At 44.1% G+C, this 136794-nt stretch overlaps 2 protein-coding genes and 25 non-coding genes across 27 annotated transcripts; 17 read left to right on the top strand and 10 right to left on the bottom strand.

Annotated features, from left to right (window-relative positions):
* Window positions 1-1101: 1101 nt before the first annotated feature.
* trnal-caa (transfer RNA leucine (anticodon CAA)) lies at window positions 1102-1212 on the top strand. The gene is made up of 2 exons: window positions 1102-1139; window positions 1167-1212. It is a non-coding gene; the product is annotated as a tRNA-Leu (tRNA).
* Window positions 1213-4791: 3579 nt separating this feature from the next.
* On the top strand, window positions 4792-4902 carry trnal-caa (transfer RNA leucine (anticodon CAA)). The gene is made up of 2 exons: window positions 4792-4829; window positions 4857-4902. It is a non-coding gene; the product is annotated as a tRNA-Leu (tRNA).
* A 7270-nt stretch (window positions 4903-12172) lies between these two features.
* Window positions 12173-12244, bottom strand: trnat-ugu (transfer RNA threonine (anticodon UGU)). Its single transcript has one exon. It is a non-coding gene; the product is annotated as a tRNA-Thr (tRNA).
* Window positions 12245-15148: 2904 nt separating this feature from the next.
* trnak-uuu (transfer RNA lysine (anticodon UUU)) lies at window positions 15149-15221 on the bottom strand. Its single transcript has one exon. It is a non-coding gene; the product is annotated as a tRNA-Lys (tRNA).
* Window positions 15222-16534: 1313 nt separating this feature from the next.
* On the bottom strand, window positions 16535-16606 carry trnaa-ugc (transfer RNA alanine (anticodon UGC)). The gene has a single exon. It is a non-coding gene; the product is annotated as a tRNA-Ala (tRNA).
* Window positions 16607-31447: 14841 nt separating this feature from the next.
* Window positions 31448-31519, bottom strand: trnah-gug (transfer RNA histidin (anticodon GUG)). Its single transcript has one exon. It is a non-coding gene; the product is annotated as a tRNA-His (tRNA).
* Window positions 31520-33650: 2131 nt separating this feature from the next.
* On the top strand, window positions 33651-33723 carry trnaf-gaa (transfer RNA phenylalanine (anticodon GAA)). Its single transcript has one exon. It is a non-coding gene; the product is annotated as a tRNA-Phe (tRNA).
* A 109-nt stretch (window positions 33724-33832) lies between these two features.
* trnav-aac (transfer RNA valine (anticodon AAC)) lies at window positions 33833-33905 on the top strand. The gene has a single exon. It is a non-coding gene; the product is annotated as a tRNA-Val (tRNA).
* A 574-nt stretch (window positions 33906-34479) lies between these two features.
* Window positions 34480-34551, bottom strand: trnah-gug (transfer RNA histidin (anticodon GUG)). Its single transcript has one exon. It is a non-coding gene; the product is annotated as a tRNA-His (tRNA).
* A 2971-nt stretch (window positions 34552-37522) lies between these two features.
* trnal-uag (transfer RNA leucine (anticodon UAG)) lies at window positions 37523-37604 on the bottom strand. Its single transcript has one exon. It is a non-coding gene; the product is annotated as a tRNA-Leu (tRNA).
* Window positions 37605-49580: 11976 nt separating this feature from the next.
* On the top strand, window positions 49581-49663 carry trnal-uaa (transfer RNA leucine (anticodon UAA)). Its single transcript has one exon. It is a non-coding gene; the product is annotated as a tRNA-Leu (tRNA).
* Window positions 49664-52108: 2445 nt separating this feature from the next.
* Window positions 52109-52180, top strand: trnaw-cca (transfer RNA tryptophan (anticodon CCA)). The gene has a single exon. It is a non-coding gene; the product is annotated as a tRNA-Trp (tRNA).
* A 5311-nt stretch (window positions 52181-57491) lies between these two features.
* LOC148664881 (uncharacterized) lies at window positions 57492-58300 on the top strand. Its single transcript, XM_088633069.1, has 2 exons — window positions 57492-58089; window positions 58191-58300. The coding sequence occupies exon 1, from the start codon at window positions 57532-57534 to the stop codon at window positions 57913-57915; it is 384 nt and encodes a 127-aa protein (XP_088489195.1). The 5' UTR covers window positions 57492-57531; the 3' UTR covers window positions 57916-58089; window positions 58191-58300.
* A 109-nt stretch (window positions 58301-58409) lies between these two features.
* Window positions 58410-59450, top strand: LOC148664880 (zona pellucida sperm-binding protein 3-like). The gene is made up of 5 exons (XM_088630923.1): window positions 58410-58485; window positions 58563-58737; window positions 58815-58932; window positions 59131-59231; window positions 59309-59450. Exons 2-5 carry the CDS (start codon window positions 58613-58615, stop codon window positions 59448-59450), a joined length of 486 nt encoding a protein of 161 aa, XP_088487049.1. The 5' UTR covers window positions 58410-58485; window positions 58563-58612.
* Window positions 59451-67147: 7697 nt separating this feature from the next.
* On the top strand, window positions 67148-67258 carry trnal-caa (transfer RNA leucine (anticodon CAA)). Its single transcript has 2 exons — window positions 67148-67185; window positions 67213-67258. It is a non-coding gene; the product is annotated as a tRNA-Leu (tRNA).
* A 9992-nt stretch (window positions 67259-77250) lies between these two features.
* On the bottom strand, window positions 77251-77323 carry trnak-uuu (transfer RNA lysine (anticodon UUU)). The gene has a single exon. It is a non-coding gene; the product is annotated as a tRNA-Lys (tRNA).
* Window positions 77324-78633: 1310 nt separating this feature from the next.
* Window positions 78634-78705, bottom strand: trnaa-cgc (transfer RNA alanine (anticodon CGC)). Its single transcript has one exon. It is a non-coding gene; the product is annotated as a tRNA-Ala (tRNA).
* A 15521-nt stretch (window positions 78706-94226) lies between these two features.
* trnal-aag (transfer RNA leucine (anticodon AAG)) lies at window positions 94227-94308 on the top strand. Its single transcript has one exon. It is a non-coding gene; the product is annotated as a tRNA-Leu (tRNA).
* Window positions 94309-97072: 2764 nt separating this feature from the next.
* Window positions 97073-97154, top strand: trnal-aag (transfer RNA leucine (anticodon AAG)). The gene has a single exon. It is a non-coding gene; the product is annotated as a tRNA-Leu (tRNA).
* A 1012-nt stretch (window positions 97155-98166) lies between these two features.
* Window positions 98167-98240, bottom strand: trnat-agu (transfer RNA threonine (anticodon AGU)). Its single transcript has one exon. It is a non-coding gene; the product is annotated as a tRNA-Thr (tRNA).
* A 9257-nt stretch (window positions 98241-107497) lies between these two features.
* Window positions 107498-107570, top strand: trnav-aac (transfer RNA valine (anticodon AAC)). The gene has a single exon. It is a non-coding gene; the product is annotated as a tRNA-Val (tRNA).
* A 574-nt stretch (window positions 107571-108144) lies between these two features.
* On the bottom strand, window positions 108145-108216 carry trnah-gug (transfer RNA histidin (anticodon GUG)). The gene has a single exon. It is a non-coding gene; the product is annotated as a tRNA-His (tRNA).
* Window positions 108217-108910: 694 nt separating this feature from the next.
* Window positions 108911-108983, top strand: trnav-cac (transfer RNA valine (anticodon CAC)). Its single transcript has one exon. It is a non-coding gene; the product is annotated as a tRNA-Val (tRNA).
* Window positions 108984-110695: 1712 nt separating this feature from the next.
* Window positions 110696-110768, top strand: trnaf-gaa (transfer RNA phenylalanine (anticodon GAA)). The gene has a single exon. It is a non-coding gene; the product is annotated as a tRNA-Phe (tRNA).
* Window positions 110769-110877: 109 nt separating this feature from the next.
* On the top strand, window positions 110878-110950 carry trnav-aac (transfer RNA valine (anticodon AAC)). The gene has a single exon. It is a non-coding gene; the product is annotated as a tRNA-Val (tRNA).
* Window positions 110951-112290: 1340 nt separating this feature from the next.
* On the top strand, window positions 112291-112363 carry trnav-cac (transfer RNA valine (anticodon CAC)). Its single transcript has one exon. It is a non-coding gene; the product is annotated as a tRNA-Val (tRNA).
* Window positions 112364-118738: 6375 nt separating this feature from the next.
* Window positions 118739-118796, top strand: LOC148664867 (U7 small nuclear RNA). The gene has a single exon (XR_015938897.1). It is a non-coding gene; the product is annotated as a U7 small nuclear RNA (small nuclear RNA).
* The last annotated feature ends 17998 nt before the right edge of the window (window positions 118797-136794 follow it).

Below are 136794 nucleotides of genomic sequence, written 5' to 3'. Positions count from 1 at the left end.
CCAGTGTCAAACCAGCAACCTAAGGATTCCCTCTTGTTTCCACTACAGTCCTCCGCTCTACCAACTGAGCTACCAACAGATGTCAGGAGATGCTCTCTGGCACATACTGTCCGATGTAGTGAAATGTTCCGGATGATTTAAATCCCAGATCGACATCGTTTCCAACTCGTTTCCTTAGTCTTGTTTACCTTGAATTTAAGCCACATACCAGGATTCTACTGTATAAACTTCCGGAGATATTACAAAATGTTTGATGGAGCATCAATCTTTCCAGGCGGAAATTGACTCCTTTTCTTTCTCGAGGGATCATATTAAACATTTCATTTGGATCGAGAAGAGGATCACCATGAGACACAAAACAAACAGTTTCATTCTGTCTTTATTAGAATCTGTATTACAGCTAATGAATGTAAAGCCTTTAGTATGCGAGAGTGAGAGTTCAGTTATGCCAGGGAGTGTGAGAAAAGAGAACTGAAATTTAGTAAATTAATATTTAAATAGAGCGTAAATCTTCAAAGTGTCACTGCAAAATTATTACAGGGGTCTACCAGCTGCCGGACGTACTTGTTTTGGGACTATTTCCAATAAGTACCGCATTAGTAGTTGTGTGTCCTTACTGGTATCTTTTAAACATTCGGTTATATACAAACGGGACAGAGACACAGTGATAATCTGATTTTAACATGTCCTGCATTTTAACTTACTGAACAGATAAATTGAAATGTTCTGATTCAGAGCCCCTGCAGTTCGTGCTAATTAGAACCACAACAATACTCCTGAGTCCTGAGCACCACACTGAGCAAAGGTTCAGCTGAACTCTGACTTTGTTCAGCACGACTTGTTGTTGCAGTTGAGCTCAGAGCTGGAGATGATCTCCATATTCTACCACACTAACTAGTCCTAAACGTAGTACACAGTACACACTTTTTAAAAACAATTTAAAATATTACACAAAGGCTGTAAAGCACACTCTAAATCGATCCGAATATTTGATTTCCGCGATCCGTTTAGGCAACATTAGGCAACGTGGCGCTTCTCCAGCAAAGCATTTCTCAGTTTTGTGAACTACTGGTGCTTTTAACACACCAACTTACGCAACTCGTCAGGATGGCCGAGTGGTCTAAGGCGCCAGACTCAAGGACTCCTGTCTTTCCATTGCTTGGGTGTTCTGGTCTCTGAATAGAGGCGTGGGTTCAAATCCCACTCCTGACAGCTTTTCCCTCTCTTGCATTTTTCCTGTCTTCTTGTGCTCGCTGACAACGACAGAAAGAAGAAAACGGAGAAACAGGCTTGCGGGCACATGATGGGCAGGGAAATGCTTCGTGAACACTTCAATGTGATTAGCAGAAAGTCAAATAGGCTTCGATTTCTCCCTTAAGAACTGTTTGGGGTGCCTGTAATCGAATAAAGATTTACGGTCAAGGTATGCATTCAAAGGTGAAAGACCGAAATATAAATCCAGAAGAAGATGTATTAAAACATATTGTTTTCCTTGCGGTTTCCCCTGTATTTCATTAAATGTGGCATTGTGAAATCAGCCTGTAGCCCTACGGAATGCAGCCACTCTCCCGGTGACAGCGGCAGGAGCCGAGAGGATTAAATCAGAGCTCGAACAGAGAGTTAAAAAAATATGGGCAACTAGAACATAGATCATAGAACATTTTTATTAAACTTTCCTATCTGCTCGGCCTTACTGAAGTATTTTAGCTGCATTTTAGCTTCTATTTATATACTTTACAGTAGATAGTGTTTAGTAAGAGAAGAGAGATACAAGCGCTAAACCCCCACAATAACCAAACCTTAACTAAAGCAGGAAGATCTGTTGCTTTAGCAAATTTCATGCAGTTTATTTCTGACACAAGACATAACAAGCTTGTGTATTTATGACAAAAAAGCAGGGCAGCAATTTATATCGGCCTTGAAATTGATATTGTTAAAAAGTGAGTTAAATGCAGATATAGTAAATATATGTTCTCATATAATGGTGTGTTTTTTTGTCTAAAAATCCTTCATGAATGGTTTAACAGACACCTTGCATAATTAAAAAATATATATATTTACGAATATTAACCTTTTATACAGTAAAGTTTTGTTGTGAACATGAGCCCTGTTTATCGATGTCACCAACACAGTTCTGGATTTTATTCTGCCTTCCTACGCACATATGAATTTTCTTTCACACAACAGCTCGCATGTATGGTAGCGTATTAGCGCCAGGGATAAAAAGAATGATGTTGGCTTTTAAATGATAAACCATTTGCGTTTATACAAAATCACAATGCGTTGTCGCAGACATTGGGACATACTCTGTTTAAACATCTGTCGTTTTCTCTTATATTGGCTCCTGTGCTTCGGTCCATTTGAGAGAGAAGACACTGAAAAAGTCTTGTGAAAGTGGATTTTGCACCTACGCCAGTGCTGTAGTGGTATCATACAGACACCCATACAAATCCATCAAACGTTGGAAGCTCTGGAAGGCAACGTAAAATATTGCTCTGTCCGTTGGTGGATTAGGTATGCATGCTACATTTCAACGTAAAATGCAATGTAAAAAGATCAAATTTGATTCAAAATCGATTAATGTAAAAACCGATAAAGCTCATGTTTTTTTATCTAGTTTTATCTATATCTATATCTAGTTTTTCAAAGGTCTTAAAAAAATGTTTATCGCGATTGTGAAAGTTCGAGAAGGTGTACCAGCGCGTGCCTTTATATCGCCAGCTTCAGTCTCGCCTGTAGCTGCGAGAAGCTTAAAAGCGCACAAGTGATCTGTCTTTCGTCCAAATAATTGCTGGAGCAGCAGGACGTAGAGCACCATCCAGCAGCTGTAGACGATGTTCGAGGAAGAGCTAATTCTGTTTTCAGCACAGGGAGCAAGAATGAGCTCAGTCCGGCTCCCAGCAGAATCCATTCTGGTTTGGTTGCTGTCAGACTGTGCATCTGAGGCTTTTTGGATCGCAACGTGAAAAAAAAGAACAAAAAACAATTGCTCACATCATGTTACTTCTACCAGAGGATAGGAAGATATCACTTAAAAAAATCAGCAATTAATATTTGGATCCGTGGCCTCATACTAATTATTTAACTATCAGATTGTGTTTCTGCAACATTTCGTGCACAGTATGCCGTATTCAACAATAAAACAACAGTCACAACGAGGCCTTTACACCCAGTCTGGGGTATTTTCCCCTTTTATATTTTTGCCACTTTATATCGAACCTGTTATTCTCCCAGAAGTGCGCAGTAGCTTCTACTTAATAAAATATACAATTCACCGCTGGTATAAACAGATGTGTGCCATGTCTGCTTTTGTAAGCATTTGTTTCAAAAATAAGTTCACAATATGTTAAAAACACAAAAAGCACAAACTTAATAATACAACGATACAAAATCAAAACCAAATCATAAAGCCAATTAAGTACCTATCCTTTGAAAACAGAGAACACCTTTATATCTACAATAAAAAAGTGACATTTGTATCTACTTTTGAATTACTGTACAAAGCAGACAGAGTATTCCCTGAATTCAAAGATCAGATCTTGGCCAAAACAAGACAATCAGACGTGAGCTGAATTCAGAACAAGAGCCTCTGCTTCGTCGTTTATTGAGCTTGTGATCAAAGTCTGAGTGGAAAAAGATCGGCTATTTTAACTGTTTGAATGAAATACACAAAGGGTACCTTCCTTCGACCCAGTGTCAAACCAGCAACCTAAGGATTCCCTCTTGTTTCCACTACAGTCCTCCGCTCTACCAACTGAGCTACCAACAGATGTCAGGAGATGCTCTCTGGCACATACTGTCCGATGTAGTGAAATGTTCCGGATGATTTAAATCCCAGATCGACATCGTTTCCAACTCGTTTCCTTAGTCTTGTTTACCTTGAATTTAAGCCACATACCAGGATTCTACTGTATAAACTTCCGGAGATATTACAAAATGTTTGATGGAGCATCAATCTTTCCAGGCGGAAATTGACTCCTTTTCTTTCTCGAGGGATCATATTAAACATTTCATTTGGATCGAGAAGAGGATCACCATGAGACACAAAACAAACAGTTTCATTCTGTCTTTATTAGAATCTGTATTACAGCTAATGAATGTAAAGCCTTTAGTATGCGAGAGTGAGAGTTCAGTTATGCCAGGGAGTGTGAGAAAAGAGAACTGAAATTTAGTAAATTAATATTTAAATAGAGCGTAAATCTTCAAAGTGTCACTGCAAAATTATTACAGGGGTCTACCAGCTGCCGGACGTACTTGTTTTGGGACTATTTCCAATAAGTACCGCATTAGTAGTTGTGTGTCCTTACTGGTATCTTTTAAACATTCGGTTATATACAAACGGGACAGAGACACAGTGATAATCTGATTTTAACATGTCCTGCATTTTAACTTACTGAACAGATAAATTGAAATGTTCTGATTCAGAGCCCCTGCAGTTCGTGCTAATTAGAACCACAACAATACTCCTGAGTCCTGAGCACCACACTGAGCAAAGGTTCAGCTGAACTCTGACTTTGTTCAGCACGACTTGTTGTTGCAGTTGAGCTCAGAGCTGGAGATGATCTCCATATTCTACCACACTAACTAGTCCTAAACGTAGTACACAGTACACACTTTTTAAAAACAATTTAAAATATTACACAAAGGCTGTAAAGCACACTCTAAATCGATCCGAATATTTGATTTCCGCGATCCGTTTAGGCAACATTAGGCAACGTGGCGCTTCTCCAGCAAAGCATTTCTCAGTTTTGTGAACTACTGGTGCTTTTAACACACCATCTTACGCAACTCGTCAGGATGGCCGAGTGGTCTAAGGCGCCAGACTCAAGGACTCCTGTCTTTCCATTGCTTGGGTGTTCTGGTCTCTGAATAGAGGCGTGGGTTCAAATCCCACTCCTGACAGCTTTTCCCTCTCTTGCATTTTTCCTGTCTTCTTGTGCTCGCTGACAACGACAGAAAGAAGAAAACGGAGAAACAGGCTTGCGGGCACATGATGGGCAGGGAAATGCTTCGTGAACACTTCAATGTGATTAGCAGAAAGTCAAATAGGCTTCGATTTCTCCCTTAAGAACTGTTTGGGGTGCCTGTAATCGAGTAAAGATTTACGGTCAAGGTATGCATTCAAAGGTGAAAGATCGAAATATAAATCCAGAAGAAGATGTATTAAAACATATTGTAACGCTTACGGCCGACAGGCACTGTGTAAGAGCCGGCGTACCAGAGCAGGTGATGTCACCGTCCTTCCCTGTGATAGCAGGACTACAGCTATCGGGCTGTAGAGAGATCTTTCTTTAGCTCACGGGGCTGGGTCGCTGCAGAGAGACGCGGGAGTCCCGGGTTCGAGCCTCAGTCGGGATGGGGCCGACCTAATGCGGCAAGGGCGCCTGCCTGAGCCTCCGTTGCGTTACAATATCTTTTTCCTTGCGGTTTCCCCTGTATTTCATTAAATGTGGCATTGTGAAATCAGCCTGTAGCCCTACGGAATGCAGCCACTCTCCCGGTGACAGCGGCAGGAGCCGAGAGGATTAAATCAGAGCTCGAACCGAGAGTTTACAAAATATGGGCAACTAGAACATAGATCATAGAACATTTTTATTAAACTTTCCTATCTGCTCGGCCTTACTGAAGTATTTTAGCTGCATTTTAGCTTCTATTTATATACTTTACAGTAGTAGTGTTTAGTAAGAGAAGAGAGATACAAGCGCTAAACCCCCACAATAACCAAACCTTAACTAAAGCAGGAAGATCAGTTTCTGCTCGAGACAGCCGTTTTCTGAACTGTAAATCTCTGGCTGGAGACGCTGTGTGTCCGGACTCAGAGGTTGTATAAGAAAAGACTCGGAGAGCTGCAGTCGCGGCTCATTGCTCTGCGCTCCCCGTGCGGAATGCGCGTGTCCTCACTCCTTCATTACCTTCATACACTCCTCTCAAACCACAGCAAACTCCTGAAATATTTCGGTGAACAGATACTGGGTCTTTCTTTCCGAGATATCATAGGCAGAAACAATAAACACGGTGAAAACAGGAAGGTATTCTGATCGTATAGAGAAATGCGCAAAAATACATTTCCTAAAATCCAATAAAATCTAGTTAAATTCTGCTGTATCTGGATAGTTTTGGCACAGTTGTTACAGCAAAGAGACAAATAAACGTTTTTTTTAATTTCATTCGAGCTGTAGTTTTGAAAATGTTTTTTCAATTCTCTAAATAATACAAACACAAACACCCGTTGTAAGCGTCTGACCATTGATATTCTTGAATTACAGAATAAGACCGTACACACGCTGGCAGGCAGTTCAGCGAATATGATGCCCCTGCAGGGGCCGAATATTAGACAGACGTATACATACAGTCATCGTGTGGAGTTTATTCCTCCTCTGCCGCAGTCTTTGCCTCTTGTCACATTTGCGCTTAATTGTCGATTTTTTTTATAGAACACCGAATATCTTGAGGAAGCCTGTCAAGCGAAGACTGATGGATTACTGAGGTGCAAACACTGGTTCAAAATCAACACCCTCTGCTATTGCCGTTGTTTCTTTGATAGTTTCTTCAAATTCCTCATCTGACCTTCAATATCGAGGGATATTGAGCATAATACCATACAAATTGTAACTTTCTTTTGATTGCCAGTTTTATTAAAATGCCATCCCCTTTTACAGTTATTTTAGATGTTTGGCAAGGCGTAATATCCCCCCTCTCACCCTCAGCTAAAATATTTTAAAAGTACAACAACATTACATTATATTGAACAGCGTTTATGTTAACATTTATATTCAAATTAAGGTAAATATACGAAAATATTAAAATAGAGCTCCGGCGATCTGTTGTTTTTGCTTGTCAAGTTCTCGAACAATTTTGCATTGTTTTTTTAATTACTTTAGCTGAAGATGCAACGGGAGCATAAGTGAATTCTCCCGCCACTCACTGGAACATATAATTCCATTGGTGAATACTAACTGCTTGCAAGTTGCCAATGTCGGTAATTATTGGAAATTCCCGGTAATGTTGACTCTGGTACTCAATTGTTTACTACTGCAAATATCAAAATAGTTCAGGTTTTGCGGAACAATTAAATTTTTGCGGTGAAGATGTTTACTATAGGAAGAAGTGCGTCCCTGGGTGGGATCAAAAAAACCACCTGGGGGTTAATAGCCGAAAACTCTAACCGATTGCACCACAGAAATGCTTACACCTTGCTTTTTTTCATTTACATACTTTTGGTGAACAGAAAATTCGCTCGCATTTCATCTTTCGCAAGCTGTATGATTTTAAAAAAAAGTTGTTCTGCAAACGAAATGAATAAACCAAATCAAGACCTCTTTGAGTGTCCCAAATTACATGTTCTGTAAAACAAGACAGGAAAAAAAGGTACCGCTGGAATTCGGATCCAGGATTTCCTCTTTATGAAACAGGTGTTTCAACCAGCTTTACCACAGCACCGGCAGAATACTATTCTTATACAGGTGGGTACCCACCCTAAAACCTTTGTTCTCTCGCTATTTTACCTTTGCCTACTGCCCTGTCTCTCTCACACCTGAAGAAGGCTCCACGGGCGAAACGTTGTGTTCTCGTTCTTCTTTTTTTCAGCATGGAATAAACCTATTACCTATTCTTATACAGCCTCTTGGACACACCGCTCTGAGACATCTGAGGTCGATGTGCGCTGAGCCTGGTCGCCAAGCAAAATCATGCCCAAGGGGGGTGGCTCTCGTGACGAGGTGGCCGAGTGGTTAAGGCGATGGACCATTGTGCTTTGCACGCGTGGGTTCGAATCCCATCCTCGTCGACTTATGTTTTCGACTTGTGATCCGTTTCTCGGACTTGCTTTCTTTAGCTTCTGTAGTAGAGCAGTAATATTTCTAGCGTTGGCTGAACATGGCTTACAGCAGTAGCTGACAGATATAGTCTCTTAATATTTAGGTTAAATTTATGCTTTGTACTGCTTTCACCTGATATTAATAGTAGTCCTGATGAACGATTTAGGGACATGGCGCATCTTGAAAATGTTCTTGTTAATTTCAGTTTGGAAAAGATGCACTCCCCAGAAGCAGAAACTGGTCGTATCTGCAAAATGCGCAATGCAATAGCAATGTCTTGCTATGAGTCCTTACCTGTTACAGGAGGCGTTGTAGGACTTTTTTAGTTCAGAAAAAGCTATCAATTCATCTTACATTTCTACTCCATCAATATTAGCATTGCTATCTTTACTAAGCTCTAAATACAGCTCTAAATAAATGCAAATTTTAAAATACATTTTAAAATAAATGCTATTCCATATGTTGTAACTTTGTGGTATTTAGAATTTTTATCTGAGGATGCAAGGGAAAGTATTATACAACTGTGAAAGAGGCTTGTATTTTAATACAATTTTCGATCAAAAGAAAACCAAAGTCCCTATGATATTACCGTCAATATATCTTGATATCAACGTTCAGTTGAAAGATTTGAAGAAACTCTCAAACAAGCAACTGCAGTAGCAGAGAGTTTTGATATAAACCGATGCTTGCAGATCAATACTCCATTCATCCTTGAAAGAAGCAAAGACAGGGATATTTTGAGTGTCTCCATGATCCTCTTCTCAATCCAAAAGAAAGGTTTTATATGATCCTGATCCCACTAGAAAAAGGGTCAATTTCAGCCTGCACTGATGTCCCTTCAAACGTTTTATAAGAACTCTGGACGTTTATACAGTGGAAGCCTGGTCCATTTCTTCTTCTGAACGAGACTATGGGAGTGAGTATTTTGACGTCGAACTGGGATTTAAATAGAGGAACACTACACTACATTGGGCTACACGTGTGACAAAGCGTTTGCTTTCCGACCTCTCGATAGCTCAATTGCTGGATCTTAAGACTATAGACAAAAACAGTGGGCATTTCTTATGTCCCTGGTCTGAATCCAGTTTGAAGGATGGTGTTTTCTTGTTCCTTAATCAAAAAGTGAAAATTGCGAATTTGTCTTTCACTTTGACGTTCACCCGAAACCTCAGTATATAAAGAAGTAAAGGCTCCTGTTCTGGATCCTAATCCTAATCCTCACGTCTGATTGTTTTGCTTAGACCTTTAAAATGTACACTGTGGACTGTTTGCTCTTCCTAACACAATTAAAAAGCCGCCGACAAACTTACCGATTGGGAGTTTAGTTCAGTGATAGCGCGCACTTAAGACGCTCCGTTTTCTATCGCTGGCATCTCTGTATTCTTTTTAAACGCGATATTTTTTATTCTTGAATTTCAGGGAGACTCATAAACCCTTTGTCTGTTTTGAAGATACATTATTTTAAACCAGACATAATGAAAGACGTAGTAACTAGACACACATACAAGACACATGAATAGTAGCGGCTCTGAATGCAATACAAACGCCAATGGCGCAATGGATAACGTGTCTGATTACGGATCAGAAGACTTTAGGTTTGTATTCCTTCCTGGTTCGTGAAGAAGCTTTTAAACCTCACTACTCAACACTGACATCGTAGGGTGTGCGGTCCTACACAACCTTACTATCGACTGGATGAGTCTTCTGTTCAATCTCCGATTCTTTCCGCACATTCCTGCTATTTCACCACCGTTATTGTAAGATAAACACAGACACGAGAAGATATTGTAACGCAACGGGGCTCAGGCGGGCGCCCTTGCCGCATCTGGTCGGCCCCTGCACCCTCTGGGGCTCGAACCCGGGACTTCCACGTCTCTCTGCAGCGACCTAGCCCCGTGAGCCAAAGAGAGATCTCTCCACAGCCCAGTAGCTGTGGTCCTGCTATCACAGGGAAGGGCGGTGACGTCACCCGCTCTGGTACGCCGGCTCTTACACAGCGCCCTGTCGGCCGTAAGCGTTACACTCTCCCCCGCTTAAATCGCCGTCCCCGGCGAAGGGCTATCCCACCCCGCTTCTGACACCAATGTAACGCAACGGGGCTCAGGCGGGCGCCTGAGCCCCGTTGCGTTACAATATACTATTCCGAACAAATGTCTTAAAAAATCACGTTGAAAAAGGTGACAATACGTTTTTGTTTCTTTAACGTAACCTTACTTTTGCCTGTAAAGTTCACATTATTTTCTGTAGCCGCAAATCCCCAATATTTCTGCTGTCTCCCGAGAAACACAAGCGTGGAGTCAAATCATATTAAATAACACAACACATCTATTAATTTAACACCCAGATGTGACAGAACACATGTAAGACTTACACACAGCTTTTAATATGCTCTAGTGAATTTGCAGGTGTCCTGGGGAGGGAAGAGAACTGATATTAAGGAAATGCATATTTAAAGGGGATGTTAGTCTTAAATGTGTTTTGTCACATCTGGGTGTTAACTGAATAATTTTTTTGCATTATTTATTGTGTTTTGACTCTATACTTGTGTTTCTCAAGAGACAGCAGAAATATTGATGTTTACATTTCTATTCACATTCCCGGTGATATTGACTGAGGTAATGCAGAAGCATGTTCTCTATAACAACAAACGGTGCGAGAAGACAGGAAGAAAGGCACCGCTAGGATTTGAACCCAAGATCTCCTGTTTACTAGACAGGCGCTTTAACCAACTAAGCCACGGCACCGACAGAATCCTCCTCTTTTACTGCGACTTGGACACACCGCTCTGAGACACCTGCGTTCAGTAAGCGCTGAGTCTGCTGGCTGAGCACGTTGCCTCATTTACATTCAATAGGAGCCCAGACACTAAGAGAAACGTATAGAAATGGGTTTTATCCGGAACTTTGCGTTGTTCTGTTCATGCTGACTACACGCTTTAGATATGTCATTTACTGCAAGCGTTGCTTTTCCAGGTTTTTCTGAAATTCCTCGCATTTGAGCCAGCACTAAAATATTTCATTCCCGTCGCTGAATACATCGTGGAAACCGTATTTGCAACGGAATACTGTCACACATGAAACCTCTTTGTTATTCGGTTCTGAAGTTTGAAAATGAAAATAAAGGTCACCTCATAGGCTTGAAAGAAGTCCAAGCAGCATAAAAACCCGTGAATTCTCACAAATTGCATTGTGCTGCACCTTTCTCCTGCTGCTGTTATAAATCTGCCTTAAACATTTGAATGCATACCTTACTGCTGCTAATCACATTCACGTGTTTACGAAGCTTTTTTCTGTCCGTTATGTTTTTGCTAAGCAATTTCTCCGTTTTCCTCGTACTGTGATTGTCAGCGAGCACAACAAGACTGAAACAGTGTAAAGGCAGGTAAAGAAGACAGGGTAAAACGCCTGTGAAGACACGAAGCTGTGAATTTGCTGTTTTAAACCGCTCGACTATCCTGAAAAAAATGTGTGCTGATTGCACCAGTCGCATCCGATTTTCTGTAACTTTAGGACGATTGATACGACTGGACAAACACAATTTGTGGCGTTTAGCATGACATGGAAAACGGTACCGCAGCATTCGGGCCCGGACCACCAGACTCAGTTTTTACCCCCGCACTATCAAACTATTAAACTCCCAGCCTCTCTCACTCTCTCCTCACCTCTCACCTGTGATCTGAACCTCACAGTGCCTTCTTTCTTACCAAAGACCCAAATACACATTGAAAATCTACCTCTACCATACATGTCAAAAGCTCACTCCTCATCATTTCTATCCCTTTATTTCATTCTTTTGATGCATGTTTTTGCACATAACCTGTTACCTTTTTGTTGTTTTGCACACTACCTGTTGTTGTTTTTGCACATCAGCTGTTGTCTCTGTCTTTCTTTTATTATACAATTGTATTGTTGTTGTGTTTTTTATTTGTACTACTTATGTCCGAGAGCTAGCTAAATAACATTCCGTTATACCATATACCTGCCTATGAGTATAATGACAATAAACTTGAACTTGACCTTTAAACTTGAACTTGAACTTGACATAGTCTTGCAGGCAGTATATTATTTTATCGTTTACTCGTTTAAAAAAACACGGTCTTCTCGTTCCTAAGTCAGATTTTAAGTGCTTTCGAATGTTTCTTCCAAGCTGGACTGACAGCTCACCAGATCTGTTTGTGATCAGACCATGGAGTGGGGGGCTGTACCAAGCCATTCGGAAGATGGGTGTGAAGAGAGACAAGCTTTGTCGACTAAGAAGCAAGGCAGGATATGCACGAATACTAATCACTGGTGACAGTTATGTTTTCTTACTATTGAGACTCCCACATTGCGAGTATTTTTTTAAGACTATGAAACAGGCACGGGTGGGGTTTGAACCCACGATCTTCGGTTTACAAAACCGACGCCTTACCACTTGGCCACCGCACCTTCGAGGAAATACATCGCCTGGAGGCAGCAACAACAATAAAAGGGATACTTAACAAGGAGATACGCTGTAGCAGTGCGACTCCAACAGATGCTCCTGAAGAGGCTGGAGGTTTAAGCCAGCTCCTTAAAGCACTCAGCCACGTTACTCTCAACAGCGGCTCTTCAGCTCTTGTTGTTTGACCTAGTGTTTTTATAACGCGTGGAATTGACCGCAGCTTCGTTTTCTGAGATGCTTTCTCTCACGTGGTGAAATCTCGACCTCTTTGGCATCTCTGGCTGTAGTTCTTCTGTAGAGCAGGCTTTCACACCTCTGCTTTTAGTGCCCTTGAAGTCATTTTATTTTTACAGGAAGACGCATTCCCTAACGATCTCTCCTGTTTTAGAAATGCTTCATAAGGCGTGTTTGATTCAACGGACAAACAGTATACTAATTGTACAATGCAGATTTATGCGGCATTCGTACTGGATTTGAGTGGGATTCTGAAATACATCTTGCAAAGGTATTCAGACTTTCTTGAACCTATAATAAAAAACAGACCTGAAACTCCCTAACTTCCAATCTCTGATGTTGATGTCCTTAAACTCGGACGTGATGTTCTGCAGACGTGTGCATAATGTCCTGTTTTCTTACAGTGTAGACATTTTGCTGTTCACGCTCCGCATTCATCTGCTTTGTGCATTGTTAGTCCGCACCTGTAACAAGTAATGTCAGCCGTCCTCTGTTCTTCTATATCTCTAGCATGACTGCGTCCGGCTGCTCGGCTTTTGTTTGTAAAGTTTGAGCGAGCGCCCCGTTCAGTGTCACTTTGTCACTGTGGTCAGAAAGCATTCTTGATTCTGCTTGAGCTGCTTCATGAATTCTAGCGACTGTAAGAGCTCTTTCTAAAGTCAGCCCTTCCTCCTGCAGCAATTTATAGTCTCTTATGTGTACATTTTTCCACAAGTTGATATCTTAACATGTCAGTTTCCAATACTCCAAAGTCACAAGATTTAGCCAGTTCTTTTAGTGCAGTCACAAAAGCAACAACAGATTCGTCCTGAGACGTTCTCTGCCTAAATTTATGCCGTTCCAAAACCACATTTCTCCGCGGTGTAAAGTAAGCGTCTAAGGCAGCTACAGTCTGTTCATATGTACCTTTTTCTCCAGGGAGGTTGGCGAAAATCCGCTGCACGGGAGCCCCGATACAGTGCAGTAGTGTAGCCCGTCTCACGGCATCCTGAGCTTCTGTAGATCCACTGGCTATTTAAAAAAATCTGTACGACTCCATCCATATCTTGTATTCCGTATACAAATACGGAGGTCCGAGGTTCAGTAGAAATGGTGGAAAAAGCTGAGCATAAGCAAAGCTTCTCGGCGCGGCTACCATATCTTCCATGGCGAAAGCTAAACGAAAAGTCCGAAAATTCAGAAGTTCGTTTCTACCAGCAAGAGAACTAAAATCAGCAGTGTTCTGCTCGCTTTGAGTCCGTCAAGCACTCATCTCTGGTCACCATAAATGTTGTGTATCTTAATAAAGAGACGTTTTCATATTATTTTAACTATTTTATTAACTACACAGATCACGCCCTTACACCATATATTCCCGCCTTCTACTCTCTCGTTCTGTTGTCTTGCGATGTCTACTCACTATACTACATTTAGCATGACTTCTTGTTGCAGTTGAGCTCAAAGCTGGAGATGATCTCCATATTCTACCGCCGTAACTAGTCCGAAACGTAGTACACAGTACACACTTTTTAAGTGAACTCAGGTTGTTAAAAAATTAAACCAGCGCCCTGTCACAGAAACGTACCCCAGTCTCCCGCGCAACAAGCGGGGGTACTCAGCACTATACTAAAGAGGAGCGCTTGTCTGCAGCTGAGCGTCAGCTCTGTTTACTGTCAGCAGTCATTTCCTCATTTCCAAAGACTTTTTCACCTGCTTTCAGCTTTTAAACTAAACGCTCAAGAAGTAATTAATGTCAGTTGGAAGTCTGTTTCTGTTGTCTCAGCTCTTGATAAAGAAAAGCCGTGCATGGGAGACTCCCTCTCTGAAGAAGTTTGCCGTCACCCTGCGAGGGAGAAGAGCCATCAATCACCGAGGCAACTACTGAGACAGTTAACATTAAACACGTGAAATGCGAGATGTTGTGATTTTTTTCCCGCTTAAGGCTTCTATCGTTTCTTCTCTAACGAGAAAGACCTCTTTATTAGAAGTGAGATTTTAACAAACGTCTCCAGGGTTAACTGCGACCTGAACGCAACGCCTTAGACCACCAGCCATCTGGCCTGTGGTACTTAGAGCAGTGCTCAATAAAAATGATCAAAAACCGAAAGCGCTTCTTATGCGCATCAGTATATTCCGATACCACTGGTTATGCAGAAGAAATAAGAAAAGCCGAACTCAAAGCAGTGTGTTGCCATTACGGGTACTCTGCAGCTGCTTTAAGATCTACTCACACCGTGTTGCCATTAAGGCTACCTAGTTAAAAAAAACTTATCGTCATCTTTTTGAACGTGATTATTAGACACCCGTTAAATCTCCACCGAGGTTTCTTGAGAGATCGTTCAGCGAGCGAGTATTAAAAAACTACGTCGCTTCCAAACTCTGCTCTCACTGTAAACTCGGACGTGATGTTCTGCAGATGTGCAGTGTGCCTTTCCTCTTGTCGTATTCAAGAGTACTCACTGTGTGAGCTCCTCACTGCGTGTTCTGTACTCTACTGTGATTTAATTTAGATGATTACGTGGAGTAGAGTGACAAGATCTACTTGAACATTTTCGGTTTGTGAAATGAAACACTAAATACACTACTGTAAATACAAGTAATGGACATTTAAAATAACCACAGTACAGCTAGAAGAGTGAAAGATAAAAGACTATTTAGAATGACATTCACAATAGACACAATAAGAGCAGCACAACCGCCCGAACAGGGACTTGAACCCTGGGCCCTCAGATTAAAAGTCTGATGCTCTACCGACTGAGCTATCCGGGCTCTGAAGGAAGGTCAACACTGTCGGGATCCTCGCAAGTCACGTGTCTCTTGTTCCGAAGAGCAGTCATACCTGACCCGTCTGGAATGACCACTGACAGACTTTATCCAGAAGCGACGGCACCACTCCCAGTAGAATGAGTGAGAAATACAGCATGACATGGGTAGTTATGGGGCTCCCACAATCCATCTTTCCTCACATTACTGATTTTTTTCAATAGCATTTTGACCTTTTTTCACAGATTTTTTTCTCATTTAATAAAATCTTTTAATCAACAACATTAAAAAGAAAATAAATGGAACGTTTTTTGGAACAATAATTAAAAAAAATATTTCAATGCCTTGGTTGTATACGTGTGCACACCCTTTATAAAGGGAGTTGCAACAGTGCTGAAATTTAAAGAGCATTTCTGTAGATAAAACAGCCTTGATGTTCAGCTTAGGGAGCTTGTCTTTTCGAAATTCTATTTCTTAACACCTTGCACAGCCTCCCGACAGACTAACAAATATTTTTTTGAGAAATTGGCTCACACACCGGAAGACACTAACGTTTATTTACGTTAGAGTAAGTGAATAACAGTTTAACCGAAAAGGTTTGTATTTGTGATTTTGTTAAAATTCAATACATCGTCTATCAACAGTTAGAATTTATTAAGAAATTGTTTTATTTCATAAACTATAAGACAATTCAGAGAGTTTATAGGTCATATCTGTCGCTTATGTTCTTTTAACTCTAGCGTTCAGGATCCAAACCCAGGTGCGGACGGTTGTGTTTCTTGAATCTCTTGTAATCATCAAAAGTCGATGTGTAGTCCTTCAGCACTTTCTCCAGTTGTGCCATGGATATTTTATACGTTCAATACTTGTCATGCTCTTTTGCATTTTCCTTAACAAACGGAAAAAGTTCAAAGTGTGTTTATGGCTGTGCTTCACATCTACACGACAGCACTTGTAACAGTACAGGACACGCAGTGAGGAGTTCGTGAAGCTTTCAGTTTAATGCGGAGTTCAGAAGGAGGATTCGCTCGCTGAATGATCTCTCAGGAAATCCCGGGTGAGATTCAACAGGTGTTTTCTGCAATAGCCATGACAAGTGTAAAGCAATCTCAGGATTTCCTGAATTTGAACTAAATTATTAGTTCAAATAATTTAGGATTTAACAGAACTAAAAGAGGTACATTTAAAACAGCAGCGCAACTCAGCAGCACGTCGAGTGTGCCTGCATTTAATTGTGTAAACCTGGCTCTCTCTGAACACAAGCAAAGAGTTCTCACTCACCAGAAGATTGCGATGTGAGTACTGTAATATAAAGCACCTGGAGATGCCAGGGATTGAACCCGGGACCTCATACATGCAAAGCATGCGCTTTACCACTGAGCTACATCCCCTATGAAAAAGTTTACGGAACAGACTTAGAGATGTGCAAATGCTCACTGATCACACCACTCATGAAGAATGCCTGCAGTTTCCCACTTTCGCGTTTCTTCTACTACAGAGTAAATTAATAGTAATGAAAAAATTAGGAAGGAAAAATAATGGCATCGAAGCTTCAAGAGACTGTGCACAAATTAATCTGTTATTTTTGCATCCAGTTACATGGGCGACGGTGGTTGATTCCCAGACGGGGGAGTGCTTTTTTTCTACCTCCTTACTCGACTGTCTTTCAATTCTATTTTATTTGTAAGCTTTTTGCATCTTTTAAGTGCTCTTGATTAAACTATGCATAGAAAAACAGCACTACTGATGATTTAATGTAAAAGGGTAAAATGACGCCCCAACCACAGGAATGGTAACAGGAAGGATCGTGTTCTTATTTAATATGTCCTTTTGAGGTGTCTTGTCAATGCACACAGGCGGTAGAGCTGAATAATTTACTTTTAGTGGTGTTTTTAAACAAGGATGGAACACGTTCTTTCTATACCAGGAAGAAAGGAGCAGACTTTACCTTTAAGAGGCAAAAATGACACCTTATCAAAGCTAATATTAATTAAAATGACATCACAACAAAAGAGTGGAGCCTTGAGTGAATAAAGCCTTGAGTGGAGCCTTGAGCTTTCATTGGACGTCTGTGTCTCCATAACTTTGTAGGTGAGAGAGAGGAGTGTGATAATTTGCAGGTGCTTCTCGGAAGTGCGTTGGTGGTACAGGCACCTTCCAAATAATTGAGTCAGGTTTGAATCCCAGCCAGTGCAAACCCAAATCTTTTCAAGATAATCTGTGGTCCGCTAACACATCTATTGAAACACTACAACAGGTAACACCCGTGTGAAACATCATGGGCATCTGTTAAACCTCTCTACCTGCCTTTTCCTCACAGAGACATGACGAGGGTCTAAGGGGACATTTTGAGCCGTAGAAACATTTTATCATTCCGTACTTTCCTGTGCAGTCAGGCCAGTTCCACTTTAACTGTGCCCGACAACGGAGGTCGTTTTGAAAACAACGAGAGTAAAGGCACACTGCACGTCTGCAGAACATCACGTCCGAGTTTAAGGACAGCAACATCAGAGATTGGAAGCTAGGGAGTTTCAGGTCTGTGTTTTTATTATAGGTTCAAGAAAATCTGAATACCTGAAGAAGCATTTCAGAATCCCAGTCAAAGACAGTACGAATGCCGCATAGATCTGCATTGTACAATTAGTATACTGTTTGTCCGTTGAATCAAACACACCTTATGAAACATTTCTAAAACAGGAGAGATCGTTAGGGAATGCGTCTTCCTGTAAAAATAAAATGACTTCAAGGGCACTATAAGCAGAGGTGTAAAAGCCTGCTCTACAGAAGAACAAAAGCCAGAGATGCCAAAGAGGTCGAGATTTCACCACGTGAGAGAAAGCATCTCAGAAAACGAAGTTGCGGTCGTTTCCACACGTTATAAAACCACTAGGTCAAACAAGAGCTGAAGAGCCGCTGTTGAAAGTAACACGGCCGAGCGCTTTAAGGAGCTGGCTTAAACCTTGAGCCTCTTCAGGAGCATCTGTTGGAGTCACACTGCTACAGCGTATCTCCTTGTTAAGTATCCCTTTTATTGTTGTTGCTACCTCCAGGCGATGTAAACCAGATTCAGAAAAAAAATAATTTGAACAACATTATTCCTATATTTGCTTGAAGGTGCCATGGCCAAGTGGTAAGGTGTCGGTCTCGTAAACCGAAGGCTGTGGTTTCAAACCCCACCTTTGCCTGTTTCAAAGTCTTCAAAAAAACTAGCAATGTGGGAGTCTCAATAGTAAGAAAACATAACTGTTGCCAGTGATTAGTGCATATCCTGCCTCGATTTTTAGTCAACAAAGCTTGTCTCTCTTCACACCCATCTTCCGAATGATCGCCTCAGCATTGGGAAGGAATGTGCGCTTGGTACAGCCCCCGACTCCATGGTCTGATCACAAACAGATCGGGTGAGCTGTCAGTCCAGGTTGGAAGTAACGTTCGAAAGCACTAAAAATCTGACTTAGGAACGAGAAGACCATGTTTCTTTAAACGAGTAAACGATAAAATAATATACTGCCTGCAAGACTATGTCAAGTTCAAGTTCAAGTTTAAAGTTCAAGTTCAAGTTTATTGTCATTATACTCATACGCAGGTATATGGTATAACGAAATGCTATTTAGCTAGCTCTCGGACATAAGTAGTACAAATAAAAAAACACAACAACAATACAATTGTATAACAAAAGAAAGGCAGAGACAACAGCTGATGTGCAAAAAACAACAACAGGCAGTGTGCAAAACAACAAAAAGGTAACAGGTTATGTGCAAAAACATGCATCAAAAGAATGAAGTAAAGGGATAGAAATGATGGGGAGTGAGCTTTTGACATGTATGGGAGAGGTAGATTTTCAATGTGTGTTTGGGTTTTTGGTAAGAAAGAAGGCACTGTGAGGTTCAGGTCATAGGTGAGAGGTGAGGAGAGAGTGAGAGAGGCTGGGAGTTTAATAGTTTGATAGTGCGGGGATAAAAACTGTTTCTGAGTCTGGTAGTCCGGACCCGAATGCTCCGGTACCGTTTTCCATGTCATGCTAAACGCCACAAATTGTGTTAGTCCAGTCGTATCTATCATCCCAAAGTTACGGAAAATCGGATGCGACTGGTGCAATCAGCATCCATTTTTTCAGGATAGTCGAGCGGTTTAAAACAGCAAATTCACAGCTTCGTGTCTTTTAAGCTTTGTGTTTCACTCTCCAAATAGAGGCACGGGTTCAAATCCCACTCCCGACAGTCAGGCGTTTTACCCTGTCTTTTTTACCTGCCTTTACACTGTTTCAGTCTTGTTGTGCTCATGACAATCACAGTACGAGGGAAACGGAGAAACTGCTTAGCAAAAACATAACGGACAGAAAAAAGCTTCGTAAACACGTGAATGTGATTAGCAGCAGTAAGGTATGCATTCAAATGTTTAAGGCTTATTTATAACAGCAGCAGAAGAAAGGTGCAGCACAATGCAATTTGTGAGAATTCGCGGGTTTCTATGCTGCTTGGACTTCTTTCAAGCCTATGAAGTGACCCCCGTTTTATTTTCATTTTCAAACTTCAGAACCGAATAACAAAGAGGTTTCATGTGTGACAGCATTCCGTTGCAAATACCGTTTCCACGATGTATTCAGCGACGGGAATGAAATATTTTAGTGCTGGCTCAAATGCGAGGAATTTCAGAAAAACCTGGAAAAGCAACGCTTGCAGTAAATGACAAATCTAAAGCGTGTAGTCAGCATGAACAGAACAACGCAATGCTCTGTAAAAACGATCTGAAGCCGCAATTACTTTTTTATCTCGGGCAGTTCATTCCGATACGATGTTTCCGCAGAATAAATTAAATGCCGAACTTGCCAAGCAAGTTTAATACTTGCTTGTGAGCCCTAAATAAATTGGCTGCTGCAATTTCAGCAAGCGGAGTTCTGCTCGGCTGCCTGTAGTACACATTGCTGATTCCTTTTGTGAGGGCACGGGCAATCTTTCAACGATAAGGCTGACGTGCCTGTCGAAATTGTGTTTCCCTTTCACTGTGTTGTATTTGCCCTACTAGTACAACATCAATTGTGATGTCATCATTGCCCATTGGTTTGTCTTGTTGTCATTGTGTATTTTACATTACAGGAACTGAAAGTACTGAACTGAAGGTACTGAAGGTAGGAACTGAAAGTACAGACTGCTTTAATTATAAGAAAGTTTTTTTTCTGCTGTTCTCTTTCCTGATGTATTGGTATTTTAAGGCTATTGGGCAGCAAGGATTTATCTTCCTGAACTCGCTATATAACATATGGGTCCATGGTCATCTTAGTTTAGATGTACCTTTTAGAGTTGGTATTTTTCTCCATCGTTCAGCCTTCAGACATACTTGGAAAGTGTTAGGCACAGACAATCTTTCTTAATCCCCTTTTATCCTGAGGTGACGTCCCAGGCACGCTTGCCCCCTGAGAATATTCACTGTGCTCCTCAGGCTTTTTTTCTGATTCTACACAGATTTTTTCTCCTTCAAACATGTCACCACTGTCTGTGCTGCCGTGTGCAGCCCATGCATCTTCTGTATCTTCTGATGAACTTCTGAGCTCTGTGTTGCCTTCCAAACTATGTCCCTCACTTTGACTTGAAATATGGACTATAGATTGTGTACTGTCATCTGGTTTTGAATCCTTACCAATACTCACCTCCTTCTGCGCCCTAAGCACTTGGATTCTTACTTTTTTTCTATCTTCATGCCAAATCACTGATAACCATTTCCTGTTGCTGGAGTAATCCTCTCCAATGACTCTGTTTGACAGTGTTGACCACATATTGTCATGCCACCTATTTTTTTTTTCTATCTTAGAAAACTTCAGAAATTCTTTGACCACAGGTCTGGCATCCTACTCCTCTGTCCTCCTTTAACATGTGGCATTGCCAACAATCTGAAAAATAGGGAACACATCTGAATGAAGTGGAAACATAATTGAAATTCAACTCCCAATGGATGTTAATAGTGTAGGAGTGCAACAGATGTACAAGTCCATTCAATGTTTTTATTTCTGTGTTAAATTTTTGAGGGACCCTATATTTTGATATAGCATCAATCACAAAACAGCATTCTGTCAATGTCAAGACCACCAGCCAACTGGTGGAGATCAACATGTGTTAATCCACCAGGACATTCTCTACCGTGCGGCAAGCAGCACTGTTTTAACCATTCAAACCCGCTACTCGGTATTGAGTCTTCTCTTTGAGAGCTCTACCTCGCGTTTACTCTGAATCTCGCTTACTGGTTATGGACTCTCTTTTGCCTCTCGACCTTGGACCTCGCCTGACGTTCTGGATTGTTCGCCTGTCTCAATAACTTCTTACATCAGCACAGGATCTGCATACCTTTTCACTGAGGATTTCTGACAGTCACAGCCATATAAAAAACTAGAAAGGAAGTATGTGTTTCTTAAAAAAAAATACCCCCCAAATTGTTTTTGTTTTTTTTAAAGTCAACATATCTGGGTTGTGTTTGCAAGATTTTTAAAAATTGCAAAGTTTGTGTGGGTATGATTGTAAAAAATCAAATCATAACTGAAGAAAGCTCCATGGTCAAAACATTATGTTTTCTTCTTCTCTTTTCAGCATGGAATAAACCTATTACTTGTTCCTTGGAGATTACCATGTGCCAATAAGATATGATCACTGTATTGACCATATACAATTTCTTGCATTAGGAATTCCTATTTTGCATACCCCAGCTTGCTCTCCTTGAGACACACATACAGGGAGAGAAGCTGGGGGTCAGAGCACAGGGTCAGCCATTTATACGGCACCCCTGGAGCAGTTGGGGTTAAGGGCCTTGTTCAGGAGCCCAATGGAGTAGGTGTCAGCCCTGTCCCGTCCCTAGTTTCCGGTCTGCTGTCCTTCTGGTCTTTCTCTTTCCCTTGGGCTATATATTCTGGGTCTTGCACTCTGTCCTCACTCAGCATTGACGTTCGGATGTCCTGAGACCCGCCTAGCACCAGGGCGCCCCACGTCCGCTCCCTGAGGGCATAGGTTTCTATACGGCATTCCTGAACTCTTTGCACTAATGAGCCCGGGCCTTTTTCCCGTCTTGCCACTACGCATATGGGTCTTTTTCCGCTCTCCTGCTCCCCACGGTGAGTCCCTTTGGACGTCCGTGACAGTAGGATTCCTCTGCCGACTGTGGGATGTAAACCAGCAACCTTCCAGCCACAGGTGCAGATCCTTAGCCACAGAGCCACCGCTCTGCCAAATGTGCCAATTCTTTAAAGGAAGTCCAAAAAAATGCTAATTTATTTTTAAAAATAGTTGCTGTAAATAACATCGGTGGCTATTGAAGAGTACATACAAGCACAGAGACAAGTTAATAAACTTGGAATGACTACTTACAGCTCTGGAAAGTCCGAAGATATTGTTTCTGGTTGTTTAGGAACAAGTAATAGGTTTATTCCAGGCTGAAAAAAAAAGAAGAGAGAAAACAATGTTTCGGCTGTGGAGCCTTCTTCAGGTGTGAGAGAGAGAAGGCAGTAGGCAAAGGTAATGTAGTGGGAGAACAAAGGCTGGGAGGGAGGAGGAGTGAGAGATGGGAGCAGGGGACAGAAAGAGAGGGCAATCAAGAGGTGTGAAGTCAGAATAGGTGTTGAGAGGTGTGAAATACAACTTCCAATGAATGGAGAAAATTTAGTAGAATAGTAGTCTGTTGTTTAGAGAAGGGGGAAGGTGTGATCCTAGCTGCAGGATAAGTTTGGTTTCGGTAGTCTTTCTAATGTATGAGTTCAGAAAACCATCTTTGAGAACACAGAAGGAGAGATTAGAGTGGTCATGGCCATCAGAGGTGAAATGAGAAACAATGGTTTTTGGAGAGATCTTCAATCTTCACAGCCCTGACATGTTCTCTGAAGCGGTCTCCAAGTCTCCTTCCTGTTTCTCCAATATAGAGAGAAACTGGGCATTTACTGCAAGAGATACAGTAAATAAGGTTGCTGGAGGTACAAGATGCCATCTGGGTGATCCAGAATTGTCCTGAGGGGCCTTGAATGAGTGTGGTGTTGGATGTGTACTTGCAGGCGATACAGCGAGCTCTGTTGCAGGGGAAAGTACCTGGTGTGGATGGTTGCTGAGAGCGGTCAAGGGAGCTGAGAAAACGAAGGTTGCGCAGATTAGGTGATTGGCGATATGAGATGATGGGGCGGTCAGAAAAGAGGGCCCCAATGGAGGAATCATCCTGTAGGATGGAAAAGTTGTCGTTAACAGTCCTGGGGATAGGAAGTGTGTTAGGGAAGCACCAAAGGAATGCGGTTGTTATGGTGGGAGTTCCTGATTGGGTTGATGGTCCGAGGGGTGTTTTTGGCTCGGGCAAAGGCCCTGTCAATAACACTGCTGGGGTATCCTCTGTTGATGAAAAAGGAGTAGATTTTGAGGGTTTGATTCTGGAAGTCGATGTTGTTGCTGCATATTTGTTGTAGCCGAAGGAACTGTGAAAAAGGGAGAGAATTTTTAGTATGTTTGGGGTGAAAACAAGAGATAGCTGTGTGAATCCGTGGGTTTGTAATAAACAGAAGTGGAGAGTCTGGGGTAGTTGATGGAGAAGTTGATGTCCAGAAACGGAAGAGTAGTGGAAGATATGTTAACCATATATTTGAGGGACAGGTGGAAGTTGGTGAAATGGTGCAGGAAGCACTTAAGCTGATCGTTGGAGCATGTGGCAGCACTGACGCAGTCATCAATATATCGCTTGTAGAGGTCAGGGACATAGCCAGTGTAGAAAGCGAAGAAGCGTTCTTCTACCCAGCCAACAACCATTCTGGTGCCCATGGCAACTCCACTCACCTGTTGGTAAAAAAGATTATTGAAGGAGAATGCGTTCATTCTGAGAACCAGTGTTTCTGGTTGTTGTCCTTTAATTGATCTGGCACCGAAACATTAATCCTAAACAGTCAAACAAGTCCATGTGATGAAAACCCTTATGCTCTTTAATGTTTTTTTACGCACTAATTTCCCCCCCTCCCACTCATCAGCTTTTGGATGAGAGATTCTGACCACTGTATAAGATCAGAAGCAGTAGAAGAAACGGGCTTCTTTTCTGCTTATTTAACACACTCCTAATGCAAACAACACATTACGAGTACAACGGAAAGGTTGCACCAAATGGGATCAAGCAATTTAAAACATATGTTCAGGGTACAGGAAAGTTGTTATAGAGATGAATGGTATTCATGAAACAAATAATGTTGCAAAAAACTTTGCCAAAAGTCACAACCCATTTAACATTCATCAGACAGGTTGAATCAGTTGGATATCTCTTAGGTTCAAAATGCACTCAACGGCTGTATAATGCAAGCTCAAGAGTCAAAAGAACAGTAGTGAACTACACTTCTTACAATAATAAACAGCCATTTGATCTTGTGAATGATCTATCATACACCCTTGAAATTATGTTACAGATTTGGAAGTTTGCACAGCTTGTAGTCTTTCTAACTCCATGAGACACACAGACAGGGAGAGAAGCTGGGGGTCAGAGCGCAGGGTCGGCCACTGTGCTCTTGTGCCAAACAGGTCATACAAAGACTGCCATTCCTTATATCTTTCCCTGAACCTGTGTGTCACTTCCTCACCTTCCAGAAGCAAAATATCGAGCTTCCACACACCCTTCCCCACAGTAACAGCCGTTGGAATAAAAATTGTACATGACAGCAGACAGTGGTCAGAGAAAAAAAAACAGGGGTTAGGCCTGTGGTCTTGCAAGTATCAAAACAAAATGCGTGAGGCTTGGGTCCCATTAGACTAGTGCCATGTGAAACCTGCCCTCCCCTGACTATGAAGTTTGAAGCCATCTTTCAGTTTAAAATCTTTACATAATGTTTGCAATAATATTGATGATTTATCAAATTGGACCCGTCTCTCGCCCCTCATTCTGCCTTCTCTTTCTAAAAGAGAATTAAAATCCCCAGCTAAAACCACTGGTTCCCATCCCAATAAATATACTCAGTTCCTGAATTAGGACATATCTGTCATGTGAGCAACTCAGACAATATATATTTAAGAGTTTAAATTAGACATTCATGAAACCCAGATACACCACCAGTGCTCTCCCTGGTTTCATTACAGGGTGCTGACGTACCTCTACCATCTTATTTTTAATTAGAACAGCTATACCGTCAGATTTATTTTCTTTGGACCCACTCCAGATTGATGGGCCCAATGTCCCCAGTTCTTCCATATCCTTATAGCAGTTTTAAAGGGTAACCCACACTCCTGTAACAACACAATATCAGCATTTACCTTCCTCACAAATGATAGTATAGTCCTTGCCCTTAACTTGGAGCGAATGCTTCTCACATTTATTGACACAATATTAAGAGCCATACTTAAAGTAGGACCAGGGGAGACTAAAAGCTCTGGCTACAATCATTCAGTAGGTGACACCTACCCAACAGGCCTCCCCCCCCCCCCCTTTTGCTTTAATTGTCTCCTCCTCCACCACCCCCACAATCCATAGGATATTTCACCACCTGCCCTCCTTGAGTCTTTGGTTCTAAAGCTTGGTCAGTAAGATCACATATATTGGAGACATCTAAACCCATGGGAGAACCTACCTGAGGACTCGGAAAATGATCTTCCCTCACTCTTCTACTCGGAGTTCAATCATTTTCTAAATCCAATGTCTCTTTTAGAGTGCACCCTCTGTTCTGTACATTTCATTTGAGCACTTTCAGTCTCCACAGGTGGCAGGCTATTGGAAGAGCAATGGTCTTCCCAGTTTTGTTCTATTTGCAAAGGAATTTGGACAGTCTTTAAACACATGACCTTCACACTCACAGAGATTACATTTCCTCGCGCTTGTACATTCAGTATATGCATGTCCAATTTCCTTGCACTTACCACACACCACCTTTGTACAGGCATCCACAAAGTGACCCAGCTCCCCACATCTCCTGCACGGTTTTGGCTGCCCTTGGTAGAACACAAGGCCTCTATTTTCACCTAATCCAATCAAAGAAGGAATGTGTTTAAATCCACCATAACCATTTTTTGTCTTCATGCAATGAAACAGGTACTCTCCATGCACAGTTCCAGATGCCATCATCATCCAAGACTTTCTGAAGCTCACCTTTCACTAAACAATACTTAGACAACCATGTCACAACATCTTCCTTCATCACCATCTCATTAAACATGCGAACAATCACAGTCCTATTAATTAATAATAATTGCTTACACTTATACAGTGCTTTTCTGGACACTCCACTCAAAGCGCTTTACAGGTAATGGGGACTCCCCTCCACTACCACCAATGTGCAGCATCCACCTGGATGATGCGACGGCAGCCATAGTGCGCCAGAACGCTCACCACACATCAGCTATCAGTGGGGAGGAAAGCAGAGGAATGTAGCCAATTCATAGGGGGGGGTTATTAGGAGGCCATGATTGGTGAGGGCCAATTGGAAATTTGGCCAGGACACCGGGGTTACACCCCTACTCTTTTCGAGAAACGCCCTGGGATTTTTAATGACCACAGAGAGTCAGGACCTCGGTTTTACATCTCATCCGAAGGACGGCGCCTGTTTACAGTCCAGTGTCCCCGTCACTATACTGGGGCATTAGGACCCACACAGACCACAGGGTGAGTGCCCCCTGCTGGCCCCACTAACACCTCTTCCAGCAGCAACCTTGGTTTTTCCCAGGAGGTCTCCCATCCAGGTACTGACCAGGCTCACACCACATTAGAAAGATCCATCAGCTTCTGCCATTCAAACATTCTAATCAGGCCCACATCTTTTTTTCTACTCTATTTTTATCCAAAATTGTTCCAGTAACTTTGCCGATTGAAACTAATGTCAAAACCAATTCCCTTCAGCAAAGTGATTAAGCATTTGACATCTAATGCCTTAATCCTTTCTGTAACACCTTCCTTGAAAAGTCCAACCGTGAAATATCACCCGAGTGAGCCGAACCCTCACCACCCTTATACACCAAAAGTGAACAAAAGTAACGGTGCATGCCGACCCTACAGGCCGCCATGGCCGTTACAAATGTGTCAAAAGCAAAGTAAACCTAAACCGAAACCTCTGCTGTGCACCAAACCCACCAAAACCCTATTCCCTTAATCTTACACTTATACAAAAACTCCACTCTCGACTTCTGGGTTTAACCCTTTACATCTCGAACACTGGTTAGAGACTCAGTGTGTCCCAGGCTCAGCGGTTATATAGGACAGGACTCGGCGAGCTGCAGGTGAAACTCGTTGTTCTGTGCTCCCCGTGCGGAATGCGCGTCTCCTCCCTCCAGACTCATCAAACCGCCTTCATACTCTACAGCGGGAAAAAAAAACTCCCTTTACTGTCTTCATACAGTACATCCCTCTTAAATCCCAGAAACACAGAAACTCCAGGGCGTTTCTGTGAGTCAGTACTAGGTTTCTCTGTTCGAGGTTACAAGCAGAAACAATAAAAGCGCTGAAAGCAGGAAGTTATTTCTCCTCGTAGGCATAGATGTGTAAAAATAAATGTTCTGATTCCTAAAACCTAATAAAATCCATGTAAGTCTCCTTTTCATCCCCAATGCATATAACTGAATAGAAACCAGTCAAGTTCAGCTACTTTTCTGATGTATATGAATACACTAGTTCTGGTGCAGCTCTTACAACAAAGATACTTAAGAACTTTTTTTTCATACGAGCTCTTGCCTTTTTTAAATTGAATATTTTTTCATTTCAGTAAATCACACGAAACACCAGCAACACTCATTGTAAGCATCTGACCAATCACATTCCTGAATTTTAAACCCATTTAGTATTTATTTTTAACTTGTTTTATTTATTTTTTTTAAATTTTAAAACCTGTTTTAAGTATTCTTGCCATTTTTAGCATATTGTAAGTGGATTTTTTCAAATATTTTATTTTTTAAATCATATCAACCCATTGTAAGTTCCCATTGATAATTCCTGAGCTTTATAACTGTGTATTATTTCTTTTTACCTTTTTTAATTTTTTTATTATTTTACAGAGCTTTTTAATATATTGTGAGCATTTTAGTGTCATTTTAAAATAGGACTATCAATGCTCCTGACTTTGAAACCTGTATTTATTCTGACATTATTCTCTCCACCTGCAGATGAGGGAGGTATTTGATTTTAAATTTGTTGATTTGGGGGGGAAATGTACATTCATTTCCTTGTATGAATCACCAGTGGGAAACTTTTTTTGGATGAATTGCAATCTTTACTTCAAGGCCTTCAGGCTGATATAGAAATGACGGGAGATTTAAATGACACATTTGATAAATCAGACAGGAACAGCATAACATCTAAAATGGCAGAACCCTCTAAAGTACTGAAAAAATTCTGGCACATTCATAATAAATACAATTTATTTAATTTAAAGCATAAAATTTGCTTTAAAAAGAAAACCACAATTTGTACGATATCATATTTCAATATCGACATTCAGATGAAGAATTTGAGGATTTGAATATCATTGAAAAGTACATCGATTTTGGGACAATGTTTGCATCTGAATAATCCTTCCTCCTGGAGAGAAGGAAAAAAAAGTTTTGAGTCTCAGTCTTCAGGATCCCCCCCAAAAAACGTGCAAATTTGTTTCCGATGTATTTTGGATAAAGATATAACTCTCATAGAAGATACATTTTATCAGTTGAATGCAGTCGATACTTTCGACTTTTTATATGATGATAGGACCTACATTTAGGGCTCAGTACTGATAACACTGCTGCTATTGATGGAGTAGAAATAAGTGATGTACTGGCAGTTTTTTTTCTGAGGCAAGAGGTCCTAGAACACCTCCTATAAAAATGTTAAGATTCAGAGCAAGAAATATTTTTCCACCTCACCTAATGCTATTGCATTAACGAGGCTGAAGTTGGCTTCTTATTCGCCAGCTGCTGCTTTGTGTTTTTCGTTCCATCTTAAATGCTACTGCTGTGATGTTATGTCGTCTTTCGCCTGTAGATGGCTCTCTACAGTCATTTTAAAAAATACTTATCCGGATGTATTATTGTACATTTCCTCAGTAAAGGGGAATATGTAAGTAGAGACTGTCCAAATTGCATTTTTGTAAGAAACACATTTCAGAAACACAACTCACAATAAAACAAACTGGCATGTTATACCACGAGTAAATAAGACAAAGGCAAAACGTAAATTCACTGGCACTTCCTGCATATTTTCCACGACCTTGCCTTCTGATCATAAAAAGTCTCAAACTCTTGCATTTTACAAGAAATTTTAATATAGCCGTTTTAAATGGGACATTTAGAACATGGCATATGAGACTAAATGGTTAACTGAGGATGAGCAGAGGGTGATCGAACCTACCTCCTGGTTATAAAAATGTCTAAAAATTCTGACACAGATGTGTGATAGACAATGGAAAAGACTATCAAAATCCTGAACTTCAGGACATTGTACTGTACCGTTTTTTTAAATACGACCCTCTGAACATGGCACGAGAGAATACATTGTCAAATGGTAAATGCAATGTTTGCTATATTTCTAGGGCCCTCCCTCCTGATTTTAAAATTATCTCATATTTCTGACATCAAGGTGTGAGACGCAATATAACAGACTGTCAAAATCCTGAACTTCAGGACATTTTACGGTACCATTTTAAAAATATGACCCTCTGAGCATGGCATGTGAGAAAATGGCATGTGAGAATGCATTGGGAAAAGGTGAATGCAATTTCTGCTGAATTGCTATTGCCCTCCCTCCTGATTACAAACTCGTCTCACAATTCTGAGACTGAGGTGTGAGACACAATGTAACAGACACTATTAAATTGTGAAGTACAAGAGATTATACTGTTACGTTTTTTTTTAATATTGACCCTCTGGCATGTGAGGACTTGTAGTCAACAAAATAGCACACATTCTGCCAATTTGCTTTGTCCCTCCTTCCTCGTTACCAAAACATCTTAGTATACCGACACTAAGGTAAATGTCTCTAAATCCAGAAGTTAAGTTGTCAAAGTATATCGGAGTCAACCGATACTGATCAGGTTCTGCTGCTGCTGAGCCCGCAGCCTTCACCATAAGGTCCAATTCCCCAAGCCTGTACCCTTCAGAAATTGCAGTATAGAATGAAAAAAACTCCAATAGATATCGGCCACTGTTGGCGATTTTCCTTTAAGAGAGATAGATAATACTTTATTAATCCCGTAGGGAAATTGACAAATGATTCTCCAGAAATTTTACGGAGTGTATCACTTTCACTGAGACCGAGGAGTGTTAAGCTGTACATGAGTCTTTGTGGCTCGGTTGTTAACAAAAAGGGTGGTGGTTTGAGCCTTCCCAGGGACGCTATGAGCCTTTTAATGTACACACCCATCTCACTTTACCTCCACGACCGGTCTTGTACCGCAATCAAATACAGAGCCCGCAGGGGGCAGTAGGCTCGCAAATATAGCTCACTGTGTATATAATGAAGAAGCGGAGGTTAGTTTCTCATCTGCATGTTGCAGAGCCTTATGCAACTCGCAACAACAGTTGGGGTTTGATCCCTGCACGGGCAATTAGTTGAAAGACCATTGTAAATGACGTGTAACAGATTTATCCAGCTGGCTTTTATGTTTCATACTAAATTGCTATCTTGAAACCAAAATAATTAGAAATATGGAACACAACTGTTGTTCCCCATGAAGGAAAGCTGTTTTACACTGACGTCACTCCTTTTTATTCAATCCAGATTTTAAAAACAACTCCGCCCTATCAAAGGAAAATGTTACACAAAAGTTGGAAAGCACACTCTGAATCCATCTGTATATTTCATTTCCGCAATCCGTTCAAGGCTGCCTATGTTAATCGTAAGTGTATAGATGAAACATTTAATATATTGTTCAGTTTAAATCAAAATGCTTTACTACTACAAGAGAGAAGTATAGTATGGAGGATGCGACAAATGTGTGATTTCTTGGAAGAAAACTACTTTTCTTTGCGTTCGAAATTAATTCGAAACAATTGACACACAAACCCTTTGTTCCATTCTCCGCCCACTCTCGGTGTAAACAAGTCCCTCCTGGTCTCTGCTTGAAATGCACTTTCCTGCGTTTGCTTTGGTGTAACTGGCTTCCCCTGCATGGGCGAATGTGAAGAAGATCCTTAGTAAGTCATTGAAGAAAACCGAGAAGAGGTCGGAGTGGCCTCTGTCGTTCATCAACGATCCAGTCAGGCAGTACTCCTCTGTAAAGCGCCGTTCGTTCACATCGATTGGCTTTTTTTTGCCTTCATTCGTGCGAGTAGTAAAAGCAGACGCCCCTATTCTGCCGTGACCCGGATTCGAACCGGGGTTGTTGCGGCCACAACGCAAAGTACTGACCACTATACGATCACAGCGAGTTACCGAGACACACGCGGCAGGGTGGAAAGGGCTGTGCTCTCTTCGTGTGACATAATTCGGAAAAGTCCTGACGTTGCATTTCAACTGAGCCCCAGTATACATCGACCCTTCGACACTCTGAGTGACAACTCTCTTGCGTGTTTTCTCATATTTATGTAGTTTGCTTGCATGATGCCGGGAACAGCATGGTTGTTCGCTGCCATATAGTCTAGCGGTTAGGGTTCCTGGTTTTCACCCAGGCGGTTCGACTCGGTTTTGCCTCCTGCTTTCCAAAAGATCAGCACCGTGTACGAAAGAGCCGCATTAAAACTACTCGAACGTGCAAAACGTGCGAGAAGAGGGGGCGCTTGTTTCCAACCGAAACTTCTCGCGTGTGAGACGAGCTGATCATCGCTGTGGGAGGGTTACTCTGGTAGACAGGGCTGACCTTCGGCGATAGGATTTATAGTCTCCAAGATGATATTTGCACTTTCTGGAGAGGCGATTTTCTCCACTTCAGTAGCCCGATTTCGTCGATTGCGTGGAGAGGGCTGTAGAATGTGGCGCCGCCTTTCCTGCTCCGTCCATGACAGGTGTGCTGGTCTCTGGAGAGAGAGCACGGTCCATCAGCGCACTCCAATAAAGGCACTGGAAGCAGCTGAATCGCATTGGCGAAGCTCAGCGCTGGGCCGCTGGGCACGTTTTACCACTGTTTCCGTAGTGTAGTGGTTATCACGTTCGCCTCACGCGCAAAAGGTCCCCAGTTCGAAACTGGGCCGAAACAGACATCTTTTGTCGCCAGGCACAAAAGGGGATTGGGGATTCCCCTAGCGCTGTGATCGAACAGACCCACTCACTTCTTAGTGTGGCGGGATCTGCACAGTGCATGTCGCAGCGCTTCCTGCTTTCACTTCAATGTGCTTCCTGATGTCGAGTCGTGTACCGTGCGGAGGCTCTGAAAGCGAGAGCAATGAAAAGGTGCACGACGCTGTGAAAGAAAACAGAGAAGTGAAAGGCAGACATTTCTCTAAGGAGGTGAAAGAAAAGCTACTCCCTGTCAGGGAATCGAACCCCAGTCTCCCGCGTGACAGGCGGGGATACTTGCCACTATACTAACGAGGAAGACATCACTCTCTCCAACCCCCGGCATCGTGTCCCGACCCAGCATGCTGGAAGCCGACGCGTGCTGTGATTCCTTTACGGAGCAGAAATGACAACCGAGGAGCCGAGAGATCATTTCAGCATTTCGCGTCTGAACGGAAAACACAAACGACCAACTCGGAATGACTTGCCTTTGACGCTTTTCAAAGCGTTCTTTGTGCACGACGACTGCGCCGCCTAGTAGATACAAATGGGTTGTACAACTTTGAACTAGCAAATGGAAGAGGGCTAAGCCCCCTCTCTTTTAGCCCAGGTTCGATCTGTCTCCCAGAATCACCAGGGCGCACACACACACACACACCCGTGCCGTTGAAGTGCTCTGCTTCATTTCTAAGGGCAACTCAACATTCACTCCTACCCCGAGTGCAGAAAAGACAGCATCCACAGCAACAACAGCTCAGGTCTCTGCACAGGAGCTAAGCTGCCCTCATCTCCTCTGCTCTGCGGCTCCTGCGGAGTGGAGTCCTGCCTGGAGCCGTGTTTGCAGACGGCGGCTCCCCGCGCCCTGTCTGGGCGTCGTGTCCAAGAGCTCCTGGGAGGAAGAGAGAGCCCTCCCACTCGGGGGCTTTTCCACGGTCTGTGTGAGGAGGGGCGGGTGTGTCCAGTAGCTTATCGAGCGGAAGCCTGGGGCGGCGGAGAGCTGTGATCGTGCAGACCTTGAGGTGTCACCTCTTTGTCTGCTTTCCCGCCCCCCCTCCGCCCAAGCTCTGCTCCAAAGTAGCCCGGCAACCCCTCACACCTGCACGTGTCACAACCTAAGGTGCGGTCATGAGACACCCATGGGGTGTCGTTCTGGTCTTGCTAATTGTTTCCTGCCCGTCGCAGGCAGGAGTCCATGCGAGGAAGATGCGCTGGACAGAGCTCAGAGGGCGCAGCTGGGTGGCTTTCCTTCTGAGTGACGTTCCTGCAACACTCTCCCGCTACTCTTGGTGCGCTCATGCCACAACACAGGAAGGCTGGAGCAGGTGGCTGTGGGCTTTGCGCACCGCCGAAATAGCTCAGTTGGGAGAGCGTTAGACTGAAGATCTAAAGGTCCCTGGTTCGATCCCGGGTTTCGGCATTTTGTTTCATCGCGCCCTTTGTTCCTCTCTCCAGCGCCACCTGCCTAAAGTGACGCGTCCCTTTCTCAGCCCGAAACGCAAGCGAGACACCAGCAGCGGTCCCTGCAGGTTTCCGTAGTGTAGCGGCTATCACGTTCGCCTAACACGCGAAAGGTCCCCGGTTCGAGACCGGGCGGAAACAGCCTCGTTTTGCACGCTCCTGTACTTCACAGCGGTCTTGAGCGACCGGTCATTTGTTCCCAATGTATTTCCGGTGCCTTCGTGCACTCTTGTACCAAACGCACGTTCCTTCTGTACGCGGAGCCGATCATTTGCAATTGGGCTGTGCCGACAGACCAGGACGAGCTCTGTTGGCTCAAAAGCAGCGCAGGACCTGCAAGAACAACAGAAAGATTTGCATCCAGCGGGGGCCTCTTAGTGAGCCCAAGAGCTCATCAAGAATCGGCTCCAGCAACAGGGCTGGGCGCATTGTTCCATTCTCCACCCACTCTCGGTGTAAACAAGTCCCTCCTGGTCTCTGCTTGAAATGCACTTTCCTGCGTTTGCTTTGGTGAAACTGGCTTCCCCTGCATGGGCGAATGTGAAGAAGATCCTTAGTAAGTCATTGAAGAAAACTGAGAAGAGGTCGGAGTGGCCTCTGTCGTTCATGAACGATCCAGTCAGGCAGTACTCCTCTGTAAAGCGCCGTTCGTTCACATCGATTGGCTTTTTTTTGCCTTCATTCGTGCGAGTAGTAAAAGCAGACGCCCCTATTCTGCCGTGACCCGGATTCGAACCAGGGTTTTTGCGGCCACAACGCAAAGTACTGACCACTATACGATCACAGCGAGTTACCGAGACACATGCGGCAGGGCGGAAAGGGCTGTGCTCTCTTCGTGTGACATAATTCGGAAAAGTCCTGACGTTGCATTTCAACTGAGCCCCAGTATACATCGACCCTTCGACACTCTGAGTGACAACTCTCTTGCGTGTTTTCTCATATTTATGTAGTTTGCTTGCATGATGCCGGTGAAGTGGAAATCTAATAAGTAAATTGATTCTTAAAAATGTAGAGAGCTTTGAAAAAATATATTGGTGCTTTTAGATAATATATTTCAAGGATGTAACTGCTGTGCTACAGTGCGTGCAGAATTTTAGAAAACAGTTCGTCAACAAAGTACACTGTTTAGGTTAGTTTAGAAGACAATGTACCAAAACAATATATGCTGTCTGGGTCATTAGAATTAGCTGAAAGTAACTGATAAGCTTTGAATAACAAATCTAGTTTTTCTTCTCTCGCTCTATGATGTAATCTGTTTTCTCTTAGAGAAAGGGGAAGTTTTAGAAGGGACCAAGTGCTGAACTTTTTTACAGCGCAACGTCTTATAAAAACCCTGTACTGCTTGTAACAAATTGAGTCTCTGGTTGCACTTTGCAGGGCTCCCAATATTGCAATATTGAAATAAAGACCTTACTCAGGTGAGAACTCTCTCTTGTGGCTTCCTTGATAGTTATATTTCCATGACAATTTGAGGGCTCGTCCGGGATCACAAACCTGAGCACGAACGGCTGCTGAAACTCCATCCGGACCCGGACAATTTTAGCAAATTGGACGAACCTCGGAGGATAAACTGTTTATCCTTCCAGAGACGCGTCTGGAGAATTGGCAGCTGTCTGACGTCAGTAAGTGATCCTTTAAAATTAATAGTTATATTTCCATGACAAGAGAAAAACCATCAACACCCCTACCACCTCCACCAATCCTAACCTTGTTTTTACTATACCCTCTGACCTTTCCCTTTCACCCCTTTGCATCCTCAGCTAACATATTTTAAAATTACAATAGACTGTATAGTATTTATGTTTAAAATTAAGGTAAATATGTCAAAATATCAAAATCCAACTGCACAGTGCTATTGTAAGAATGCTTGTCAAGTTCTCAAACAAACCTGCATTGTATTTTTAAAATATTTCAGCAGAGGATTCAACTGGAGTGTAAATGAAGATTCGACGATAATTTTTTTTGAGTGAATATGGTTTTCTGGGGAGTTGCAATGTTGGGCATTATTGGACATTTCCCGGTGACCCTGACACGTTTTAAACACTCGCATTTCCTGCAAATATTAAAATGGTTAAGGTTTCGCTGAGAAATCCAATCGACTGAAGACAATGTTTATATCGCAAAAGAACCCCGTCCCTGGGTGGACTGGAACCACCAACCTTTCGGTTAACAGCCGAATCTTTTAATTGCTTGCAATTAAATTACGCATAGAAAAACAGCAGTACAGTTGATGTTCATGGACTGATGCACACAACTCCAGTGATAAAGCCCTTTTGTAAATATTGTAGAAGAATGTTAAAGGGCGAAACAACGCTCCAACCACGTGAATGGTAACAAGAAGGATCGTGTTCTTATTTAATATGTGCTTTTGAATTGCCTTGTCAATACACACAGGCTTTAGAGATGGACAAATAATTGAGTGAATCAAATTAGTTTTTGTTGGTCGTCTGTGTCTTCATAACTTTGTAGGTGAGAGAGAGGATTGCGAAAATGTGCAGGTGCTTCTCAGAAGTGAGTTGGTGGTATAGGTTCCTTCAAATAACTGAGCCAGTGCATCCCAAATCTTTTCAAGATGATCTGTGATCTGGTAACACATCTCCTGAAACTAACATTCGAGGTAGGAAGTGTGCTCTTAAACACCAAAACACTCAAAAAGGAAGAAGCAGATCTCTGTACACAAGACGGTAGTGCGATATTAGAATTTCAGAGTTCTTGACGGATTCAGGCTCCTTCTCAGAGGTCCTTGCTCGCCAAATAACTTTGCATCTGAGGAAGAGCACCACGGAAAAAACCCAACTCAACAAGAGAGCGCGTTGGTTGCTCTTGCTCTTAATGCAAGGAGCTGTTTTTTTTTCCTCGCAATAATAATTATTAACCAGAAACAGCAGCACAGGTAGGTCGCATTTGTGATTATGTCATTTCTCTGCTTCAGCAAGGTCAATAAAAGACTCTGAAAGTAGTAAAGCAAAACTGAACTCAAAATCATATTAGGAATTCTGAGCGATATCTCCATACAGGTAATCCAATAAGAACGTTGAAATATTTGAATATCATCTCTCTGTAGATTGCGCTGCTTTTTACCCAGAGTAAAACTATTGGATTGAAGGAATGCTAACCGCTGGGTTAAAATGTATAGTTGTTATTTGGAGAAATCTGTAAACTCGTGATCGACAGTGCTGATTATTTTCCGGAGACGGAGCACTGATGACCTATCCGAGCTAATTGATAAAGCTCACCCAGTGGATACTCTAGCAGAACGTCAAAGAACATTCACCTTTGTATCCAAAGAAACCACAGGAACAACATCAGGAAGCACAATCAATTCCCCTTTTAAATCTTTCCTGTAAGGTATGCTATGTGAATTCATGAAGTTAATCCTCTGATCTCTTTTGATCACGAACAAAGTACTTCTGATGGAGCGCTATGTTCAAAGATTTAATAAGCTTTACCCCTGCCAACGATTCGGCGTGAAGAATTAAAAGTTTCACAGACAAAAGCAGCTCACCACCACAGCCAATATTGAATGTACTGTACTTGCCGGTACACTATCATGTGCACTGCCTCAAAAGTGATCTTGGCAGATGTTGTTCCCTACATAAAGCTGAACGTGCCAAAGAGAATTTCTGTTGAGAAAACAAAATATTTTTTCTGCCTTGATGTTAAGCCTGTCTTTTAGAAAGTTTATCTCTTAACACCTCCTGCAGCCTAACAAAAAGCACTTTTACTGATCGTATTGCAGGTCTTAAAACATTAACATTTGGCAGCGGTGGGATTCGAACCCACGCCCTCAGAGAGACTGGAGCCTAAATCCAACGCCTTAGACTGCTCGGCCACGCTACCTTCCTCCAGCCCCATCTTCCTCACATTGCTGGCTTGGACTGGGGGGGCTTCAGCTCTTGTCGTCGGATCTAATGATATCATGACATGTGGAAGTGGCTGCACCTTCATCTTCCGAGATGCTTTCAATAGCACAAATGCTACTTTCACCTGCACAAACATAGCAATAACGAAGGAGGTGAGTTTCATCCTTTGTGCTGTTTGTAGGGGCGCAACTCTACGTCGATCTACTGACTTGAAGAGCAAAAATCAAAATCCTCTCCTACTACTATTGCTTTTTTCATAGTTTCTTCAAATCCTTCATTTGAACGTCGATTTTGAAGGATATTGATGATAATACCACATAAATTGTGGTTTTCTTGTGATCGCCAATTTTATTCAAATATCAGCCTTTTTTACAGTTCCTTGCGTGTTTCACAAGGTATAATAGCCCCCCTCGCATCCTCAGCTAACATATTTTAAAATTACAATAGCTTATACAGCATGCATGTTTACATTTATATTAAAATGAAAGTAAATATACAAGAATACATACAGTACTAACCCAATAATTCTTGTCAGGTTCTCCAACAAATCTGCGTTGTTATTTTAACATGTTTCAGCTGAGGGTGCAAAAGGAGTATAAATGAATTTTCCTGCCAGCCATTCAAAGACCAAATTCCATGAGTGAACATTATTTTCTCAGAAGTTGCCGGCATTGGACTTTGCCGGTGGTATTGAATTATGTCCAAACTGTTGTAGTAGTTCCTTCTTGAAATTCGACACGTGCAAAGCACTCGTAATATCATAGGTGTTAAAGTTCGCTGAGTCTATTCGAGTCATGGTGTGTATCCCTGCCTATCATTGGGAGACAGGTAGCTTTTTTACACTCAGATTCCAATCTTCAATGCTTTGTGTGAGAGCTTACATAACTTTCATTTTCTCACATTTTCTGACGACTGTTCCAAAGGGGCACCCTGTCAATTCCGAATACTTTTCAAAAATCTGCCTGCATGTTTGATTATTGTCATTTCATTTAAAAAAAGTTAAATATTGATCATAACTAAAGAAAATAATGATCATGAACAAAAAAGGGATAAAGATGCGAGTCGATCTTGAATCACAGCTGGGTGACACGGGCTTCTGTTCTGATATGGTTGTATGAGAAACAGGAGGAATCGCCAATCTCCTATAGAACATGAGTTGAACCAGGAGTGAGACATTTCGTATACTCGTGCATATGTCAACTCCTGACCTACATCGTAAAACTAACATTAAGTTGTCAGAGACATTCATTTATATACAAACAAGAGACAGACCAAGTAATAATTCTACATTAGTTCAGGTGGGTAAACCTGAACTAACTAACTAATAAACCTATTAATAATTCTACATTAACGTGTCCTACACTGATCAGACTAATTGACATGGTCTGATTCAGAGCCTGTGCAGTTCGTGCTAAGTACAACAACGACAGTTCTGAACCCTCATCACCGAACTGAGCACAAGTTCAGCTGTTCTCCAGTTTTGTTACGCATGGTTTTTCATTGCAATTGAGTTCAGAGCTGGAGCTGATCTCCAGACAGTACAGTGTTTTGGGTAAATTGTCGACGCAGGAGGCTGCAGACAACTTACCCAAAGTGTTTTCTATAGCTTTCAGGTGCAGTTCATTTATATAAAAGAATGTAAGTGGTATAAACTCAACAAGCCAGATGGCAGTCGAACCTATAATTTTCTGACACGAGGCCTAACGCGTTATTCATTACGCCACTGACCCTGCTATTATAGTGTTAAAAAAACGCGTTTTCTACGTCTGTTTAAAAATCACTAAAAAAGACAAAGGGCTTGTGTGTTGCGCTAAAATTCCGCTTCATTTCGAATGCAAATAAAAACCGTTTTGTTCCGTGAAATCATACATTTGTCACATCCTTCATACTATACTTCTCTCTTGTATTAGTAAAGCATTTTGATTTAAACTGAACAATATATTGTAACGCAACAAGGGCTCAGGCGGGCGCCGTCACCGCATTAGGTCGGCCCCCCACCGTCGGGGGCTCGAACCCGGGACTCCCATGTCTCTCTGCAGCAACCCAGCCCGGTGAGCTAAAGAGAGATCTCCCCACAACCCACGGGCTGTGGTCCTGCTATCACAGGGAAGGGCAGTGACGTCACCTGCTCTGGTACACCGGCTCTTACACAGTGCCTGTCGGCCGTAAGCGTTACTCTATGAAAGGTTTCATCTATACACTTACACATATTAAGTATACGAATAAATACTCGGAAGAAGCCGCAGCTCAGGTATTAGAGAGATTTAAAATCGGATCGGAGGATTTAGAGTCCAGACTGCAAACCAACAGCTGACACAGGTCTTTTATAGAACCGTTTTGAATTCCTCTACTTTGTCCACGTGACGTCATTGTCCTGCTCGCAGCCGAGCCCGACACACGTCTGGTTTCTGTCGCTGGGCGCATACCCTGCGGTCCATGCGGGTCCTGATACCCCAGTACAATGACGGGGACGCTAAACTGTAAACAGGTGCCGTCCTTCGGCTGAGACGTAAAACCAAGGTCCTGACTCTCTGTGATCATTCAGGAGAATGGTGGTGGTGGAGGAGAGTCCCCATTACCTGTAAAGCGCATTGAGTGGAGTATCCAGAACAGCGCTATATAAGTGTAAGCAATAATGATTATTATTATTATGTAAAATGCAATAAAAAATAAAACAAAATATCAAACTTTGATTCAAAATAGATTAATATAAAACTGATAAAGCTAATGCTTTTTTCAGGGCTATATCTACTTTTTTTTAAAAAAAGCGAAGTCTGTCGCGACTGAAAGTTAGAGAAGGTATACCAGCGGGTGCCTTCATATCGCGAGCGTCAGTCTCGCCCGTAGCTGCGAGAAGGTTAAAAGCGCACAAGTGATTTGTCTTTCGTCAAAGTAACTGCCGGAGCAGTAAGATGCAGAGCACAATCCAGCAGCTGTAGACGATGTTCGGGGAAGAGCTAATTCTGTTTTCAGCACAGGGAGTGAGAATGAGCTCAGTCCGGCTCCCAGCAGAATCCATCCTGGTTTGGTTACAGTGAGTCTGAGGCTCTTTGGATCGCAACGTAAAAAAAAAACAATTGCTCACATCGTGTGACTTCCACGACAGGAAGGAAAGATATCACTTAAAAAAATCAGAACTGAAGATTTGGATCCTGGGCCTCAATTTGATCAAATTATTAAAATAATAATTATCAAAATATCAGATTGTGTTTCTGCAACATTTCGTGCACAGTACGCCATTTTAATCTAAAACAGTCACAACGAGGGCTTTACACGCAGTCTGGGGTATTTTCCCCTTTTATATTTTTGCCACTTTATATCGAACCTGTTATACTCCCAGAAGTGCACAGTAGCTTGTACTTATTAAAAATGTACAATTCACCACTGGTATAAACAGATGTGTGCCGTGTTTGCCTTTGTAAGCATTTGTTTAAAAAATAAGTTCACAATACGATAAAAAAAACAGAAAGCACAAACTTAATAATACAACGATAAAAAATCAAAACCAAATCATAAAGCCAATTAAGTACCTATCCTTTGAAAACAGAGAACACCTTTATATCTACAATAAAAATGTGACATTTGTATCTACTTTTGAATTACTGTACAAAGTAGACAGAGTAGTCCCTGAATTCAAAGATCAGATCTTGGCCAAAACAAGACAATCAGACGTGGGCTGAATTCGGAACAGGAACCTCTACTTCGTCGTTTATTGAGCTTTTGATCAATGTCTGAATGAAACAGATTCGCTTTTTTAACTCTTTGATTAAAGTACACAAAACGCACCTTCTTTCGAACCGGAATCGAACCAGCGACCTAAGGACTCCCTGCTGATTCCACTACACTCCTCCGCTCGACCAACTGATCTATTGAAGGGATGGCGGTAGGCTCGCTGGCACATACTGCCCAATGTAGTGAAATGTTCCGGGTGATTTAAATCCCACTTCGACATCAAGTTTCCAACTCGTTTCCTTAGTCTTGTTTACCTTGAATTTAAGCCACGAACCAGAATTCTACTGTATAAACTTCCAGGGATATTACAAAATGTTTGATGGGGCATCAATCATTCCAGGCGGAAATTGACTCCTTTTTTTTTCTCGAGGGATCATATTAAACATTTCATTAGTATTGAGAGGAGGATCACCATGAGACACAAAACAGTTTCCTTCTGTCTTTATTAGAAAGTAGTGTTTGTGCTACATTAATAATATTTTCGTGAAAATAAAGAAGTTGTAAATTTTAAAATTTATATTTGAATCGAAATGTGGTTTTGAGTTAAATATTAGCGTGTTCATGTAATTAGTTTGTGTTTGTCATTACTATATATAGTGCCATGTTACTAGAATTTGTAACTGAAGTTTACTAGTTGTGTTTTTTTATGATGGTTAGACATTTGTTGATTACAATATTGTATATAATGTATAATTCGAAATACATATTTTTCAGGTGTAAATAATTGTATATTTTAAGAATAAATTTCTAAAATAAATCATTGGCTTTATTTACTAGTTCCTACACCTATAAAAATCTTTCTTTGATGTATAATAGACCTTTAACTATATATGTATAATAGTCTTCTAAATTTATCTGTATAATAGAACTCCAACCATTTATGTATAATAAACATATAATCATAGATGTCTAATTGACGTATAACGATATACTTATATTAGAATTTCATTCTAGACCAGTTACAGAGCACATTTACACGTCTGGTATGCGTTTAATAGTCGTATATTCTACATCTTTTACCCACTGGGATGTGCCGATTTTAACTTGGCAAACCAAGATACACGTTTTCTAATGAAGCCTTAATTAAAAGACAGTTTGTTTCTCGAAAGCGTGTTATGTAAAATAAGAGAAAAACGAAAATATATGGATGGTAATCTTTCAAAGCTGAAGATTTTACTTTTGAAAAATTGACATTTTATGTGATGTATTCGCTGGTTTTAGAACTTTGCTGTACTTCCTGAATCATTTTCAGTATTATAAAGTGGGTGTAGATTTTTCTTTCAGGTTAGGACGACCGGGGTAAAGTTAGCTTGAAGTTCGAAAACGATTTTGGCACGCCTGTAGCGCTTTCACGAAATCTCTTAGAGTTACAAAAACACGTGCTTTGTGTATAAAATACATTGTGGATGCTTTCTCAGCCTTTACTTTTTCGTTTTTATGACATTTTTTTGACCAAGCACGAATATGCTTTTGTCCATATCTCCGCAATGGAAGCACAGAACGCCTTCAAACCAAAAGCATTTTAAAGACCACGACTTGTGGATATTTCCACAGCCTTTACATCAATCTATTGGTGAGCTGATTATCTTTTTTTAAACCTCCGGTTTTTCATCGATGCGTAATTACGCACGAACTGGAACCCGGGGGACCGCTGTGTGCACACGTTCACAAAGCGAGAAATACTGTTCAATACGGCTTCATGCGAAAAACCCGCCTATGACCATAGGAAGCAGAACAGCGCGGTCTCCAATTACCCAGACTGTAAGCACGGGAATAAAGCTTTGTTTGATTTCTGAAACCCTTCCTTTACGTCCTGTTTTCATTCAGGTAAGGGTCAACTATATTGAAAATACTACTGACAGCAGGAAGATTAAAATATTCTTTACTCAGCAGCTTATTAAAAACAGCTCCCATGATGTTCAAACCGATTTTTTACACAGAACACTGACACAGCTTTGTGTTCTGAATCTCTTTTTCTCTTGCTTTTATTTAATGTGGCACAATGCACTGGTTCACAAACCAATAGCATTTAAACCACAGCACCCACAATGCTGCAGGTAAGTGTTTTGCACACTAAGCAGGTCATCTGACTATTCCCAGCTTTGTTTTGGGTTATGGAACCTTTATTTTTTTATGATTTTCTGAAGATAACACTACAGGTGGGATGGGTGGGTTGTCTTCATGGCTCAATAGCATTGCAAATACAGCACCCACACTGCTGAAACCAAGTGTTTTACACACCAGACAGGCCCCCGAACCTCATACAACCTTAATGTGGCTGTGGCCCCTTTCTTTATTTTGTAATGAGTTTCTGAAGATAACACTACAGGTAATACACTGGGACGGGTGGGTCGTCTTCATGGCTCAATAGCATTTCAAATACAGCACCCACTCTGCTGAAACCAAGTGTTTTACACACCAGACAGGCCCCCAAACCTCATACAACCTTAATGTGGCTGTGGCCCCTTTCTTTATTTTGTAATGAGTTTCTGAAGATAACACTACAGGTAATACACTGGGACGGGTGGGTCGTCTTCATGGCTCAATAGCATTTCAAATACAGCACCCACTCTGCTGAAACCAAGTGTTTTACACACCAGACAGGCCCCCAAACCTCATACAACCTTACTGTGGTTGTGGCCCCTTTCTTTATTTTTTTATGAGTTTTTCAATATGGCACCATTAGACAGGCGGTACATGGGGATAGTACATCGTGCTCTTCACGAGTCAATACCTCTTCAAGCACAACAGCCACAGTGCTGCAACCAGGTGTTTTACACACCAGACAGCTCCCCTAACCTTATACAACCTCGCTTTGAGTTGTTTAACATTTCTTTCAAATCACTTGGGTTCATCAATCATTTGATAATCTTTCAGCGTGGAATAAACCTAATACTTGTTCCTTGGAGATTACCATCTGCTGATAAGTTATGATCGCTATATTGACCATATACAATTTCTTGCATAAGGAATTCATATTTTGCATACACCGATCCCCCCGGAGTCCCAAGTGATTCTGGTTTGGAAAGCTAAAGGACAATGAGCTTCACGATACCAGGGGGACAGTGGGTGGTCAAGTCTCCCCTAAACAATGGATCTTGTCAGATTATGATGTCAGTGCATTTAATAAATGTTGTTGAACTCTCTTTAGCCCAAATACAGAGGAGCCCAGACCCAGAATGTTACACATACTGACAGAGAGTGATCTCATTATGTGTGTTTGGATTTTAACAACTATTTTTATTGTTTGCTAGAACCAAAACAATCTATGTTAGACATTTTCATCTTCAGCCAAAAATACAAACCTGTGTACGTAGTGTGGTGCAGGTTCTTGTCCCATCCTGCTCTTGGTCCAGGTTGGAGGGTTGCACCGATTCTGAGTCTTGTTAGCTGGTATGGATGGGTTTGGGGGTGTTGATACCAGAGTGGTCCGGGGGGGGGGGGTGCAGGTGTCTCGGGGGCATTCTTGTTTTTCTGTGAGTTCAGGTTGATTCTGTTGGTTTTGCCACGAATCTCCCTCACGCAGGCAAGCGCTCCCGCATTCCTACGAGCTCTCCCCGTACCAAACGTGCACGTGTCAATCAGTCCTCTGCTTAAACCCTCATCTGCCCCCGGTCATTGCTCACGATTGAGATTCTCTCCCGGAGCTTACGTACTAACTACACCTTTGCCTTACTACGACTTCTCCCCTGGACCTCGACCCCGCTTTTCCGACTACCGCTTTAGCCACTCGATTTTGTACCTTCGCCTGTTTTACGCTTTATCGGATCCTGACCCCAGCCTGTCTCTTCGTTTACGCCTCTGCCTTCTGAATCCACACCGACGCAACTTCTACGCCTTCCCAGACTCCGACCCCTGCCAGTCCCTCGACTACACTTTCGCCTGTCGATTCTGTGCCTACGCCTGTGCTACATGTGGAAGACCGAGTCAAAAGGTCAGGACAGTGACTATGCATGGGAAAGGTTTTCTGTTCGCACCTAAGACCACTGTCTTAGGTGCAAACTAAAGCCTGTGATTCCTCACACCCATTCAACCAGAGAAAATTGAAACAGATTGTAGGATGCCAAATGGCACCCCCCTGTCCTGTTTGTTTGACTTCTGACACTGCCCCTTTCCCTGTATGTTCCTTTGATATGTTAAAGTATTGCCTACTTTTAATGTATAAAAAAGGAAAGTATAACTTCAGTCCAGTGAGCATGTCTTGAGTGCTAGGGGAAACCCTTTCTCTGTGATATGCTCCCCTTCAGCTGATTGTATTAAAGTTCTCTGTTGACAATCTCCCAACCTGAGTGAAGACTGAGTTTTTTTCGACATACGCCTTCCCGGACTCGGACCCCTGCCTGTTTACTCCGACTACGCCTGCGTCTCGTGCCAACCCTACCAAGGGCACCGCATTGGATCCCTATCCTCAGCAGTCAGCCCCTGCGTGACAGGTTCTGAGTGTCTTGGTTACATCCGTTTGTGTGTATAGATGAAAAAGCTATTGAAGAGCACCCCGACACCCCCCACCCATCTCGGTGGAAGTTGCCATGTTCAAAAAATTAAAGTTTCACACAACAAAGCATGACTTTGAAAGGTCAGGAGGCCTGCCTAATGGTGGTGCTGGCCCCACTAGCACCTCTTCCAGCAGCAACCTTAGTTTTTCCCAGGAGGTCTCCCATCCAGGTACTGACCAGGCTCACACCTGCTTCAGTACTGAAGGCTGCTGATTATGGCCAGCAGCCATATCACCCTGCAACTCACAACTGGCAACCCACTGAAGCTAAGCAGGTGTGAGCCTGGTCAGTACCTGGATGGTAGACCTCCTGGGAAAAACTAAGGTTCCTGAGGGAAGAGGTGCTAGTGGGGCCAGCAGGGGGCGCTCACCCTGCGGTCCATGTGGGTCCTAATGCCCCAGTATAGTGACGGGGACACTATACTGTAAACAGGCGCCTTCCTTCGAATGAGATGTAAAACTGAGGTCCTGACTCTCTGTGGTCATTACAAATCCCATTACGTTTCTTGAAAAGAGTAGGGGTGTAACCCCGGCGTCCTGGCCAAATTTCCCCATTGGCCCTTACCAATCATGGCCTCCTAATAATCCCCCTCTTTGAATTGGCTACATTTCTCTTCTCTCCTCCTCACTGATAGTGGTGAGTGTTCTGGTGCACTATGGCTGCCGTCGCATCATCCAGGTGGATGCTGCACATTGGTGGTGGTGGAGGGGAGTCCCCATTACCTGTAAAGCGCTTTGAGTGGAGTGTCCAGAAAAGCACTATATAAGTGTAAGCAATTATTATTATTATTATTATTATTAATGAGCACAACACTTGATTACAGTAAAAAAATCATTAAAAAATAAAGAAATGTTCCACAACTCAAAGCGAGGTTGTATAAGGTTAGGTGGAATGTCTGATGTAAAACACCTGGTTGCTGCACTGTGGTTGTTGTGCTTGAAGAGCTATTGACTCGTGAATAGCACCCTCCTATCACCATGTACCGCCTGTCTAATGGTGCCATATTGAAAACATCATAAAAAATAAAGAAAAGGGACACAGCCACAGCAAGATTGTATAAGGTTAGGGGGCCTGTCTGGTGTGTAAAACACCTGGTTGCAGCACTGTGGCTGTTGTGCTTGAAGAGCTATTGACTCGTGAATACCACCCCCCTATTCCCATGTACCGGCTGTCTAATGGTGCCATATTGAAAAAATCATTACAAAATAAATAAAGGGGCCACAGCCACAGCAAGGTTGTATAAGGTTAGGGGGCCTGTCTGGTGTGTAAAACATATGGTTTCAGCAGTGTGGCTGTTGTATTTGAATTGCTATTGAGCCATGAAGAAGACCCACCTATCCCAATGTATTACCTGAAGTGTTACCTTCAGAAAATCATAAAAAAATAAAGAAAGGGGTCACAGCCACAGCAAGGTTGTATGAGGTTAGGGGGCCTGTCTGGTGTGTAAAACATATGGTTTAAGCAGTGTGGCTGTTGTATTTGAATTTCTATTGCAGGGGCAATGCTTGTTAATAAGACAGAATTAAGCGTTGGTATGCTGTCCTAAAGGAGGCCCCATCTCACCCTCCATCTCTGTGGTGCAGCCACAGAGAAAGTATTCATGCAGGCTGATTTAAGATGTTTTCTTTTGATAAGGAACAAGCTCCCAGACGGGGATGCACTTAGCTAAGCCTGGCTATCATGATCAATGGTCATCCATTGGCGCCTATCAGTCTAGAGAGTGCCGAATGGACATCTGGACTGCATTCCTAAGTATCAAGAGTAAGTGACTTATATCTCATCTTGACCAACCAATCAGGGACTGGCAGGGCGTGGTAATACCATGTGGGTCTCCAATGCCCACCGAACTCTCAACCAATCAGCACACACCTGGGTCTTGGTCAAAAAGGGTGCGCAAGCTCAGATCGGGGCTCTCCTTGGCCATTTTCGTGCATCCTCAGAGACAATCACGTGACAACTGCTGTTGTCTGCAAAAGGACTTGGACTTTGTTCTAAGCGCAAGGCCGAGGATCCCGTACGTACTCAGAATTCTACCAACGTGAATGCTCCGCTTGATCAACGGCAGCCTACAGTTGGACCCTCGTCGACAACCTGAATAGCTTATTCAGAAGCAGCGCTGGACCGGGAACTAACCAGTTTCTTCCCAGGCAAAAGAGTGACTTGTGAGGACTCGCGGTCATACTCTGTGCATAGAGACTTTCTACTAGCCAGCCGGACTGCTGGTAGATCCCCTCGGAGCAACGACTGCCCTGCGCGCCGCAGTCAGATTTCTCCGCCCGTCCTACTCCGAGCTGCACCTTGACTGGTTGGTTTGGTGTTCGTGCCGGGAGATTCCAAATCCATACACAGTGGAAAAGTAAACCCCATGTTCTACATTGCTTCTCGAGAATTCAATTGTACCTCAACACAAGTTGTTATCAATTTAATTCATGAGTAATGTATTTACTTCCGAGTTTAGAGTAACAGTGGGTAATAACACTGGTTAGCGATTTGGTAACCGAACGATATATATTGAAATATATTCTCTGTTGTGTATCTCTTTGTGTTTGCATCTCTTCGAGATTAAGTACCTTGTATATTGATAACCCTCACAGTAAGGTCTGCTGCTCGTATCCAGGCAGACTAGTATATCTTTGGTGCACAATTTATATTAATACATGTATCTCGTGTATTGAACCCGTGTGTGTGCGTTGTTAGTTGTTCTGACGATTGATTTTCTAAAAGCTACAACGAACAACCTCGTGATTACTGTTACAATTAATAATTGTCTAAGTAAACCCATCAAACCACTACACTATTGAGCCATGAAGAAGACCCACCTGTTCCAGTGTATTACTTGTAGTGTTATCTTCAGAAATTCATAAAATATAAAGGTTCCACAACCCAAAACAAAGCTGGGAAAAGTCAGAAGACCTGCTTAGTGTGCAAAACACTTACTTGCAGCATTCTGGGTGCTGTGATTTAAATGCTATTGGTTTGTGAACAGAATACCCCTATCCCAGTGCATTGTGCCATATTAAATAAAAGCATGAGAAAAAGAGATTCAGAACGCAAAGCTGTGTCAGTGTTCTGTGTAAAAAATCGGTTTGAACATCATGGGAGCTGTTTTTAATGAGCTGCTGAGTAAAGAATATTTTAATCTTCCTGCTGTCAGTAGTATTGTCAATATAGTTGACCCTTACCTGAATGAAAACAGGGCGTAAAGGAAGGGTTTCAGAAATCAAACAAAGCTTTATTCCTGTGCTTACAGTCTGGGTAATTGGAGACTGCGCTGTTCTGCTTCCTATGGTCATATACGGGTTATTCGCACAAAGCTGTATTGAACAGTATTTCTCACGTTGTGAACGTCTGTACACAGTGGTCCTCCGGGTTCCAGTAAGTGCGTAATTACGCATCGATGAAAAACCGGAGGTTTAAAAAAAGATAATTAGCCCACTGATAGTTTGATGTAGAGGCTGTGGAAATATCCACAAGTCTTGGTCTTTAAAATGCATTTGGTTTGACGGCGTTCTGTGCTTCCATTGTGAAGATATGGACCAAAGAATATTCGTGCTCGGTCAAAAAAATGTCATAAAAACGAAAAAGTAAAGGCTGAGAAAGCATTCACAATGTATTTTATACACAAAGGAAGTATTCTCGCAACTCTAAGAGGTTTCGTGGTTTAATTTTTTTTAATTACTGAATCATATTTAAATGTTAAACAACTGAAAAGCATATTGCTGTAGACCAGGATGGCCGAGTGGTTAAGGCGTTGGACTTAAGATCCAATGGACAAATGTCCACGTGGGTTCAATCCCCACTCCTGGTAGTGTTGTAATAAGTTTTAAGTGACAGAACACTTTGATGATTTACACTCTATTTAAATATGAATTTACTAAATTTCAGTTCAGTTCTCTTTACTCCCACTCCCTGGCATAACTGAGCTCTCACTATCGCATACTGAAGGCTTTACATGCATTAGCTGTGATACAGCTCCCAATAAAGACGGAATCAAACAGTTTGTTCTGTCTCTCATGGTGATCCTCTTCTCGATCCAAATGAAATGTTTAATATGATGCGTCGAGAAAAAAAAAGGAGTGAATTTCCGCCTGTAATGATTGATGCCCCATCAAACATTTTGTAACATCCCCGGAAGATTATACAGTAGAATCCTGGTTTGTGGCTTAAATTCAAGGTAAACAAGACCAAGGAAACGAGTTGGAAACTTGATGTCGAACTGGAATTTAAGTACCCGGAATATTTCACTACATTGGGCAATATGTGCCAGAGAGGAGCACTTTAAATCCCTTCGATAGCTCAGTTGGTAGCACGGCTGACTGTATTAGAAACAGTTAGGAATCCTTAAATTGCTGTTTCAACTACAGCTCGAAGAAAGGTGCTTTTGTGAACTTTAATTAAATAGTTAAAATAGCGAATCTTTTTCACTCAGACGTTGATCAAGAGCTCAATAAACGATGAAGCAGAGGCTGTTGTTCCGAATTCAGCTAACATCTGGTTGTCTTGTTTTGGCAAATGTCTTATCTGTGAATTAAGGGACTATGCTGTCTGATTTGTAATTCAAAAGTAGATACAAATGTCACTGTTTTCAAAGGATAGGTACTTAATTGGCTTTATGATTTGGTATTGATTTTGTATCATTATATTATTACGTTTGTGCTTTCTGTGTTTTTTATCGTATTGTGAACTTATTTTTTAAACAAATGCTTACAAAGGCAAACACAGCACACATCTGTTTATACCAGCGGTGAATTGTACATTTTTATTAAGTACAATCTACTGTATTTTTAGAAATAAATGGCATACTGTGCACGATATGTTGCAGAAACACAACCTGATATTTTCATAATTATTATTTTAATCATTTAACAAGTATGAGGTCCCGGATCCAAATCTTCAGTTCTGATTTTTTTTAAAGTGATATCTTCTCTTCCTCTTGTGGAAATCACAAGATGTGAGCAAATGTTTTTTGTTCTTTTTTTTTCACGTTGCGATTTAAAGAGCCTCAGACGCACAGTCTGATAGTAACCAAACCAGAATGGATTCTGCTGGGAGCCGGACTGAGCTCATTCTCACTCCCTGTGCTGAAAACAGAATTATCTCTTCCCCGAACATCGTCTACAGCTGCTAGATATTGCTCTGTGTCCTACTGCTCCAGCAATTCCTTTGACCAAAGACAGATCACTTGTGTGCTTTTAAACTTCTTGCCACTACAGGCTCTTTGATGGCTCATGCTGATCGTCCTGTGGATCCAAAAGAAAATATTAAAGCTGATACTGATATTTTCGATTGTAATTTGCATCTAGCTACAACGCCCCTGGAAAAGATAATTTATTAGTTGCGTGCAATCGGAATCTTTTACTTTATGTATGGTAGTGGAAATAGTTTTAAAAATGTTTTCTAAAGAAGATTGTATTGCCAGGACCTGCCTTTAGGGCTCACTAGCGATGACGCTGTTGATATAGATGGAGAAGAAATGTAAGATGAATTGATGATCTAAGCTAAAATAGCCCTAACACGCCTGCTGTAACAGTGTTTGTATTCATAGCAAGTAATATTCTTTTTCAAACCCGAACGTTCCTTTTGCATTGTGTTATGTAACCATTAGCGGTTTCGGTAGCTTCTGAAGAGCGCACTTTTCCAAACTGAAGCCTATAAGAACATTATTCAAGATGCACCATGGCCCAGAATCGTGCATCGGGACTAGGATTAACATCAATTGAAAGTACTCCCAAATAAAATATTTGACCGAAAAATTAAAAGAGTAGGCAAGTATTAAAAAAAAAACATAACTTCTTGACTTCCAATCTCTTTCCTGGTTCAGGCCATGTAAAATGACATATTCAGTGGACTCATGCCGAGGTTGTGAGTTTAAGCCTCACCTGCAGCAGCCTGGTTTTCTGTCTTGACAGGTAAACAGTGTTTTTTGTTATTTGCTAAATGGAGAGAGGATTCTGTGTTAATTGTGCTCCTCCTGGGAGAGGTCAAGATGAGACGTTCACGAGGCTGGTGGTAAATATCCTGTCCAGGAATATCGGGGCTGTAGGGGGTCAGATCTATAGATGTAGTAAACACATCAGTGGAGACGGTGTGTCTGCTCTCTGTGAGAGAGCCGGGCGGAAAGAATATTCTGTGGTCTGGGAAGAAGAGTCTCTCGTTGGAAGAGCGGCGCTCCTCACAGGAGAGAATGAAAAAAAATCTTTTTCAGGGATGCTGATTGTTCTCTTTGGGGGAATTAAAAGCACTTGTGGCGAGTGACCTCGTGGCGCAATGGTAGCGCGTCTGACTCCAGATCAGAAGGTTGCGTGTTCAAATCACGTCGAGGTCAGCTGAGGAGTTTGCAGGTGCTGCTGGTGCCGAACCCGGAAATTACACCACGCAGTCGGGTTTTATCTGTACACCACATAGGTAATCTGAACGAAGTAACAGCGCAGTACAAAACACCCAAACAGGAGCTTATGCAGCGAATCATCATGAACACGACAAGAGAAAAGGCACATTGCATATCCGCGAAACATCACGCCCGGCTTTAGAGACAGTGACATCAGAGAATGGAAGCTTCAGACCCCTTTTTTGTTACAGGTTCAAGCAAACCTGAAAGTTAGGGAGTGTTTGGTCTCTTTTGTTTGAAAAAGTGTCTGAAGCCTGTAATTATAATTTGCCCTTTTTTAATTGTGGTTGAAATCCACTCCCATGTACCAAGACCTTACAGTATATTCATGTTTACTTAAATGACTAACGCCATTGGACATTAGTTGGTGTTTTTTTTTTGTAACGATTTGCTATTTCATGTAGGAAAGAAAGGAACCCAGACCCAACGTTTGCTTTCAGGTGCGGTTCATTTACATAACGGACATCTATTTCTGAGGAGCCTGATTTAAATCACACAACCCCGGTAGAAGTCGAATCGACAATCTAATAAACCGAAATCAGACGCGTTATCCATTAAACCACCAGCCCGTCACGTAAATGAATTGCACCATGGTGAGTTCAGCGCCGCTCCTAGTAATACTCCACCCCCATCTTAAATTTCTACGTGAGAAACGTGTTTTCTACATTTTTATCAGTTTTTAAAAATCATCACTTTTAAGCAGACAAAGCCTTTATGTGTCGCTCTGAATTTCTAATTGATTTAGAATTCCAAGAAAAAAGCGTTTTGTTCCACAACAGCGTGAAATGATCACGTCTTTCACTCTACTTCTCTCTTGTAGTAAAGCAGACCTTGCTGGGTGAGTATTTGTTCTGGTAAATTAGGTCACGGATCATGTTAACTCACTTCTGTTAAACACAACATTTCCTTATGCACGGGAGTGTCTTTGTACAGCTGTTATACAAAGGGCTGGTGGTCAGGGACGCGCTTCGGATTGTTTCGATGTAAACATAATCTCCGCTAAAAGCCCTCTTGAACTTTGCAGGAAATGTGCGTGAAACCATTTTCACGTGTGGAATTTTATCTTCAGCTGGCTGTAGTTAGAATGCCTTATACACCCGTTGTGTATCCTTAGCAAAAATGTTTTAAAATTATAACACAGAGTTGTCGGAGAACTCGACAATCATTATTAAATGAGCACAGTACAAATGTACATTGATATTTTTGTTGTATGTACTTTAATTTTAAAAGATATAAACATAACTGTGCTGATATGGATGTTCATTTGAAGGATTTGAGGAATCTATAAAAGATGTCAGAACAACAAAAGAAACATTTGGGCATCTGCATATTTGTAAAGATTAAAGAGCACCCTAAGTGTGAAGTTTGCACATACGAGAGAAGAAATCAGTTTCAATGCACGTCATTAAACTGATGGTGTGCTTATCAGTCGTGCATTAAACATATATAGCAGAGGATGGCTTTGATCCATTGATCTTTGGGTTATGGACCCAGGACGCTTCTGCTGCACCACTCAGCTATGTTTAACACAACTGCTTTTGCACCTGAGATGAAAAGTTTCAACGGTAAACGCAGACGTCACTGAGCACTTGGTCTTTTGTAGTACAAACCATCACACGCTGCTCTACATGGGCGTCTTCAAGATCGTTGAGAACCAAAGCTTCTGCCTTCCTGGTTACTGATTCTTTCTTCGTTAATTCCCAAATCTTCAATGAGAATCAGTGAAACGAAAACCAAACACATGTACACACTCGCGTCCTAGCATGAAAGAAAAATGATGGAAGCGTTTGAGAAATAACAAGAGTAGTCTGAACAGCTCCAGCCTATCAACTGCTCTACAAAGTGATCGCTATCTCCACACCCAGTTTATAACACTGAAAATGATTCAGGAAGCACAGCAAGGTTCTAAAAACAGCGGTTGAAAAGCATCTAGATACATAAAATGACAATTTCTCAAAAGTAAAATCTTCATCTTTTAAATATTGTCATCCATATATTTTCGTTTTCCTCTTTTTTACATAACACGCTTTCGAGAAATAGAGTGTCTTGTAATGAAGGCTGCATTAGAAAATGTGTATCTAAATTAAAATCGGGTTTATTACTTCTGCGTTTTTCAGCTTTCTTAGCGCTTGGGTCTCGATTCAGATATTGCAATGAAAGCAACAGGGGAGTAAGTTTTCCTTTTCTAAATCAAAGGTGATCTGCTCACAAGGAAGTATAAAAACTTCAGCGTTTACTTTTTGAAGACCGCAAATTGTCGAAACACTGTTGCTTCATAAGCTTATAAGTAACGTTTCTGAGCATGCATTGTATTACTCATGCTGTTATTAATAAAAAAAGCTTAAATTCACATAATGGAATTTGGACGGCTCAAAGTAGTCTATTTTTTGTACAACTTTACTTGCCCGCTGAGTAGAGTTTAAAGCAACTGCAGCAGAAGTAGCAGTAATAGCAACAGCATGGTTAGAGTGTCACAATACACTCTGAAATTATTGCGGCTTCAGATCGTTTTGTTCTTTTGAAGCTACCTACAGGCCCTGAACTGTTGACATTGGCTGTGATCTTCTTTTTTCAGGTTTCATGAAATTCTTCACATATTTGAAATATTCCATTCGGGTTCGCCTAATACACGGTGCAACCCGTACCTGCAGCAGAATGCTGTGGCACATGAAGCCGTTTTGTTTATCGGTTGTAAGGATTGAGGAGCGTACTACAAATCGAGCAAGCGAAAAGAAAATTAAACAGGAGTCACTTTTTGGATTGCTAATCCATTGTACTCTGCTCGTCTAGGTTCAAATCCCATCCTTGTCATGGTTAAGGCCTGAGACGTGTGTGTTTTTTCTAAACGGTGTTTTCATTTGTTTCCTTTTTTACTCCTGTACTAGAGCAGTAATATTTCTAGCGGTGGAAGAACATGGTATCACATGCTGACAGCAGGAACACGTGGCCACAAGCTGCAGTACATTGGTTTGGGAACAGCAATAACTTTCCTGTGGAGACAGGTGCGCCGGTATTAATACAGCGCTTTCGAGCGGAAAGAGTTACAAGAACTGACTTAAACTTACCAGTTATGTTCAATAGCTAAAAACACAAAACCAACCTCTTCAGTGGTTGAATCTAAATAACACAAGCCAATGCTGCCATCAAGGGAAAAAAAATCCTGAGTTATGTAGTTTGAGACTACATATCTGACTTTCAGTTTGAAGCGGTACAATGGATTCTAGGTCACATTCGTTCTTGATTCAGGATATATATGAGTGTGCTAATGGTTAGAACTGTGTTTACATGAGGTACAAACGGTAACATTTTCATTGCGAGAAGAAAGTCAGTCCGTGCGCATTTCTCAGCATGCACGTTGTCAGGAAAACTAAACCCACAGTGCCAGCAAACCTTTCGATAGCCTGTAGGTACTGCCATTGCAAATGTAACAGGTTGTTCATACACACAAATGACATCGTTGCTATCTCGTAATTAGGAGATAATTTGGTATTTATTAATTAAGATTTTTTTCCTGGGTGGCAAAAATGCGCTTCCGCAATAAATCATAGACTCTGCTTTCAAAATAGCTGCACCAGGCACTTGGACACAGATAAACACAGGGATTTAAAATTCAGGAATATGAATGGTCAACTGCTTACAGTTGGGTTTTTACGTTTTCTTATTTAGCGATTTGTGTATCAATCTTTTAACAATTCATTAAAATGCTAACAACATGTAAAATAAAAACAACAGCACCGTTAAATGAAGGGGAGACAGGTAGTTTTTTTTTTACAATCAGATTCCAATCTCTAATGCTGTGTGTGAGAGCTTAGGTAACTTTCCTTTTCTCACATTTTCTGACGACTATTCCAAAGGGGCACCCTGTCAACTCCTAATACTTTGTATGTTTGATTATTGTCGTTTTATTTAGAAAAAGTTCAATATTGATCATAACTTTAGAAAATTATGATCACGAATAAAAAAAGGGGCTAAAGATGTGAGTTGCTCTTAAATCAGAGCCGGGTGACACGGGCTTCTGTTCTGATATGGTTGTACGAGAAGCAGGAGGAATCGCTTCTCTCCTATGGAGCATGAGCTGAATCAGGAGGGAGACATTTTGTATGCTCGTGCATATGTTAACGCATGACCTACATCGTAAAACTAAATTAAAAACTAACATTAAGTTGTCAAAGACATTCATTTATATACAAACAAGAGACAGACATAGCAATGGTTCTACATTAACTTGTCCTGCACTGACCAGACTAATTGAAATGTATGAAAGCCCGTTTCTGCCAGGGAGTTAAAAAAACGCGCTATGGTATCGCAGAATTCCGACTAAGTAACTCAAAATTGCGACTTGGTAACTCAGAACTCCGACTTTATATCTAAAATGTTCTTTAGCTCAGCTAGCAAGGCCTGGATTCAAGCCAATACAGTGAGGCACGAAGTAGGGTGGGAGCGGCGAGGGCACAAGCCCTAGAACCCGAGTCCGTTACAATAACAAAAGGACAGACAATGAAATATGGGCTATTTCGAAGTCGCAAATGTGAGATATAAAGTCAAAATTCTGAGTTTTTAGGTCGCAATTCTGAGATTCTAAGTCACAATTCTGAGATACCATAGTGCGTTTTTTTTACTCCCTGGCGGAAACGGGCTTCCATTGGTTCTCAGTGCTGCGAAGCAAAAGCAATCTCTGAGAAATCAGACAAATTATTATCAGAACATGTCAAAAGCTGATCAGTATTTCTTTACTGGGAAGCAAAGAACTGCTTGTATTACACATTTTAATATGACATGCAATTACACATGAAAATTAGTAAAAATATTATTGTAAAATTACGTGTTGATAGAACAGCCCCCTCGATAAAAGAAAGTGTGGACGGACGTGTCGCATGTTCCGTAATCTGTCTGACAGCGAGTTTAACACTGTCCTTGGGAATTAGAAACGAATTGAACAATAAATTAATCTGAGCAAATTTTACAAGTGTGGGTGATTTCATTCTGTCGAAATTACGTGGAACTCCTTCGCTGGGGTCAGATACACACGGGAAAGTGTTCAGGCGGCTTCACGGAGACCCGCCTCAGACTGGAAGCAGGTTCTAATTAGACGCTGAGAACAATTCGGGTCTCTGTGTGTAATTGATTGTGTTGATTGAGCGGTAGTGCGACCATGTGTGTGGTAGCATAGTCCTGCTAGTATAAAAACCTAGTCACCGCGTTCACACTTTATGCTCTCTTGCTTCAACACAGTTTGGTGGTTTATGTGTCTTACTTCTGTAGCAGTTTAGCGGGACGTCAATTTGGCAATGCGCTCGTTTCTCTTTGTGCTGTGCCTGTGCGCAGGGGCCGGACTCCCCGCACTGATTTCCGCCGGGCCGGCTGGCTGGGACTCTCGGGAATTAGCGCTCCAGGCCGACCTCCCGGCTCCTGAAGACTCAGCCCAGTCGGAGGATTTGAACCTGGCAGATGCGCCCTCCGAAGACCTGTCTGCAAGCGAGAACGACTCGCAGTCCTTGGCTCCCGACTTTCGCCGCCTTCCCGTGTCCAGAGACGCGTACTCGCCCTACTTCGACAAGGAGAAGATGAAGCCCGAAGCCGGCAGCCGCCCCTTACCCGCCTACATCAAGAGCGTCCTGTTTCCTCCCCAGCGAGGGCGGCAGCCGGCTCGCCCGGCCATCGGGGGCACCTGAGGAGTGGCTGTGTGGTGCGACTCCAGCAGGCTGTACGTGAGGGTCAGTCGGCTCCTGTTCGGCTTCAGCTGTCGGCCATCGGAGGTGACCTTGGGCAACTGCAGCGTCAGCCGAACCACACGCCGTTACTTCTACTTCATCTACGGGCTTCACGAGTGCGGCACCGAGCGATCGGTAAGCGGCTCTTCATCTACAGGCAGTGTATCGATGTGAGCTGTAGGGCCAGTATCGGGGTTGCCTTTCCTGGGAATATCCCTTCCTCTGTGACTTTGCAGGTTGTCCAGGGCCGCCTGGTGTACTCCAACACTCTCCGCTATGCCCCGCCCTCCTCCAGTGCACCTGTGCATCGCTTCATTCCCTTCTCTGTGCCTGTCAAGTGCTCCTACAACAGGTAGGCAGGGCTCTGCTGCTGCTGAGAAGCCGCTGGGAAAGTGTCCAGAAGCCCCTCATCCCCTCTGTCCTGCAGGTTCCCCTACTCTTTCAAGGTTGGCTATGTCCCCACGTGGGCCTGGAGAAGGACCTTCAAGGACCTGAAGAACAAGCACAGCTTTGTCCTGCTCACCACCAACTGTAAGCTCCTTGAGCGAGTGGCTCCACCTGCCTGCAGGGGGTGCTGTGTGCAGGTGTAATGCTGCCTCTCTCTCCAGCCCACTGGGTCCGGCTCTCTCCCAAGGATGAGTACTTCCTGGGTCAGCCCATGTACTTCCAGGCCACTGCCTACTTTGCCACAGCGGAGCAGAGGCTGTACATCCACTCGTGTTACGTAACTGAGAAACCAGACCAGCACTCCCAGCCCCGTTTCCCCGTGATCGACAACTTGGGGTACGGCCCCTTCTGGGAGGGGAGGTGGGCAGGAGCCCTGAGAGCCTGCAGGGGTTCATCCTTGTCCTTGTCCCCAGGTGCATGGTGGACAGCAAGGCAGATGGCTGCCTGTCCAGGTTTGTCCCCTCCAAGCAGAAGGATGTGCTCCGCTTCACAATTGATGCCTTCCTCTTCCAGAAGAAGCTGTCCAGGAAGGTACTGCTCTCAAAGGCTGCTCAGCCTTCTTGCTCTACTGATCCATGGTCTGCTTTTCCATCCATGATCTAGATGTGAACCAGACTGTGGCAGCTGTAGTTCCTAGAGCTGCCAGCTTGCCTTCACTGATGGCAGAAGGTCCTTCTCTGTCCCTCTATTGGCCTTGATCCCTTAATGCTGTGACCTTCCCTCTTGCAGCATGAAGTGACTGAGCTGTACATGCACTGTGTCATGGCTGTGGCTCCTGATAAAGCAACACCAGGGACCAAGTCCTGCACCTACAACAGGGAGGCTAAGAGGTACTTCTGCAAGGAGCCTGCTGAGGGTGCTCTGGGACATGCCAGGTTTAGGCCTCACCTGTAAACCTTTCCTCCAGGTGGGAGGAGCTGTATGGTGACCATGAGGTCTGTGCCTGCTGTGATTCCAGGTGTGCTGGCAGTCGGAATGAAGGTGGGTCTGGTTCTCTATCCCTTGTGGATGCATCTCTGCCCAGGAGACAACCATGCTTGGACAACTGAGGAATGATCCCATGCTGGACAAAGGGACTGTTTAGATGAGTAGCATCACTGTGGGACTCTGGGTATAGCGGATCCCTCACTCCTGGGTGTTGCTTGTCCACAGGTACCAGGAGCCTGGTGACCAGCAGTCGGGTGGCTGTGGCACCAGTAGAAGCTCCTCTGGATGTGGGAGCTGACTGGACTGAGGATGAGGAGGGAGACCCTCAGAGCTCCAGTGAGGATGCTGAGAGCACCAGTGAGGATGTGGAGGGAGCAGAGGACTTTGGAGATGTTGGCCAGTGGACAGGTAGGGTCTGGCAGGAGGAGCTCCTGTAGGGGTGGGTGTCCTGCAGTTCAGCTGGATTGTTCTCCTTCTTCTTCCCCAGGTGCCTGAATGAAGGCTCCAGCCTGGCCCTTGTGACTCTCCTGCCTCCACTTGCCTTGTAATGGCAACATCTCAAACCTGTGAAAGACCCTTCTGCCTGCCCTCGTTTCTTTATGGTTTATAGGTTTGAATGGGGTGGAGGAATTCAAGGGAAGTGAGACCCATTAATCAATGGAAGTATTTGTGGGGGTTCCCCTTTTAAGAATGCTTCCCGTATTGCTGCCAATGAGGACTGAAAATGTCTGGAGTAATAAAGTGTTGTAGTTGGGGAAGATGGCCGCACTATTCCTTGGGCAGGGTAGTGTGACTTTTTTTTTTTACTTGGGGAGAGACAGAGGTGTTCAATATACTGGAAATCCTCCTGTTTCCGAGAGGGGTAGTGCTTATGGAGTGTGAGTTGCTACTGTAGTGCCCAGTAAGAGTGAGATCTGGTTTCCTATTCTAGGCTGCACAAACTGACTAAAAGAAACACAAGGAAGGGATTGTCAACAGGGGCTTGGTATAAAGTAGGCCTTCCCTTCCTTAGCAAAGGAACAATACTGGTGCACAAACATCAGTGAATAATGGTGTAGTTAGAATCTCGGAGGTCTTATCTTATGGGTGTTGGTTTCACAGTAGTGGTATTGGACAGTCATGGGAAGTATTAGGATTGAGACTGGAGATCCCAGTACTTGACTAGGAAGACGGGTGTTTACAACCACCTCTACCAGCAGCACAGACTGTGTAGATTGAGACTGAATGCTTACTACACAAAGCCTCTCCCCTGTTTCAGTGTCCCAGTCATGAATAACAAGTGAATCCTAGTCTTCCTTTGTGACTACCTATAACTTGCACAAATCCTGCTGGCCCACTAACAGTTAATCTTTAGCCCTACTGCACTGACCTATTAAAGCTTCAAGGATTTAGGATAAACTATTTTATATAATGGTTCCAAAGGTGGCTTCTCAAAGCACTTGTCTTAATTACAATAAGAATACACAGGATAAAACAATTCCAATAGACAGAGGAGACCATGGATGGTGGTACTAAGGAAAGTAGAAGCAGGGGGGTAAAGAATGGAACCGGTTCAGTAAAGGCTCTTCTACAGACCAAGGTGTTGAGTCTGAAGTTGAAGGAGTTTAGGGAAGGTGACTCTGCTATCCTTGGGCAGAGCGTGGGTGCATAACAGGAGAAGGCCCTGTCACCCATACAGTGTAGACGGGCTTGGGGGACAGTTAGGAGACCAGAATTAGAAGAGCGAAGGTTATGAAGTGGGGAGTAGGGTGATAATAGATTAAACTGCAACTGAAATGTGAAGGCACGTTCTACAGTTTATGCAAGCAAGGGTAATGTTAGGCTTTTATGGGACGGGGGTAATGGCAGCACTTTTGAGGACCGTTGGTACAACAGCAGTGCTCAAGGATTCATTTTTAATATTGAGGACAATGGGTTATATACCCATCGTTCTTACCAAAGGCTCAGAGACCTTTTGCTATATAAAAAGACTTCTTTCCACCACTAATTTATTCAGGTTTGGTTCATTTGGGTTTTATCAGTTAAACATTTAATATTGTATGTCAGTTTGTTGATGCCTGTATATCATAGTGATCTGCACACACACCTTTGACTGAATATGGGCTGCCAAACCTCTCCACCAAACTTATGTATCACGGTAGGTACACAAGAAGTTTATTTGTACTAACAGAGTTGTTGGTGCCAGTAGTCAGATTGGGTCAATTGCAAGGTAAGAACAGCATCACATTAACTGGAGATGATCCAAAGATTAGCATGCAGCTCTGTACACCAGATTAATACCGATTTGCAACTCGCTCGTCTGCTGACTTTAGTCCCCTGCTCAGTAATCACAATGTTCCCAATTGCAATGAGCCCAAGGAAACAGCTGCTGCTCTCTAGAGGACACTACAGGACAGGACTAAGTACAATTCCTGCAATAGACTAAGCAGTTTAGTGCCAAACTGATGGAACACTGAATGCTATGGGACAGTTCCGAATGTAGTAACAGCTTAATACTGAAATAATATCGTAAACACCTCGTGATCTTAAGAATCTGTCGCTGTTAAAAAGTATTATACTAATAAGCTAAAATTGTACTGCAGCCACAACACAGTGGACTTGCAGCTCCTGTCCTGATCATACAGAAAGATGTCATCACTATAACACCTGTTAACAAACATAGCACCTGCAGTCTGTGAAAGAGAGCTCTGAGGTAAATATTCCTTGCAGGGAAGTGAACTGAAAAACAGGCAAATACATCACTCACATGAAGAGCAACGACTGTCGCTAAAGAAAGTGAGCGAGGGTACACCTATAGTAGTTCATCCACAGAAATTCAAACGTAAATTTGTGACGCACCAGAGTACCACAAAGCTAGAAGCGTGCCTTCAACTGGAGTATTGTAGCACGACTATGTATAAGTAATATTAACTTATTCCAGGCGTTCATCTGGTTTAAGAATACGAATTGATGCCTTCAAATAGACCATTAACAGTCCTGTGATGTAGAATTAAGAAAATGGGGAATTATCTGATCCCGTTCTCAGTCCAGTAGTTTATGGACAGGCGCTCTCAGCGGACTGTGTGCAGGAGTGATGGGTGATGTGGAATTCTATGGGCTCAGTGGGACTCTGGGAGTCAACTCAGGGCTCTGCTGTAGATTCCTGTAGAACCGGTGTGAAATGATAATGTATCGTTGGCTGGTATTGTTAATGTAAAGTTTACTGGTACGTTTCGGCCAAAACATATTTTATTTCTTCTTTTTTTCAGCATGGAATAAACCTATTACTTGTTCCTTTGCAGCCTACGCATGCTGACGCAGCTATCCACCTGAACTACAAATTGTATGTTGGCCGTTCTGTTACACTATATTGATGAATCGTACAAGATCATAGGATCTATAAGCCTGAAGACTTGTCTTGTACAGTGACCTGATAAAAATCAAATTAATTACACTAATTTTTATGGAATCCCATTTCCGGTAGTGAGGCTTCCATAGTACACGGATGGAATAGTGGACGGTGGGCTTTTAATTTTTTTTTTTATTTAAACACCAGAAATACAAAAACGAAGACAATATGAAACAAGATACATAAATAGACACTTCACATCCAGGAGAATTCACAATTATTAAAGCTGAAACTTTTTAAATATTTCCATTGTATGTCATTTTTTACTTTAAAAAAAAAACTCTCCTTAGCTCAGCAGGCAAGGCCTGGGTTCGAGCCAATGCAGTGAGGCACGAACTAGGGTGGGAGCGGTGAGGGCACAAGCCCTGGAACCCGAATCCGTTACAATAACAAAAGGACAGACAATGAAATATGGGTTATTTCGAAGTCCCAAATGTGAGATATAAAGTCGGAAAGTTCTGAGTTTTTAAGTCGCAATTCTCAGTTACTTAGTCGGAATTCTGAGATACCATAGCGCGTTTTTATTTTTACTCCCTGGCGGAAACGGGCTTCCATAGAAATGGTCAGATTCAGAGCCATTGCAGTTCGTGCTAATTAGAACACCGCCAGTACTGAACCCTCAGCACCGTACTGACTACTGAGCACAAGTTCAGCTGCTCGCCAGCTTTGTTACGCACAGTTTTGCATTGCTATTGAGCTCAGAACAGGAGCTGATCTTCAGACAATACCGTGTTAAAAAAGCAACATGAGCCAGGCAGGAGTCAAACCTACAATCTTCTGTTTCGAAGTCAGATGCGTTATACATTACGTCACTGGCCCTAATCTTACGGTGCTCAACTGCACCATAGTGACCCTAGCACCACTACTAGTAATACATCGCCCCTGGCCAAAATTGCTTAGTAAAAAAAAACGTTTTCTATACTGTCTGTTTAAAAATATTATATCTTTAAAAAAGACAAAGGGTTTGTGTGTCGCGCTAAAGTTTCGATTCATTTTGAATGCAAAGAAAAAACATTTTCTTCCAAGAAATCATAAATTTGTCTCATCCTCCATACTATAATTCTCTCTTGTAGTAGTAAAGCATTTTGAGTCAAACCGAACAATATATTAAAGGAACAAGTAATAGGTTTATTCCATGCTGAAAAGAGAAGAGAGAAAACACAACGTTTCAGCTGTGAAACCTTCTTCAGGTTTGTTTTCTCTCTTCTCTTTTCAGCATGGAATAAACCTACAGTAGTACTTGTTCCTTTGCAGATACGCATGCTGACGTAGCTACCCACCTGAATATATTAAACGTTTCATCCATACGATTAACATAATGTTCTCCTGAATAACTACAGTAGATGACAAAGCCTTAGAGCCACAGAGAAAAACAAATTGCATTTAAAGTAATTTTAAAGGCTCCAGATAATATTGCACTATAAACGCAAATCTCTGTCTTCTTTGTGGCGCTTACTCTTTGTTGCTTTAGCAAATTTCATGCAGTTTATTTCTGACACAAGACATAACAAGCTTGTGTATTTATGACAAAAAAGCAGGGCAGCAATTTATATCGGCCTTGAAATTGATATTGTTAAAAAGTGAGTTAAATGCAGATATAGTAAATATATGTTCTCATATAATGGTGTGTTTTTTTGTCTAAAAATCCTTCATGAATGGTTTAACAGACACCTTGCATAATTAAAAAAAATATATATTTACGAATATTAACCTTTTATACAGTAAAGTTTTGTTGTGAACATGAGCCCTGTTTATCGATGTCACCAACACAGTTCTGGATTTTATTCTGCCTTCCTACGCACATATGAATTTTCTTTCACACAACAGCTCGCATGTATGGTAGCGTATTAGCGCCAGGGATAAAAAGAATGATGTTGGCTTTTAAATGATAAACCATTTGCGTTTATACAAAATCACAATGCGTTGTCGCAGACATTGGGACATACTCTGTTTAAACACCTGTCATTTTCTCTTATATTGGCTCCTGTGCTTCGGTCCATTTGAGAGAGAAGACACTGAAAAAGTCTTGTGAAAGTGGATTTTGCACCTACGCCAGTGCTGTAGTGGTATCATACAGACACCCATACAAATCCATCAAACGTTGGAAGCTCTGGAAGGCAACGTAAAATATTGCTCTGTCCGTTGGTGGATTAGGTATGCATGCTACATTTCAACGTAAAATGCAATGTAAAAAGATCAAATTTGATTCAAAATCGATTAATGTAAAAACCGATAAAGCTCATGTTTTTTATCTAGTTTTATCTATATCTATATCTAGTTTTTCAAAGGTCTTAAAAAAATGTTTATCGCGATTGTGAAAGTTCGAGAAGGTGTACCAGCGCTTGCCTTTATATCGCCAGCTTCAGTCTCGCCTGTAGCTGCGAGAAGGTTATAAGCGCACAAATGATCTGTCTTTCGTCCAAATAATTGCTGGAGCAGCAAGACGTAGAGCACCATCCAGCAGCTGTAGACGATGTTCGAGGAAGAGCTAATTCTGTTTTCAGCACAGGGAGCAAGAATGAGCTCAGTCCGGCTCCCAGCAGAATCCATTCTGGTTTGGTTGCTGTCAGACTGTGCATCTGAGGCTTTTTGGATCGCAACGTGAAAAAAAAGAACAAAAAACAATTGCTCACATCGTGTTACTTCTACCAGAGGATAGGAAGATATCACTTAAAAAAATCAGCAATTAATATTTGGATCCGTGGCCTCATACTAATTATTTAACTATCAGATTGTGTTTCTGCAACATTTCGTGCACAGTATGCCGTATTCAACAATAAAACAACAGTCACAACGAGGCCTTTACACCCAGTCTGGGGTATTTTCCCCTTTTATATTTTTGCCACTTTATATCGAACCTGTTATACTCCCAGAAGTGCGCAGTAGCTTCTACTTAATAAAAATATACAATTCACCGCTGGTATAAACAGATGTGTGCCATGTCTGCTTTTGTAAGCATTTGTTTCGAAAATTAGTTCACAATATGTTAAAAACACAAAAAGCACAAACTTAATAATACAACGATACAAAATCAAAACCAAATCATAAAGCCAATTAAGTACCTATCCTTTGAAAACAGAGAACACCTTTATATCTACAATAAAAAAGTGACATTTGTATCTACTTTTGAATTATTGTACAAAGCAGACAGAGTATTCCCTGAATTCAAAGATCAGATCTTGGCCAAAACAAGACAATCAGACGTGAGCTGAATTCAGAACAAGAGCCTCTGCTTCGTCGTTTATTGAGCTTGTGATCAAAGTCTGAGTGGAAAAATATCGGCTATTTTAACTGTTTGAATGAAATACACAAAGGGCACCTTCCTTCGAACCAGTGTCAAACCAGCAACCTAAGGATTCCCTCTTGTTTCCACTACAGTCTTCCGCTCTACCAACTGAGCTACCAACAGATGTCAGGAGATGCTCTCTGGCACATACTGTCCAATGTAGTGAAATGTTCCGGATGATTTAAATCCCAGATCGACATCGTTTCCAACTCGTTTCCTTAGTCTTGTTTACCTTGAATTTAAGCCACATACCAGGATTCTACTGTATAAACTTCCGGAGATATTACAAAATGTTTGATGGAGCATCAATCTTCCCAGGCGGAAATTGACTCCTTTTCTTTCTCGAGGGATCATATTAAACATTTCATTTGGATCGAGAAGAGGATCACCATGAGACACAAAACAAACAGTTTCATTCTGTCTTTATTAGAATCTGTATTACAGCTAATGAATGTAAAGCCTTTAGTATGCGAGAGTGAGAGTTCAGTTATGCCAGGGAGTGTGAGAAAAGAGAACTGAAATTTAGTAAATTAATATTTAAATAGAGCGTAAATCTTCAAAGTGTCACTGCAAAATTATTACAGGGGTCTACCAGCTGCCGGACGTACTTGTTTTGGGACTATTTCCAATAAGTACCGCATCAGTAGTTGTGTGTCCTTACTGGTATCTTTCAAACATTCGGTTATATACAAACGGGACAGAGACACAGTGATAATCTGATTTTAACATGTCCTGCATTTTAACTTACTGAACAGATAAATTGAAATGTTCTGATTCAGAGCCCCTGCAGTTCGTGCTAATTAGAACCACAACAATACTCCTGAGTCCTGAGCACCACACTGAGCAAAGGTTCAGCTGAACTCTGACTTTGTTCAGGACGACTTGTTGTTGCAGTTGAGCTCAGAGCTGGAGATGATCTCCATATTCTACCACACTAACTAGTCCTAAACGTAGTACACAGTACACACTTTTTAAAAACAATTTAAAATATTACACAAAGGCTGTAAAGCACACTCTAAATCGATCCGAATATTTGATTTCCGCGATCCGTTTAGGCAACATTAGGCAACGTGGTGCTTCTCCAGCAAAGCATTTCTCAGTTTTGTGAACTACTGGTGCTTTTAACACACCAACTTACGCAACTCGTCAGGATGGCCGAGTGGTCTAAGGCGCCAGACTCAAGGACTCCTGTCTTTCCATTGCTTGGGTGTTCTGGTCTCTGAATAGAGGCGTGGGTTCAAATCCCACTCCTGACAGCTTTTCCCTCTCTTGCATTTTTCCTGTCTTCTTGTGCTCGCTGACAACGACAGAAAGAAGAAAACGGAGAAACAGGCTTGCGGGCACATGATGGGCAGGGAAATGCTTCGTGAACACTTCAATGTGATTAGCAGAAAGTCAAATAGGCTTCGATTTCTCCCTTAAGAACTGTTTGGGGTGCCTGTAATCGAGTAAAGATTTACGGTCAAGGTATGCATTCAAAGGTGAAAGACCGAAATATAAATCCAGAAGAAGATGTATTAAAACATATTGTTTTCCTTGCGGTTTCCCCTGTATTTCATTAAATGTGGCATTGTGAAATCAGCCTGTAGCCCTACGGAATGCAGCCACTCTCCCGGTGACAGCGGCAGGAGCCGAGAGGATTAAATCAGAGCTCGAACAGAGAGTTAAAAAAATATGGGCAACTAGAACATAGATCATAGAACATTTTTATTAAACTTTCCTATCTGCTCGGCCTTACTGAAGTATTTTAGCTGCATTTTAGCTTCTATTTATATACTTTACAGTAGATAGTGTTTAGTAAGAGAAGAGAGATACAAGCGCTAAACCCCCACAATAACCAAACCTTAACTAAAGCAGGAAGATCAGTTTCTGCTCGAGACAGCCGTTTTCTGAACTGTACATCTCTGGCTGGAGACGCTGTGTGTCCGGACTCAGAGGTTGTATAAGAAAAGACTCGGAGAGCTGCAGGCGCAGCTCATTGCTCTGCGCTCCCCGTGCGGAATGCGCGTGTCCTCCCTCCTTCATTACCTTCATACACTTCTCTCAAACCATATCAAACTCCTGGAATATTTCGGTGAACAGATACTGGATCTTTCTTTCCGAGATCATAGGCAGAAACAATAAACACGGTGAAAACAGGAAGGTATTCTGATCGTATAGAGAAATGCGCAAAAATAAATTTCCTAAAATCCAATAAAATCTAGTTACATTCTGATGCTATTTTGATGTATCTGAATAGTTTTGGCACAGTTGTTACAGCAAAGAGACAAATAAACTTTTTTAAATTTCATTCGAGCTGTAGTTTTGAAAATGTTTTTTCAATTCTCTAAATAATACAAACACAAACACCCGTTGTAAGCGTCTGACCATTGATATTCTTGAATTATAAGACCGTACACACGCTGGCAGGCAGTTCAGCGAATATGATGCCCCTGCAGGGGCCGAATATTAGACAGACGTATACATACAGTCATCGTGTGGAGTTTATTCCTCCTCTACCGCAGTCTTTGCCTCTTGTCACATTTGCGCTTAATTGACGATTTTTTGTATAGAACACCGAATATCTTGAGGAAGCCTGTCAAGCGAAGACTGATGGATTATTGAGGTGCAAACACTGGTTCAAAATCAACACCCTCTGCTATTGCCGTTGTTTCTTTGATAATTTCTTCAAATTCCTCATCTGACCTTCAATATCGAGGGATATTGAGCATAAGACCATACAAATTGTAACTTTCTTTTGATTGCCAGTTTTATTAAAATGCCATCCCCTTTTACAGTTATTTTAGATGTTTGGCAAGGCGTAATATCCCCCCTCTCACCCTCAGCTAAAATATTTTAAAAGTACAACAACATTACATTATATTGAACAGCGTTTATGTTAACATTTATATTCAAATTAAGGTAAATATACGAAAATATTAAAATAGAACTCCGGCGATCTGTTGTTTTTGCTTGACAAGTTCTCGAACAGTTTTGCATTGTTTTTTAAATTACTTTAGCTGAAGATGCAACGGGAGCATAAGTGAATTCTCCCTCACTCACTGGAACATATAATTCTATGGGTGAATACTAACTGCTTGCAAGTTGCCAATGTCGGTAATTATTGGAAATTCCCGGTAATGTTGACTCTGGTACTCAATTGTTTGAGTAAATATCAAAATAGTTCAGGTTTTGCGGAACAATTAAATTTTTGCGGTGATGATGTTTACTATAGGAAGAAGTGCGTCCCTGGGTGGGATCAAAAAACCCACCTGGGGATTAATAGCCGAAAACGCTAACCGATTGCACCACAGAAATGCTTACACCTTGCTTTTTTTCATTTACATACTTTTGGTGAACAAAAAAATTCGCTCGCATTTCATCTTTCGCAAGCTGTATGATTTTAAAAAAAAAACAAGTTGTTCTGCAAAGGAAATGAATAAACGCATTAAACCAAATCAAGACCTCTTTGAGTGTCCCAAATTACATGTTCTGTAAAACAAGACAGGAAAAAAAAGGTACCGTTGGAATTCGGACCCAGGATTTCCTCTTTATGAAACAGGTCTTTTAACCAGCTTTACCACAGCACTGGCAGAATACTATTCTTATACAGGTGGGTACCCACCCTCAAACCTTTGTTCTCTCGCTATTTTACCTTTGCCTACTGCCCTCTCTCTCTCACACCTGAAGAAGGCTCCACGGGCGAAACGTTGTGTTCTCGTTCTTCTTTTTTTCAGCATGGAATAAACCTATTACCTATTCTTATACAGCCTCTTGGACACACCCCTCTGAGACATCTGAGGTCGATGTGCGCTGAGCCTGGTCGCCGAGCAAAATCATGCCCAAGGGGGGTGGCTATTGTGACGAGGTGGCCGAGTGGTTAAGGCGATGGACTGCTACTCCATTGTGCTTTGCACGCGTGGGTTCCAATCCAATTCTCGTCGGTTTATGTTTTCGACTTGTGATCCGTTTCTAAGTCGGACTTGCTTTCTTTAGCTACTGTAGTAGAGCAGTAATATTTCTAGCGTTGCCTGAACATGGCTTACAGCAGTAGCTGACAGATATAGTCTCTTAATATTTAGGTTAAATTTATGCTTTGTACTGCTTTCACCTGATATTAATAGTAGTCCTGATGAACGATTTAGGGACATGGCGCATCTTGAAAATGTTCTTGTTAATTTCAGTTTGGAAAAGATGCACTCACCAGAAGCAGAAACTGGTCGTATCTGCAAAATGCGCAATGCAATAGCAATGTCTTGCTATGAGTCCTTACCTGTTACAGGAGGCGTTGTAGGACTTTTTTTGTTCAGAAAAAGCTATCAATTCATCTTACATTTCTACTCCATCAATATTAGCAATGCTATCTTTACTAAGCTCTAAATATAGCTCTAAATAAATGCAAATTTTAAAATACATTTTAAAATAAATGCTATTCCATATGTTGTAACTTTGTGGTATTTAGAAATTTTATCTGAGGATGCAAGGGAAAGTATTATACAACTGTGAAAGAGGCTTGTATTTTAATACAATTTTCGATCAAAAGAAAACCAAAGTCCCTATGATATTACCGTCAATATCTCTTGATATCAACGTTCAGTTGAAAGATTTGAAGAAACTCTCAAACAAGCAACTGCAGTAGCAGAGAGTTTTGATTTAAACCGATGCTTGCAGCTCAATACTCCATTCATCCTTGAAAGAAGCAAAGACAGGGGTATTTTGAGTGTCTCCATGATCCTCTTCTCAATCCAAAAGAAAGGTTTTATATGATCCTGATCCCACTAGAAAAAGGGTCAATTTCAGCCTGCACTGATGTCCCTTCAAACGTTTTATAAGAACTCTGGACGTTTATACAGTGGAAGCCTGGTCCATTTCTTCTTCTGAACGAGACTATGGGAGTGAGTATTTTGACGTCGAACTGGGATTTAAATAGAGGAACACTACACTACATTGGGCTACACGTGTGACAAAGCGTTTGCTTTCCGACCTCTCGATAGCTCAATTGCTGGATCTTAAGACTATAGACAAAAACAGTGGGCATTTCTTATGTCCCTGGTTTGAATCCAGCTCGAAGGATGGTGTTTTCTTGTTCCTTAATCAAAAAGTGAAAATTGCGAATTTGTCTTTCACTTTGACGTTCACCCGAAAGCTCAGTATATAAAGAAGTAAAGGATCCTGTTCTGGATCCTAATCCTAATCCTCACGTCAGATTGTTTTGCTTAGACCTTTAAAATGTACACTGTGGACTGTTTGCTCTTCCTAACACAATTAAAAAGCCGCCGACAAACTTATCGATCGGGAGTTTAGTTCAGTGATAGCGCGCACTTAAGACGCTCCGTTTTCTATCGCCGGCATCTCTGTATTCTTTTTAAACGAGATATTTTTTATTCTTCGTGTGTGAATTTCAGGGAGACTCATAAACCCTTTGTCTGTTTTAAAGATACATTATTTTAAACCAGACATAATGAAAGACGTAGTAACTAGACACACATACAAGACACATGAATAGTAGCGGCTCTGAATGCAATACAAACGCCAATGGCGCAATGGATAACGTGTTTGATTACGGATCAGAAGACTTTAGGTTTGTACTCCTTCCTGGTTCGTGAAGAAGCTTTTAAACCTCACTACTCAACACTGACATCGTAGGGTGTGCGGTCCTACACAACCTTACTATCGACTGGATGAGTCTTCTGTTCAATCTCCGATTCTTTCCGCACATTCCTGCTATTTCACCACCGTTATTGTAGGATAACAGCCACAGACACGAGAAGATATACTATTCCGAACAAATGTCTTAAACAATCTCGTTGAAAAAGGTGACAATACGTTTTTGTTTCTTTAACTTAACCTTACTTTTGCCTGTAAAGTTACATTATTTTCTGTAGCCGCAAATCCCCAATATTTCTGCTGTCTCCCGAGAAACACAAGCGTGGAGTCCAATCATATTAAATAACACAACACATCTATTAATTTAACACCCAGATGTGACAGAACACATGTAAGACTTACACACAGCTTTTAATATGCTCTAGTGAATCTGCAGGTGTCCTGGGGAGGGAAGAGAACTGATATTAAGGAAATACATATTTAAAGGGGATGTAAGTCTTAAATGTGTTTTGTCACATCTGGGTGTTAACTGAATATTTTTTTAGCATTATTTATTGTGTTTTGACTCTATACTTGCGTTTCTCAGGAGACAGCAGAAATATTGATGTTTACATTTCTATTCACATTCCCGGTGATATTGACTGAGGTAATGCAGAAGCATGTTCTCTATAACAATAAACGGTGCGAGAAGACAGGAAGAAAGGCACCGCTAGGATTTGAACCCAGGATCTCCTGTTTACTAGACAGGCGCGTTAACCAACTAAGCCACGGCGCCAACAGAATCCTCCTCTTTTACTGCGACTTGGACACACCGCTCAGACACCTGCGTTCAGTAAGCGCTGAGTCGGCTGGCTGAGCACGTTGCCTCATTTACATTCAATAGGAGCCCCGACACCAAGAGAAACGTATAGAAATGGGTTTTATCCGGCACTTTTCATGTCCAATGCGCTTGACATCTCCCACGGGCGACAAAGTTCATTTACACCACCTTTCTTTCTTTCTTCTTTCAGCAGGAGTACAATAATGGCAACAACATGTTTGGAGTTCGGCATTTCATTTAGTCTGAGGAAACATCGTATCGGAATGAACTGCCTAAGATAAAAGAGTAATTGCGGCTTCAGATCGTTTTTACAGAGCATTGCGTTGTTCTGCTCATGCTGACAACACGCTTTAGATATGTCATTTACTGCAAGCGTTGCTTTTCCAGGTTTTTCTGAAATTCCTCGCATTTGACCCAGCACTAAAACATTTCATTCCCGTCGCTGAATACATCGTGGAAACGGTATTTGCAACGGAATGCTGTTACACATGAAACATTTTCGTTATTCGGTTCTGAAGTTTGAAAATGAAATTAAAACGGGGGTCACTTCATAGGCTTGAAAGAAGTCCAAGCAGCATAAAAACCCGCAAATTCTTACAAAGGCTGTACCTTTCTTATGCTGCTTTTATAAATCAGCCTTAAACATTTGAATGCATACCTTACTGCTGCTAACCACATTCACGTGTTTACGAAGCTTTTTTCTGTCCGTTATGTTTTTGCTAAGCAGTTTCTCAGTTTTCCTCGTACTGTGATTGTCAGCGAGCACAACAAGACTGAAACAGTGTAAAGGCAGGTAAAAAAGTCAGGGTAAAACGCCTGATTGTCGGGAGTGGGATTTGAACCCGTGCCTCTATTTGGAGAGCGAAACACAAAGCTTATAAGACACGAATCTGTAAATTTGCTGTTTTAAACCGCTCAACTATCCTGAAGAAATGGGTGCGGATTGTATCAGTCACATCCGATTTTCCGTAAATTTAGGACGATTGATACAACTGGACGAACAATTTGTGGCGTTTAGCATGACATGGAAAACGGTACCGGAGCGTTCGGGTCCGGACTACAAGACTCAGAAACAGTTTTTACCCCCGCACTATCAAACTATTAAACTCCCAGCCTCTCTCACTCTCTCCTCACCTCTCACCTATGATCTGAACCTCACAGTGCCTTCTTTCTTACCAAAAACCCAAACACACATTGAAAATCTACCTCTACCTTACATGTCAAAAAGCTCACTCCCCCATCATTTCTATCCCTTTATTTCATTCTTTTGATGCATGTTTTTGCACATAACCTGTTACCTTTTTGTTGTTTTGCACACTGCCCGTTGTTGTTTTTTGCACATCGGCTGTTGTCTCTGTCTTTCTTTTGTTATACAATTGTATTGTTGTTGAGTTTTTTTCTTGTACTACTTATGTCCGAGAGCTAGCTAAATAGCATTTCGTTATACCATATACCTGTGTATGAGTATAATGACAATAAACTTGGACTTGAACTTGAACTTGACATAGTCTTGCAGGCAGTATATTATTTTATCGTTTACTCGTTTAAAAAAAATGGTCTTCTTGTTCCTAAGTCAGATTTTTAGTGCTTCCAACCTGGACTGACAGCTCACCCGATCTGTTTGTGATCAGACCATGGAGTCGGGGGCTGTACCAAGCGCACGTTCCTTCCCAATGCTGAGGCGATCATTCAGAAGATGGTTGTGAAGAGAGACAAGCTTTGTCGACTAAAAAACAAGGCAGGATATGCAAGAATACTAATCACTGGCGACAGTTATGCTCTCTTACTATTGAGACTCCTACATTGCGAGTTTTTTTGAAGACTTTGAAACTAAAGGAAAGTGGAGACAAATGAAACAGGCACGGGTGGGGTGAACCCACAATTATAAAACCGACGCCTTACCACTTGGCCACCGCACCTTCGAGGAAATATGGGAATAATGTTGTTCAAATTATTTTTTTCTGAATCTGGTTTACATCGCCTGGAGGCAGCAACAACAATAAAAGGGATACTTAACAAGGAGATACGCTGTAGCAGTGCGACTCCAACAGATGCTCCTGAAGAGGCTGGAGGTTTAAGCCAGCTCCTTAGAGCACTCGGCCAAGTTACTCTCAACAGCGGCTCTTCAGCTCTTGTTGTTTGACCTAGTGTTTTTATAACGCGTGGAATTGACCGCAGCTTCGTTTTCTGAGATGCTTTCTCTCACGTGGTGAAATCTCGACCTCTTTGGCATCTCTGGCTATAGTTCTTCTGCAGAGCAGGCTTTCACACCTCTGCTTTTAGTGCCCTTGAAGTCATTTTATTTTTACAGGAAGACGCATTCCCTAACGATCTCTCCTGTTTTAGAAATGCTTCATAAGGCGTGTTTGATTCAACGGACAAACAGTATACTAATTGTACAATGCAGATTTATGCGGCATTCGTACTGGATTTGAGTGGGATTCTGAAATACTTCTTGCAAAGGTATTCAGACTTTCTTGAACCTATAATAAAAAAACAGACCTGAAACTCCCTAACTTCCAATCTCTGATGTTGCTGTCCTTAAACTCGGACGTGATGTTCTGCAGACGTGTGCATAATGTCCTGTTTTCTTACAGTGTAGACATTTTGCTGTTCACGCTCCGCATTCATCTGCTTTGTGCATTGTTAGTCCGCACCTGTAACATGTAATGTCAGCCGTCCCCTGTTCTTCTATATCTCTAGCATGACTGCGTCCGGCTGCTCGGCTTTTGTTTGTAAAGTTTGAGCGAGCGCCCCGTTCAGTGTCACTTTGTCACTGTGGTCAGAAAGCATTCTTGATTCTGCTTGAGCTGCTTCATGAATTCTAGCGACTTTAAGAGCTCTTTCTAAAGTCAGCCCTTCCTCCTGCAGCAATTTATAGTCTCTTATGTGCACATTTTTCCACAAGTTGATATCTTAACATGTCAGTTTCCAATACTCCAAAGTCACAAGATTTAGCCAGTTCTCTTAGTGCAGTCACAAAAGCAACAACAGATGCGTCCTGAGACTAAGTTCTCTGCCTAAATTTATGCCGTTCCAAAACCACTTTTCTCCGCGGTGTAAAGTAAGCGTCTAAGGCAGCTACAGTCTGTTCATATGTACCTTTTTCTCCAGGGAGGTTGGCGAAAATCCGCTGCACGGGAGCCCCGATACAGTGCAGTAGTGTAGCCCGTCTTACGGCATCCTGAGGTTCTGTAGATCCACTGGCTATTTAAAAAAATCTGTAGGACTCCATCCATATCTTGTATTCCGAATACAAATCCGGAGCTCCGAGGTTCAGTAGAAATGGTGGAAAAAGCTGAGCATAAGCAAAGCTTCTCGGCGCGGCTACCATATCTTCCATGGCGCAAGCTAAACGAAAAGTCTGAAAATTCAGAAGTTCGTTTCTACCAGCAAGAGAACTAAAATCAGCAGTGTTCTGCTTGCTTTGAGTCCGTTAACCACTCATCTCTCGTCGCCATAAATGTTGTGTATCTAAATTTAGAGACGTTTTTATATTATTTTAACTATTTTATTAACTACACAGATCACGCCTTTACACCATATATTCCTGCCTTCTACTCTCTCGTTCTGTTGTCTCGCGATGTCTACTCACTATACTACATTTAGCATGACTTCTTGTTGCAGTTGAGCTCAAAGCTGGAGATGATCTCCATATTCTACCGCACTAACTAGTACGAAACGTAGTACACTTTTTAAGTGAAGTCAGGTTGTTAAAAAATTAAACCAACGCCCTGTCACAGAAACGTACCCCACTCTCCGGCGCAACAAGCGGGGGTACTCAGCACTATACTAAAGAGGAGCGCTTGTCTGCAGCTGAGCGTCAGCTCTGTTTACTGTCAGCACTCATTTCCAAAGACTTTTTCACCTGCTCTCAGCTTTTAAAGACAGTCATAAACGCTCAAGAAGTAATTCATGTCAGTTGGAAGTCTGTTTCTGTTGTCTCAGCTCTTGATAAAGAAAAGCCGTGCTTGGAAGACTCCCTCTCTGAAGAATTTACCGTCACCCTGCGAGGGAGAAGAGCCATCAATCACCGAGGCAACCACTGAGACAGTTAACATTAAACACGTGAAATGCGAGATGTTGTGATTTTTTTCCCGCTTAAGGCTTCTATCGTTTCTACTCTAACGAGAAAGACCTCTTTATTAGAAGTGAGATTTTAACAAACGTCTCCAGGGTTAACTGCGACCTGAACGCAACGCCTTAGACCAACAGCCATCTTGCCTGTGGTACTTAGAGCAGCGCTCAATAAAAAATGATCAGAAACCGAAAGCGCTTCTTATGCGGATCAGTATATTCCGATTCCACTGGTTCTGCAGAAGAAATAAGAAAAGACGAACTCAAAGCACTGTGTTGCCATTACGGGTACTCTGCGGCTGCTTTAAGATCTACTCACACCGTGTTGCCATTAAGGCTACCTAGTTAAAAAAAAACTTATCGTCACCTTTTTGAACGTGATTATTAGACACCCGCTAAATCTCCACCGAGTTTTCTTGAGAGATCGTTCAGCGAGCAAGTAATAAAAACTACTTCGCTTCCAACCTCTGCTGTCACTGTAAACTCGAACGTGATGTTCTGCAGATGTGCAGTGTACCTTTCCTCTTGTCGTATTCAAGAGTTCTCACTGTGTGAGCTGTACTCTACTGTGATTTAATTTAGATGATTACGTGGAGTAGAGTGACAAGATCTACTTGAACATTTTCGTTTTTTGAAATGAAACACTAAATACACTACTGTAAATACAAGTAATGGACATTTAAAATAACCACAGTACAGCTAGAAGAGTGAAAGATAAAAGACTATTTAGAATGACATTCACAATAGAATTAAAAACGGCACAGCCGCCCGAACAGGGACTTGAACCCTGGGCCCTCAGATTAAAAGTCTGATGCTCTACCGACTGAGCTATCCGGGCTCTGAAAGAAGGAAGACACTGTCGGGATCCTCGCAAGTCACGTGTCTCTTGTTCCGAAGAGCAGTCATACCTGACCCGTCTGGAATGACCACTGACAGACTATCCAGAAGCGACGGCACCAATCCCAGTAAAATGAGTGAGAAATACAGCATGACATGGGTAGTTAAGGGGCTCCCACAATCCATCTTTCCTCACATTACTGATTTTTTTCAATAGCATTTGGACCTTTTTTCACATTCAGATTTTTTTCTCATTTGATAAAGTCTTTTAATCAACAACATTAAAAAGAAAACGGAACATTTTTTGGAACAATAATTAAAACAATCTTTCAATGCCTTTGTTGTATACGTGTGCACACCCTTTATAAAGGGAGTTGCAACAGTGCCGAAATTTAAAGAGCATTTCTGTAGAGAAAACAGCCTTGATGTTAAGCTTAGGGAGCCTGTCTTTTAGAAATTCTATTTCTTAACACCTTGCACAGCCTCCCGACAGACTAACAAATATTTTTTGGAGAAATTGTCTCACACACCGGAAGACACTCACGTTTATTTACGTTAGAGTATGTGAATAACAGTTTAACCGAAAAAGTTTGTAATTGTGATATTGTTAAAATTCAATAAATCGTCTCTCAACAGTTAGAATTTATTAAGAAATTATTTTATTTAATAAACTATAAGACAATTAAGAGAGTTTATAGGTCATATCCGTCGCTTATGTTCTTTTAACTCTAGAGTTCAGGATCCAAACCCAGCTGCGGACGATTGTGTTTCTTGAATCTCTTGTAATCATCAAAAGTCGATGTGTAGTCCTTCAGTACTTTCTCGAGTTGTGCCATGGATATTTTATACGTTCAATACTTGTCATGCTCTTTTGCATTTTCCTTAACAAACGGAAAAAGTTAAAAGTGTGTTTATGGCTGTGCTTCACATCTACACGAGAGCACTTGTAACAGTACAGGACACGCAGTGAGGAGTTCGTGAAGCTTTCAGTTTAGTGCGGAGTTCAGAAGGAGGATTCGCTCGCTGAATGATCTCTCAGGAAATCCCGGGTGAGATTCAACAGGTGTTTTCTGCAACAGCCATGACAAGTGTGAAGCAATCTCTAGATTTCCTGAATTTGAACTAAATTATTAGTTCAAATAATTTAGGATTTAACAGAACTAAAAGAGGTACATTTAAAACAGCAGCGCAACTCTGCAGCACGTCGAGTGTGCCTGCATTTAATTGTGTAAACCTGGCTCTCTCTGAACACGAGCAAAGAGTTCTCACTCACCAGAAGATTGCAATCTGAGTACTGTAATATAAAGCACCTGGAGATGCCAGGGATCGAACCCAGGACCTCATACATGCGAAGCATGCGCTCTACCGCTGAGCTACATCCCCGATGCTTAAATTTGCGGAACAGACTTAGAGATGTCTAAATGCTCACTGATCACACCACTCACGAAGAATGCCTGCAATTTCCCACTTTCGAGTTTCTTCTACTACAGAGTAAATTCATAGGAATGAAGAAATAAGGAAGGAAAAATAATCGCATCGAAGCTTCAAGAGACTGGGCACAAATGAATCTGTTATTTTTGTATCCAGTTACATGGGCAACGGTGGTTGATTCCCAGACGGGGGAGTGCTTTTTTTCTACCTCCTTACTCGACTGTCTTTCAATTCTATTTTATTTGAAAGCTTTTTGCATCTTTTAAGTGCTCTTGATTAAACTATGCATAGAAAAACAGCAGTACTGATGATTTAACGTAAAAGGGTGAAACAACACCCCAACCACAGGAATGGTAACAGGAAGGATCGTGTTCTTATTTAATATGTCCTTTTGAGATGTCTTGTCAATGCACACAGGCGGTAGAGCTGAATAATTTACTTTTACTGGTGTTTTTAAACAAAGATGGAACACATTCTTTCTATACCAGGAAGAAAGGAGCAGACTTTACCTTTAAGAGGCAAAAATGACACCTTATCAAAGCTAATATTAATTAAAATGACATCACAACAAAAGAGTGGAGCCTTGAGTGAATAAAGCCTTGAGTTTTCATTGGAAGTCTGTGTCTCCATAACTTTGTAGGTGAGAGAGAGGATTGTAATAATTTGCAGGTGCTTCTCGGAAGTGCGTTGGTGGTACAGGCGCCTTCCAAATAATTGAGTCAGGTTTGAATCCCAGCCAGTGCAAACCCAAATCTTTTCAAGATAATCTGTGGTCCGCTAACACATCTTTTGAAACACTGCAACAGGTAACACCCCGTGTGAAACATCATTAGCATCTGTTAAACCTCTCTACCTACCCGTTCCTCACAGAGACATGACGAGGGTCTAAAGGGACATTTTGAGCCGTAGAAACATTTTATCATTCCGTACTTTCCTGTGCAGTCAGGCCAGTTCCACTTTAACTGCGCTCGACAACGGAGGTCGTTTTGAAAACAACGAGAGTAAAGGGACACTGCACGTCTGCAGAACATCACGTCCGAGTTTAAGGACAGCAACTTTAGAGATTGGAAGCTAGGGAGTTTCAGGTCTGTGTTTTTATTATAGGTTCAAGAAAATCTGAATACCTTTTCAAGAAGTATTTCAGAATCCCAGTCAAATCCAGTACGAATGCCGCATAGATCTGCATTGTACAATTAGTATACTGTTTGTCCATTGAATCAAACACGCCTTATGAAGCATTTCTAAAACAGGAGAGATCGTTAGGGAATGCGTCTTCCTGTAAAAATAAAATGACTTCAAGGGCACTATAAGCAGAGGTGCTCTACAGAAGAACTATAGCCAGAGATGTCAAAGAGGTCGAGATTTCACCACGTGAGAGAAAGCATCTCAGAAAACGAAGTTGCGGTCATTTCCACGCCTTATAAAACCACTAGGTCAAACAACAAGAGCTGAAGAGCCGCTGTTGATAGTAACGCGGCCGAGCGCTCTAAGAAGCTGGCTTAAACCTCCAGCCTCTTCAGGAGCATCTGTTGGAGTCACACTGCTACGGCGTATCTCCTTGTTAAGTATCCCTTTTATTGTTGTTGCTACCTCCAGGCGATGTAAACCAGGTTCAGAAAAAAAACATTTGAACAACATTATTCCCACATTTACTCAAAGGTGCAGTGGCCAGGTGGTAAGGTGTTGGTCTTGTAAACTGAAGATTGTGGTTTCAAACCCCACCCATGCCTGTTTCAAGGTCTTCAAAAAAACTTGCAATGTAGGAGTCTCAATAACAAAAGAACATAAGTGTTGCAAGTGATTAGTGTTCTTGCATATCCTGCCTTGCTTTTTAGTCGACAAAACGTGTCTCTCTTCACACCCATCTTCCGAATGATCGCCTCAGCATTGGGAAGGAACGTGCGCTTGATACAGCCCCCGACTCCATGGTCTGATCACAAACAGATCTGGTGAGCTGTCAGTCCAGGTTGGAAGTAACGTTCGAAAGCACAAAAAAATCTGACTTAGGAACGAGAAGACCGTGTTTTTTTAAACGAGTTAACGATAAATTAATATACTGCCTGCAAGACTATGTCAAGTTCAAGTTCAAGTTTAAAGTTCAAGTTCAAGTTTATTGTCATTATACTCATACGCAGGTATATGGTATAACGAAATGCTATTTAGCTAGCTCTCGGACATAAGTAGTACAAAGAAAAAAACACAACAACAATACAATTGTATAACAAAAGAAAGACAGAGACAACAGCCGATGTCCAAAAAACAACAGGCAGCGTGCAAAACAACAAAAAGGTAACAGGTTATCTGCAAAAACATGCATCGAAAGAATGAAATAAAGGGATAGAAATGATGGGGTGAGCTTTTTGACATGTATGGTAGAGGTAGATTTTCAATGTGTGTTTGGGTTTTTGGTAAGAAAGAAGGCACTGTGAGGTTCAGGTCATAGGTGAGAGGTGAGGTGAGAGTGAGAGAGGCGGGGAGTTTAATAGTTTGATAGTGCGGGGGTAAAAACTGTTTCTGAGTCTGGTAGTCCGGACCCGAATGCTCCGGTACCGTTTTCCATGTCATGCTAAACGCCACAAATTGTGTTAGTCCAGCCGTATCAATCGTCCTAAAGTTACGGAAAATCGGATGCGACTGGTGCAATCAGCACACATTTTTTCAGGATAGTCGAGCAGTTTAAAACAGCAAATTCACAGCTTCGTGTCTTTTAAGCTTTGTGTTTCGCTCTCCAAATAGAGGCACGGATTCAAATCCCACTCCCGACAGTCAGGCATTTTACCCTGTCTTTTTTACCTGCTTTTACACTGTTTCAGTCTTGTTGTGCTCGCTGACAATCACAGTACGAGGAAAACGGAGAAACTACTTAGCAAAAAACATAACGGACAGAAAAAAGCTTCGTAAACACGTGAATGTGATTAGCAGCGGTAAGGTATGCATTCAAATGTTTAAGGCTGATTTATAAAAGCAGCAGAAGAAAGTTGCAGCGCAGTGCAATTTGTGAGAATTCGCGGGTTTTTATGCTGCTTGGACTTCTTTCAAGCCTATGAAGTGACCCCCGTTTTATTTTCATTTTCAAACTTCAGAACCGAATAACAAAAAGGTTTTATGTGTGACAGCATTCCGTTGCAAATACCGTTTCCACGATGTATTCAGCGACGGGAATGAAATATTTTAGTACTGGCTCAAATGCGAGGAATTTCAGAAAAACCTGGAAAAGCAACGCTTACAGTAAATGACAAATTTAAAGCGTGTAGTCAGCATGAACAGAACAACGCAATGCTCTGTAATAACGATCTGAAGCCGCAATTACTCTTTTATTTCGGGCAGTTCATTCCGATAAGATGTTTCCGCAGAATAAATGAAATGCCGAACTCCAAACATGTTGTTGCCATTATTGTTACTCCTGCTGCTGTAGTTTTAAGCTTTAATCAGTAGATATGTAATGTTGTAAAGGGGCTGGACTACTTTGTTCAGTCCAAATTCCATTATGTGAATTTATGCTTTTTTTAATATAAGCATTAACAACACAATGCGTGCTCAAAAACCGTTACTTATTAGCTTAAGAAGCGGCAGTGTTTTGACAAAGTGTGGTATTCGAACAGTAAATGCTGAAGTGTTTAATACTTGCTTGTGAGCCTTAGATAAATTTTCGAAATCAGACTTCGAAATTTTGTTTCCCTTTCACTGTGTTGTATTTGCCCTACTCGTACAACATCAATTGTGATGTCATCATTGCCCATTGGTTTGTGTCTTGTTGTCATTATGTATTTTACATTACAGGAACTGATGGTACTGAAGGTAGGAACTGAATGTACAGACTGCTTTAATCATCAGAAATTTTTTTTTTTCTGCTGTTCTCTTCCCTGATGTATTGGTATTTGAAGGCTATTGGGCAGCAAAGATTTATCTTCCTGAACTCGCTATATAAGATATGGGTCCATGGTCATCTTAGTTTAGATGTACCTTTTAGAGGTGGTATTTTTCTCCATTGTTCAGCCTTCAGACATACTTGGAAAGTTTTAGGCACAGACATAATCTTTCTTAATCCCCTTTTATCCTGAGGTGACGTCCCAGACGAGCTTGCCCCCTGGGAATATTCACTGTGTTCTTCAGGCTTTTTTTCTGATTCTACACAGATTTTTTCCCCTTCAAACATGTCACCACTGTCTGTGCTGCCGTGTGCTGCCCATGCATCTTCTGTATCTCCTGATGAACTTCTAAGCTCTGTGTTGCCTTCCAAACTATGTCCCTCACTTTGACTTGAAATATTAACTATAGACTGTGTACTGTCATCTGGTTTGGAATCCTTACCAATACTCACCTCCTTTTGCGCCCTAAGCACTTGGATTCTTACTTTTTTTCTATCTTCATGCCAGATACTGATAACCATTTCCTGTTGCTGGAGCAATCCTCTCCAAGGACTCTGTTTGACAGTGTTGACCACATATTGTCATGCCACCTAATTTTTTTTTTCTTGCTTAGAAAACTTCAGAAATTCTTTGATCTCATTCCCTACTCCACCAGCCCTTGACCAGAGGTCTGGTCTCCTACTCCTCTGTCCTCCTTTAACATGTGGCATTGCCAACAACCTGAAAAATAGGGAACACATCTGAATGAAGTGGAAACATAATTGAAATTCAACTCCCATTGGATATTAATAGTGTAGGAGTGCAACAGTCCATTAAATGTTTTTATTTCTGTGTTTAATTTTTGAGGGACCCTATATTTTGATATAGCATCAATCACAAAACAGCATTCTGTCACTGTCACGACCACCAGCCAGGGGAGATCAACTCACAAAAGAACTAACCAGTACCAGCAGCGGGTTAATAATAACATTTGTTAATCCACCAGCAAAGCACTGTTTTAACCATTCAAACCCGCTTCCAGCTACTCGGTATTGAGTCTTCTCTTTGAGAGTTCTACCTCGCGTTTACTCTGAATCTCGCTTACTGGTTACTGAACTCCCTTTTGCCTCTCGACCTTGGACCTTACCTTCTGTTTTGAATTGTTTGCTTCTCTCTGTACTTCCAGTATTTCGATCTACCTTTCACCTAACAATCTCGGTCTGGATTCTTCGCCTGTCTCAATAACTACTTGCTCCTGCATCTGCACAGGATCTGCATACCTTTTCACTGATGATTTCTGACAGTCACAGCCACATAAAAAACTAGAAAAGAAGTATGTGTTTCTTAAAAAAAATACCCCAAATTGTTTTTGTTTTTTAAAAGTCAACATATCTGGGTTGTGTTTGCAAGATTTTTTAAAATTGCAAAGTTTGTGTGGGTATGATTGTAAAAAATCAAATCATAACTGAAGAAGGCTCCATGGTCAAAACATTGTGTTTTCTTCTTCTCTTTTCAGCATGGAATAAACCTATTACTTGTTCCTTGGAGATTACCATGTGCCAATACGATAAGATCACTGTATTGACCATATACAATTTCTTGCATTAGAAATTCCTATTTTGCATATCCCAGCTTGCTCTCCTTGAGACACACATACAGGGAGAGAAGCTGGGGGTCAGAGCGCAGGGTCAGCCATTTATACGGCACCCCTGCAGCAGTTGGGGTTAAGGGCCTTGTTCAGGAGCCCAATGGAGTAGGATTCCTCTGCCGACCGTGGGATGTTAACCAGCAACCTTCCAGCCACAGGTGCAGATCCTTAGCCACAGAGCCGCCGCTCTGCCAAATGTGCCAATTCTTTAAAAGCAGTCCAAAAAAATGCAAATTTATTTTTAAAAATAGCTGTTGTACAGAACATCAGTGGCTATTGAAGAGTACATACAAGCACAGAGACAAGTTAATAAACTTGGAATGACTACTTACAGCTCTGGAAAGACCGAAGATATTGTTTCCGGTTGTTAAGGAACAAGTAATAGGTTTATTCCATGCTGAAAAAAAGAAGAGAGAAAACAATGTTTCGGCCGTGGAGCATTCTTCAGGTGTGAGAGAGAGAAGGCAGTAGGCAAAGGTAATGTAGTGGGAGAACAAAGGCTGGGAGGGAGGAGGAGTGAGAGGCGGGAGCAGGGGACAGAAAGAGAGGCCAAACAAGAGGTGTGAAGTCAGAAAAGGTGTTGAGAGGTGTGAAATGAAACTTCCAATGAATGGAGAAAAACTTAGTAGAATAGTAGTCTGTCGTTTAGAGAAGGGGGAAGGTGTGATCCTAGCTGCAGGATAAGTTTGGTTTCAGTAGTCTTACTAATGTATGAGTTCAGAAAACCATCTTTGAGAACACAGACGTAGAGATTAGAGTGGTCATGGCCATCAGAGGTGAAATGAGAAACAGTGGTTTTTGGAGAGATCTTCAATCTTCACAGCCCTGACATGTTTTCTGAAGCGGTCTCCAAGTCTCCTTCCTGTTTCTCCAATATAGAGAGAAACTGGGCATTTACTGCAAGAGATACAGTAAATAAGGTTGCTGGAGGTACAAGATGCCATCTGGGTGATCCAGAATTGTCCTGAGGTGCGTTGAATGAGTGTGGTGTTGGATGTGTACTTGCAGGCGATACAGCGAGCTCTGTTGCAGGGGAAAGTACCTGGTGTGGATGGTTGCTGAGAGCGGTCAAGGGAGCTGTGAACACGAAGGTTGCGCAGATTAGGTGATTGCCAATATGAGATGATGGGGCGGTCAGAAAAGAGGGCCCCAATGGAGGGATCATCCTGTAGGATGGAAAAGTTGTCGTTAACAGTCCTGGGGATAGGAAGTGTGTTAGGGAAGCACCAAAGGAATGCGGTTGTTATGGTGGGAGTTCCTGATTGGGTTGATGGTCCAAGGGGTGTTTTTGGCTCGGGCAAGGGCCCTGTCAATAACACTGCTGGGGTATCCTCTGTTGATGAAAAAGGAGTAGATTTTGAGGGTTTGATTCTGGAAGTCGATGTCGTTGCTGCATATTTGTTGTAGCCGAAGGAACTGTGAAAAAGGGAGAGAATTTTTAGTATGTTTGGAGTGAAAACAAGAGATAGCTGTGTGAATCCGTGGGTTTGTAATAAACAGAAGTGGAGAGTCTGGGGTAGTTGATGGAGAAGTTGATGTCCAGAAACGGAAGAGTAGTGGAAGATATGTTAACCATATATTTGAGGGACAGGTGGAAGTTGGTGAAATGGTGCAGGAAGCACTTAAGCTGATCGTTGGAGCATGTGGTGGCACTGACGCAGCCATCGATATATCGCTTGTAGAGGTCAGGGACATAGCCAGTGTAGGAAGCGAAGAAGCGTTCTTCTACCCAGCCAACAAAGATATTGGCATAGCTGGGTCCCATTCTGGTGGCCATGGCAACTCCACTCACCTGTTGGTAAAAAAGATTATTGAAGGAGAATGCGTTCAGTCTGAGAACCAGTGTTTCTGGTTGTTGTCCTTTAATTGATCTGGCACCAAAACATTAATCCTAAACAGTCAAACAAGTCCATGTGATGAAAACCCTTATGCTCTTTAATGTTTTTTTACACACTAATTTCCCCCCCTCCCACTCATCAGCTTTTGGATGAGAGATTCTGACCACTGTATAAGATCAGAAGCAGTAGAAAAAACTTTGCCAAATGTCACAACCCATTTAACATTCATCAGACAGGTTAATCAGTTGGGTATCTCTTAGGTTCTAAATGCACTTAACGGCTGTATAATGCAAGCAAAAGAGTAAAAAGAACAGTAGATAACTACAGTTCTTACAATAATAAACAGCCATTTGATCTTGTGAATGATCTATCATACACCCTTGAAATGATGTTAAAGATTTGGAAGTTTGCACAGCTTGTAGTCTTTCTAACTCCATGAGACACACAGACAGGGAGAGAAGCTGGGGGTCAGAGCGCAGGGTCGGCCACTGTGCTCTTGTGTCAAACAGGTCATACAAAGACCGCCATTCCTTATATCTTTCCCTGAACCTGTGCGTCACTTCCTCACCTTCCAGAAGCAAAATATCAAGCTTCCACACACCCTTCCCCACAGTAACAGCTGTTGGAATAGAAATTGTACATGACAGCAGACAATGGTCAGAGAAAAAAAAACAGGGGTTAGGCCTGCGGTCGTGCAAGTAAAATCACGTATCAAACAAAATGCGTGAGGCTTGGGTCCCATTAGACTAGTCCCATGTGAAACCTGCCCTCCCCTGACTATGAAGTTTGAAGCCATCTTTCAGTTTAAAATCTTTACATAATGTTTGCAATAATATTGATGATTTATCAAATTGGACCCGCCTCTCGCCCCTCATTCTGCCTTCTCTTTCTAAAAGAGAATTAAAATCCCATCCCAATCAATATACTCAGTTCCTGAATTAGGACATATCTGTCATGTGAGCAACTCAGACAATATATATTTAAGAGTTTAAATTAGACATTCATGAAACCCAGATACACCACCAGTGCTCTCCCTGGTTTCACTACAAGGTGCTGACGTACCTCTACCATCTTATTTTTAATTAGAACAGCTATACCATCAGATTTATTTTCTTTGGACCCACTCCAGATTGATGGGCCCAATGTCCCCAGTTCTTCCATATCCTTATAGCCGTTTTTAAAGGGTAACCCACACTCCTGTAACAACACAATATCAGCATTTACCTTCCTCACAAAAGATAGTATATTCCTTGCCCTTAACTTGGAGCGAATGCTTCTCACATTTATGGACACAATATTAAGAGCCATAATTAAGTAGGACCAGGGGAGACTTAAAGCTCTGGCTACAATCATTCAGTAGGTGACACCTACTATACAGGCCTCCCCCCCCTTTTGCTTTAATTGTCTCCTCCTCCACCACCCCCACAATCCATAGGATATATCTCCACCTGCCTTCCTTGAGTCTCTGGTTCTAAAGCTTGGTCAGTAAGATCACATATATTGGAGACATCTAAACCCATGGGAGAACCTACCTGAGGACTTGGAAAATGATCTTCCCTCACTCTTCTGCTCTTCTGAGTTAAATCATTTTCTAAATCTAATGTCTCTTTTAGACTGCACCCTCTGTTCTGTACATTTCATTTGAGCACTTTCAGTCTCCACAGGTGGCAGGCTATTGGAAGAGCATTGGTCTTCCCAGTTTTGTTCTATTTGCAAAGGAATTTGGACAGTCTTTAAACACATGACCTTCACACTCACAGAGATTACATTTCCTCACGCTTGTACATTCAGTATATGCATGTCCAATTTCCTTGCACTTACCACACACCACCTTTGTACAGGCATCCACAAAGTGACCCAGCTCCCCACATCTCCTGCACGGTTTTGGCTGCCCTTGGTAGAACACAAGGCCTCTATTTTCACCTAATCCAATCAAAGAAGGAATGTGTTTAAATCCACCATAACCATTTTTTGTCTTCATGCAATGAAACAGGTACTCTCCATGCACAGTTCCAGATGCCATCATCATCCAAGACTTTCTGAAGCTCACCTTTCACTAAACAATACTTAGACAACCATGTCACAACATCTTCCTTCATCACCATCTCATTAAACATGCGAACAATCACAGTCCTATTAATTAATAATAATTGCTTACACTTATACAGCGCTTTTCTGGACACTCCACTCAAAGCGCTTTACAGGTAATGGGGACTCCCCTCCACCACCACCAATGTGCAGCATCCACCTGGATGATGCGACGGCAGCCATAGTGCGCCAGAACGCTCACCACACATCTGCTCTCAGTGGGGAGGAAAGCAGAGTAATGTAGCCAATTCATAGGGGGGGATTATTAGGAGGCCATGATTGGTGAGGGCCAATTGGAAATTTGGCCAGGACACCGGGGTTACACCCCTACTCTTTTCGAGAAACGCCCTGGGATTTTTAATGACCACAGAGAGTCAGGACCTCAGTTTTACATCTCATCCGAAGGACGGCGCCTGTTTACAGTATAGTGTCCCCGTCACTATACTGGGGCATTAGGACCCAAACAGACCACAGGGTGAGTGCCCCCTGCTGGCCCCACTAACACCTCTTCCAGCAGCAACCTTGGTTTTTCCCAGGAGGTCTCCCAGCCAGGTACTGACCAGGCTCACACCACATTAGAAAGATCCATCAGCTTCTGCCATTCAAACATTCTAATCAGGCCCACATCTTTTTTTCTACTCTATTTTTATCCAAAATTGTTCCAGTAACTTCGCCGATTGAAACTAATGTCAAAACCAATTCCCTTCAGCAAAGTGATTAAGCATTTGACATCTAATGCCTTAATCCTTTCTGTAACACCTTCCTTGAAAAGTCCAACCGTGAAATATCACCCGAGTGAGCCGAACCCTCACCACCCTTATACACCAAAAGTGAGCAAAAGTAACGGTGCATGCCGACCCTACAGGCCGCCATGGCCGTTACAAATGTTTCAAAAGCAAACTAAACCTAAACCGAAACCTCTGCTGTGCACCAAACCCACCAAAACCCTATTCCCTTAATCTTACACTTATAAAAAAACTCCACTCTCGACTTCTGGGTTTAACCCTTTACATCTCAAACACTGGTTAGAGACTCAGTGTGTCCCAGGCTCAGCGGTTATATAGGACAGGACTCGGCGAGCTGCAGGTGAAACTCGTTGTTCTGCGCTCCCCGTGCGGAATGCTCGTCTCCTCCCTCCAGACTCATCAAACCGCCTTCATACTCTACAGCGGGAAAAAAAAACTCCCTTTACTGTCTTCATACAGTACATCCCTCTTAAATCCCAGAAACACAGAAACTCCGGGGCGTTTCTGTGAGTCAGTACTAGGTTTCTCTGTTCGAGGTTACAAGCAGAAACAATAAAAGCGCTGAAAGCAGGAAGTTATTTCTGCTCGTAGGCATAAATGTGTAAAAATAAATGTTCTGATTCCTAAAACCTAATAAAATCCATGTAAGTCTCCTTTTCGTCCCCAATGCATATAACTGAATATAAACCAGTCACGTTCAGCTACTTTTCTGATGTATATGAATACACTAGTTCTGGTGCAGCTCTTACAACAAAGATACTTAAGAACTTTTTTTTCATACGAGCTCTTGCCGTTTTTAAATTGAATATTTTTTCATTTCAGTAAATCACACGAAACACCAGCAACACTCATTGTAAGCATCTGACCAATCACATTCCTGAATTTTAAACCCATTTAGTATTTATTTTTAACTTGTTTTATTTTTTAAAAATTTTAAAACCTGTTTTAAGTATTCTTGCCATTTTTAGCATATTGTAAGTGGATTTTTTCAAATATTTTATTTTTTAAATCATATCAACCCATTGTAAGTTCCCATTGATAATTCCTGAGCTTTATAACTGTGTATTATTTCTTTTTACCTTTTTTAATTTTTTTATTATTTTACAGAGCTTTTTAATATATTGTGAGCATTTTAGTGTCATTTTAAAATAGGACTATCAATGCTCCTGACTTTTAAACCTGTATTTATTCTGACATTATTCTCTCCACCTGCAGATGAGGGAGTTATTTGATTTTAAATTTGTTGATTTGGGGGGAAAATGTACATTCATTTCCTTGTATGTATCACCAGTGGGAAACTTTTTTTGGATGAATTGCATTTTTGGATGAATTGCAATCTTTACTTCAAGGCCTTCAGGCTGATATAGAAAAGACGGGAGATTTAAATGACACATTTGATAAATCAGACAGGAACAGCATAACATCTAAAATGGCAGAACCCTCTAAAGTACTGAAAAAATTCCGGCACATTCATAATAAATACAATTTATTTAATTTAAAGCATAAAATTTGCTTTAAAAAGAAAACCACAATTTGTACGATATCATATTTCAATATCGACATTCAGATGAAGAATTTGAGGATTTGAATATCATTGAAGAGTACATCGATTTTGGGACAATGTTTGCATCTGAATAATCCTTCCTCCTGGAAAGAAGGAAAAAAAAGTTTTGAGTCTTGAGTCTCAGTCTTCAGGATCCCCCCCAAAAAACGTGCAAATTTGTTTCCGATGTATTTTGGATAAAGATATAACTTTCATAGAAGATACATTTTATCAGTTGAATGCAGTCGATACTTTCGACTTTTTATATGATGATAGGACCTACATTTAGGGCTCAGTACTGATAACACTGCTGCTATTGATGGAGTAGAAATAAGTGATGTACTGGCAGTTTTTTTTCTGAGGCAAGAGGTCCTAGAACACCTCCTATAAAAATGTTAAGATTCAGAGCAAGAAATATTTTTCCACCTCACCTAATGCTATTGCATTAACAAGGCTGAAGTTGGCTTCTTATTCGCCAGCTGCTGCTTTGTGTTTTTCGTTCCATCTTAAATGCGACTGCTGTGATGTTATGTCGTCTTTCGCCTGTAGATGGCTCTCTACAGTCATTTTTAAAAATACTTCTCCGGATGTATTATTGTACATTTCCTCAGTAAAGGGGAATATGTAAGTAGAGACTGTCCAAATTGCATTTTTGTATGAAACACATTTCAGAAACACAACTCACAATAAAACAAACTGGCATGTTATACCACGAGTAAATAAGACAAAGGCAAAATGTAAATTCACTGGCACTTCCTGCATATTTTCCACGACCTTGCCTTCTGATCATAAAAAGTCTCAAACTCTTGCATTTTACAAGAAATTTTAATATAGCAGTTTTAAATGGGACATTTAGAACATGGCATATGAGACTATATGGTTAACTGAGGATGAGCAGAGGGTGATCGAACCTACCTCCTGGTTATGAAAATGTCTAAAAATTCTGACACAGATGTGTGAGAGACAATGGAAAAGACTATCAAAATCCTGAACTTCAGGACATTTTACTGTACCGTTTTTTAAATACGACCCTCTGAACATGGCACGAGAGAATACATTGTCAATGCAATGCAATGTTTGCTATATTCTAGGGCCCTCCCTCCTGATTTTAAAATCATCTCATATTTCTGACATCAAGGTGTGAGACACAATATACAGACTGTCAAAATCCTGAACTTCAGGACATTTTATGATACCATTTTAAAAATATGACCCTCTGAGCATGTGAGAAAATGGCATGTGAAAATGCATTGGGAAAAGGTGAATGCAATTTCTGCTGAATTGCTATTGCCCTCCCTCCTGATTACAAACTTGTCTCACAATTCTGAGACTGAGGTGTGAGACACAATGTAACAGACACTATTAAATTGTGAAGTACAAGAGATTATACTGTTACGTTTTTTTTTAATATAGACCCTCTGGCATGTGAGGACTTGTAGTCAACAAAATAGCACACATTCTGCCAATTTGCTTTGTCCGTCCTTCCTCGTTACCAAAACATCTTAGTATACCGACACTAAGGTAAATGTCTCTAAATCCAGAAGTTAAGTTGTCAAAGTATATCGGAGTCAACCGATACTGATCAGGTTCTGCTGCTGCTGAGCCCGCAGCCTTCACCATAAGGTCCAATTCTCCAAGCCTGTACCCTTCAGAAATTGCAGTATAGAATGAAAAAAACTCCAATAGATATCGGCCACTGTTGGCGATTTTCCTTTAAGAGAGATAGATAATACTTTATTAATCCCGTAGGGAAACTGACAAATGATTCTCCAGAAATTTTACGGAGTGTATCACTTTCACTGAGACCGAGGAGTGTTAAGCTGTACATGAGTCTTTGTGGCTCGGTTGTTAACAAAAAGGGTGGTGGTTTGAGCCTTCCCAGGGACCCTATGAGCCTTTTAATGTACACACCCGTCTCACTTTATCTCCACGGCCGGTCTTGTACCGCAATCAAATACAGAGCCCGCAGGGGGCAGTAGACTCGCAAATATAGCTCACTGTGTATATAATGAAGAAGCGGAGGTTAGTTTCTCATCTGCATGTTGCAGAGCCTTATGCAACTCGCAACAACAGTTGGGGTTTGATCCCTGCACGGGCTATTAGTTGAAAGACCATTGTAAATGACGTGTAACAGATTTATCCAGCTGGCTTTTATGTTTCATACTAAATTGCTATCTTGAAACCAAAATAATTAGAAATATGGAACACAACTGCTGTTCCCCATGAAGGAAAGCTGTTTTACACTGACGTCACTCCTTTTTATTTAATCCAGATTTTAAAAACAACTCGGCCCTATCAAAGGAAAATGTTACACAAAAGTTGGAAAGCACACTCTGAATCCATCTGTATATTTGATTTCCGCAATCCGTTCAAGGCTGCCTATGTTAATCGTAAGTGTATAGATGAAACATTTAATATATTGTTCAGTTTAAATCAAAATGCTTTACTACTACAAGAGAGAAGTATAGTATGGAGGATGCGACAAATGTGTGATTTCTTGGAAGAAAACTACTTTTCTTTGCGTTCGAAATTAATTCGAAACAATTGACACACAAACCCTTTGTCTTTTTTAAAGAGATTATATCTTTAAACAGACAAATGTATAAAATGTGTTTTTTTTACCTAGAGATTTTGGACAGGGGCGATGTATTACTAGTAGAGGCTGCTGACTAACACTGTACTGTCTGGAGATCAGCTCCATTTGCAATAAAAAAACATGCGTAACAAAGCTGGAGAGCAGCTGAACTTGTGCTCAGTAGTCAGTATGGTGCTGAGGGTTCAATACTGGCGTTGTTGTATTAGTACAAGCTGCACAGGCTCTGAATCAGACCATTTCAATTAGTCTGATCAGTGCAGGACAAGTTAGCCCATGTCACCCAGCTCTGATTCAAGATCGAGTTGCATCTTCAACATTTTGTTTTTGTTTCTGATCATAATTTTCTTTAGTTATGATCGATATTGAACATTTTCTAAGTAAAACAAAACTAATCAAACATGCAGGCAGATTTTTGAAAAGTATTAGGAGTTGACAGGGCGCTCCTTCGGAATAGTCGTCAGAAAATGTGAGAAAAGGAAAGTTACGTAAACTCTCACACACAGCATTAAAGACTGGAATCTGGTCATAAAAAAACTAGCTGTCTCCCCGTCGGCAATCAAACCCCGGTTTCCCGCGTGACTGGCAGGGACACAAACAACTTTACTAACTAGGAGCGCTTGCTAGCTATTAGGAGGCATTTACTCTTAACTATGTTACTGTTTTGGGTTTCGACACAATTACACACATTACGTCCGAGTTTAGTGACAACTACCTCAGAGATTGTAAGCTGGGTAGTTTCAGATCACTTTTTTTTAAAGGTTCAAGCAAACCCGAATACCTTTGTGTAATCGTTTTTCATAAAGTGTAATTGTATTATAGCATGTCCCCTTGATGGTTTTCTTGATACGTTATATGTGCTCTTGTTTGTATTGTATGTAGTTTTGTTGTTCAAATAAAACGTAAAAGACACAACTTTCCAGATGCGGCTGCTGTAAAAATAAAATGACATCAAGGGTGCTGTACGCAGAGGTCTGAAACCTGCTCCACAGAAGATCTTTATCCAGAGGTGTTAAAGAAGTCGAGATCTCGCCATGAGAGGGGAAGCATCTCAGAAAAAGCAGGTGCAGTCGGTTCCACGGTCATAACGCCACTAAGTCGGGCGACAAGAGCAAAACCCACCAGGCTTCCTCCAGGCAAGTAATGAGATAAAGAGACAGCATGCAGCGGGTAGTGTGGCCGAGTGGTCTAAGGCACTGGATTAAGGCTCCAGTCTCTTCAGGGGCGTGGGTTTGAATCCCACCGCTTCCAGGTGCTTCTGTCGAGACCCCCTTTCAGCTGGCTTCAGATGAAAGGGAGGGAACTGCTTTTTGGCAGTCTCTCGAGAAACTAAGCAAAGTGTTTAAAGATACTTTCTCAGCTTGACATCAAGGCACAAAACAAAAACCTTCTTGCGTCTTCTCAACCCAAAAGCGCTTTGCCATTTTTTGCGTTATGCAGGGAACGATGTCTGCCCAGATCACTTTTGCGTCAATGCAAATCGTAGTGTGCCCTCCGTTTTAATGTTGGCTGTGCTGGCGTGCTGCTTCTGTCTGTGAAACTTGAATGTTCTGCTTCTTCACACCAAATCGTCGGCGGGGGTTGAGCTTGTTAAATCTTTGTGCATAGCGCTCCTTTGGAAGTACTTTGTCCAAGTTCAAAAGCAATCGTGGGATTTACTTCATGCGTGCAAAAAGCATGCCTCGCACGACAGATTTAAATGGGGAATGGAGCCTGCTTCTTGCTGTTTTTCCTGTGGTTGCAGTTACAAAGTTGATCGTGCTTTCACATTCTGTTAACAGTATTCACTGGCTGAGCTTTATCAGTTGGTTCGTAAAGGAATCTCTGCTTCGGTTCCAGAAAAGTCATCTGTAGTGTGTTTTTTTCCGTGCCCATGGCAGTCTTTTAAAGCTGGTAGTAATGGCGGCGAAGTTAATTTTTTATCCTCTTTAAAAGAATAAGGACGGGCTGGGGCGAGCTCCATTTACCACTCTTTCAGCTAACCGCCGAACTCGCGAACTGATTACACTGCAGAGCCACGGGCGCCTCGCTTTTCTCCATTCTCTGGGTTAGGGTGAAAAAAAACTTTGCTGGTATTAGCTGGCCTGCTGGGAGTTCCTCTTCTTCACTGATAAGCAAGATTTGTGTTTCATCTTTCGCAAGCTGTATAGATTTCTTTCAAAACAAGTTGTTCCAGAAAGGAAACGGACACTTGCATTCACCTGAATTAAAAGGCATGGGATTTGCCCATAAGGATAAATTCTGTACAGTAAGACAGGAAGAAAGGCACCGCTGGGAATCGGACCCAGGATCTCCTGTTTACTAGACAGGCGCTTTAGCCAACTAAGCCACGGCACCGGCAAAGTGCTGTCCTTTGACAGCCACTTGGACACGTCTCTACTGCTCTGAGACATCTGCGTTCGGTGTGCACCGAGCCTGCTCGCCTTGCAAGTTGCCTCATTTACATGCGATAGTTCCACCACTAAGAGAAAGGATGAGAAATGGCTTTTATCTGTCACTTTTCATGTCAGAGGATCTCAATCTGCTTTCCCTGTACAAGAGGATGTCCAACTCATGTAGCTAAAGACGTAGACGACAGTGCTCCACTGAAATCTTGATCTCACAACCCTCGGCATGACTCCGCTGTGTTCCGCTTTAGACAAAGGGGGGAAAAGACTTCTTTCATCACACGTTTTGCACTGTTTACGGTGTTTGCAGTGCTCTTTCTTAAATGAAAACCAGGAATCGGCACCATATGAGGTGAGACTAGATAATATTGGAACAAGTAGCCTCGCCATTCCATGCGTGACGTGAGCAAAGTGTAATTCCTGTCTTTATAGTGTGCTTGTTAGAGACATAGCTGGCACCCAGAGCGCTTTAAATCCGGGAGTCAGCAGCCCAAGACAAGAGAGTTTCCTTCGTCTATGTTTTTTGCGTGAAGGGGGAAACCATGCGTGTGCTGCAAACGATCTTAGTATCGAAGTGCCGTCCCACATAACCGATCCGAACAATCTGCTTTACAGAGGAGCACTGCCGGAGCTTATCGTTGGCAAACTGAAGACCAGGCTGACCTCTTCTGTGACTCTTGAACACTGAGTTTCTAGGTTGTGAATTCAAGCTCCACGCTGGTGGGAAATTCCATAGGTAATGATCACATTTTCTTGCATGCTAATCAAAAGAAATATTAAGAAACTTTTCCCGATACCAGTTTTTTACAAAAGTAAAGGCACATGGCACATGTGTGCCACATCACGTCCGAGTTTAGTGACAACTACCTCAGAGATTGTAAGCTGGGTAGTCTCAGATCAGATCACTTTTTTTATCAAAGGTTCAAGCAAACCCAAATACTTTTGCAAGAGACATTTCAGAATCCCAGACAAATCCAGTACGATTGCTGGATCCTTTGAATTCGACTGAACTATAGCACAGATCTGCAGTCCACCATTAGAATACTGTGGGTGTGCTGTATAAGCCATACCGCCCAAAATAGTTCTAAAACAGGAGAAGCATCCTCGTTTAGGAATGTGGTATAAAGTGAAATGGTCTGGGAAGAGTCCTACATTTGAACAGTTCAAAATAGACGTAAAGGGGTATTTACGGACTCTTTCGAAATGTAAGAACAAGCTGTGCGGACCTTATCTTTATTTACCTTGTGTAATCGTTTTTCATAAAGTGTAATTGTATTATAGCATGTGCCCCTGACGATTTTCTTGATACGTTATATGTGCTCTTGTTTGTATTGTATGTAGTTTTGTTGTTCAAATAAAACGTAAAAGACACAACTTTCCGGATGCGGCTGCTGTAAAAATAAAATGACATCAAGGGTGCTGTACGCAGAGGTCTGAAACCTGCTCCACAGAAGATCTTTATCCAGAGGTGTTAAAGAAGTCGAGATCTCGCCATGAGAGGGGAAGCATCTCAGAAAAAGCAGGTGCAGTCAGTTCCACGGTCATAACGCCACTAAGTCGGGCGACAAGAGCAAAACCCACCCGGCTTCCTCCGGCCAAGTAATGAGACAAAGAAACAGTGCACAGCGGGTAGCGTGGCCGAGCGGTCTAAGGCGCTGGATTAAGGCTCCAGTCTCTTCGGGGGCGTGGGTTCGAATCCCACCGCTGCCAGGTGCTTCTGTCGAGACCCCCTTTCAGCTGGCTTCAGACGAAAGGGAGGGAACTGCTTTTTGGCAGTCTCTCGAGAAACTAAGCAAAGTGTTTAAAGATACTTTCTCAGCTTGACATCAAGGCACAAAACAAAAACCTTCTTGCGTCCTCTCAACCTAAAAGCGCTTTGCCACTTTTTGCGTTATGTAGGGAACGATGTCTGCCCAGATCACTTTTGTGTCAATGCAAATCGTAGTGTGCCCTCCGTTTTAATGTTGGCTGTGCTGGCGTGCTGCTTCTGTCTGTGAAACTTGAATGTTCTGCTTCTTCACACCAAATCGTCGGCGGGGGTTGAGCTTGTTAAATCTTTGCGCATAGCGCTCCTTTGGAAGTACTTTGTCCAAGTTCAAAAGCAATCGTGGGATTTACTTCATGCGTGCAAAAAGCATGCCTCGCACGACAGATTTAAATGGGGAATGGAGCCTGCTTCTTGCTGTTTTTCCTGTGGTTGCAGTTACAAAGTTGATCGTGCTTTCACATTCTGTTAACAGTATTCACTGGCTGAGCTTTATCAGTTGGTTGTAAAGGAATCTCTGCTTCGGTTCCAGAAAAGTCATCTGTAGTGTGTTTTTTTCCGTGCCCATGGCAGTCTTTTAAAGCTGGTAGTAATGGCGGCGAAGTTAATTTTTTATCCTCTTTAAAAGAATAAGGACGGGCTGGGGCGAGCTCCATTTACCACTCTTTCAGCTAACCGCCGAACTCGCGAACTGATTACACTGCAGAGCCACAGGCGCCTCGCTTTTCTCCATTCTCTGGGTTAGGGTGAAAAAAATTTTTTGCTGGTATTAGCTGGCCTGCTGGGAGTACCTCTTCTTCACTGATAAGCAAGATTTGTGTTTCATCTTTCGCAAGCTGTATAGATTTCTTTCAAAACAAGTTGTTCCAGAAAGGAAACGGACACTTGCATTCACCTGAATTAAAAGGCATGGGATTTGCCCATAAGGATAAATTCTGTACAGTAAGACAGGAAGAAAGGCACCGCTGGGAATCGGACCCAGGATCTCCTGTTTACTAGACAGGCGCTTTAGCCAACTAAGCCACGGCGCCGACAAAGTGCTGTCCTTTGACAGCCACTTGGACACGTCTCTACTGCTCTGAGACATCTGCGTTCGGTGTGCACCGAGCCTGCTCGCCTTGCAAGTTGCCTCATTTACATGCGATAGTTCCACCACTAAGAGAAAGGATGAGAAATAGCTTTTATCTGTCACTTTTCATGTCAGAGGATCTCAATCTGCTTTCCCTGTACAAGAGGATGTCCAACTCATGTAGCTAAAGACGTAGACGACAGTGCTCCACTGAAATCTTGATCTCACAACCCTCGGCATGACTCCGCTGTGTTCCGCTTTAGACAAAGGGGGGAAAAGACTTCTTTCATCACACGTTTTGCACTGTTTACGGTGTTTGCAGTGCTCTTTCTTAAATGAAAACCAGGAATCGGCACCATATGAGGTGAGACTAGATAATATTGGAACAAGTAGCCTCGCCATTCCATGCGTGACGTGAGCAAAGTGTAATTCCTGTCTTTATAGTGTGCTTGTTAGAGACATAGCTGGCTCCCAGAGCGCTTTAAATCCGGGAGTCAGCAGCCCAAGACAAGAGAGTTTCCTTCGTCTATGTTTTTTGCGTGAAGGGGGAAACCATGCGTGTGCTGCAAACGATCTTAGTATCGAAGTGCCGTCCCACATAACCGATCCGAACAATCTGCTTTACAGAGGAGCACTGCCGGAGCTTATCGTTGGCAAACTGAAGACCAGGCTGACCTCTTCTGTGACTCTTGAACACTGAGTCTCATGGTTGTGAATTCAAACTCCACGCCGGTGGGAAATTCAATAGGTAATGATCACATTTTCTTGCATGCTTCTGTAGGGTTTGGGCATTTACTTGGACAATTATTAATTGTAGCAGTAAATCACAAAATTGATTCTTTTGATGGCTTTAGAATCCAACCATGCAATATAACTCAAACAACGCACACACAGGTACTAATACACGAGGATACATTTATTAATACATAGAATATGCATATAAACAGATCTTATCGAGAGGGTTATCAGAATACAAAAGATATATATTCAGTCAGTTACAAAGAGTTACATATATCAAGAGGACATACATTCAGTATATCATTCATTTAGACCGTTTCGTAATTGAACTTGGTTATAACTTCTACATTAGATACTCAAAACAAGTACATAACTCTTGTTGGGATAACAATTGAATTCTCGAGCAGTAATGCAGTGAAGTTGAATACTCATCCAATCTCTGGGGATTCAGATCTCCTGCGGGCACAAAGAAACAGTTGCAGGCTGTTGCTGTCCAATCTGCGCTCTCTGGCTCGGTGCCAGGCTGTGCTGTGCGGCTTGTGACGGTGCGCTGCTGATGCTCTCTGAATACTGGCTAGTTAGTTTTGGCTGAAATTAGCGAAGTTTGTGCACAGGAGAAAAGATGACTGTGAGTCCCAGCAGGTCAGGAAGAAGACCAGTTCGTTCCTGATGAAGCGCTAGTTCTGAATAGTAATTCAGCTGTCCACAGTTCTGACCTTTTCACCAGGCCTGCTGCTGGTGCTAACCTCGGGTGGATCCTCTGGTTACTCTCTGGCAACCTCCGCTCTCGACTCTTAGAACAAAGGAAAGTTCTGGCACTCGGACACACTGGCCGTTCCGTGGTTGTCCGGGCTGAGTCTCAGGATGGTCAGGAGGCGCGCTGCGAGAATGTCCTGCCCTTGGGAGCCTTCTGCTCCTGGGCCGTCCTGCCCTGGAATTCTCCTTTGAATTCCCTTTAGAAAAGTCCACAGAATTCTACACTTAAGGCTCTCTGTGTTGCCTGTTTTTACCTGGAAGAACTTCAGCTCGTTGATTGGCTGAAAGTTCCATGGGCATCAGAGTCCCACGTGGGTTACTCGGCCCTACCAGTCCCTGATTGGTTGATCAAGGTGAGATATGAGTCACTTACTCCTGACACTTAGGAATGCAATCCAGATGTCCATCTGGCACTCCCTAGACAGATAGGCGCCAATGGATGCCTATTGATCATGATAGCCAGGCTTAGCTAAGTGCACCCCCCCTTGGGAGCTGTCCCTTATCAAAAGAAAACATCTTTAAATCAGCCTGCATGAATAGTTTCTCTGTGGCTGCACCACAGAGATGAACAGAGAGATGAGGCCTCATTTGGGAAAGCACTGAAACACTTAATTCTGTCTTATTAACAAGCATTGCCGCTACACTGGGATAGGACATTCCACACTGGAGTATTATTATTGAGAGACAGGATCACTGTCTGTTCCCCAGGCTGGGGCAGGAGATCCCACACTGTATCATTATTATTGAGAGACAGGCTCACTGTCTCTTCCTTAGGCTGGGAAAGGAGGTCTCACGCTGTATTATTATTATTGAGAGACAGGTTCACCGTCTGTTCCTCAGGCTGGGACAGGAGATCACACACTGTATTATTATTTCTGAGAGACAGGCTCACTGTCTGTTCTTCAGGCTGGGGCAGGAGATCACATTGTATTATTATTTTTGAGAGACAAGCTCACTGTTCCTCAGGCTGGAACAGGAGATGACACACTGTATTATTATTATTGAGAGACAGCCTCCGTGCCCCCCAGGCTGGGTCAGGAGATCACACACTGATCTATTATTATTGAGAGACAAGCACACTTTTTGTTCCTCAGACTGGGACAGGACATCCCACACTGGATTATTATTATTGAGAGACAGGATCACTGTCTGTTCCTCAGGCTAAGAAAGGAGCTCACACACTGGATTATTATTATTGAGAGATAGGTTTACTCTCTGTTCCCCAGGCTGGGACAGGAGATCACACACTGTATTATTAATATTGAGAGGCAGGCTCACTGTCTCTTCCTCAGGCTGGGACAGGAGGTAACACACTGTATTATTATTATTACTGAGATACAGGCTCACTGTCTGTTCCTCAGACTGGGACACGAGATCACACACTGTATTTGTATTATTGAGAGACAAGCTCACTTTTCCTCAGGCTGGGACTGGAGATCACACACTGTTCTATTATTAGTGAGAGACATGCTCACTGTTTGTTCCCCAGACTGGGACAGGACATTCCACACTGGATTATTATTATTGAGAGATAGGTTTACTGTCTGTTCCCCAGGCTGGGACAGGAGATCACACACTGTATTATTATTATTGAGAGACAGGTTCACTGTCTGTTCCTCAGGCTGGGACAGGAGATCACACACTGTATTATTATTATTGAGAGACAAGCTCACTGTTCCTCAGGCTGGGACAGGAGATCACATTGTATTATTATTATTGACAGATAAACTCACTGTTCCTCACTGTTATTATTATTGAGAGTCTGGCTCCCTGTTCCCCAAGCTGGGACAGGAGGTCACACACTGTATTATTATTATTATTGAGAGACAGGCTCGCTGTCTGTTCCTCAGGCTGGGACAGGAGATCACACACTGTACTATTATTATTGAGAGACAGGCTCAGTGTTCCCCAGGCTGGGACAGGAGATCACACACTTTATTATTATTATTGAGAGACAGGCTCACTGTTTGTTCCTCAGGCTGGAACTGGAGATCACACACTGTTCTATTATTATTGAGAAACAGGCTCGCTGTCTGCTCCTCAGGCTGGGACAGGAGATCACACACTGTATTATTATTATTGAGAGACAGGGTCACTGTCTGTCCCTCATGCTGGGAGAGGAGATCACACACTGTATTATTATTATTGAGAGACAGGTTCGGTGTCTGCTCCTCAGGCTGGGACAGGAGATCACACACTGTTGTAGTGTGCTCTCACGAGGCACCAGTTCTGTAGGGGTTTGTGCATTTACTGGGACAATTATTAATTGTGGCAGTTAATCACAAAATTGATTCTTTTAATGGTCTCAGAATCCAACCATGCGAGATAACTCAAACAACGCACACACAGGTACTAATACACGAGGATACATTCATTAATATATATAATATGCATGTAAACCAAACAGATCTTATCCCAAGGGTTATCAGAATACAAAAGATATATATTCATTCAGTTACAAAGAGTTACACATATCAAGAGGACATACGTTCGGTATATCATTCATTTAGACCGTTTCGTAATTTAACTTGGTTACAACTTCTGCATTAGATACTCAAAACAAGTACATAACTCTTAGGAATTACATTGATATCAACTGGTTGGGATAACAATAGAATTCTGGAGCAGTAATGCAGTGAAGTTGAATACTCTTCCGATCTCTGGGGATTCAGATCTCCTGCGGGCACAAAGAAACAGTTGCAGGCTTGTTGCTGTCCAATCCACACTCTCTGGCTCCGTGCCAGGCTGTGCTGTGCGGCTTGTGACGGTGCGCTGCTGATGCTCTCTGAATACTGGCTAGTTAGTTTGGGCTGAAACTAGCGAAGTTTGTGCACAGGAGAAAAGATGACTGTGAGTCCCAGCAGGTCAGGAAGAAGACCAGTTCGTTCCTGATGAAGCGCTAGTTCTGAATAGTAATTCAGCTGTCCACAGTTCTGACCTTTTCACCAGGCCTGCTGCTGGTGCTAACCTCGGGTGGATCCTCTGGTTACTCTCTGGCAACCTCCGCTCTCGACTCTTAGAACAAAGGAAAGTTCTGGCACTTGGACACACTGGCCGTTCCGTGGTGGTCCAGGCTGAGTCTCAGGATGGTCAGGAGGCGCGCTGCGAGAATGTTCTGCCCTTGGGAGCCTTTCTGCTCCTGGGCCGTCCCGCCCTGGAATTATCTCACAGCCCTGGAATTCTCCTTTGAATTCCCTTTAGAATAGTCTTGGAGCTCTGTGTTGCCTGTTTTTACCTGGAGGAACTTCAGCTCGTTCATTGGATGAAAGTTTCATGGGCATCAGAGACCCACGTGGGTTACTCTGCCCTACCAGTCCCTGATTGGTTGATCAAGGTGAGATATGAGTCACTTACTCCTGACACTTAGGAATGCAGTCCAGATGTCCATCTGGCACTCCCTAGACAGATAGGTGCCAATGGATGCCCATTGATCATGATAGCCAGGCTTAGCTAAATGCATCCCCATTTGGGAGCTGTCCCTTATCAAAAGAAAACATCTTTAAATCAGCCTGCCTGAATAGCTTCTCTGTGGCTGCACCACAGAGATGAAGAGAGAGATGGGGCCTCATTTGGGAAAGCACAGCAACACTTAATTCTGTCTTATTAACAAGCATTGCCGCTACAATTAGTAGAAAGAAAGATACAATGTTTTGAAAATGTAATATGTTTTAAAGGATTAAAGGGAAAATAAATACTTTATATACGCAAACTAATTCAACTGAGCTCCTCTAAACAATATCGCCTGAAGAATTGCCAAAGCACAGTGTATCAATTTGGGTGACACTGGGGGAAAAGGATCACAACATTCTACACATTCTCACAATATTACACGCACGGAAACCAATATTTACCACTAGGATAGAATGCAGCATAGAACAGTTGGATAGAAGGTTAGTGTAACTCTATAGTGCATCACAGAGGTCAGTCTCTTCCCCCTCATTATGCAGGCTGACTTCACTGTCCTCCAGCGATAGTCAGCTGTAATCACTGATGCAGACATGATGTTAATACTCTGACAGCATCTTGGCTGATTTGGTTAAAGTGTTTTCCTATTAAACAGGAGATTCTGCGCTCAAATCCCAGCAGTGTCTTTCTTCCTGTCTTGTCTTACAAAATGTATCACTATGGATGATTACATGCAGCTTGATTTTGTTTAATGCAAGTTTTCATTCCCTTTCTGATGGCTCTCTAAAGTAATTTTTAAAAGTACTAATCGGGATGGATTACTGTACATATCCTCAGTAAAGGGGAATATATAAGTAGTGACTATCCAAATTGCATTTTTGTGTGAAACACATTTCAGAAAATTGAAAACCAATTTTCAAAACTCACAATAACAAGACAAAGGCAAAACATAAGTTCACTTTCACTTTATGCATATTTACCACAACCTTGCCTTCTGATCATAAAAAGTCTTAATTTTAATATAGCAGTTTTAAATGGGACATTCAGAACATGGCATATGAGAATATATGGTTAACCGAGGATGAGCAAAGGATGATCGCACTTTCTGCTTATTGCTATGAACCTACCCCTGGTTATAAAAATGTCTCAAAATTCTGACACTGAGGTGTGAGACACAATGTAACAGGCTCTCATAATCCCGAAATACAAGAAATTTTACTGTAGCGTTTTATAAATTTGACCCTGTGAACATTGCATGTCCCTCCTTACTCATTACCAAAACATCTCAATGTCCCGGCACTATGTACATTTGTAATTACAACACTTCACTGTTTCATTTATGAGTTGTGACATTGTGAACATGGCATGTTAAAGTATATAGAAAATCTAGATCAGAACAGGCTAAATGCAATTCCTAGTGATTTATCATTTTCTTACTTTCTAAATGAAAAAAAATATTTTTTCAGTTATTATGACACTTCAGTATGACATAAAATATGCTTCAATGACAGAATAAATAATAATAATAAATAATCATGGAAAAAATACCCAAAGTGGACATTCATAGTTGTGATTATAGAATGTTAGATATCGGGTGGGTAGCTGCGTCAGCATGCGTAGGCTGCAAAGGAACAAGTAAAGGACTATTCCAGCTGAAAAGAGAAGAAAAGAATCACAATGTTTCGGCTGTGGAGCCTTCTTCAGGTGTCCGAAAGACAGGGCAGTAAGCAAAGATAATTTTCTTTTTATCTTTGCTGAATGCAGTTTATCGCTGATGACATCAAAGACATTAAGGACATTAAGGAGTTTTTACGGCTAACAGCTCCACATCAACTTCCTTTCATAACTTTCATAACTAACCTCATCAGATCCTTCAACTCTTTTCTTGGGTGAATATGGTTTTCTGGGGAGTTGCGATGTTGGGCATACAGTAACTGGACATTTCCCGGTGATTCTGACACGTGTTAAGCACTCGCATTTCCTGCAAATATTAAAATGGTAAAGGTTTCGCTGAGAAATCCAATCGACCTTTGCGAAGACAATGTTTACATCGCAACAGAAACCCGTCCTTTGGTGGACTCAAACCACCGACTTTTCAGTTAACAACCGAATGCGCCACACAGACGGAATGGTGGATTCGTGTCTCACATCACAACTTTCCGGTTAAAAAAAAATATTTTTTTGCCAGCTGGCAATATTTCTTCTGCACTGATAATCAAGAATTGAATTTAATTTCTCGCAAGCTGTGTGAATTTCTTGAAATACAAGTTTTCCAGAAAGGAAATGAATACATGCATTTAACGAAATCAAGCCCTTTGTGATAGTCCGAAATGGTACGTTATGTACCACAAGATAGGAAAAAAAACATGATTGGGATTTTAAGCTACTGTACGTGACCTATGGTACCAGACCGGGGTAAAGTTAGCTTGAAGTTCGAAAACGATTTTGGCACGCCTGTAGCGTTTACACGAAACCTCTTAGAATCGCGAGAATACTTGCTTTGTGCATAAAATACATTGTGAATGCTTTCTCAGCCTTTACTTTTTCGTTTATATTACATTTTTTTGGACCAAGCACGAATATTCTTTTGTCCATATCTTCGCAACGGAAGCACAGAACGCCTTCAAACCAAATGCATTTTAAAGACCACGACGTGGATATTTCCACAGCCTCTACATCAAAGTATCAGTGAGCTAATTATCTTTTTTTAAACCTCCGGTTTTTCATCGATGAGTAATTACGCACTAACTGGAACCCGGGGGACCGCTGTATACACAAGTTCACAACGCGAGAAATACTGTTCAATACGGCTTCATGCGAAAAACCCGTATATGACCATAGGAAGCATAACTGTGCAGTCTCCAATTACCCAGACTGTAAGCACGGGAATAAAGCTTTGTCTGAATTCTGAAACCCTTCCTTTACGTCCTGTTTTCATTCAGGTAAGAGTCAACTATATGCAAAATACTACTGACAGCAAGAAGATTAAAATATTCTTTACTCAGCAGCTTATTAAACACAGCTCCCATGATGTTCAAACCGATTTTTTACACAGAACACTGACACAGCTTTGCGTTCTGAATCTCTTTTTCTCGTGTGTTTATTTAATGTGGCACAATGTACTGGGATAGGGGTATTCTGTTCACAACCCAATAGCATTTAAACCACAGCACCCACAATGCTGCAAGTAAGTGTTTTGCACACTAAGCAGAGAGCGATGTCTTCCTCGTTAGTATAGTGGCAAGTATCCCCACCTGTCACCCGGGAGACCAGGGTTCATCAGGACATGCATTGAAGTGAAAGCAGGATGCGCTGCGACATCCACTGTGCAGACCCGCCACACTAAGAGGTGAGTGGGTCTGTTCGATCACAGCGCTAGGCGAATCCCTAAACAGTGTGCGTGGCAACAAACGAAACGGGCCTGTTTCCGCCCGGTTTCGATCCGGGGAAATCGGGCCCAGTAGTGGCGGGATCTGTACAGTGCATGTCGCAGCGCTTCAATGTGCTTCCTGATGTCCTACCCCGAGTGCAGAAAAGACAGCATCCACAGCAACAACAGCTCAGGTCTCTGCACAGGAGCTAAGCTGCCCTCATCTCCTCTGCTCTGCGGCTCCTGCGGAGTGGAGTCCTGCCTGGAGCCGTGTTTGCAGGCTGCGGCTCCCCGCGCCCAGTCTGTGCGTCGTGTCCAAGAGCTCCTGGGAGGAAGAGAGAGCCCTCCCACTCGGGGGCTTTTCCACGGTCTGTGTGAGGAGGGGCGGGTGTGTCCAGTAGCTTATCGAGCGGAAGCCTGGGGCGGCGGAGAGCTGTGATCGTGCAGACCTTGAGGTGTCACCTCTTTGTCTGCTTTCCCGCCCCCCCTCCGCCCAAGCTCTGCTCCAAAGTAGCCCGGCAACCCCTCACACCTGCACGTGTCACAACCTAAGGTGCGGTCATGAGACACCCATGGGGTGTCGTTCTGTTCTTGCTAATTGTTTCCTGCCCGTCGCAGGCAGGAGTCCATGCGAGGAAGATGCGCTGGACAGAGCTCAGAGGGCGCAGCTGGGTGGCTTTCCTTCTGAGTGACGTTCCTGCAACACTCTCCCGCTACTCTTGGTGCGCTCATGCCACAACACAGGAAGGCTGGAGCAGGTGGCTGTGGGCTTTGCGCACCGCCGAAATAGCTCAGTTGGGAGAGCGTTAGACTGAAGATCTAAAGATCCCGGGTTTCGGCATTTTGTTTCATCGCGCCCTTTGTTCCTCTCTCCAGCGCCCCCTGCCTAAAGTGACGCGTCCCTTTCTCAGCCCGAAACGCAAGCGAGACACCAGCAGCGGTCCCTGCAGGTTTCCGTAGTGTAGCGGCTATCACGTTCGCCTAACACGCGAAAGGTCCCCGGTTCGAGACCGGGCGGAAACAGCCTCGTTTTGCACGCTCCTGTACTTCACAGAGGTCTTGAGCGACCGGTCATTTGTTCCCAATGTATTTCCGGTGCCTTCGTGCACTCTTGTACCAAACACACGTTCCTTCTGTACGCGGAGCCGATCATTTGCAATTAGGCTGTGCCGACAGACCAGGTCGAGCTCTGTCGGCTCAAAAGCAGCGCAGGACCTGCAAGAACAACAGAAAGATTAGCATCCAGCGGGGGCCTCTTAGTGAGCCCAAGAGCTCATCAAGAATCGGCTCCAGCAACAGGGCTGGGCGCATTGTTCCATTCTCCGCCCACTCTCGGTGTAAACAAGTCCCTCCTGGTCTCTGCTTGAAATGCACTTTCCTGCGTTTGCTTTGGTGTAACTGGCTTCCCCTGCATGGGCGAATGTGAAGAAGATCCTTAGTAAGTCATTGAAGAAAACCGAGAAGAGGTCGGAGTGGCCTCTGTCGTTCATCAACGATCCAGTCAGGCAGTACTCCTCTGTAAAGCGCCGTTCGTTCACGTCGATTGGCTTTTTTTTGCCTTCATTCGTGCGAGTAGTAAAAGCAGACGCCCCTATTCTGCCGTGACCCGGATTCGAACCGGGGTTGTTGCGGCCACAACGCAAAGTACTGACCACTATACGATCACAGCGAGTTACCGAGACACACACGGCAGGGCGGAAAGGGCTGTGCTCTCTTCGTGTGACATAATTCGGAAAAGTCCTGACGTTGCATTTCAACTGAGCCCCAGTATACATCGACCCTTCGACACTCTGAGTGACAACTCTCTTGCGTGTTTTCTCATATTTATGTAGTTTGCTCGCATGATGCCGGGAACAGCATGGTTGTTCGCTGCCATATAGTCTAGCGGTTAGGGTTCCTGGTTTTCACCCAGGCGGTTCGACTCGGTTTTGCCTCCTGCTTTCCAAAAGATCAGCACCGTGTACGAAAGAGCCGCATTAAAACTACTCGAACGTGCAAAACGTGCGAGAAGAGGGGGCGCTTGTTTCCAACCGAAACTTCTCGCGTGTGAGACGAGCTGATCATCGCTGTGGGAGGGTTACTCTGGTAGACAGGGCTGACCTTCGGCAATAGGATTTATAGTCTCCAAGATGATATTTGCACTTTCTGGAGAGGCGATTTTCTCCACTTCAGTAGCCCGATTTCGTCGATTGCGTGGAGAGGGCTGTAGAATGTGGCGCCGCCTTTCCTGCTCTGTCCATGACAGGCGTGCTGGTCTCTGGAGAGAGAGCACGGTCCATCAGCGCACTCCAATAAAGGCACTGGAAGCAGCTGAATCGCATTGGCGAAGCTCAGGGCTGGGCCGCTGGGCACGTCTTACCACCGTTTCCGTAGTGTAGTGGTTATCACGTTCGCCTCACACGCGAAAGGTCCCCGGTTCGAAACCGGGCGGAAACAGACATCTTTTGTCGCCAGGCACAAAAGGGGATTGGGGATTCGCCTAGCGCTGTGATCGAACAGACCCACTGGACCCACCTCTTAGTGTGGCGGGATCTGCACAGTGCATGTCACAGCGCATCCTGCTTTCACTTCAAGGCGCGTCCTGATGCACCCCAGTCTCCCGCGTGACAGGTGGGGACAGGTGACAGGTCCTATACTAACGAGGAAGACATCGCTCTCTCCGACCCCCGGCATCGTGTCCCGACCCACCGTGCTGAAAGCCGACGCGTGCTGTGATTCCTTTACGGAGCAGAAATGACAACCGAGGAGCCGAGAGATCATTTCAGCATTTCGCGTCTGAACGGAAAACACAAACGACCAACTCGGAATGACTTGCCTTTGACGCTTCTCAAAGCGTTCTTTGTGCATCGAACAGACCCACTCACCTCTTAGTGTGGCGGGATCTGCACAGTGCATGTCGCAGCGCTTCCTGCTTTCACTTCAATGTGCTTCCTGATGTCGAGTCGACTGCCGTGTGGAGGCTCTGAAAGCGAGAGCAATGAAAAGGTGCACGACGCTGTGAAAGAAAACAGAGAAGTGAAAGGCAGTCATTTCTCTAAGGAGGGGAAAGAAAAGCTACTCCCCGTCGGGGAATCGAACCCCGGTCTCCCGCGTGACAGGTGGGGATACTTGCCACTATACTAACGAGGAAGACATCGCTCTCTCCAACCCCCGGCATCGTGTCCCGACCCAGCATGCTGGAAGCCAACGCGTGCTGTGATCCCTTTACGGAGCAGAAATGACAACCGAGGAGCCGAGAGATCATGTCAGCATTTCGCGTCTGAACGGAAAACACAAACGACCAACTCGGAATGACTTGCCTTTGACGCTTTTCAAAGTGTTCTTTGTGCACGACGACTGCGCCGCCTAGCAGATACAAAGGGGTTGTACAACTTTGAACTAGCAAATGGAAGAGGGCTAAGCCCCCTCTCTTTTAGCCCAGATTCGATCTGTCTCCCAGAATCACCAGGGCGCACACACACACACACCCGTGCCGTTGAAGTGCTCTGCTTCATTTCTAAGGGCAACTCAACATTCACTCCTACCCCGAGTGCAGAAAAGACAGCATCCACAGCAACAACAGCTCAGGTCTCTGCACAGGAGCTAAGCTGCCCTCATCTCCTCTGCGGCTCCTGCGGAGTGGAGTCCTGCCTGGAGCCGTGTTTGCAGGCGGCGGCTCCCCGCGCCCTGTCTGGGCGTCGTGTCCAAGAGCTCCTGGGAGGAAGAGAGAGCCCTCCCACTCGGGGGCTTTTCCACGGTCTGTGTGAGGAGGGGCGGGTGTGTCCAGTAGCTTATCGAGCGGAAGCCTGGGGCGGCGGAGAGCTGTGATCGTGCAGGCCTTGAGGTGTCACCTCTTTGTCTGCTTTCCCGCCCCCCCTCCGCCCAAGCTCTGCTCCAAAGTAGCCCGGCAACCCCTCACACCTGCACGTGTCACAACCTAAGGTGCGGTCATGAGACACCCATGGCGTGTCGTTCTGTTCTTGCTAATTGTTTCCTGCCCGTCGCAGGCAGGAGTCCATGCGAGGAAGATGCGCTGGACAGAGCTCAGAGGGCGCAGCTGGGTGGCTTTCCTTCTGAGTGACATTCCTGCAACACTCTCCCGCTACTCTTGGTGCGCTCATGCCACAACACAGGAAGGCTGGAGCAGGTGGCTGTGGGCTTTGCGTACTGCCGAAATAGCTCAGTTGGGAGAGCGTTAGACTGAAGATCTAAAGGTCCCTGGTTCGATCCCGGGTTTCGGCATTTTGTTTCATCGCGCCCTTTGTTCCTCTCTCCAGCGCCACCTGCCTAAAGTGACGCGTCCCTTTCTCAGCCCGAAACGCAAGCGAGACACCAGCAGCAGTCCCTACAGGTTTCCGTAGTGTAGCGGCTATCACGTTCGCCTAACACGCGAAAGGTCCCCGGTTCGAGACCGGGCGGAAACAGCCTCATTTTGCACGCTCCTGTACTTCACAGAGGTCTTGAGCGACCGGTCATTTGTTCCCAATGTATTTCCGGTGCCTTCGTGCACTCTTGTACCAAACGCACGTTCCTTCTGTACGCGGAGCCGATCATTTGCAATTGGGCTGTGCCGACAGACCAGGTCGAGCTCTGTCGGCTCAAAAGCAGCGCAGGACCTGCAAGAACAACAGAAAGATTAGCATCCAGCGGGGGCCTCTTAGTGAGCCCAAGAGCTCATCAAGAATCGGCTCCAGCAACAGGGCTGGGCGCATTGTTCCATTCTCCGCCCACTCTCGGTGTAAACAAGTCCCTCCTGGTCTCTGCTTGAAATGCACTTTCCTGCGTTTGCTTTGGTGTAACTGGCTTCCCCTGCATGGGCGAATGTGAAGAAGATCCTTAGTAAGTCATTGAAGAAAACCGAGAAGAGGTCGGAGTGGCCTCTGTCGTTCATCAACGATCCAGTCAGGCAGTACTCCTCTGTAAAGCGCCGTTCGTTCACGTCGATTGGCTTTTTTTTGCCTTCATTCGTGCGAGTAGTAAAAGCAGACGCCCCTATTCTGCCGTGACCCGGATTCGAACCGGGGTTGTTGCGGCCACAACGCAAGGTACTGACCACTATACGATCACAGCGAGCTACCGAGACACACGCGGCAGGGCGGAAAGGGCTGTGCTCTCTTCGTGTGACATAATTCGGAAAAGTCCTGACGTTGCATTTCAACTGAGCCCCATTATACATCGACCCTTCGACACTCTGAGTGACAACTCTCTTGCGTGTTTTCTCATAGTTATGTAGTTTGCTTGCATGATGCCGGGAACAGCATGGTTGTTCGCTGCCATATAGTCTAGCGGTTAGGGTTCCTGGTTTTCACCCAGGCGGTTCGACTCGGTTTTGCCTCCTGCTTTCCAAAAGATCAGCACCGTGTACGAAAGAGCCGCATTAAAACTACTCGAACGTGCAAAACGTGCGAGAAGAGGGGGCGCTTGTTTCCAACCGAAACTCCTCGCGTGTGAGACGAGCTGATCATCGCTGTGGGAGGGTTACTCTGGTAGACAGGGCTGACCTTCGGCAATAGGATTTATAGTCTCCAAGATGATATTTGCACTTTCTGGAGAGGCGATTTTCTCCACTTCAGTAGCCCGATTTCGTCGATTGCGTGGAGAGGGCTGTAGAATGTGGCGCCGCCTTTCCTGCTCCGTCCATGACAGGCGTGCTGGTCTCTGGAGAGAGAGCACGGTCCATCAGCGCACTCCAATAAAGGCACTGGAAGCAGCTGAATCGCATTGGCGAAGCTCAGGGCTGGGCCGCTGGGCACGTCTTACCACCGTTTCCGTAGTGTAGTGGTTATCACGTTCGCCTCACACGCGAAAGGTCCTCGGTTCGAAACCGGGCGGAAACAGACATCTTTTGTCGCCAGGCACAAAAGGGGATTGGGGATTCGCCTAGCGCTGTGATCGAACAGACCCACTGGACCCACCTCTTAGTGTGGCGGGATCTGCACAGTGTCCTCGCTCAGCACTGACGTTCGGATGTCCTGAGACCCGCCTAGCACCAGGGCGCTCCACGTCCGCTCCCTGAGGGCACAGGTTTCTATACGGCATTCCTGAACTCTTTGCACTAATGAGCCCGGGCCTTTTTCCCGTCTCGCCGCTACGCATATGGGTCTTTTTCCGCACTTCTGCTCCCCACGGTTAGTCCCTTTGGTTGTCTGTGACAAGAAGGCCTCGATGCAGGAGAGGATAGCACTCAGCTCTGTACTCTCTCTTCCCTCCTCATCAACTACACTTTCCATGACAGACTTGGAGCCTACCACTTTCCTGAAAAAGAAGCGAGTACACTTCTCAATTTCTTCCAAGAACTGCACTCTGCTTCTTAACAGCACTCCTCGACTGCTTTCTTCGACTATGCTCCGGATGTTTTTTTTTAAAAGGGTGATATCCTCGAGCACATCAAAGCCACTGTGCAGCATCGTGTAGAGACGCTGCAGCTGCCTCTGTTTCCTGGCTAGCACTCCTCTCCGTCTGGCAGCAGCCTTCCTTCCCTCAGCCATGAAAAAGGCCTTTGTCCTAACCTTCACCTCCTCCCACCACTCTCCTACTGACCCGTACAGACACTGCAAGGACAGCCACTGTGATAGTTTCTCTTTGTAGCGGGATATTACCCCCTCGTTCTCTAGCAGCTTTGTGTTGAGTTTCCAGAGGCCTGGGCCAAAGACAGTCCCGCCCTGGAGTTCCACTCTACACCCTAAAGCCTGATGATCTGAGAAGAAGACAGGCTGAAGAGTGACCCCAACAACTTTCACTCTCTCTGAGACAAAGCAATAGTCAATTCTGGAGCTGCTATTCCTCCCTGACCATGTATATCCTGCTGTTGTGGGATATATACATCTATATGTGTCTGAGAGTTTAAAGTCTTGAACTAAGTTTTGCAGGGCCAGTGAGCTGGAATCCGATTTTATCAGCCTTTTGGCTAAGATCAAGTTCAAGTGGCATACCCGCAGTTCTTGTCTTTCCAAAGTTCTAGAAGGCGATCGAAGATCCTGAAGAGTGCTTGAGCTGGTATCGCCCTAGGTTGAGCCTAGGGGGTTAAGGCCAAGCAGCAGCTGAGCTGGGTGGGATCCGGCAGCAACGTTCTCTCTCTCTGCTCTCTCCTCTCCCCTCCCCCTTTCTCTTGCTCCGCCTCCTTGGCCTCTTGGCTGGGAGTAAGTACTCGTGGCCTGCCCGCGGTGCTTGCTTTCTTCCTCGAGACTCAGAAGCGCTATCCGCTCCCTTTCTCTTGCTCCACCTCCTTGGCCTCTTGGCTTGGAGTAGGTACTCGTGGCCTGCCCGCGGTGCTTGCTTTCTTCCTCGAGACTCGGAAGCGCTATCTGCTCCCTCTCTGTCTCTCTGCCTCCTTGGTCTCTTGGCTGGGAGTAGGTACTCGTGGCCTGCCCGCGGTGCTTACTTTCTTCCTCGAGACTCGGAAGCACTATCCGCTCCCTCTGTCTCTCTCCTCCTGCGCCTGCACCTAGCTGGGCTTTGCACACAAGGACAAAGTCCAGGGCTCACTCGCTGCTCCTTGAGCAGCTAAACCCTCCTCTCCACAGGACCTTGCTCTCTCTCTTTCTCTCCTTTTTTCTTTTTTCTCCTTTCCAGATGGCAGACAAGAAGACACTGATCCGGTTCCACTGGACCAAGAAAACAGAGGCGATGCCAACTGCGAAATCCTTTTTCATTACCTTCCTGAGAGGGATCCTGCAGTTGGTGGCCGGAGATCTCTACTGCCTGCAAGACAACAAGGCAGAGAGATACATGGAGGCCTACATGGCCACGGTCGCCTCATATGAAAAGGCAACGAAAATGATCAGAGAAAAAGGTAAGCACCCCCGTTTCTCAGATTTCAGGCCGGAGCCTATGAGGAAGACAAACCAGAGGACCATCACAGTCCTCACATACAACCCTTACTTGTTGCCAAAAAGTGCGACGGATGCGGCGCCGAGGGACACCTCCTTCACCAATGCAAGGTAAGCAAACCTTCGTTTGCGCAGGTGGTGGAAGCCGGCCGGCAGAAACCAGTCTCAAGACAAAGGGAGAGAGGTGAGAACAAAGAACCCGCACCTCCCCCGCAGAGAACCGAAACTGCCGAGGCCACACCCCCAGCCGCACCAGTGCCACAAGATGGCCGCCAGGACAACGGACAAAATGGCTGACCGGAGGAAGGGCCCTAATAACTCCCAGCAAGAAGGGAAAGAGAAAGCGGGAGAAGAGATGCAGGACGGATCCACCTTCGGAAGGACAAAAGAAAAGAGTGGTAAGGGAGAACCGTTTCCTCGTCCTAGAGGAAACGGAACTTTCTTCCCCCGAGGCCCAGGAACAACCAGAGGAGGCAGCCCAGGAAGAGGTAACCCCCTCCCCCGAGGCCCAGGGACAACAGGAGGTCCCCAAAACTCCTGGAGAAAGGGAAGAAAAAAGCCTTCCCGAAGCGGTGGCAGAGAGTATCCTCGAGGAAGATGAGGATTACTTTGAAGCCGCCCTGGAGCCGGGACTGATGGTAGGGCTGGACCTGTCCAGCATGTTTACCTTTCAGTCCCCAGCGAGACCTGGAGGGAGCCCAGCATATTCCCCCCAGGACCCGAACGAGAGTAGTTACATCTAGGCTAAACAGTGCCCAGATGTAGACTCCCAAGTTTTCCACTGTAAGCACAAAGAGAGGAGGTTCAACTTTCACTTGTTTAATCATGATTGTGAAACTTACCTTTCTAACAACTAACGTGAGAGGGCTAAGAGACCCGGTGAAAAGACGGGGAGTCTTTCATGATCTGGCCTCAAAGTCTTTCTCAGTTTGTTTCTTACAGGAGGTCCACCTGAAGGATGAAAGCGACAAGCTGACATTCACCAGGGAATGGACGAAGGGAGAATCATGCTGGAGCGTAGGAGGGGTCCACTCTTCCGGAGTGGGAATCCTCCTCGGAAACCCAGAGATGACGCTGGTTTCCTCCTTCTCGGTGGTGCAGGGCCGGATCCTGGTCGCAGACATCGACTGGAGGGGGCAGAAGTTGAGAGCGATTAACGTCTATGCTCCGACGGAACCCTCTATCCGGAAGAAAGTGTTTGCTGACCTGGCCAGCTGCTGCACCACCAACAGACAGGTGGTGCTTGGCGGGGACTTCAACATTGACCGGGAGAAGGGGAGCAACGCTAGCTCGGCAGAGCTGGAGTCGCTACTCAAGCAGTTCTCCCTGGTAGACGGTTTCAGACAGTGCCGCCCTAACGACGCCGGAACGACATGGAAAAACTCCCGGGGAGTGTGCAGCCGCCTGGACTACATCTTTCTGCACACGACCTGCTCCCTGGAATCGGCGACGGTGTCCCCGGAGTGGTATTCCAGCCACGAGCGCTTGACGGTGGTGGCTAACACCAACCTGCCGGGATTCGGTCGTGGGTACTGGAAGCTGAACCGGGAGATACTGGAGGAAGACGACTTCAGGGCACTGTTGCGGAAAGACTACGCGAGCTGGGTCGACCTGAGAGACGGCTACAGCTCCGTGGTGGAATGGTGGGAGTCGGTGAAGGACAGGACCCGAACCCTGGCGCAGACGTACTGCAGACGGAAGGCGGCCAGGGAGAGGAAGGAAGCTGCACGACTCCAGAGGCAACTCGAGGAGGAGTACAGCTCGGTTAACGGGGGAGGAGCCTTCAATTCAGCCCAGGCACGGGACCTGAAGGAGAGGCTCCGCAAACTGCACACCGAGAAAGCCAAGGCTTTCCTGGTCAAGGCACAAAGGGAGCATTATGAAAATAATGAAACCTGTTCCTCCTATTTCTTCAACCAGGTCCGGGGAGCCCAGAAAAAGAGGGTGATCCAGGGCCTGAGACGGGGAGATGGAGAGGAAGTGCTGGACGAGAGCGACAAAGTAGAGGCGGCCACCGCTTTCTACACGGAGCTCTTTTCAGAAAAGCAGACGGAGGTGGAGGCAGGCGATGCTTTTCTGGAGGGGCTGACGGCACGAGTACAAGAGGAGGTGAGGGAGGACTTGGAGGGTCCGATCACGGCCGAGGAGCTGAAGGAGGCGCTCTTGTCCATGGAGAATGGCAAGGTGCCGGGGCCGGACAGACTCCCCAAGGAATTCTACACCTGCTTCTGGGACACCCTGGCGGCAGATCTGGTGGAAGGGGAGCAGGAGATCTTCCGCCGGGGGAAACTCGGAGACACCATGAGGGAGGGCATCATCTCCCTGCTCTTCAAGAGCCCTTAGCAGAGACAGTGAGACGGGACCCTGTCATCGATGGCCTGGAGATACCGGGAGGGGCGGGGGAAACCCTGAAGATCTCCCAGTACGCCGACGACACGACGCTGTTCCTGAGGTTGGACAGGGGGTTGAGGAGGGCCCTGCAGGTCATGGAGAAATACTTCAGAGCCTCGGGGTCGAAGCTCAACCGCCAAAGAGCAAACTGAAGTTCTTCAAGCCCTGGAAGCACAGGACGACGGCGCCGGAGGGTCTTGAGTTCTGCACGGAGCCCCTCAAAATACTGGGGGTTTCCTTCCAGAGCCAGGACAACGAGACCAACAACTGGACCAAGAGGATCGCCAAGGTGAACGCGAAGCTGGGTCTGTGGAAAACGCGGTCGCTGTCCTACACAGGGAAAGTGATGGTGTTGAAAGCAGACATCCTGCCGGCTTTGGTTTACCTGGCGGTGGTGTACCCGCTGCCGGCCAGACTCAGACGAGCGCTGCAAGGGATGATCTTCAGCTTCGTCTGGGGCGGCAAGTACGAGTACATCACGAGAAACCGGATGTGTCAGCCAGTCGAGGAAGGGGTTCGAGATGTCCCACATTTCCCCCTGAAACTCGACTGCATCTTCTACTGCAACCTCTGTCGGGCGCTGCAGGAGCCCATTGGCCACAAGTACCAGTACTTTGTCAGGCTGTGGCTCTCCGTCCTGATGAGGCACTTGGTCCAGTGGTCAAACACTGGGCCCAAAGCAGAGAGGCGACCGAAGTTCTACACCCACGCTGTCAAGTGGAGCAGGAGGTACGAGGCCACGAGACAGCCAGAGCTCTGCACCAACCACAGAGCCCTGTACAAAGAGGTGAGGGGGAATTTGGTCGCTGACGAAAGGCTGCAGGTTCCCAGACAAGTCTTGGAAAGGACACAGCCCAAAGAACTTGACAACCAACTGAAGGACCTCAACTGGATGGCTGTACACAAGAGACTGGCTACCAGAGAGGTCCTCTACAGACACTCGCTAACCAGGAATCCGCATTGCCCCCGGGACACGTGTTTTGTCGAGGAGACTCAGGAGCACGTGTTCTGGAGCTGCCTGTTCGCCAAGGCGGTGTGGGGCAGAATGGACAACATTATGCAACTCCTGGGAAAGGATGCAGTGCTCAATTACCAGTACATTCTGCTGGGGGCTGGCACCCACCAGACTGGACAAGGGGACACAGGACCTGTGGGGGCTGCTACTGTCCCTCACAAAACAAGGACTGTGGAAGGCGAGGAACACTCTCATCGGCACAACATAAAGTGGGGGGCGAGGGAGCTGGAGAAGAGGATCCTGGTGGACCTCAGGAGGAGGACGAAGCACCACGTCGCCAAATGGGGTTTCCCCACGGCGAGGGAGCGCTGGAATGGACTTTGGGCCCTATACAGAGATTAAAGGACAATAGCAAGTGGTAGATTTGGAGGGACTCTCTTAATTGCGCAAATCCGCCCCCACGCGCAAAGATTGATAACGGACAATCAATCTCCGTTCCGCCGTTGTTTTTTATTACATGGAGTGTTAATATGTGTGAGATGTTCCTTTTGAGATGTTTTTTTTTTTGTGGAATAAAGTATATTTTGTACAACAAAAAAATCTTATGACAAGGTTTACAAGTTATCTGTTGAACTACATTCTAATAGGTGTGGTCACAGTCCAGGTCATTTGTTTACGTTTTTGTTTCTGGAGCAACTGTTAGATGAAATGTGCTAATATGTAACCTAACTCCAGTGTGAATAACTAGAAGAGGGGAGCAGCTCCATTCCAGACCAAGGGAGCTTTGAGATTGGCTGGGCCAGATCTCTCATTTGCATATCTGATTTGGAAATATAACACTACACCCCCTTCTTGCATGGATTTAACTTGCACCCAAGAGTCCCATACTGTGTATTGCTACTTATTTTTTTTATGATAAGTGGTGATTAGCAGTTGACAGGTTTTATTTGTTGAATTATAAATGGTTTTGTATTATCACCCTGAATGGCCTGTACTCAAGGTTTGGTAGGGTATGTGTTTTCATTTCATTTACCAAATGGAATTTTTGCTCTTTTAGTATTTGTCTAGAAGGCTTTCTGAAGTCAGGAAGCCCATTTATTTGGTGAAAAAAGATTCTGTATTAATATTAATATTTCTCATACAACATAAATAGGGTCTTTTAGGAATAAAAAGATCTTGCACTTGGAAATCTTAATAAAGCTGTGTGCTTCCATACACTCGAGCAGTTTTGATTCCTAATATTTGACCTTAGGTGTGGGAACGGGTCTTTTTTGCCATTTGATTTCCAATTGATCAGCACAGTATAGAAAATAGACCCATAAAGCAACCTCAGCAGTGACAAATGTGCAAAAAGTGATCACTTGTTTTCGCCCGCTTTCAAACTGAAACCCTTTGGTGTGTTAAGAGACAAACAGACAAACGTGGCAAAGCAACCTGATAAGACCAGGTCCTAGAAGTCACTACTCAGTCAGTTACTACTGCCGAAATGCAAGCCCTTCCTCAAGCCTGAAGAAGTTGATCCTACATTACTCATGAAGAAGATGTATCTACCAAACCTCAGAGAGCTGAGCTGGATCACTCCAGTGGAGGGGGAGAGACAGAGAGGCACCAGGCTGCAGGCTGTGGACTTCTGAGTGAGCTGAAAAGGGACAGGTAGAAACATGTTGAATATTTAGTTTTACAACAATACCTTGAGTTTGGACTGCGATCAGCTTCATTTTGTATTTCAGCTGTGAAAATGCAATTTCAAAAATGCACGCCCCAGTCATGTTAGGTTCAAGTTACAGTTGCATCACAACTCAATACATTTGCAATTCACTTCAAATGTTGTTTTTGTTTGATCCAGTCTGTCCTCACCTAAAGGAGATATCGACTCAGTCTTTGGAATTTGTATATATATATATTTCAGTGATCCCTCAGCCATTCCTTCTGTTTTGTAATTCAATTTCTCTTTTAAAATTCCTTCCCCACTTCTAGGACCTGCAGTTGCTGAACTCCACAATGGCTTCTATTGGAAAGTCTGTGACTGAGACCAAGTAAGTGTTCACTTTTTTATGAAACCATTATTTATTTTGGAGCAATGAGCAATTCTTATATAAATACAATAAAATCATTATGCTCAAACTATGAGAGAGAAAATTAAGGATAATTTAAGAAATCAGTCTTAGCTTGTTTCTATACACAGATGGTATTATTTATTTTCAAAAGAAACCCACGAGGATTCCCCTGGTGTGCAAGATGTGCCTGAATACTTTTGATCAGCTTCCTGCTCACTTGAAGAGGGCGTGTATGAAGCACGCCACGGCAGAAGAGATCAGGATGGCCTCTCAACAGGCGAGGAAGGACATGATAAATCACCTGAAGAACATCGTGGATTACAACAGAATAGAGATCGTGTCTGGCGAGGCAAACAGGGCAGTGGTTGTAAGACTGCTGGAGTCCTTGGCATTAGGGACTAAATATACTAAACGTATGATGCTAAAATGTTATTTTCACATATATTAATGTAATAAATGATTGCTTATGCTTTATGCACTACTTCACTGCTTCACTGCTCTATGCTGTCTGGAAATAAATCCTCAGACTGCTTACTGCCCTGGGCATGTACCAATAAATCCGAATGCACATCTGAATCCCAAACAGAATCTCTAGTAAAATATGATCATTTGTGAAACAGGCAAATGACTGTCTCAGGGGCCCATTCCTCATTCTCAAGACACATGTATGTAGTACGTACACCATGCATTGAGCAATAGGGACTGAAGACACCACAGGTAAGGTTAGAAGTCATTCTGAGGTGCCACATGTGAGGGATACAGCTAGGCATCTGAAATGCAGGGTTTGAGAGCCCTTTCAGGAGCACTGCATCCTTTGAGACAGACCCGTGCGTGTTAAACAAATGATCATTTCTTTCAGCATTAGGGACTAAATATACTAAACGTATGATGCTAAAATGTTATTTTCACATATATTAATGTAATAAATCATTGCTTATGCTTTAACAACAAATCTAATTAAAATAAAAGCTTAAGTTTTGTATTTATCTTGTACCATAGAACATGATTTTCTTTGTATTTCATGCCCACAAAGTGTCCAAATGTTCTATGATCATTTCTTTCAGCATTAGGGACTAAATATACTAAACATATGATGCTAAAATACTGAAAAAAGGATGTGCTCCATCTCGTCAGTAGATTGGATTCCAAAACTGATTTGGGTCAATATACATTACCTTTGAAGATAAGGTACAGTCTACTGTAGGGAACCATCAACGTAGAAAGCATTGGCCTTCCCTGGGGGGCAGGTAGGTGCAAAAGATAAACCTTTATCCTATCTTTATCCTAAGATAAGTGGCCAAGCTCATCATGTTGCCATAGTAGACAAAGTTCTATAAAATGTTAAATAACTTTTAAAAAAAGCATTTTGGTCTTTCAGTACTGTACAAGGTTAATTAAACTGTCCCTGGTAATGCAAAGTAATTAGAAGCATCCCAGAAACTTTATCTCTAGAAACATTAGCTGTTTTATATCATGTAATTTAGTGTGATGTTGTCAGAATTCAAGGACATTATCACACACAGAAATTGGTTCAGTTAAATCTAAAAAACACAGCTAAACATGGGTTTAAATGTAAAATAGAAGTCTTACCTCTTGTCAAAAGATTTAATTCAAGAAGTGAACCTCAGATCCTTTTTTAAAAAAAGTAAGTTCAAATGAAAATGATTGTTAAAAACTGGGCTTTCAATAAATGACAAATTTAATCTAATACTGCTCTGATCATGGTAGCAGGAAGGTGTGAAAATTACTCTGTACCTAGGAGTATTTTGATCCCGAGTTCTGAATCCCAAACAGAATCTCTAGTAAAATAGGAGGCACTGGACTATAAATACCCATCCATGTTATAACACACTCACCAAGGGTTTTTTAGTTTAACTCTGAGCTTTGAGAGATTTAATACCTATGGTACCCATATTCATCCTTTATTTAAGGGAAGTACACATCCTAGACACACAGGAAACCCTCTTGCCCCAAGGGAAGACCGGTACTTTGGATGGTAATGATTGAACCTGGCTTACAACAGACATCTTTTGAAATGGTAATTCTTTCAGGTGGCTTGGCAAACTTCCTGCCCCAGCTAAGACAGGTACTTTGGATGTTAATGCTTGAGACTAGACATCTTTGGAAATGGTAATTCTTTCCGAGGGCTTGGGAAACTCTATTTCTTTGAATGCACCTGCACTGTTGAATATACTTTAAACCCATGCTTAGCCATGTTTTTAAAATTAAATTATAACGATTTCTGTGTTTGATAATGGTAGCAAAGGCTTACTGGATACGAGTGTCAAGTGTCGACACGAGTGTGAGCAGCGTCGATTCGAGTGTGAACAGTGTCAACACGAGTCCTGTTGTTCAGTACAGTGTCAATACGAGTGTGAACAGTGAGTCCTGTTGGTCAGTACAGTGTCAATACGAGTGTGAACAGTGTCGACACGAGTGTGAACAGTGAGTCCCGTTGATCAAAAAAGTATCAATATAAGTGTGAACAGTGAGTCCTGTTGTTCAGTATAGTGTCAATACGAGTGTGAACAATGAGTCCTGTTGGTCAGTACAGTGTCAATACGAGTGTGATAAGTGTCGACATGAGTGTGAACACTGAGTCCTGTTGATCAAAAAAGTATTAATAGAAGTGTGAACGGTGAGTCCTGTTGTTCAGTATAGTGTCAATACGAGTGTGAACAGCAAGTCCTGTTGTTCAGTACAGTGTCAATATGAGTGTGAACAGTGAGTCCTGTTGTTCAGTACAGTGTCAATACGAGTGTGAACAGTGAGTCCGGTTCTGTACAGTGTCAATACGAGTGTGAACAGTGAGTCCGGTTCTGTACAGTGTTAACTCATTGAATTCCCTCTTGCTCTGCACAGTGTTACAGGTGAGAACACGTGTTTTATTCTTTGCAGAATTAACACAGACAGATACTGCTGTTGAATACTCCACAGTCAACAAACCCCGAGCCGCACAAAGTGAGGATCTTTTACTTCTATCTATTAAACTAGCAGAAATAAAACATCATGATAACTTCTTGCTGCTCTGTCCAGTTTAAACACAAGTGTGAACATTTGTAATAATAGTGAGTCCTGCTGTTGTGTACAGCGTGAATACAAGCGTGAACAGTGAGTCCTGTCGTCTGAACAGTGTCAATACGTGTGTGAACAGTGAGTCCTGTTGTTCAGTACAGTGTCAATACGCGTGTGAACAGTGAGTCCTGTTGTCTGTACAGTGTCAATACAAATGTGTGAACAGTGAGCACTGTTGTTTAGTATGGTGTTAATGTAAGTCTTATCCTGTAAAGTATAAGTAAACATAAGTATTGACCTGTATCCTGTTCTCTACAGACATCACACTACCCAACAGTGATGTGGAGTACGCCACCGTCAACAAACCGAGAGCAGCACAAAGTGAGGACTTTTTTAACTCTTTACCACAGTATAGAACCCACAGGAGTAATGAGAAGGACACTAAAAACAACAACACTGATAGTGAACAAGAGATTTTGAACAATACACATTCTAGTCAGATTTAAATACCCACAGACCTGACCATTGGAAGTAGTAAAAAAATGCAAATTATTTATTTTCTGCGTGCAGGTTTTCTAAAAATTGAAGAAAGGTTAAAAACGAGAGAACGCCATTTGGTTTTTCAAGCCTGTCTGGTAGTTAGTGATTAATTGGACCCATGATTTAATCCACCTGTATCTGGAGAGAAGCCAGGGTATCGGCATCAACAACAAGGCTGGGCAGCTTGTTCCCCACCCGCCTCTGTGTAAAGACGCGTCACCCATTCTTGGTTTTATTTTCACCTTTCACTATACGTGAAGAATTCCAAAAGGTGCACAAATGCTCTGGAGCTATTCTGTGGTTCGGCGATGTCTCTGGAGCCTTTTGTCACAGTGTGCGACTTCCCTGTGTGTCTCCCCGAACACAGGGTCTGACTGAAGGGGCACTGACCTGCAGGAATGGGAGGAGACCGAGCTGGGACGGTTCTGCCATGTCAGCGAAACTCTGGACCCCGACTTCATCTGCCAAAGAAACAGCAGCGTCAATTAACTCAGCCAGCGAGTTCAACTGTCGCCTCCCTTCTCTCCATCTCTGTGTGTCCCATCTCTTCATAACCCGTCTCCTATCAATCCTACTGTGTTTCATTTACTCTTCCTCACTCTGTCTCCTGTCCGGTTGTCTGCACTTAAAACTGAGGTATTTCCTGTGATCTCCTCTCTCTCGCTGTGTCTCCTGTCCTGTGGGTTTGTTACTGAGGGATTCTCTGTGATCTCCTCTCTCTCGCTGTGTCTCCTGTCCTGTGGGTTTGTTACTGAGGGATTCTCTGTGATCTCCTCTCTCTCTCACTGTGTCTCCTGTCCTGTGTGTTAGTATGTTTGTTACTGATGTATTTCCTGTGATCTCCTCTCTCTCACTGTGTCTCCTGTTCTTCAGTGTTTTAATCCTCTTAAATAAATTAGCTCATTCCTCTCTCACTCACTGCGACTCCTATCCATTCTGTGTTCAGTTCCTCTGACTTGCCTCTTGCATCAGCGCTAGCAATATCATGCATCTATTTAATTTAAAATTATTGATCTGTCACCTTGATAGTTCGATCTCTGCTACAGTTAGCATAGATGGCACAATTAAAAGGACGATGAGCTCAACATCTGTGCGCGTCTAATTAACTGAACCGTACAGAACATTGTGCCTCAGCTAGTCTCTCGCTGGCGGGGTCGCCCATCGGCGAGACCACGTCTCCAGGAAATTCTGCGGACTGGACACTGCGGGAGGGTGGGGCTGTGTTTCCGCACGAACGCCGGAAATCACTCAGGATCTCCAGAGAGACTCCTGTAGCCTTACAGCATCACAGTCACAGGCCTCAGCATTGCAACTGTATAATATCAAACGCCCAGACACCCTGAGGTGAGGCCGACCAGTCTGAAGTATTACCTGTAAACACCAGGCACACTGGAACCTGACTTCATCGTCCACTTAGCGCAGAGGTGGGGCGGACAGTCAGTTTTCTGGGGAGAAAAAAAACAACACCAGGAATTTAGCATACTGAAAGGATCATGGAGTGATGATCTGGCTGAACCCGCTTGGCTGAGGGCTCCTGGCCAGAGGACGAGGAGGCCGGGACCCCCCCTGCACAGCGAGGAGGAGTGACCAGGGGGGGCAGCTACACAGGTGGAGACGGGGTGGGAGAGGGACGCGAGGGAGAGAGGGGGATCACGTGCAGTATTGACAGTGTTTCAGGAGAGGAGTCAGGAGTGATTGCTAAAATATCGACAGCCGAGTCTGACCGAACTAGGATGTGGCCATCCCTCTCGAACTTTCATCACAAACTCCTGTCTTACTGCGGTGTCTCTGAGGAAGCTACCATTTTTCATTGGCTACTAAGAGGTGGAAGAGGTGTTAGTGGGACAGCAGGGGGGCGCTCACCCTGCGGTCTGATACCCCAGTATAGTGACGGGGGACACTATACTGTAAACAGGCGCTGTCCTTCGGATGAGACGTAAAACCGAGGTCCTGACTCTCTGTGGTCATTAAAAATCCCGGGGCGTCTCTCGAAAAGAGTAGGGGTGTAACCCAGGCGTCCTGGCCAAATTTCCCATTGGCCCTTACCAATCATGGCCTCCTAATAACCCCCCTCTCTGAACTGGCTTCATCCCTCTGCTCTCCACCCCACTGAGAGCTGGTGTGTGGGGAGCGTTCTGGCGCACTATGGCTGCCGTCGCATCATCCAGGTGGGGGCTGTACATTGGTGGCGGTAGAGGGATACCCCATTCCCTGTGCAGCGCATTGAGTGGGGTGTCCAGAAAAGCGCTATATAAGTGTTAGCAATTATATAGCTCAGCCCCTCAGTAGTTGAGATCTCTGTTATACCCATCTAGAAACATGCAATCAGCATGTTATTGCTGAAGCAATAGTCACAACATTATTCCACACCTGGGTGAGAGGCGGGTTATGATGACAGTCATGCTTTCTACACCTTATACTGAGCTCAGAAATGGACCGGGTGGACATCTCACGAGCAGATCCCTCCGCGTATAAGAAAGGCAACTTGTCTCTGCAAAAATACCACGGATTCACATCCAAAATATGATAAAAAGGCAAAAACCCCACACTTGGAATGCAAACGTACCCTACAAAGGAAACACGGTTTTAAAACCAACTTGATTTTCCCCTGGAGAAACCTTTTTATGGACACACATCGCATCTATTACACATGTATAACTAAATATAAAGATAAAACTTAATATAAGAAGTCATGACACATCACACATGACAAAGTCTGGTCCAGAATAAACAGTTTACACTGACCCACCTTTATTTACCCTGGTCACTCACTTCTATTAACTGTTTAACTGGGTAACAAATGAATATTTGTTTCAATTTCGGATCTACACCTGGGAGCCCTGAAATGTTGGCCAGAGGGGAGAAGCTGATATTCAGACGTGAGAATATATTATGATGTTGTTTTTCACCTGTCTAATCAAAGCTTGTTCAAAAATGATCTGATTATAGGACACCCGAGTTTATAATCATACTCATTCCACTTTTTAACCCCGTATATATGCACAATATGAAACGTATATACACTAAATCTCACGTGTGACTCCCATAGTATACATTTCTTTACGAAAATTAGGAACACTTATTACAATTATCAACCCCCCATGACGAGGCAATATTTCATACCTTTGTTTCTTTGTGGCTTCAAAGTTCTGTCCTGTCGTTTCACACGTAATGTTTTGGTAGTTATCTTCCTTTGCAATTATCTCCAAGATCATCATCAACTTTTTGTAAAACGCTATGCACAACTGATATTTAAAGAAAGTCCTGTACCAAAACGTCTTCGTAGGGAAAGACAACTTTTTCCTTACGTCAGTCGCTACACGGTTACTCTTAAAATCCATTCATCGCCTATAAAAAAAAAGTTTCGTTTTTTATTGTGGTTCACTGACGTTTGTCACAATTCTGAGGGACCCCAAATAAAATTCACTTGCCTGTTTGAAGACGCCAGCGAGGTTTATCTAACGGACGTTTAAAATAAAAAAATGGCGTGTAATGTTGCGAAGGGCTACTGAGCCCCCGTTGCGTTACATGTTTTTTATAGGCTGTCGATTGTAAGGGACGTGGGCCGCGACAGAAATACTGGTCGGAGTAGGAAAAGATTTATTGATGGTTTATTGTACCGCAACGGTCACAATTGACTCACCAGCAAAGATGGCGCAGAGGCCACATCGACTCCCTCCCGCCCTGCCTCGCACCGAAGCTCGAGCTGCGGAGCGCGACGCCGAACCGCCGGTCCGCGGGCGCGGGCGCCGGACATAGACGTCATAACCCCTTCCGAGGCGCAGGAATTATAGATCACTGTAGTTTCTTCTGGACCCGGGTTAGGGACAGTGTGCCCTCCGTGAGAGTCTTCTGAGGAAGACAGTGTCTCATGGGTGTCCAGGCTGGGTACCATCTGTCCATCACAGGACACACAGCCATACACACTCACACACCCTGGACAGGACACCAGTCCATCACAGGACACACACACACTCACTCACACATCCTGGACAGGACACCAGTCACTCACAGGACACACACACACACACACACACACACACACTCACACTCACACACCCTGGACAGGACACCAGTCCCTCACAGGACACACACACACACAACCTGGATAGGACACCAGTCCCTCACAGGACACACAGACACACACTCACACACTCACACACCCTGGACAGTACAGAAGTCCATAATAGGACACACACACACCAGGGCCAGTTTTCCCAGAAGCCAATTAGCCCAAAAGCCTGTCTTTGGACCCGGAGAACACAGGGAGAACATGCAGACTCCACACAAACAGTTCCGAAAGCCCGAAAAGTGGTTGACGTTTTAATTTGGCAACGCCACGATGGATCCCAGTTTTTTTTTATTTTGGAGGCCAAAGAGGACAAAAAAGGAAACGTCCGGAGTCTTGTAGCGTGAAAAGGGTTTAAATTTCGACTTAAGGAATTGGCCATCGTTATATTTCGCGAGGTATAATACAGGGGGAAAAAGAACATTTACATTTATCAATCTACTAGTAATACTGGGTGGATGTCACGTTCCCCAAAGTTCAGTGCCTCTCTCTAATAAAGTAGAAACGCGACATTAAACTCCGTTCGAAACGGGAGAAATCACCAGGACACGATACAACTGACGTCCGGAAAAGAAAAAAAGAACTCCTATTCCCATTTGTAATGACCCTGTCGTGTTTTTCCCGGTGTACGCTTCTCTTTCGGAGACCGTTTCTCTCTGGTGTTGTTTTGCTGTTGGAATAAATGCCGAGGTGACCCTTCTGTGTGGAGTCTGCGTGTTCTCTCCAGCGGGTCGTTTCCTCCACCGCAGGGGCTGGTCGAACCGGGGTCTCCCAATCGTCACAGAAGTGTGTGTCGTTTTGGGTGGTGCGGGGGGGTGCATCGGCGATACTGCGCCCTGAGGGGGTGGCCTCTCACCTTGCTCCGGACGATGGGAGAAGACCTGTACCTTCACGAGTCCGGGTTGTGAAAACGTCTTCTGGCAGTTCAAAACGTTTCGAAGAGACTACAGCGCTACCCTGTTTTCCATTTCTATCGTGTATTATTATACAGTCATAAGTATCTGTCCTGATCACAGAGTCCCACTCTCACTGCCAGGACAGGAGCCCAGTGCAGCACGAATAATAATAATAATTAATAAGTCTGGACACTCCACTCAGAGCTCTTCCCAGGTCAGGGGGATCCCCTCCAGCCCCCCCAGTGTGCAGCCCCCACCTGGATGATGCTCCAGTCCGCTCAGCACACAGCAGCTCTCAGTGGGGAGGAGAGCAGAGGGATGGAGCCAGTTCAGAGAGGGGGGTGATTAGGAGGCCACGATGGGTCAAGACCAGGGGGGGAATCAGGCCAGGACACTGGGGTAACACCCCTACTCTTCTCCAGAAACACCCCGGGATTGTTAACGAGCACAGAGAGTCAGGACCTCGGTTTAACGTCTCATCCGAAGGACGGCGCCTGTTTACAGTCCAGTGTCCCCCGTCACTATACTGGGGCATCAGGACCCACACAGACCGCAGGGTGAGAGCGCCCCCTGCTGGCCCCACTCACACCTCTCCCAGCAGCAACCTTGGGGGGGGGGGGGAGGGAAAAAACCAAAAGCTAAACAGATTTTTTTTAAAAACATTTTATTGATGCTTTACAAAAGTCCAGTCCAGTCTGGTGTCCCTCAGCTCCAGTCCAATCCAGTCTGGTATCCCTCAGCTCCAGTCCAGTCCAGTCTGGGGCCCCTCAGCTCCAGTCCAGTCTGGTGTCCCTCTGCTCCAGTGCAGTCCAGACTGGGGTCCCTCAGCTTCGGTCCAGCACAGACTGGGGTCCCTCAGCTTCGGCCCAGTCCAGTCTGGGGTCCCTCAGCTTCGGTCCAGCACAGACTGGGGTCCCTCAGCTTCGGTCCAGCACAGTCTGGGGTCCCTCAGCTTCAGTCCAGACTGGGGTCCCTCAGCTTCGGTCCAGCACAGTCTGGGGTCCCTCAGCTCCAGTCCAGTCCAGTCTGGTGTCTCTCAGCTCCGGTCCAGTCCAGCCTATTGTCCCTAGGCTCCAGTCCAGTCGTCTGGTGTCCCTCAGCTCTGGTCCAGTCCACTCCAGTCCAGTCCAGTCCAGATCTTATCAGGCACAGAACCAGGAAAGGAACCTGGAAAGAATATTGTTATTGCAGGTGTGAGGGACATAGACACAGACGTCACCATGACATCAAACAGCAAGAGGAGACTCCTCCTTGAATCACAGACACGACCGGGCGGCGCCCCCCTGTCTGCTCACCTGCACCTCCTCTTCCTCTTCTTGTCCTTCCCGGCAGCCTCCTCCTCCTCTCCCTCGCTCTTCCTCTCCTGAGCTACGGTCTCCGCCGCCTCTATAGGCTCGTCCTGATCTTCTGTCTCCACCGATACGCAGCTCAGGGACTTTAAAAAGGCGCATCGGCGCTTCTGAAGCAGAGACAGGAGAGTCACGTTAAGAGTCGGACTGGACACTCCAGTACATGAACACTGCACTGAGAGAGAGAGGGGTTCATACAGACACACTGACTAGACACTCCAGGACATGAACACTGCACTGAGAGAGAGAGGGGTTCATACAGACACACTGACTGGACACTCCAGGACATGAACACTGCACTGAGAGAGAGGGGTTTAACAAACACACTGACTGGACACTCCAGTACATGAACACTGCACTGAGAGAGAGAGGGGTTCATACAGACACACTGACTGGACACTCCAGTACATGAACAATGAACTGAGAGAGAGAGGAGTTCATACAGACACACTGACTGGACACTCCAGTACATGAACACTGCACTGAGAGAGAGGGGTTCATACAGACACACTGACTGGACACTGACTGGACACTGGACAGGAGTAAAGAGAGGATCAGAGCATTACCCACCTTATTTTTCTTCTGTCTCACAGGAGGTGGTGATTGGACCTCCTCCAGCTGGAGTCCGAGGAGGGAGAGAGGGGGCAGGAGAGGGACAGCACAGGGAGAGAAAGAGAGAGACAGGTGAGTCAAGTGTCCCAAGAGCACAGAGACTCTGCTGAGATCACACTCGCAGTGAGTGAGCCTGGGTGTAGCCCACTAATACTGACCCACTGGACACCATAGGACAGAGAGGAGGAGGAGAGAGACACACTGAGGACGGAGAGGAGGAGGAGAGAGACACTGACAGACAGGGCTGAAAGAGAGAGAGACAGAGAGGCAGGGACAGACAGACAGCAGGCCGAGAGAGAGACACTGAGATCGAGGGACAGACAGACTGACAGACAGGGCTGAAAGAGAGAGAGACAGAGAGGCAGGGACAGACAGACAGCAGGCCGAGAGAGACACTGACAGACAGGGCTTCCTCCTGCAAGTCAAGAGACAGGCTGAGAGAGAGACGGGCTGGCGGGACATCGGCGAACAGAGCTGAAGTCAGAGAGCAGAGGAGACAGGCCCAGCTGGGACAAAGCAGGACAGACAGAGAGACAGACAGGGAGACACACGGAGAGACACAGGGAGAGAGACCCAGCTGGGACAACGCAGGACATACAGAGAGCAGGGAGACACACGGAGAGACACAGGGAGACAGGCCCAGCTGGGACAACGCAGGACAGACAGAGAGCAGGGAGACACATGGAGAGACACAGGGAGACAGGCCCAGCTGGGACAACGCAGGACAGACAGAGAGCAGGGAGACATGGAAAGACACAGGGAGAGAGACAGGGAGAGAGGGACAGACACAGAGACTCAGACAGAAGGACAGAAAGACAGAAAGAGAGAAGTGCAGATGGACAGATGACAGAGACAGAGAAAAGGACAAATGGACTGATGGACAGAAAGACAGAAAAGGACAGAAAGACAGATGGACAGAAGGACAGATGGACTGAAGGATAGACGGACAGAAGGACAGATGGACGTACAGACAGATGGACGGATAGACGGACAGACTCTGCCCCACTTGCCTCGTCAGACATCTCAGCCTCTCTCCTTGCCCTCCGCACCGGGGAGCCCCAGGCGGGGCAGGACGGGTGGGGGCTCGAGGGGCATGGCGGGGAGGAAGGGGGGGCGGCGGGGCGGGGCGGGCAGGGGCCTGAGGGGGCCGGAGGGGGGGGCCGGGGGCGGGGAGCGGAGGGGGCTCTCGGGCGAGGAGGGGGGGGACACCGAGCGGAACGAGCCGGGCGAGCCCGAGCGGGACGAGCCAGGCGACCCCGGGAGCTCCAGCTGCTGCTCGGCCGCCCTCTCCAGCTTCTGGACGAGCTCGGGGAGACACGAAGACACCACAGGATTCTGTCCAGCGGGGAGAGGGGGAGACACAACGCAGGGGGGATGAGGAGCAGAGACTACGCCTGGACAGGTGAGTGTGGACAGTGTGTCCAGTGAGAGTGTGGACAGGTGAGTGTGGACAGTGTGTCCAGTGAGAGTGTGGACAGGTGAGTGTGTACAGTGTGTCCAGTAAGAGTCTGGACAGGTGAGTGTGTACAGTGTGTCCAGTGAGAGTGTGGACAGGTGAGTGTGGACAGTGTGTCCAGTGAGAGTGTGGACAGGTGAGTGTGTCCAGTGTGTCCAGTAAGAGTCTGGACAGGTGAGTGTGTACAGTGTGTCCAGTGAGAGTGTGGACAGGTGAGTGTGTCCAGTGTGTCCAGTGAAAGTCTGGACAGGTGAGTGTGGACAGTGTGTCCAGTGAGAGTGTGTCCAGTAAGAGTCTGGACAGTTGAGTGTGGACAGGTGAGTTTGTCCAGTGTGTCCAGTAAAGGTCTGGACAGGTGAGTGTGTCCAGTGTATCCAGTAAGAGTCTGGACAGGTGAGTGTGTACAGTGTGTCCAGTAAGAGTCTGGACAGGCGAGTGTGTCCAGTGTGTCCAGTAAGAGTGTGGACAGGTGTGTCCAACAGTAAGAAGCTGTCTTACCCTGTAACCCAGCTCAGGGGTGTTAGGGGGTGCTCTGTCTCCTCCCCAGATCTCACCTTCAGGCCTGCTGAAGTGCCGGACCACTAGGAGACGCTGGAAACGAGGACACAAGACAGAGGTCAGGTCCACAGAGCTCACTCAATCACTACAGCAAGCAGAGACCTCTCGGCCATCAGGACTGTGGGGGTCAGAGTGGGGAGCTGTAGGGTATCGGGAGTTTAGGGGTCAGTGTGGGGAGCTGTAGGGTATCGGGAGTTTAGGGGTCAGTGGGGGGAGCTGTAGGGTATCGGGAGTTTAGGGGTCAGTGTGGGGAGCTGTAGGGTATCGGGAGTTTAGGGGTCAGAGTGGGGAGCTGTAGGGTATCGGGAGTTTAGGGGTCAGTGTGGGGAGTTGTAGGGTATCGGGAGTTTAGGGGTCAGTGTGAGGAGCTGTAGGGTATCGGGAGTTTAGGGGTCAGAGTGGGGAGCTGTAGGGTATCGGGAGTTTAGGGGTCAGTGTGGGGAGCTGTAGGGAGCAAACTAAGGTTGCTGCTGGAAGAGGTGTTAGTGGGGCCAGCAGGGGGCACTCACCCTGCGGTCCATGTGGGTCCTAATGCCCCAGTATAGTGACGGGGACCTATACTGTAAACAGGCGCCGTCCTTCGGATGAGACGTAAAACCGAGGTCCTGACTCTCTGTGGTCATTAAAAATCCCAGGGCGCTTCTCGAAAAGAGTAGGGGTGTAACCCCGGTGTCCTGGCCAAATTTCCAATTGTCCCTTACCAATCATGGCTTCCTAATAATCCCCCTCTATGAATTGGCTACATTACTCTGCTCTCCTCCCCACTGATAGCTGATGTGTGGTGAGCGTTCTGGCGCACTATGGCTGCCGTCGCATCATCCAGGTGGATGCTGCACATTGGTGGTGGTGGAGGGGAGTCCCCATTACCTGTAAAGCGCTTTGAGTGGAGTGTCCAGAAAAGCGCTATATAAGTGTAAGCAATTATTATTAATTATTATTATTAGGGTGTCGGTAGTTTAGGGGTCAGAGTGGGGAGCTGTAGGGTATCGGGAGTTTAGGGGTCAGAGTGGGGAGCTGTAGGGTATCGGGAGTTTAGGGGTCAGTGTGGGGAGCTGTAGGGTAGATGTGGGGCACCGGGCCCACCACAGGGCGGCCGGTCCAGTCTCGCGGAAGGCGACCGGGTCAGACTTACGGAAAAGCACCGGGATTTGGGCCGGGACCTCTCCCGCTGCCAGTCCGGGTTCGGCCTGACCGGTGTGACCTGTGAAGACGCCAAACAGCCCATCTCCGAGACAGCTCTAACCACATAGCCCAGCCCAGTCGTGTCGAGACTAGAGGCCTTGGGCAGTCTCTACAGTGTGTCCAGTGAGAGTGTGGACAGGTGAGTGTGTACAGTGTGTCCAGTGAGAGTCTGGACAGGTGAGTCTCTACAGTCTGTCCAGTGAGAGTCTGGACAGGTGAGTGTGTACAGTGTGTCCAGTGAGAGTGTGGACAGGTGAGTGTGTACAGTGTGTCCAGTGAGAGCGTGGACAGGTGAGTGTGTACAGTGTGTCCAGTGAGAGTCTGGACAGGTGAGTCTCTACAGTGTGTCCAGGAAGAGTGTGGGATGTCCAGAGGCAATCTGTGCTCTCAGAAGGCCATAATGGACCTGCAGCTTGGTTTTCCTCGGACCCGCGACCCTGTCTCTTGAGCCGAGGCGTGTCCTCAGTCAAGATCACCACTGGAAGTGTCTCTCCTCGTCTAGAGGTGTTACCGTGAGACCTGGTCTGTCAAGCGCTTTGCGCTGCTATGTGTGTGAAAGGTGCTCTATCAGTGAAGTTTATTATTATTATTATTATTATAATACAGCGAGCACTGCTGGGGGCGGAGAGGCCAGTCGGAGGAGGGCTGGACGCTGGACGCTGGACGGCGGGCGGGAGGGGTGGACTTACGACGCCTCGCCAGGCCCGGGTCCTGCTGCGACCGCGCACGGCCGTGCGGCATCTCTGTCGGTCCATCGTCCTGCCGAGACAAGCAGAGTCACAGAGGGGAGGGGAGGGGGCGGAGCCACACAGCTGGGCGGCTTGTTCCCCACCCCCGCCCCCCTCTGTGTATAGAAGAGCCTCCTGTCCTGACTGGAGGACCTCACCCAGCTGTGGCTGGAGAGAAGCCAGGGTATCGGCTTCAACCACAGGGCTGGGCGGCTTGTTCCCCACCCCCACCACCCTCTGTGTACAGTAGAGCCTCCTGTTCTGACAGGAGGAGCTCACCCAGCTGTGTCTGGAGAGGAGCCAGGTTATCAGCTTTGTTCCACACCCCCGCCACCCTCTGTGTAGAGAAGAGCCTCCTGTCCTGACTGGAGGAGCTCACCCAGCTCTGTCTGGAGAGGAGCCAGGGTATCAGCTTTGTTCCACACCCCCTCCACCCTCTGTGTACAGAAGAGCCTCCTGTCCTGACTGGAGGAGCTCACCCAGCTGTGTCTGGAGAGAAGCCAGGGTATCGGCTTCAACCACAGGGCTGGGCAGCTTGTTCCCCACCCCCACCACTCTCTGAGTAGAGGTGCACCTCCTCTCAATATCTTTTTACAGCACGATCACACCCATAAGAGTTGAGTAACGGTAAAAAAACAACTTATTTCTCCACTTATTTTGTTATTTCTCACTTTTGACTGACTTACCGATTTCACAGGGATTCTGAAGAGCGTTTCTGAAGCTGAAACTAACGATCTAAGTCGAAGTAACTTTATTGGAAGAAACACGTGTTTAGAAAGGACTATATAGCGCTTTCCTCCTCCTCTTCTCTCTTCACTCCTCTGAGCTCATGCGGCTCCGGCGCCGCCCCCGCTAGAATCCGCCGCTCTGTGACGTCAGGCGGCTCATTGTGACGCCACCGTGACGTCACCCCCGACGCGCTCACGGCTCGGCCGTGAAACAAAAATGGCCGTCATTTTTCACGGTTGTTGTTTTTTTTGGGTGGACATTTTATTTTTCCCAACTCTCGGCGGCCAGCCGGGTGTCCCTGTACGACCCCGGTAGTCGCCACCTCGGACAGGCAGGGGAAACGGGTCCAGCTGTTTCCGGCCCAAGGCTTACAAAAGCTGCACTTGAATTTAAAGACAAAATCACGTCGAGGGCGCATTCAGCACCCCCACGTCCAACACGGGTTTCCGTGGGGTTTGGTTCAGTGAAATTAGACCCCCCCCCGCCGACCCCCAAATCAAAGAAAGACCAAACTCCACCCCCCTCTAGCGCCCAAGGGCGGAAATTTCGGGCCACGCCACGTCCAAAAAACACGGGTTCCCCCCCCCCCCCCACCGTCCTGCGGGGAAAAGAAACGTCATTTTCTTTTCCGAGCGCTGCGTGGGACCTCACGACCCCCCCCCCCCCAAAAAAAAAACGGGCTTCGCAGACGAGGAAAACCGGGCACGTCGACCTCTCTACAACACCACCCGGCTGTTTCTGTTTCAAACCGTGGGAAAAAAATAAATACAATTTCGCCCTTCACCGACCGCCGCGCAAAAAAACACAACTTCACGCTACAGAAACGGCCTGTGTGAGGGGGGGCACGGGAAAAAAATAAAACCTGCGTGTTTTTGGCAGAGTAAGCTCAGCGGGGAAACTCCCTGAATCTCGGGGTTGCTTCTTGAACCCCGAAAACGACCTTTTTTCTCTCTCTCGTTTTCTTGGTGTCTGGGACGTTCACGAACTCCGCCGCGTCGGTGCGATTCCCAGCGGGAACATAACGCCCCCCGTGGAGCCACAGCGCCCCCGTGTGGCCGAGAGGACCACCACCAGCAGGGCTGAGCTTTTACTGCCGTGTCCCGCTTTCACTCTGGCGATGAAGGAGGGAATCAAGGAGGAGAATTAATATTGTGATCCACCAGTCCATCACAGGACACACACACACCCTGGACAGGACAGCAGTCCATCACAGGACACACACACCCTCACACACCCTGGACAGGACACCAGTCCATCACAGGATGTTCAGTGCCTCTCTCTAATAAAGTAGAAATGCGACATTAAACTGTATTATTATACAGTCATAAGTATCTGTACTGATCACAGAGTCCCCCTCTCACTGCCAGGACTGAAGCCCAGTGCAGCACGAATAATAATAATAATTAATAAGTCTGGACCCTCCACTCAGAGCTCCTCCTAGGTCAGGGGGATCCCCTCCAGCCCCCCCAGTGTGCAGCCCCCACCTGGATGATGCTCCAGTCCGCTCAGCACACAGCAGCTCTCAGTGGGGAGGAGAACAGAGGGATGGAGCCAGTTCAGAAAACCAAAAACGAAAGCTAAATAGATTTTTTTAAAAAATTTTTTATTGATGCTTAACAAAAGAACAAAAATTACAAGCTTCAGTCCAGACTGGGGTCTGGGGTCCCTCAGCTTCAGTCCAGTCCAGTTTGGGGCCCCTCAGCTTCAGTCCAGTCCATTCTGGGGCCCCTCAGCTCCAGTGCAGTCCAGACTGGGGTCCCTCAGCTTCGGTCCAGCACAGACTGGGTTCCCTCAGCTTCGGTCCAGCACAGTCTGGGGTCCCTCAGCTCCGGTCCAGTCCAGTCTGGTGTCTCTCAGCTCCGGTGCAGTCCAGTCTGGTGTCCCTAGGCTCCAGTCCAGTCC

This window comes from Lepisosteus platostomus, chromosome 5 (assembly GCF_059453375.1).
Source record: "Lepisosteus platostomus isolate fLepPlt1 chromosome 5, fLepPlt1.hap1, whole genome shotgun sequence".
Taxonomy (NCBI): Eukaryota; Metazoa; Chordata; class Actinopteri; order Semionotiformes; family Lepisosteidae; genus Lepisosteus; species Lepisosteus platostomus.
Note: the sequence above shows the minus strand (reverse complement) of the source record. Positions and strands in the feature narration are given on the sequence as shown.

Coding starts and splice junctions, on each gene's coding strand:
- LOC148664881 (XM_088633069.1), top strand. CDS start 57,532: ATGCGCTCGTTTCTCTTTGTGCTGTGCCTGTGCGCAGGGGCCGGACTC.
- LOC148664880 (XM_088630923.1), top strand. CDS start 58,613: ATGTACTTCCAGGCCACTGCCTACTTTGCCACAGCGGAGCAGAGGCTG. Junction 58,933..59,130: donor AGAAGAAGCTGTCCAGGAAG/GTACTGCTCTCA, acceptor TCCCTCTTGCAG/CATGAAGTGACTGAGCTGTA. Junction 59,232..59,308: donor TACAACAGGGAGGCTAAGAG/GTACTTCTGCAA, acceptor CCTTTCCTCCAG/GTGGGAGGAGCTGTATGGTG.